The sequence below is a fragment of the Hydra viridissima genome, unplaced genomic scaffold (genome assembly GCF_058129835.1).
Source record: "Hydra viridissima isolate aposymbiotic clone 2 unplaced genomic scaffold, HvirCarnegie_v1 scaffold_6, whole genome shotgun sequence".
NCBI lineage: Eukaryota > Metazoa > Cnidaria > Hydrozoa > Anthoathecata > Hydridae > Hydra > Hydra viridissima.
In genome coordinates, this window is record NW_028324305.1 from 15,789,905 (window position 1) to 15,931,590 (window position 141,686).

Below are 141,686 nucleotides of genomic sequence, written 5' to 3' on the forward strand. Positions count from 1 at the left end.
CTGCTGTACAGGCGATAGCGCTTTTGAATTATAGGATATGATTTTAAAGTCTTGTTTGTTGGGTGTGTTTTGTATAATGACTGCTGATATCGCTACAAGACTTGCGCCAGTGAAGACTGTAGTCTCTTTGTTGGAATCGAAGTATCCAACCACAAGTCTGATGTCATAGCGTTTTTTAGTTTAACAAATGCTTGCTGGCACTCAAAGTTCCAGTTCCATAATGAATCTTTATAAAGAAGGTTACGTAAAGGATAAGTAATAGTACTGTAGTGTAAACGTTTGAAATAGTTCATGAGTCCGAGAAAGCTTTGAAGAGGTTTAGTGTTTTCTGGTATAGGCATGTTCTTGATATTCTGAAGTTTCTCTGGGTCTGGTTGCGTTCCTTCCTTTGAAAATACAAATCTAAAAAATTTAATTTTTTCTTTTCCAAATATGCACTTTTCAAAATTTAAGGTTAAACCTCTCTGTTAAAATCTTTCTAATCCTTTGTGTAATATTAAATCATGCTGTTTTGTATTCGAGGCGAATATTAAAATATTGTCGGCAATGTTCAAGGTTCCTTCAATATCTTTTAAAACTTCTCGTAAAGCATTTTGTAATTCCTCCTGTCCAGAGTTTACTCAAAAATTAACTCTTGTAAAACGCTTAATTTGAGTTTCGGATTGAAAAGTAGTTATTGATCTCGATTCCGGCGCAAGTTCGAGCTGGTGAAATGCCTGCATTAGATCTAGTTTTGAGAAGACGTCTGAGTCTTTTAATTTTACAATAACATCGTCTAGGGTTGGAGTTGCGAAACGCATTCTTCCAATAGCTTTGTTAGCGGCTCGCATATCTACGCAAATCCGTATGTTGCCGTCATTTTTTGGAACGATACTACTAGAAAAGGAGAGTTCTGGGACAAAACCATTTTTGATGTCCGTTCTGAATTTTTTTGATAATTGAGAGGTGTGAAAATTTTTTGGTATAAAAAATGTTTGAGGAGGGGGGAGAGGTGAGGGGTGAGGGGTGAGGGGTGAGGGGTGAGGGGTGAGGGGTGTTGGGAAAACGTTTTTTCATGACGTGATAAACACGCGTAATGAAAAAAAGCTTTAATTTTTGTAAAGGTGTTTAAATCTTGCGCGAAAAATTTCTTTTTTTCTTTGTTCTTGTTTTTGTTCTTGTTCTTGTTCGAGAATTGATTTGTACCTTTCAATTACGCGCCATCCTACTCCTTTGCTCCTTAAATATTCAATGGGGTCAAGTGTTTTTATGCTTCTAATTTTTCCGTCCTCATTTCGCAAGATCCTAGTTTTTCCGTTCATTTTATTATGCCAAGAAAATTTTTTTTTAAAAAAGGATTCTTGAGAATGGGGAGTTTTGTACCAGAAGCAATTAAGATAGGATGGGTACATATTTTCTGTCTCTTTTGAAATATAATCCATCTTTGAGTGAGCTTCCTGTGACCCAGGGTGTTAAAAACAGTCCGTCTCCTTTGTATGTGGCAATTTTCATCCCTTTTCCATTGCTTTTGAGGTAAGCAATACCATTTCCAACAATTTTTCGATCAAAGTGGGTGCAAGAGCTCCCAATAAAGGTAAAAGAAAAGGAAGAAACCCTCCTTCTGATTTTATTCCATTTCCTAAAATTTTGTCGATCATTTTGGATCAAAGAGAAGAGGCAACCCCGCCCAAAGCGGCCTTACCAAAAACTGGGACGGCTTTAGCTGCAACCCTTCCCAATAAAGGTAAAAGAGCACCAAGAAATCCTCCTTCAACTTTTGCGTTGTGTTCCAATTGAGTTTTGCTCATTTTTATGGTGACTCCAACTCCTCGATTGAGAGCGTCCACAATTTTTCGATGTTGGCTTTCTGTTAAAAGTAAAACGTCGTTTCCGTGTAGATTATCTTTTGAAATACGGATGCTCGCGGGTTTTCCTTCAATGATTGATTTTTTTATTTTATCGATCTGTCCCTGAGACACATTTAATTTGACGCGAATGTAATTGCTCATTTTTAAAATGCCGGAAAAAATATTTATTTCACTTCTCGAATGTGATAACGGATCGTGATGTCCTCGCCTCGAAAGTCGATTAGATTACCGTTTTGATCGACAACGCGTGTGACCATCGTGGAAATTTCTGGTACTTTGACAGGGAGGTAAACCAAATGGGTAGGTCTTTCGATGATTTTAAAGCCAGGACTCACAGAGGGGTAAAAGGAGTAGATGCAATTTAATTGCGAGCCGTTGATGTATGCAGACCCGATAACGTTGTTGACGATTCTGATCGTGTTGACGTTCGTAATTCTAAATGTCGTCGGACTCGTATTCGGAATTGGAGTCTAATTGTCTTTTTGTGAAACCCAAAAGCGAGGCGATGCTGTTTTCCACGTTCAGATCCATCAAATAGTTCAATCCAAGTTTGATTGTTGATTTTAAAGTGTTTGAATTGGACCCAATCTTGATGTTTTCTGGTGAGTAGCTGATTTTATTTGCTGTAACGTAGCTTGCGCTTTGAGACGCGTAATTTTTCATTGTGTTTGAGACGGTTTTTTGCAAATAATTGTTGATGTCGATAATGTCGTAGCTTCCTTCTGGAATGACGACGTTTTCCCAATTGGAACCGTTGGTCATGCTGTACCGGAAAGAATTGTTTTTGTCGGTGATGTTTGGAAAGCTGTTGTACGTCTCCATACCTAGAAAAGCCATCTCATATTTTTTTTCTTTTTCAAAAACGATTTTGTCCAAAAATTCTGTTATTATTATGTTGGATGTTCCATCCACATCGATGATTATGCCTGACATTTTTTTTAAAGGGTGAAAAGATTTTTTAAATGGCTTCTTTTGGAAAATAAAAATTGTTAAATCCGCTTCGATATTTTCCATCGTATTTTTTTGACGACAAATCGATAACGGCAAATCCGCGAGGTTCAGACCAGCAATATCTGCAAAATTTTTTGAACTCTTCTTTTTTCATGTCGCTCGAAACGTGATCTTCATAAATGTGGTTAATATTTTTTGAGCATTGAGGATAGAGGCAAATAAAGTTGGCATTTTCTCTGATGGTTTGTCAGGGGATCTTGAAGTAATTTTGAGCAAGGTAAAAGCAGTCGACGTTAGAGTGTCTTCTTTAGACGTAATATATTTCACACTTGTTTTGTTTCGTCAATTGCAAATCGTCAAAGATTATTAAATTGTTTTTTGTTGAATCGAGATCTCCAGGTTCAGGCACATCCTCATCCGTTTCGAAAAATTGACACTCCATGTCCTCGGAATAATATTTTGAAAGGTCATCAATGAAGCATTCAGGGTTTATGTTTAATTTTTCCAGTTCGTTTTGAATGTTGAATAATTTGAGAATGAGTTCTTTCGGTAGTTTCTTCTCAAAGGCTTTTTTGAGTATTTTGTACTCGGGTTGGAAAAGAGATTTTCCAAAAACTTGTAAATGGTTGTAATCTAACCATCCAGGTTTTAACAGCAAATTTCGAATGAGCGTTGTTTTTCCGCAACCTGATTTTCCAACGATGATACCATGAATGCTTCTTGGTAAAAGCTCGTTATTGCACCTTTTGTTTTTTCCAATATTCCATGACCAATCGGTCACTTCCATTTTTTAATTAAAAAAATATTTTTTTAAAATAAAATGTACTGCATCAAATGCAAAAGAGAGACCGAAACCATTCATATGAGAAACGAGAGGACAAGAAATAATCGAAATATGCTCAAAGGGACTTGCGACTCTTGTGGAACGACCAAATTGTTTCTTCGCATGCGCTTGAGGGATCACCTTTGGAGACAAAAGGGGGTGACTTGGTCGAATCGATCAACAATTTTTCAAAAAAAAAAAAAAAAAAAAAAATTTCCTGGAGAAATGCATATTCGAGGAATGAATTTTGCAGGGCCTGGCACAAACCTGGACAAAAGGCTCACATCCACCGACATGTACCAAGAGTGGAGCAAACCGATGGACCGAGTGGACAATGCAGCGTACCACCACGATTTAGCCTATAAATATTTAAACGACGTTCAAAGCAGAAATTTGGCAGATCAAATGATGCTTGAAGAAATGAACTCCATTCAAAACCCCACTCAAAAAGAAATAAACGAAAGAAAGCTTATCGCGCCCATCATCAAAGCCAAAGCCAAATTCGGACTGGGTGTCTCTGCAAAAAAAAAAAAAATTTTTTTTCAAGTTTAAAATGGACGGATCAGCTTGCAGAGGAGCTTCACAAACCGGTCATTCGTCATTTTAAAAAAAGAAAAGTGTTCGTGAACGGCATTGATGAAATATGGGCTGTCGATTTGGTTGACATGCAATCGTTTTCAAAGTTCAACAAGGGTGTCAAATATTTGCTCATGGTGATCGACGTGTTTTCAAAGTATGGATGGATCGTTCCGTTGAAAAGCAAAACGGGTCTTGAAGTGGCTGAAGAGTTGAAAAAGATTTTTGAAAAAAGAAAATGTGTAAAAATGTGGGTGGACAAAGGAAAAGAGTTTTACAACAAGCACGTGAACGCGCTGGGTGTTCAATTATATTCCACTGAAAACGAGGAAAAAAGCTGTGTCGTTGAGCGATGGAACAGAACGATGAAAGAAAAAAAGTTTAAATATTTTTCAGCCAACAGCACCAATCGATACATTGACGTTTTGGATGAAATGGTAAAAAAATTACAACAGCACAAAGCACTCGTCCATAAAAATGACTCCAATTGAAGCCAGCGAGGAAAAAAATAAAAATATGGTCTGGATGAACCTGAATGGAAAGATGCAAAAAGAAAGACCAGAACCGAAGTTTTTAATGGGTGACAAAGTGAGGATCACAAAAAAGAAGCCCCATTTTGAAAAAGGGTACACACCGAGATGGACCGAGGAGGTTTTTACCGTGTCAAAAGTTCAGCAAACGGATCCAACCACGTACAAGATTACCGACGCCAACGGTGAAGACATTAAAGGCACTTTTTACGAGTAGGAGATGCAAAAGACGGATCAGAGCATATTCAGGATTGAAAAAATCGTTCGCAGAACAAAAAGAAAATCACTGGTCAAATGGAAAGGATATCCAGACTTGTTCAACTCATGGGTGGACAATAAAGAATTGATCCGTTTGAAAAAATGAGTTAAAAAAATTTTCTTTTCATATTAAAAAGATGAATTTCGTGACGATAGAGAATTTTGACCAAACCAATTCAGTACCAAAAGATTCCGCTTTTTTATGAGTACCCCGCTGGAAAAGGCTCTTTTATTTTAAGAACCCCCGTTTTGTTTTCTCTGGGTGTGTTTGAGAACTGCAGTTTTGGAACAAACGAGCTGGAGGGATATTCCATGTCCTTTCTCGGTTTCAACGAAAAAAATGGAATGAGCGAAAAAGAAAAAAAGTTTATCGAGGTGACTGAAAAAATATCAAAATTTCTTCGCGAAAAAGTCAAGGAAATGATTCCCACTTTGAAAAAAGGAGGAAGAACGAAAAAAATAACGACGGAGGATCTGTCCATTTTTAAAAACAAATCTGAGATGCCACATGCAGCGCCCATTTTTTTCGGAAAATTGTTTACAAAGAAAAGCGAAAAAAACATTGAGGTTTCTTCTTTGTTTTTCAAAAAGGAGAACAAAAAGCTGGTGAAAACAGATCCATTGACATTTGTTCGACAAAAGTGTTTTGTCGTCGCCTCTTTGAGAATCGAAGGTGTTTTTGTCGGAGCGCAGATCGAGTCCATTAAGGTTAGGATTCCCGAAGTGGTCATTGCAAAAAATGCGCCTTCAGTTCAAAGCATCATGAGTGACGATTTAGAAAACACGAAAAAAAAATGAAAATAAAATGAGCTAAAACATTTTTTTTTCATATTAAAAAATGCATGCCCCTCACAAGTTTTTTAAAAACGTTTCCTCAGCAGAAAAACACATCGATTCGAGTTTGGAGAAAATGTATTTGGGACACATGGATGAGAGGATAAAAGAGTTGGAGCGATTCAAAGAGTCGGACCGGACCAAAAATTTAGAAATTTTGGTGGAAAGAATCAAAGAGCTTGAAAACCTGGTGGAGACAATCAAAAACCTGCAAAAAAAGACATCGCAAAATATTGTTGTGACAAAAAAAGATTTGGATCATCCAAACTGTTTTAACATAAACGATCATGAGATTTTTGCTCAGAAAGACATTAAATTTGTTGCTCTTTCTCACACGACAATATCGTTGTCCGTTGGACTGAGTTTTGACAAAGGACTTGCTATCGTCACTTTGATGAACAAAATAAGTGACCAATTAAACTTTTTCGATGCGATTTTTTCAGAGTCTGTGGACGAAATCATTTTGGATGTGAACAACAACAGCATCCATGACGTCATAGTAAAAAAAGGAGAAAAGCTTTGCAAAATAAATCACATCGATTCAAATTAAAAAAATCTGTCTTTGTTAAAAAGATGGAGATAATAAAAAACACTGAAAAAATTTATCCAGTTCTTCCAACAGCACCAACCGATGGAGGACACGTTTACCGCCTTCAAAAAATAGGCGAGATCCAAAAAGAAATGGAGGATGAAAAAGTGAAAAGAATGGCTTTGAGCAAAAATCCATCGAGTGGCAAAAATTATTCATTTCGTAGACGATGGATTGCAAACGGTGTGAATTGGTTTGGGAATTACAGGTATTGCACTTTTGTCAACCGTCGTTGCCACCCCAGTTCCTATTGCGTGCGAGGGGATTGCGGTTGGAATGGGTGCTTTGTCCATTTTTGGAAACCATCAAAACAAAAAAATGATGATAAAGGCTGAAAAGCACGAAAAAATAAAGGTTCTTTCTGAGTCAAAATTGAACACGATTAGCGATCACATTTCAAAATCGCTCATGGACGGGTTTGTGAGCGATTCCGAATACGAACTAATCCTCAGCGAGCTTCAAAAATTTAAAACCATGACAGAACAAATCCGAACAAAAGCAAAATGCAGCATTGACGAATTGACCAAAGAGTCACTGATCCAAAAAGGAAGAGAAGAAGCCATTCAAGCATTTAACAACCTTTACAAAAAAGGAAAATGAACGCAAACGCAAACCCGTTTTTGTTTAAGTTTTTTTTCTCCGTATTTTAAAAAATGGAGTTCTTTAAAATACATGATCCAAAAAAGAGGGATGAGATCGTAAAAAATTATATGGCCAAAAGGGAGAAGATTTACAATGAGAGCCTCAACGCGAACGTTTCAGATGCAAATTATCAGACTGATTTGAACAAGTTTTTCAAGCCGTTGATCGAGAGCAACGAAAAAGTGAAAAACGAGATAAAGAGCATCGCATCCAAAGAGGTTGGAAACACTCCACTGTCTTTGACATACCCAGAAAGCGAGACGTCTTTTGAAAGTTTAAAAAGTGCTGAAAAAACGTTTGGAAAAATGAATGTTGGAAATCTTGCTTTGGAATATTTGTCGAAATACGCAACCAAAAAATTTTCTGCAGACAGAGTTTTTGGAATCCACGCAAAAGAACGAGGAAAAATGTTTATTGGAAACAAAGAAATTTTTATCGATGAAAACGACATCATTATTGATGGAGAAAAGTACAATGGGACGATAGGTTTTTGGGAGTTGATCACAAGATCCAGACCTGATATGACAAAGGTAACAAAAGAGGATTTGGAAAATTATGAAAAAATACTGGTCGAAACGCATGCAATGGAGAGAGAAGGGAGACCAACCGTACCAAAAGCTTCGAGAAGCGAAAAGTGGGATAAGATTGTTTCAAAAATTTGGGAAAAAAATTACACAAAAACGAGAGGAATAAAAGGTCGTGGAGTGATCATTCTTCCGAGCGATTCAAATGCTCTTGTGCAACGACTAAGCTTGAGCATCGCTGCTGGTCATGCTGGAAATATCGCATCGAGAAACGAAGCTGTGGCCATTTGTGACGAGCTTTTGAGGCAGGGGGAAATCAACAAAGAGGAATACCGATCGATTCAAAAATACATCGAGTCGTGAAACACGAATTAAAAAAAAAATTTTCTCATTTTTAAAATGCTCATTGTGAACAACAGAAGATATTTAAAAAAGAACATCGTCGTCGGTGGAGGGATCGTGGACACGTTTAAAAATTTTTTGAGGAGAATGATAGCTTCAAACGCATCAAAGTCATCTCTTCATTTATTGAGAAAAGCAGCAGCAAGCGAAATTGGAAGAGAAGCGATCACCGCCGCCAGGTCTGCAGGAAAAGAATTGGCCTCTTCAGCCATATCCACCGCCAGAGACGTTGCCATCGACAAAGGAAAAAAAGCGATTGAAAAAGTTTATGCCAAGACGGGGACGGTCAATCCAAACCAATTGGTCAACACGATTGTAAACGAAGCGGCAAAGCAATATGAATCTATTAATCCGATCGAAGAGCTGCATGAAAAAATGTTTGGTTCGTCCATTCAAGTAAAAAAGAAAATGACAAAAAAGAACGCGGCTAGAATCCAAGATCTGGTCAAAATGGGGAGCGGGCTTTTGATTGCGTGATTTTTTTGACGAATCAAAAATGACATAAAATTTTTTTTTCTCATTTTGAAAAAATGATAAACACCGACAGATTAAGAGTTGATGAAATGCCCGAGTACGACACAGACATTGAAAAAGTTGATTTTTTTGAGTACCTTCCAACGAAGCTCGATTTAAGTTCTTCAGGATCGATCGTTTTTGAGATTGATTGCCAGTCTTTGCAAACACTTCCGTCTCAGGCGTACATTCTCGTCGAAGGGGTTCTGAAAAAGAATGACGGAACCGCTTACGTGGCAGCAGATCAGATTGCTCTGGTTAACAACGCCATCATGTATTTGTTCAGCGACGTCACTTACGACTTATCGGGACAGCAAGTGGAAAGAGTCATGTATCCAGGTCAGGGAACAACCATGCTTGGATTTTTGAAATATCCTTTCGGTTTTCAGCTTGCCGATGGTTTGAAGCAAATGTGGTATAAAGACACCTCAAACGCTACTGGAAACGCAGGGTTTGTCGTCAGACGAGACCACTTGTTTGCTGACACCACGTCCATTGGCGCATTTTTGTTCAGGATCCCTTTAAGACACATTTTTGGTTTTTGCGAAACTTACAGCAAAGTCGTTTATGGAATCAGACACACGATCACCTTTACAAAAAAAGAATACGACGACGCCATTTACAGAGCCGGAACTGTTACCGCAGGAGTGATCGACATCAAAAAATTCCGACTTTTCATGCCAAGAATTGAGCTGGATGTTTTGAAAAAATCCGAATTTTTGAATCTAATGGCAAAGAAAATTTCCGTTGACGTGGCTTACAAAGCAAACAAAGTCGAAAGACAAGCCATTCCAGCTGGTCTTACAGAATTCACATGGACCCTTGGAAGGATCACTGGCAAAAGCGTTCCGAGATTTATCGTGTTTGGCCTTCAGACAAACAAACCTTCCAGTCAAACTGCAAATCCAGCCGTGTTCGATCATTGCGACGTCAACAATTTTTTCGTGACCGTCAATGGGATAAAATATCCTAATTACAATTACGACTTGAATTTTGGAGAAAAGAAAATTGTCATGGCCCATTCCGACGCATTCTTGTTTGATGAAAAATATTACGGCACAAACGAGCTTGTTTGCCAATCTGGTTTGTCTCTGCTTGAATACAAAAATTTGTATCCGTTGTTTTTTGTTGACATCAGCAAGCAAAAGGAAAGAGTTGTTTCCGAAACGGCGGAATTGGTTGTCAACCTAAAATTCAGAACTGCAGTGTTCGAAAGCACCGTTATTTTTGCAGTGATCGCTTCCGACAAACTGATCAAATTTGTTTCAGATGGAAACAACATGAACGCTGTTTACTAAGCGTCATGAGATTCTTGACAAAAAAAATTGATTTAAAAAATTTTTTTCTTTTTAAAAATAAAACATGAGACTAACAAAAAGTTATCTTAAAAATTTGCTGAGGGAAAATGGTGTCACAAAAACCTCAAACAATTTGTTGACCTTGATGATGATTGCGGTTGAGAACAATCTCGTAAGCAAAGATTCGCTTTTGGAAGGTGCAAAAGAATGCAAGTCGGTGGGTCGACCGAAAAAAGAAATAAAAGCGGAAAATGCGAAAGAGGAAAAATCAAAAAAAAACGATCGATCCAAAATACGAGAGGCTTGGTTCGATTCGAAAAAAACCTGTGTCTGTGAAAACGACCAACATCGAAAAAGGGGAGGTGGTTGAATACGGATCCCTTTACAAAGCGATGAAAAAGACGGGGCATGGCTGGAGATATTTGGAGCGTCGAAATGGAAAAGTGGAGGATGGGATCAAGATTGAGATTTTCAATTCTGAAAAACTCGAAAACAGAAAAAAAACTCCAAGTCCGAAAAAATGAAAAAATTGATTTTGAGTTAAATAATTTTCTTGGCAATAAAAAAAGATGGGTGAAACGAATGAAAGAAGGATTGAAGAAGTGATAAGACGGTTGAAGACAGAAATTGGAACATTAACTGAAGAAACGAAAAGACGGTTGGAGACAGAAATTGGAACATTAACTGAAGAAACGAGAAGACGGTTTGAGATAGATATTGAAACATTAACTGGAGAAACAAGAATAATGGTTGAGATAATGATTACAGAAGGGTCGGAAGAAGAGGCAGAAGGGTTGGAAGAAGAGGCAGAAGAGCAGGAAGAAGAAGAGCAACGACAGAAATTAAAGATTAAAGCGTTGAAAAAAGGTCTCCGTAATGATAGACGTAGAGAGTGCGCTACTGCTGCTTAATGTTTTTTAATTGAAAAAAAATCCAAGTCCGAAAAAAAAATTTTCAATTCTCGGAAAAAAAGAATTGAAAAAATTCTCCGAAAAAAGAAAAAAAAATTTTTTTTCTTGGCATAATAAAAATGGAAAACAGAATGCGAAAAATCAGCAAGCCCGAAAAAATCGGAAAAACCAAAAAAATTGAATTTGGGTTAAATAATTTTCTTGGCAATAAAAAAATGGAAAGCAAAACTGTCAAAGAATTGCGAGAAATCGCCAAAGCTCAAAAATTGAAAAATTATTCAAAGATGCGAAAGGCTTTCTCGTTGAAGCAATAAAAAACGCGAGATCTGTTCCAGAGCCATCACGTTACCTCATTGACAATCCTGTTCCAGATTCGTCTCCTGTGTTAACTCCTGGACTGTTTTCAAGGTTTACGACGGCTGTTATAAATGTGGCTGCAAACACCTTCAACAGCATGTTTGAGTTCATTCATCCGTTTGTTCCAGAGGTGTTTAAGAAAACAGTGAGAAGTGTGGGGAATGAATTTAAAAAAGAAATCGGCTCACTCAAATCAATGGCCCTCAAATCAATTGTGCGCGAAGCAGTTTACAAACCACGCATTCATTTTCATTTGACCGATCACGCACTGAGGCATGTTGCAAAACAATTTTCGCATCAAGTCAAAGGAAACCAAAGGATGCTTCTGCCTTTTTAGATTTGGCGAAAGACGGTGCGATAAAAATTCTTCAAGAGAATAAAAACAAAAAAGCGAGCCTTGTTTTGACAATCGATATGGAGAGTGTCAGCTTTACTACGGGAGAGGAGGTGCATTGAACTGTTCCTTTTTTGTCAAAAGCTGGGATTATTTTGGAGTCGACGGACTTGGGAGAGTTTTACGAGAAAGCAAAAGATGAGATCCTGGAAAACATGGAAAAATACAACAAAATGGGCTCGAATTGCACAGTATCTGCCATCTTGAAAATGGACATCAAATTAATTGACTACAAACCCATCGGTGGCCGTTCGTATATCCCTCTCGACGATTTTCTGTCAAGCAAAAAAGCAATCATCAACATGGTGAACGAAGACAATGAATGCTTCAAGTGGTGCATCACCAGGGCGTTGAACATGAAAGAAAAACACGGAGAAAGGATTGACAAAGACTTGATTGAAAAATCGAAAAAAATAAATTGGGAGGGGATTGATTTTCCGACCAAACTCGATCAAATCAAAAAATTTGAAAAAAATAATCCAGAAATCAGCATCAACGTTTTCGGATATGAAAAAATATCCATAAACCCTTTGCAAATATCGAAATGCTTGAACAGAAATCATGAAATAGATTTGCTGCTTGTTTCAGACGGAAAAACAAACCATTATTGTCTGATCAAAAATCTGAGTCGACTCATTTCATCCCAAGCATCCAACAGAAACGGAAAAAAATATTTTTGCAGAAATTGCTTGCAGGGGATGAAAAGCGAGGAAAATCTTTCAAAACATTCGACCTATTGCAGAGAGTACAGCGCGGCACGAATGGATCTTCCTCCAAAAAATTCGTTCATGAAATTTGGACACATAGAAAGGTCGATGAGGGTTCCATTCATTGTTTACGCGGATTTTGGAAGCTTTGTTAAACCGATGGACTCGCGCGAACAAAACCCAGACCAGTCGTACACCAAAAAGTTTCAAAGACACGTTCCGAGCTCCTTTTCCTTTTACATCAAATGTTTTGACGAAACCATTTACAACAGAGGGCCAACAATTTCAACGTCGACAAGCGAGGACGACGATATTGCCGAATTTTTTGTCTGCGATTTGGAAAAAGCAGTAAAAAAAGTCTATGGAAGGATCGAAAGAAAAAATATGGTTCTCACAAAGGAGGATGAAAATAGTTTCAAAGCCGCGACGGTTTGTCACATTTGCGAAGAAAAAATTCTCGATACAGAAAAGGTTCGCGATCACTGCCATTTTACTGGAAAATACCGAGGAGCCGCACACAACGAATGCAAACTAAAATACAAAACGCCAAAATTTATTCCTGTCGTTTTTCACAACTTGTCTGGTTACGACAGCCATTTGTTTATAAAAAAATTAGGAGGAGAAATAACCTGCATCCCATGCAACGAGGAAAAATACATCAGCTTCTCGAAAAAAATCACGGTAGGAGAGTACATTGGGAAAGACGGAAAACCCAAAGAAAAAAAAATTGAATTGAGGTTCATCGACAGTTTTAAATTCCTTTCCTTCGGTTTGGATACTTTGTCAAAAAATTTACAGCCAGAAGAGTTCAAAAACCTCGCAAAATATTTTTAGGAGAAAAATTCGATTTGCTTCGAAAAAAAGGCGTGTACCCTTACGATTGGGTGGATGGATTCGATAAATTTCACGAAACGCAATTGCCTCCAAAAGAAGCGTTTTTCTCAAAACTCAAACACGAGGAAATAAGCGATGAAAATTACGCGCATGCTCAAACGGTTTGGAACGTGTTTCAATGCAAAACGTTCAGAGATTATCACGATTTGTACAACGTGTCTGACGTTTTGATTCTGGCAGACGTCTTTAAAAATTTAAGGGACGTTTGCATTAAAAATTACAAGCTCGACCCAGCCTGGTATTACACGTCTCCCGGGTTGGCTTGGGACGCTTGTTTGAAACTGACAAAAATAAAATTGGAATTGTTGAGCAACCCCGACATGCTTCGAATGATCCAAAAAGGAGCCTGCGGAGGTATAAGCATGATCTCCAACTGGCATGGAAAATCAAACAACAAATACATGGGCGACTCGTACGATCCAAGCCAACCATCAAAATTCGTTCAATACTTGGACGCCAACAACCTGTACGGATGGGCTATGTGCAAACCTCTTCCCACTCACGGTTTCGAATGGATGGCAGAAGACGAACTGTCCGATTGAAGATCGGTTCCTTGCATTTTGGAGGTTGATTTGGATTATCCAGAAAGCCTTCACGATGAACACAACGATTATCCGTTGGCACCCGAGAGAATGAAAATTGGAAAAGTGGATAAGCTCGTTCCAAATTTAAACGACAAAAAAAATTATGTCCTTCACTGTGAAAACCTGAAATTGTACGAACGATTGGGAATGAAAATCTCAAAGGTGCACAGAGGTATAAAATTTGAACAACGGGATTGGATGAAACAGTACATTGACCTAAACACCGAATTGAGAACAAAAGCCACCAGCGAATTTGAGAAAGAATTTTTCAAGCTGATGAACAATTCGGTGTTTGGAAAAACAATGAAAAACATTGAAAAGCGAGTGGATGTGAGACTGGTGAAAGAAAAGGAAAAGACAAATTATCAGCAAAACCAAATTACGACAGGCACACGATTTTTGATGAAAACTTGCTCGCCGTTCACATGAAAAGAACAAATGTTTTTTACAACAAACCAATTTATTTGGGGATGTCCATTTTGGATTTGAGCAAAACTTTAATGTTCGAGTTCCACTATGATTTCATCAAAAAAAAATATCCTGGTGACGCAAAGCTTCTAATGACAGACACGGACTCGCTGGTTTATGAAATAAAAACGGACGATTTTTACAAAGGCATTGCTGACGATGTGGAAAAAAAATTCGACACGAGCGATTTTAGCAAAAGCCATCCAGCCATTCAAATCGCTGGGTTAAAAGTTGGCTTAAACAAAAAGGTCATTGGGATGTTCAAAGACGAAACTGGAGGAAAACAGATTGAAGAGTTTGTCGGTCTCCGGTCAAAATTGTACTCTTACAAAATACATCAAGAAAAACAAGAAAAAAAATTCAAAAAATGCAAGGGGGTAAAAACATATGTTGTCGAAAAATACATCACACACGACGATTACAAAAAATGTCTCGAAACCAAAAAAGAAAAGGTAAACAAAATGAATGTCATCCGATCCCATTTGCATGACGTTTACACGGAGGAAATCAACAAAATCTCTCTCAGCTCCGACGATGATAAAAGAATCATTTTGGATGATGGGATACACACGTTGGCTTATGGTCACTACAAAAAAAGACACGATTGCATCGCTTATTCTGTCGATAACCCTTGTTTCAACTTGATCGATTATGATAAGTTTTTCGGTCCAGAGACAGAGCCAGAGACAGAGCCAGAGACAGAGCCAGAGACAGAGCCAGAGACAGAGCCAGAGACAGAGCCAGAGACAGAGCCAGAGACAGAGCCAGAGCCAGAGACAGAGACAGAGCCAGAGACAGAGCCAGAGACAGAGCCAGAGACAGAGCCAGAGACAGAGCCAGAGACAGAGCCAGAGACAGAGCCAGAGACAGAGCCAGAGATAGAGCCAGAGACAGAGCCAGAGACAGAGCCAGAGACAGAGCCAGAGACAGAGCCAGAGACAGAGCCAGAGACAGAGCCAGAGACAGAGCCAGAACCCGAGGAATAGACAAAAAGATAAGTGACAAAAAAATGCGGGAAAAAAGGTAAGTGACAAAAAAAATGAACAAAATAAAAAAATGAACAAAATGATCAATGTGGAAGGAGTTATTTTACCGAACGAGGCTTTGACCAATTTTCAATTGATGGAAGCAGCAAAAAAACTAAAAATAAAAAACTTTCGCGGGGTTTTTGTCAGAGACATTGCCAAAAAAACCGAGAAAAAAAGAATGCGGTATTATCAACACGGGGGATTCGAGCACTGGAGGGTTTCATTGGGTGTGTTGGTACAAAGGCGGAGACGCAAAGTTCAGCTTTGACTCTTGCGCTCAACCCCCTCTCGTCGAGCTCGTCGATTATTTAAAAAGCCCTGTCTTTTACAACAGCGAAAGGGTTCAATTTGGAAACACGTCTTATTGCGGTCACTTGTGTCTTTACCTCTTGAAAAAATGTGAAGAGGGAAACAGCTTTCAAGACGTTGTCAACACCCTTTGGTGATTGCAATTTAAAAAAATTTTTTACCCTTTTAAAAAATGATTGACAAGTTCAAACAAAATCATCAACCTGGCAGAACCAACCAACTCGCACGACGCCGCCACAAAAAATTACGTGGACACTCATTCAACAGGCGGAGGTGGAGGAACGGTGATTAGAACTGCGGACTTGGATTTAAATTTTCACAAAGCGATCAATTTGAACGAACCGACAAATCTTCACGACGCCGCCACAAAAAATTACGTCGACGTCAGCTCAAGCATGCGCGTCAAAACAGATGGAACGAGCACAATCACTGCTGACATGGACCTAAACTCCAATAAGCTGATCAATGTGAAAGATCCGACCGCTTTAAAAGATGCAGCGACAAAAAGCTACGTCGCCACTAAAGTGGCATACAACAATATTTCTTACGTAGACATCAACATGACAGCACACAAATTGACCAATTTGGCAGAGCCAACTTTATCCTCAGATTCAGCCACAAAAAATTACGTGGACACGCATGCGTCAGGCGGAGGAACTACTGTGGGAACCGCGGACTTGGATTTGAATTCTCACAAACTGATCAATGTGCTTGATCCTTCAAACACGCAAGACGCTGCGATAAAAAGTTACGTTGACTTGTTGTTGCAAAAATTGAGCTTAACCAGTGTCGTTCCAGGATCCAGTTTCACCAGTTTAGGCTTTAAGTCTCAGACAGTCGCGGCGCTAACCACTTCGCCAGTGTTTTCGTTTTCCGGAAAATCTGGAGTGCTAAGAAGGTTGTGGCTGGCTTTATACACCACATCTGGCACAAATATTCCTGGTCATGTTTTTATTCGAATCTTTACAGACGGAGAAATCAATGTGGGGAATTATTCAGAAACAACGGAAGGAATCGGTGTGGATGCCACCGGTCTCGCTACTGATTTGCTTTTTTCTCCTTTGGGAGGTGCTTTTTACGCCAATTCTTTGCAAGGATGCAGCATGTTTAACACCACTTCCTTAGGAGGATATCTCACGTTAGACATGCCTTTCAGAAACGACGTCTCCATTCAACTGGTAAACAAAAATGCAACAGCCATCACGTATTGGATTCAACCGTTCATTTCCACTCTTGCTTCCATTCCAGCCTCCATCCCTCTTTTCAAGCTGTACTGCAGGTCGTTCAGATATTTAAACACGACGTATGGCAGCGAATATGTTTGTATGGACACCAACGGGAGTATGTTTTGATGGACACCAACGGGAAAGGAAACGGAATCTTTCTCAAATACATGAGATTTCACATCATCGGCGCTTCTGGAAACTGGTGGGAATCTAGAGTCAGAATGTACGACGGTAATTTACCTCCCGGAAACGGTACCGTTCTCACTCCTTGGACTCCGTACAACACCAACAATTACACCTACTTTCCTGGTTACGACGGTGAGAGCACATGCATCTTTTCCTCATCTGGATTGGAAGATTTTTACTTGTCTTCGTGGAACGGATCAAACTTAACCTCGTTCAACAACAAATCGACTGGACTGCTGTACCAATCCACTGCATCCATCGGTTCCACCACCACCATCTCCTTTTACAGAAACTTCGGAGAAGCAGACTCCATGCCCAGTGTTGCAGCCGGCAGAAGGCTCGTGGTCACGCTCAACTCCGGCGACGCGCAAGTGGGTCAATCCGGAAGCTATTACCTTCTTCTTGGACAAGCCTATTATTACGCTTAATTATCAAGATTTTTTCATTACGCGTGTTTATCACGTCATGAAAAAATGTTTCCCCTCACCCCTCACCCCTCACCCCTCACCCCTCACACCTCCTCCTCCCCCCTCCTCAAAAATTTTTTATACCAAAAAATTTTCACACCCCTCAATTATCAAAAAAATTCAGAACGGACATCAAAAATGGTTTTGTTCCAGAACTCTCCTTTTCTAGTAGTAACGATTACCATTGGACTTATTCAGGGTGTCGCTTCGTCGGTTACCGTTTCAATTATTCCTTCTGTTTCAAGCTTTTTAAGTTCATCTTTAACTTTTTCTCTAAGTGCAAAAGGGATTCTTCTTTCTCTTTGTGTTACTGGTGCTATACTATCATTAATTTTCAACTTTACTTGGTAGTTAGAAAGTTTTGCTATTTTCCGCTAAAAACAGAATCTTTGTATGAGTTTATAAGTGGTTGTAATCGTTTTGGAGCGTTTAGAAGGAGAGGACTGTTTAGTTTGTTAATATTCTGCATGGAATGACAAATTTTTTGATTTCTGTTGTTACAATTATTTGGTCCTGTCTTTTGTTCTCCTTGGTTTTTGTTTAAAAGTTGGTATATTTTCAATGTTAATTGTAACCTCGAAGCTTTCGACTGCATCGTTAAATTTTTATTATTCACTGAGTACAAATTTCCTTGGTTTAGCTCTGAATGAGTGTTTTCAAATTTGTTGATTATTTTTAGTTCGAAATTATATTTAGTGGTTTCGTGTAAATTTGTTCATTTCTTTTTCCTTCGCTGTATTGTTGTACTTTGTTCGAGTTGTTTTTTACTTTTACAGACTGTTGCGAAATGCCCGATTTTCCCGCAGGAATAGCATGTTTTCCCCAAAGCTAGACATATATTAGTGTGTGGAAATTCGTTCCCGCATTGAAAACAAATTCTTTTCTGCGATCTCTTTTCTATCTCATGTGGTATTTTGAACATTATTTTATTAGCTGGAGGAGAACTTGTTTTCTTTACTGTATTTGCTTCGTTTTGTTTTATCGTTTCTTTCTCGAGTGCTTCTATTTGACCGTCCATCAATTCAAATGTTTTTGCCATAGTTAACAACTTTTGTAGAGTTTTGTTAGGGTTCTGGAAGCTGTATTTCCGTAGTTTTGAGATGTTTGTACTAAGCTCAATTTGTTGTTTAATTTCTTTATCTTTATCAGCAAACTCGCAATTAAGGGCTTGTTCGTGCAATCGAACGAAAAATTGCTGAGTGGTCTCGTCTGTACGTTGAGCCATTTTGCGAAATATAAAAAATTTCATAGCTCAAGTTAACTTGAACATTTTAAGTTCATTGAAAGCATCAACAGCTTGGTGGTATGTGATTAGAGTATCTTGTGCTATAATGTTTTCATAAATTTCGTAAGTATTATTCCAAATTAAAGTGAGAAGTAACGAAAGTTTTTGCTTGTCATCTGTAATTATTAGTGAACTGCAAAGTAACTCAAATCGTTTAATGTAGCGTTTCCAGGTAGAAAACAATTTACTCGCATCTTCGCTACATGAAAATGGTGGAAAGTTTGGTAAATGAAGATTTTTTATAGCCATGGATAAATACAATGTTTATAAATGTCTAACACTAATTTTATTTTTTAATTCAATTCACTTTTCTTTTATCTTCGTCGCCAATTTGAAGAAGTACCACAACCTGCTCTTATCTCTTATTTCTATCCAATGAATTTTAAATTACAATAAGCTAATGTCTGAAACTCTCCATCTCGGAGTACATTCTCACAATTACGACAAAGGAAGTGTTAAGAGAAGACCTACTCGTCGTGAAGGGGAAGCCCAGTTTCATGAATTTAGCTATTCTTATTATGTACGAGTCCTGTGTGGTGGAACTTATGTAGAACAGAAAGTCTGCTTCAAAGCCTTTATTACCTTGTTTGGCATTACAAGCAGATGAGTACAAACCATTAAAAAAGGCTTTAACCTCAACAGTTAAGTAGCAAAATATAATTATTAAACAAAGTATGCCTATTAAAAAATGTGATAATTGTGATAATTATTATAATAACTTATATTATCATCATTAAAAATAATTGAAAACGCATCTTTACATATAGCTATTTCTGTATTACAAAATTAATTATGACTAGATCTGGTACTGCTAAATTAAAATATTATTGAGCAATCACAATCAATTCATGTTACTAGATGTAGTCAAGTTTAATTTTGTAATACAGAAATATCATAAATGTTATTACTTAGATTAGCTGTAGACTGTAGTAATACCAGTTGACAGTATTTTTTTCGTACAATTGCTAAACATCCAGTGGAACCTATTTTTTCGAGTTGATGTTTGCGTATCGCACCCTTTTTTCATACTGTCTAGCAACCTATTCCATCAGATAGAAAAATGCCGACTTATAACAGTTAAATTAATAAACTAATAACCATATTATAAAACAGTTCAATTTCAATGATAATTTGAATTTAGCATTACTAACTTAGACTGTGTGGTCGTAACGGCTGACTGTTTATGGAAAGATATTCACTAACTTATAACTTATATTAGCACTACCACAAGGAGGATTAATAATGCTATCATTTTTTTTTTGACTAAGTGTTCTAAATTTAACGAGAAGGGCAGAGGAAGAGATTCTTTTGTTAACAAAAGAAAAAATTCAAATTTTGATTTGTGACAAAAAAACTTTCATGCATAAGAAATTTGTTTATTTAGTAACAACAGGAGAACAGTTAAACAAAAATGTGTAACACTTACCACCCACAACCCACATCCAACACCCCACACCCCACACACCCTACCCCACCCTCCCATCAACTAATCCGCCTCATTTACTTACACTTACTAATAATTTTTTTTACAATAGGGTGTCCTTCCGAAGATATCAGAGGACGACATAAGAATAGGCTACACAGGCTTCCTGACCATATGACAGCAGCTATCCGTGCACACATATCAAACTTTCGTGGAAGACATTCTCACAATGCGCTTGGCGAAACTAGAAAGCTGTATCTTTCAGCAGAGCTTAATGTCACCAAAATGCACGCCTTCTTCCGAGAAACACATCCTGACATAGAGATAACTTACGAAACTTATCACAGAGTTTTCGTTAAGGACTTCAATATAGGGTTTGGATACCCAAGGAAAGACACTTGTTTGACTTGTAACGAGTTAGTTTTAAAAATAGAGCATTTAGAAAAATGCATCTCAAAGAATGAAGAAGATGTAGATGTCCTACGTGTGGAAAAAGAAAAATTGACCAAACAACATGAACTTCACAAACGCAAAGCTGATACATTTTACACAAGAAAGTCGGAGGCATACAGACGTGCTCAAGCAACTGAAGCGATTGAGTCAATATCATTTGATAATCAAAAAAATTTACCTATACCAAACAAGAAGTGTAATGAAGTCTACTACCGTCGCAAGCTTACTTTAGTATCTTTCAACATTCACGTGCTGTCCATAAATGATGGATACATATATACCTACGACGAGACCAAAGGAAAGAAGGGTGCAGATGACGTTGCGTCAATGTTGTACCAAATTTTTATAAATTATCTTTTGAGTAATATCACTGACTTGGAGGCTTTTTGTGATGGATGTGCTGGACAGAACAAAAATTTCTTCCACACATACAAGCGCTTCAAGACTGTCAAACTGACTTTCCCCATCAGAGGACACTCTTACATGGAGTGAGACAGAGACATGGGCCTGAAAAACCAAAAGGCTGATGTGGAGTTGCCAGAAGACTAGTGCAGAGTCCTAGAAGAAGCTAGAGCTAAACCAACACCATACAATGTTATTCATTTTTCTCGTAACCAGTTTTTGAGCTTCATTGACCATATGAAACTAAACTTTAAAGCAACATGTCCCTTTCCCACAAGACCAGTGCAAGATTTGAGGCTCAGCATCCCAAATTGGTGTCATATAGAATTAATTGGAATAACTCATTAGAAACCTCTGTATTAACAAAACTTCAGAAGAAGGGATCAATCATGGAAATCTTCCAACGCTGATGCAGCTCTACCCTACTGATCTGGCGATCAGCAAAGAAAAGTATAAAGATCTCCAGGTTCTCAAGCGCTTTTGCAGACCTGAAAACCATGTATTCTTTGACAACATTTCAACCTTAGTTACAGACATCACTGACGGTTCTGGAGGAAGTAGCTCACACACTGATGATTAAAAACAATCACCTTTTATTTTTTAACTAATCCTGATCATCATTACTAAAACGCATCTCATTTCTAGTTAATAAAGTTTAAGTTTTCCTTAAGTTATTGTATTGGTTATTCTTCAAGACAAAACGATACATAAACTCTACACTGCACCAGTTAAAATTGTAATTTACTATTATACAAACATTTTTTGAAAGAAAAAAAGTATAAAACGGAAAAACGATCAAGCATCAAAAAGGTATGCCATCGGTAAAACAATAACAACAACATCATTGCTAAGTAATGTTGACAGCAAAACTTTTGTTTTGTCATAAACATTTGTTAAACCACGCGATGACGTCAAGTATTTTTACAGTAATTAATATATGGTATGAAGTTGGTAATTATTATCTTATTTTTAGTTATGAATAATTGTCAACTATGTCAGATTTAGTATAAATAACGCTGTTTTCTTAATAAGAATATATATAAACAAGTTGCACAAAAGGCGTTGAGTCGATCTTCCTTAGTCAGTTAAAAACAAAGAAATATTCACAACACAAAGTGGCGAACTTGCCAGGACACTGGAATCTACGGAACACTCTTCAAGCTATCAACTGTCGTAAGGAATCAAAGATTACAATAGAATTTAAAATGCCTCCGAAGCAGCGCGAAGATCCAATCGCTACGCTATCAAGGAAATTGGAACTAATATTAACAAAAGTTGAGAGACTTGGTCTTGGAAGTACGCATAACATTGAACAATAACGATATACACACACTAGATAGATTAGAACCAACCATCAAAGCAAAACTGTCGGAGACTTAACTTAATCCAAAACATAGAAGAATTAAAAAGAGACGAAGAAAACGCCGACAATCAAGAAATCGACAACTGGTACGAACAACAGAACAACTTAATTAAACAGCAAAGCGAACTTCTGACCTCGCTGGAAGAATACCGCATAGAAAGAGAAATTACGAAAAAGAAGAAAATGCACGAAGAAATTGCTCGGGTAAAATAAGAACTAAACGAACAAAAACAAGAAACAACTCAAAGCATGCACAGTGCACACTCAAATGATTGTAAAGCAAAACTTCCCAGACTACAAAATTCAAAATTTGATGGGACTATTCTGGATTGGGTGCGGTTCTGGGAGCAATTCAGCACAGAAACTGACAACAGAAGCTATCCTCCAGTAACTAAATTATCGTACTTACGTGAACTACTATCAAACATGCCAAAAGAGGAAATTTCTGGACTCCCTTTTAATGCAAATGGTTATGAAAAAGCGAAAATGATTCTAAATCAAAAATATGGAATCACTTCTGAAATTATACGCCAGCATGGTCGTGATATCATGGATCTTCCCTACATAAAAAATACCGACGTAGATCAAATACATAATTTTTACAGAAAATTAAATGTAAGCATAAACTCGTTGAAAACTTTATATACTGGTACGTGAAACTCTTGACAAACTGGGTCCTGTTAAAACTGATAATACTCGAACAGATCCAAAATGGCAAGAATGGGGCTTTGAACAGCTAATTGAAGCTCTACGTGAATATACCTTACGAAACTATGAATCATCTATTGGACGAACAAGAAATAATATCAGAAAAGAAAATTCAAAACCCCACAATAATTGGGAGCACAAAAATCAAATGGAAAAACACTTCCAACATAACGAAACTAAAAACATTGGCTGTGTCTACTGCAGTTCGCAAAATCATCGTAGTCACGAATGTACAAAACTTCATTCAACACAGCAAAGGAAACAATATCTTAAAGAAAACCATCGCTGCTTCAACTGCACGTCAACTGACCACACAGTATCCAACTGTCGTAGCAAACGTTCTTGCTTCTATTGTCAAGGAAGGCATCATTCATCTATATGTACTGGGGTTAATAAAGACGAATTGAAAAAGGGTATCCTTATGGCTGGTTACGATGGGCAAACTATTCATCCCACAGTCGTTGTGAACGTTGGCAAATATAAAGTGAGAGCACTCTTGGATACGGGAGCTGGCAGTTCTTATGCTTCATCTACGCTAATCAAGTACCTAAAGTTAGAGCCAAATAATTGGGAATCGAAAAATATTGAAACAATGACTGGATTAGTACATCTAAACCTTCCGTTGTTCTACACAACTCTATATTCAATAAACGGACGCAACAGCCTTGATATTAAACTCTACAAGCTAGAAAGGAAAGTGCTGACAGTGCTACAAAATCCGAGGATATCCGTCCTAAAAAAGAAATTCAAACATTTGGAGGGATTGCATTTTCATAATGAAGATGACTACGATGATCATAAAGTTCATCATATAATTGGTGCTGGTGATTTTGCAAGAATAAAGTTGAAAGGTTTCAGGACTGGAAATGATGGAGAAGCTATTGCAGAAGAAACCATATTTAGATGGACGGTTATGAGACCAGGACAAAGCACCTCGGACTGTTTATATTTTACAAAGTCAACCAACGACTGTTATAAAGAACTATATAGCTTGGATGTTTTTGGTCTAGAAGATCAAAGCGAAGGAAATCAAAATGAAGTATATGAAGAAGTTAAAGAACAGCTACAACAAGACTCGACTGGTTCTTATCACACTGGATTACCATGGAAAGTAGAACATTCAAAACTAGCATCTTATTCAGATGGGAGTATCTCAAGGTTTCATATTGTGCTTAGAAAACTGGAAAAGAAACCAAATGATCTCATAAAATATTACGCTATTATTCAAGAACAACTCAAGGATGGGATAATTGAGTATCCACCAAACAAACCAACTGGCTAGAGAATATTCTACATGCCTCATCGAGCAGTGATAAAAGAGGACTCCGAAACCACCAAGCTAAGGATTGTTTTTGACGCGTCAGCTAAAGAGTACGGATCACCCTCACTTAACGACTGTTTACATATTGGTCCTCCAATACAACCCTAACTACTGAATGTTATTTTACAAAACAGATTGCAACCTGTTTGTCTTACTGGAGACATTAAACAAGCGTTTCTACAAATAAGAGTTGATACTAAAGATCGTGATGTTTTCCGTTTCTATTGGATATCGGACTTGAAAAGTAAAGAAGTAATAACTCTAAGATTTACTCGAATCCCGTTTGGCTGTGCATCTAGTCCCTTTATTCTTGGGGGAGTAATCAAGCAACATTTATTGACGTATGAAAAACATTATCCGCATAAAAAGAATGAAATTCAGATAATTAACAGGGGCATATATGTTGATGATATAATCACTGGGGGAGTTGACCTGGAATGTGTCGAAAAATTGAAACAAACAGCAATTCATCTGTTCGAAATGGGAGGATTCCAGCTTCACAAATGGCACTCAAATTTTCCTGCATTAGAAACCAATGATTCAAGAGAGAACAATCATGAAGTTACCATCAATGAACAAAATAAACGTTATTCAAAAATTCTTGGTTTGTTGTGGGACAAAAATGATGACACTTTATTAGTGGATTGCAGACCAACTCGCCAAACAAACATCACAACCAAAAGAGGAATTTTAGAAAGTTTGGCTTGATTTTTGATCCACTTGGTGTGATTTTCCCAATAACACAACAGCAAAACTTATATATCGACAAATTTGTGATTTAAAATTTGCTTGGGATAAAAAACTTTCACCTGAATTATCAAAGGAATGAATGCTTTGGAAATATACGTTACCAGACCTTACACCAAAACCAAGAAGTATAACTGTTTTAAATCATATAATAAAAAAGATTGAAATCCATGGATTTGGTGATGCAAGCAAAGATGGCTGCTGCAGTGCAATATACGTAGTAGTACATCAAGGAAACAAAGTAACTCAAGGATTGTTTACAGCCAAACCACGCATATCAAAACGAGGTTGTTCTATTCCCAAACTTGAATTGATTTCTGGACACATGGTAGCTAATGCTCTTACAAACGTTAAATTGGCACTTGAAGGATACCCAGTTATGGAAATATACGGCTGGCTTGATAGTTCAGTAGCACTGCATTGGATCCTTAATGACAATCGTAAATGGAAGCAGTTTGTATCAAATCGTGTCAAAGAAATCAATAAACGAAGTTGGATTATCTGGCATCACTGTCCAACCAATCAGAACCCAGCTGATATTGGAAGTAGAGGAATTAAAAATGGAAAAATTCCACAAATATGGTTCAACGGTCCAACATGGCTTACCAAAAAGAATGAGTGGCCAACCAATATAGTTCATACACAAATGGATGAAGTAATGAAAGAAGTTAATCCAACAAAAATGCATAACCTTGCCACAGCAGTGACGTTTAACTACTTTGATGAACTTAAGAGCAAGTATCAACTACCAAAAGTTATAAGAATAATGGCATGGATCTTAAAAATAATTATCAATCTCAAAACTAAAAAAAAATGTCGAGGTGTGCTATCAGCTACTGAAAGGAACAACGCAATGCAGAAGCTGATCAAAATTGCTCAATACGAATTTGAAAAATCCGAACAATTTAAAAAAACTTCAGAAAGATTACGATTACATAGAAATCACGATGGGCTTTTAGTTTGCATGGGTCGTATACAAGGTGAGCACCCAATATTTTTACCTCGCAAGCATCCCTTTACAAACTTGGTTATTCAAAGAGCACATGCACAGAATCACCATGGGATGGTTGGTCTGACAATGTCCAAGTTTCGTGAGCATTATTGGACAGATACCTTACGTAGCCAAGTCAAAACAATTATATACGATTGCAATTGGTGTAAAAGATTCAGGTGCAAACCATTACTAGCTCCATTAACAGCTGATTTGCCAAATTATCGAACTAAAAGCAAATACCCCTTTGAAACTGTTGGTTTGAATATAAAGTAAGCAAAGAGTGTTACAAAAAATCATACATTGTACTTTATACTTGTGCAACTTCAAGAGCAATCCATTTGGATCTACTAAAAACTATGGAAAATGAAGAATTCCGTCGAAGTATAAAAGAAATGATTGCAAGAAGGGGCACACCTGCACTCATAATAAGCGACAATGCCAAAACATTTGTAAGTACTGCAAGGTGGATCCGACGATTGCAGAAAGACCCGCTGATAAACGATTACTTAGGTGAAATGAACATAAAATGGAAGTTTAATTTAGCAAGAAGCGCATGGTGGGGAGGTTTCTTTGAAAGAATGGTGGGTTTGGTAAAAAGATCATTACACAAAGTAACTGGAAGAATTCGTCTGACTTTCGAACGACTTAAAGAAGTTTTGATTTATATTGAAAATACGTTGAATAACCGACCGTTAGGATATATCGAGAACGATATTCAACTTCCGATATTAACACCAAACATGATTTTACATGGGAAAGGTATTACGATCCCTTCCGAAAATGCAGAAGATGACGATGATGAAGATTTTAACAACAAATCGACTACACGAGCAATGCGGTATATCACGAAATGCAAGAACTTAGCGTGGAAAAGGTGGACAAACGAGTACTTAAGATCATTACGAGAAAATTATCAGCGCAAAGGGTATAATCAAAAGGACATAGCAGTGGGAGAGATTTTCTTGCTTAAAGGAGAAGAAAAGAATAGAGGTGAGTGGAAAATTGGAGAAGAAAAAAATAGAGGTGAGTAACGAAACTTATACGCGGAGAAGATAATATAATCCGCGGTGCTAAATTAAGAACGGGAAATAATCAAGTAGTGGAAAGACCGATTCAGATGCTTTATCCGATGGAAATTTGCCAAGATCCTACTGAGATCGAGGAATTCCTAAACCATTCTAAACCTTGCGAAAACATATCAGCAGAGCAAACAAAAACTCTGAATCAAAGACTTTCACGAATGACGAAATCAAAGGCTAAGGAACATTTTGATGAGAATTTGTAGATATTCTCTACAAATTGGGGGAGTGTGTCATAAACATTTATTAAACCACACGATGACGTCAAATATTTTTACAGTAATTAATATATGGTATGAAGTTGGTAATTATTATCTTATTTTTAGTTACGAATAGTTGTCAACTATGTCAGATTTAGTACAAATAACGCTGTTTTCTTAATAAGAATATATATAAACAAGTTACAAAAAAGGCGTTGAGTCGATCTTCCTTAGTCAGTTAAAAACAAAGAAATATTCACAATAGTTTTTATTAAAGACCTTGCTCAAGTAAATAATAAAAAAGAGAAAAATTAAAAAATCTTTACAAATAAGTGAGCTATGGTGTTTTGAAGCTTAAAATCTAATTTACTTAAAACAATAAAAATGCAGCTTGATCGTTTTTCCAGTGTGGTGTGTGTGTGTGTGTGTGTGTGTGTGTGTGTGTGTGTGTGTGTGTGTGTGTGTGTGTGTGTGTGTGTGTGTGTGTGTGTGTGTGTGTGTGTGTGTGTGTGTGTGTGTGTGTGTGTGTGTGTGTGTGTGTGTGTGTGTGTGTGTGTGTGTGTGTGTGTGTGTGTGTGTGTGTGTGTGGTGTGTGTTAGGATTCCACCATAAAATTAATATACTTTAATATAGAGGAAAAGAATAATTGTTATAGCCGGTTATGTGATAAAATATCACAATCACTACTATCCGAAATTACTAAGCACCCGGTCTCGGAAGTCACGTATGTCCGATACTACCATAAACGATAGTTCGAAGTTGGTATTGGAAAAACCCGCCCAACCAAGACCAATGCCAATTCGGTGTCGGTATTGGTATTTTTTTTTTTTTTTACTTTTATCGTTATCGATCCGATGACTAACGATACTTTCCTTACTGAGACCTGATGCTTAGAAATTACTTTGAAGTTTAGTTATTAAATATTTTAGAATAATTTTTTTTATATATCATTATTATACATGACCAGGATGGCCGAGTGGTTAAGGCGTTGGACTTAAGATCCAATGGACGTATGTCCGCGTGGGTTCGAACCCCACTTCTGGTAATATCCTTTTCTTCAATGGTAAACCAAAATTATATCAAAAGACGTTTTAAAATTCTTTTTTTACTTTATTATATTATCAAAAAACTCGTGATATCAATGGTTTGTGAAGAAAAAAAAAGAATTCTTGAAAAAAAAAGAATACTTTGGTCTGTTTATTGAGCCTGCGAATTAAAATAAAAGACTGGAGAAATTGTGAAAAAACGACCACCTAACATGGAGGAAGCAGCATACGTAAATGTTTTATGCAATATAGTATATTAGGGGAAGAAACAGCAAACTGAAGATGATTGACCTTAGTGAAATATATATAATTAATAAAATGAAAATAGAAGATGAATACATACCATAAAAAGGAAATTTCAAATCAAAACAAAAGCTTTGTGTTGTGTCTTTTTACCACATATAATCTCATATACGACATTTTAAATGAAAGATATGTCATAAAAGATATTTCTTGGAATTTATTTTCCAGATTAAGCGCTTAATCGTTTACCTTCACAGAATATATTTTCGCGAATTAGGAGCTAAATTGCGAAAATAAATTGCAGGTTGAATTATCTTATAGCTTTTGTTTAGGAGCTTTGGCAAGCGATCAAAATGCTGATAGCGGGTTTAAAAAGTCGCTGCTTAAAAAAGTTTTTCATATTTCAAACTCTTGTTGTTACAATAAAAGCCCTTCGCTGGACCAGAACAAAATTAAAATTATGATTTAAATGATAGTAAAACTGAAAAAAATGTTTTAATTATTGTTTGATTTGTTCCATTTAAATATTTATTTGTTTCTGCGCCTTTTATTTATTTATGCATTTCTATATCATTTATTGATATACTTATTTTTGTGTTACTATATTTTCAGCGATCTCTCAAAATAAAAATCCTTTCAAACTCAGATGACATTATTAAAAATCGCAAATCCACGAATTTTTAAACAAGAATGTATATCGCGTTTATTGTTTCTTTTATTATTTTCCTGTCTCTCTAATAAATCAACCGTGATTTTTACAACCCCCAACATACCCACCCGTATGTCCCCCTCTATCTCTTTTATCCAAAGTTTGCTCTCTCTTGTCATATCTTTAAATTTTTCTCTTTGTTTCTTTGTGTTTGGGGTTTTCATTTTCGTTTTTCAGTTTGAAAATCATGTAAATTTTTGGTTATTTGTAATGTAATGTTTGTAAATCATGTAAATTTATTGATTAGGGTGGTAAGATAAATTCAAATGGCTTCTTGTTTATATTGACATAAGCTTTCTTCACACTAAATTTCATATCGAGGTAAAATTTGTTCTGACAATTTACAATTATTAATGCAATCTTATCGCCTAAAGATATTTTCCAACAAAAAAATAAATTCAAAATACCCTTAGTAAATTTTTAAATATTTTTAAGACAGATTTCCAGTTGCTTAGAGTAGTTAATTCTTGTATTATTAAAAACTCTTCGAGCAAATAAAATCTCCAAAATAAGTAAGCCCAGCTTTCAAAGGTCGCTTTTCTTGCAAAGATTTAGAGTTAGAAAAACTCTTCCCTCTAAGCTTTCTCGAGAAAAGCGTTCTCAAAGCAGATTTTCAGTAAAGCGAAGCTTAAAAATACAAAGGTTCCATAAACCATGTTGCTTCTGTAGAGAGACGTCGATACATCTGTTTCTCTGTTGCTGTAAATTATGTACCGTCTTACCTAAACAATTTTTTGGAGAGATAACGTTAAAAACACCTTTTCGCTTCTTCAGCGTTAATCCACCGAACACATTTGTTTATCTACCGAACAACAAATTTCTCCAAGCATTGCAAGGAACGGAATAAAATATATCTTACATTTATTAGTCTGGTCATAACAAAAATGCTGCGATGAATTTAAACAATACAAATACAAATGCTTAGTTTTCAGATTATCCTTTCGTAAGACTCAAATTTTTGCCAATTTTTGTATATTGCTTATGTAAAAATTGAAACATGGTAAATATAGCAAAATAATTATAATATATAATGACACATACTTTATTAAGCTTAACAAAATTGATTTTCTCTAAATGTGTATAAATGTAAAATCTTCTGTGAATGTGCATAAATGTAAAATTTTTCTTAACCATTCTCTATGTTTTGTATCTATTATATGCTCTAAATGTTTTGTAATAATCTTAAGTTTTGCTATATTAAAACTAAATAAGTAAATATGAAAACCAAGCTAAAATTATTGAAAGCACTAAGAATGGATTTGTAAAGTTATTGCAAGGAAAGACTACCCCCTAACTTCGCAATTCCCTTAGCTATTGATGTTATAAATATTTATATCCTACAAGAGCATGTCAGTGTAAAACATATCATAAAAACACGTCTCAAATAATAGAATTTTCTTAAGAAAAAAAAAAATCAGGAACTTCGTAAAAATCCTTTCAGAAGTCATACATAAATTAGAAGAGGATGGACTTTAGTAAACCCTATTTAAGAAAATGTTTAGTTGAAAAACACCAATTAACTTAAAAATTCGTGGCTAAGTAACACATGACCATAGAACAATAGTATGTATGTATGTATGTATGTATGTATGTATGTATGTATGTATGTATGTATGTATGTATGTATGTATGTATGTATGTATGTATGTATGTATGTATGTATGTATGTATGTATGTATGTATGTATGTATGTATGTATGTATGTATGTATGTATGTATGTATGTATGTATGTATGTATGTATGTATGTATGTATGTATGTATGTATGTATGTATGTATGTATGTATGTATGTCGTCATGAATTCAAGATCAATTTTGATAACGGATCATTCTTTATAAAAAAGTCAGTAATAAAATATACTTTTCTATTCGATAAGAAAATTATAAATTAGACGAGACTTAATATCAAAAGCTTTAAGAGATTTGTTGACAAACCTTTGAAGATTTAGTTGTTAAGAGATCTACAAAACTGCGCTTCCTCAAATTAATAAAGACTGATGAGTAATTCAACAACCTTTTATTTAAACTTAAGGTCTTTTATTCGCGTATAGCTTAAAAAATTTCAAACTTTTAGTAAAGAAATCACATTGATTGAATGTATTATAATCAACGACCAAAAAGGTCAATACCAATACAACAATATTCGTATTTAAATATTTATTTATAAAAAATCACTGAAAATTTTAGTAGAATTGATGAGTTCAAGTTTACCTCAAGAAATAGTACGATGATAAATTAAAACATAAAAAAAGTCTAACACAAATTTGATTGTACAAAATGCCTTTGTGATGTCGTAATCAGTCTTATCGCCGAATATTTTCCAGATGATTTGTTAAATTTTAATGCTTACTTTAGATTTTCGTTTCCTACTGGAAATTACATAAAAATATTTTAAGAAAGCTGAAGAAATCTTTTTTTCAGAACTTTTAAGTGTATGATTGACAAACGGATTTCTTCTTGATGAATTTGTAGTTGACGATTATATAGCAAAACTATTCGATTCTGCATGATCTTACTATTAAGCCAAAAAGATATCCCTCGACATCGATGTTTAATATCCTGTGCATAATTTATACACATAAAGTCTAACAAATGTTTGAATATTTAATATCTTTGTTTGATAAAATATTAAAATAACTATTTTTTATAACAGTTTGAATTCTTTATTAAAAGTCGATTGCTTTAAAATAAAGAATTCACTAATCGCTTTTAAAACTAACTTTCAAGATAACGTTTTTTAGGAGTTCGGCTAAGCAAAGCAAGTTATGTTAATACAATCGAGACAATTTATGGGAGGGATGATATTTTTTGGCAGCCGAAGCCGTATTTTCTAACTGAACATAAAATTAAAAACAATTCTGGTTTATTTTAGAGAAAACAAATTCTAATTTTGGATTGCTATTAAATAATTTTAAAGATGCCTCCAAAAGAAAAGACGGCTGGTGTCCATAAGATTATTATGGTTGGAAGTGGTGGAGTTGGGAAATCTGCACTGACACTTCAGTTTATGTATGAAGAGGTAATATATTTTATATATTCTGTGTGCTGATTTTATGCGTAATTTTACCAACTAAAAAATTTCTTTTTTCTCCATCTCTATTTGTTAAAGTTTTTTTTATCCAACTATATCATCAATAAACACGCTAATTAATTCCATTTAAAGGACTTTTAACTTTTAGAAATGAATTTGATCATTTTCGTATTACTAGTAAAGCCTGAAAAATATCAGTTATTCAAAGTTTAGTATACTTTATGTTTTTAAAACTTATATTGCTATATAAATATGTTAAAGATAAGTAAGTGTATAAAAGTTTGTTTGTTGTGGCTAGTCATGTATATAAAATACACATGATTAGCCACAACATACTATAGTCATGTTTATTTTATACAGATGTCATTTGTATTTTATACAGATGATTAGCCATAACATGCTGCAACAATAATTGAATTTATTAAAGAGTAGATATTTTTTTAAATTTGAGTTTTACTTAGTTTTTTTCTGATTAAAGAAAAACCACCTGTAATAACATAATTTTGTTCGTATCGCTGTTTCTTTCATATTATATTGAGTTTATACAATAATATTAGTATACAAAGTTAAAGGGTTAGTAACAAATGAAATTAAAATAAGAATGGGTTACTATTAACAGCATTTTTTATTGCATCATTTTTAAACTTTAAAATTTATCAATGGTTTTTTAACTTATCTTTTTCTGGTTATTGGAGAATTAGTTGGTGTGGTTAGCTATAGGTATCTAGAAGAAATAATCTTAAAAGGCTTATTCAAAATTAATTTTGTCATATAAATACTTAAGTTACTTCACATATTTACTAGTGTGCTTATAGATAGCCAGGAAATGGGTTTTTAATGGTGGTAATATTTGGTACCCCACACACTGTTTCTGTTCTCAAATTGTTTAGAGTTACTGATGCCATAAATTAAATTTATTAGTTATTGCTCACTTTTGATCTTTTGATTTACAAAAAATTGCACACATTGAATACAGAGAATCAGCATATTAAAGATGGCATATTTTAGAATCATTGCTATTAGACCAATTTTCGATAACCTTAAATAGGAGCTGCATTGATTTATAATTTGGTATTTTAAAGGTTATTAATAGTTTATTAAACTTTACTTGTTAAAAACTTGATGATTTTATAAGATTGCAATTTTCCATAATGTATCTAAATATCTAAAATAAAACAAGCACTTAACAAACTTGCTTCAAGAATACTTTGACTATAAGAACAGGTTTTATCATTTTTGCTTAAAGTTATTAGCAGCAAAATTGATATGCAGACCTTTTTTTAAATGCAGTAATATAAATTAGTTAAAGTATAAAAACTTGATTTTAAGTTTTGATGAAAGTATCCTTTAATTACTAAATTTCTTTCATTCAATAATTAGAATATAAATATGAATTTGTAAGTTTAATTTTTTTAGATATTGATCTTTATTTTTTTTTTTTTTTTTTTTTTTTTTTTGTAAAATAGTGTGAATTGCAATAAAATTGGTAGTGTTAATGTTTCATACATTGACAAAAAAATTTTATCAAGATTTTTATTTGTTTCTGTAAATCAGCCTGAGTTTTTTATATTTATAAATATATGGTTTTGCCCAAACTTTCTGTGTTTTGTAGTTTGTAGAAGACTATGAGCCTACCAAAGCTGACAGTTACCGCAAAAAAGTTACTTTAGGAGGTGAAGAATGTCAAGTTGATATACTTGATACAGCAGGTCAAGAAGACTATGCTGCTATAAGAGATAATTACATTCGTAGTGGTGAAGGTTTCTTATGTGTGTATAGCGTCTGTGAACCTGAATCATTTGCAAATGCTGCAGACTTTCGTGAACAAATCTTGAGAGTAAAAGGAGAAACAGAAGAACATATTCCATTTATCTTAGTTGCTAATAAAGTTGATTTAACAGACAAGAGGCAAGTTTCAAATGAAGATGGTAAGGCTAGAGCAAGAGAATGGAAAGTACCATACCTCGAAACATCTGCCAAAACAAAAGAAAATGTTGATAAAGCATTCATGGATCTCGCACTGGAAATACAATCTCGAAAAAATGAGGAAAACAAGTCAACTGCTAAACCTAATGGCAAGCAGAAAGAAAAGAAAAGAAAGTGTGTTTTGCTATGAACAATTTAACATCCACCACATTGACAATCTATTAAAACTTTTTAGGTGTCATACTTATTTTTGTTTGAAATCAAAATTCAAAATAATTGATACAACCAAAGAAAAAGTTATTTTACGTAACAACTGCTTAATTGGTTTCTTGATTTTATATAAGAAAATTAAGTTCCAGCATCTGGGTGCAGAAACTTTTTTTAAAAAATTCTGAAAATGACTGACTTACAATGATGATTGCATTGGATGTGAAAAGAAACACCATTATTGTGATTTTCTTATTAACTAAATATAATGGATCAATTTACATTTTCTTTTAAGTCTTTGTTAAGTCTTAATGTTTTAGAAAGAGATAGTTTGGACGAACTTTTACACATTTGTATGTGTTTATGTATGTATGTATGTATGTATGTATGTATGTATGTATGTATGTATGTATGTATGTATGTATGTATGTATGTATGTATGTATGTATGTATGTATGTATGTATGTATGTATGCATATACATATATACATATATACATACATACATACATACATACATACATACATACATACATACATACATACATACATACATACATACATACATACATACATACATACATACATACATACATACATACATACATACATACATACATACATACATACATACATACATACATACATACATACATACATACATACATACATACATACATACATACATACATACATACATACATACATACATACATACATACATACATACATACATACATACATACATACATACATACATACATACATACATACATATATATGTGTGTGTGTGTGTGTGTATAATTATTTTTTTATTATTTGTTTGCTTTGTTCTCTGTTATTGAAATTAATTTTGCTGTAAGAGTTATAAAATAAAACAGAAGACAACATTAAACGGTGTTGTGTGTACAGCACAAATTTTCTAATTTATAAGGTTCGCTAGAAACTTAGCAGAGTAATAGTTATAACCAAAGTATCATCATTTTTTAGCCTGTTGCCGTTGTTATTTTTTTGATTAGAATAATAAATACTTTACGTTTTAACAACCAGTTTTTTTTTCTTTTCTTGGTAATATTTATTTTTATTGGTCACTGTAAACATCTGTGCCGCAGATGTTGATATTGAGCAATAAACAATTTCACAGAGAGGAACGTTATTTCCAAAGTAAATGATCCTCATAAAGACCCGTAATAAAGCTATAGTTTTTTTTTAAAGACATACAATACTGATAGAGCTGTTCTCTTATTGAAGTTAAAAGCTTTGCACTAAACATTTCCGTAGTTATCACGAGATGATATTCTGATATTGAGAGAGATATGTAAAAATTACAAACCTTTGACGAGCTGTAGAATACTGTGCATAGAAATATTCTCCAAGACCTTACAACAAAATCCCCACAAATTATTTCTTGGATTATCATGAGAAAGAATTCCCTCCAAGTTGTAAAAAATTGTGCCGAGGAATTTAGTTGTTCAAAATAGGCTTGGTGCACACTCAAATGCCTAGTATGCACCATGCCTAGTACACACCATAAAATCATACTGCTGTCGAATGAGGGTGGCCTGCTAAAAGTTATGGTGGTTAAAACTAACCCAATCCCGATCCTTAGCTGCCTCTTACCTAAACTACGTCCCCTAAAATCATAACTTTTTTTTCCTATCATTGACTGAATGAAAATTCATCGACAGATTTCAAATTTTATAAAAAATCTCTTCTCGTTTAGGATTTATGACAATTTACCTCATGAAATAACTTTAAATGATCGTAATTTTTAAACAAGTAATTCTATTAAAAGGATTGAGCTCTGAAGGTTGGTAATTTAGCTTTTTTCGCTTTGCGTACGATGTTTAATCAATGACTGTTTAAAGTGGTGTATCCATGGTGACTGGAAGTATCTATGAGATCTTGCTTCGACGACTTAACTCTTCATTTAATGTATACTCTTCATTAATATGTAGTCCAAATATTGTAGTAGCGCATTTAACGTTATGGACATTGTAAAAAGCAATAAATTCTTCACCAATTGCTGAAAATTTGTTCACTTGTCACTCAAAAAGAGAATAAAATTAAGTTCAGTATTCAAGAAGTAAGTATTGAAAAAAAAAAGGTTGAGATTGTAACACCATCAGTTCCGCCGTCCTCGTAAAGTGTTTTGAAGGTGAAGAGATTTTTCTGCAAAGCGGCATTTTCAAGGGATGGAAAGTTTTAATTTATCACAATTTTAGTTCTAAATTTGAAGGTCGCTCAACTTTTGTTAATTATTCATATAGTTTTTTCAGGTAGAAGGGGATAATTGTGTGGAATAAAAATGTGCAACCAAAGTGCCGAAAAAATTTAGAGAAGCAAAAACTATTCAGCTTTCTAACACTAAGCAAAGCAGGGTTCGCAAGTTTTATGCTCCTTGTGATTTTTCATCCCCCTTGTGGTTTTTTTCTGCTTTAAACTGGCGAAGTTAATATTCTTTTGCTGGTTCTTAACCTTTTTTTGTACGAATTGTTGCAAATAATATCATTTTAAACTGAGTTGATGGTCGAAAAATTCCAGTTATCCCATAGAATTATCTTTAGATATTGAAATTATTTCTTATGATTAGAAGAGATTTAATAAAGACTTGCGTTTTACCAATGACATATTAATAGATGAACGTTCAACGCATTGTTAGAGATCAGAGGTGCCGTCTATTAGACAAAAGCTATGCGTGTTTCCGTCAAATTTATAAAATCCAGATTCAGATAATACGACTTCAACCCATTTTCTTAAGTTTATGGTTATAAAAGACAAAAAAAATTAATCAAGAATAGCTCACAAATCTGAAAAAGGTTGATTTGAGCTATTCCTTAATAAATATTTAAATTTGACATCTAAAACTTGGCTTTTGCACAAAAGCGATGTATGGTTTACTAGAATGGGTAGAGTAAAGTGAAACAAAGTTTATTTGTTAAATTAAAATTGCTATGGTATAGCTTAAAGTTCGAGTAAGATATTTTTAGTGTTCTTTTCACTCCACTCTCAGATTATGCTTCCCACATTCAGGCTCAAATCAGAGAGTGTTTCTTATTTTTTTTCGGAAATGTCGAACTTGCCTGCCTCGCTTTTTTTTCTTGAATGTGTGATTTTTTTTTTTCGCGAACATCCTAGTTATAAATTTTCTTACTTTCGATACCTAAATCGCATTTTTTCTAAAGGTATTATAGCTAAAAGCATCTTAAACTTCATAAAAACTATTGATTTCAGAAGTTTAAAAGAAATATCAAGTTTGCATTTTTAATGAGCATTTTTGATAAAACATTTTTCAGCAGTCAGTCATGTAAAACTACTTTAGCTTATAATGAATAATAATAAAAAGAAGAATAAAAATAGTAATCATAATATTTTTATTATTGTTGTTGTTACTAATAGTAACAACATATGATAATAAAAATAATTCTGTAACACGCATATCTTTTTTTTGAAACAATGCGTTGAACATCCATCTGAAGACTCCACGGGAAGAAACGGCAGGGTCACATTTTTTCATTTTGAGATAAATCATTATTAAACTTTTAAACCTTTATAAGTTTCGAAGTTTTAGGAAAATTTAGAAAAACTTTAAATATGCATCAAATCGTTTATTTGATTTGAATACAAATACAAAATATGCTATCATGGTTAGTAAAGCTAGAAAGTGTAAAAAGTAGAAACTTTCAAAATGTGACTCTGCCGTTTCTTCCCGTGGAGTCTTCATCTATTAATACGTTCTTGGTTTTACTTTGCAGTAGTGCTTTACAAACGTCTCCAAAGCAATAATCATTTAATGATAGCAGGCACATTTTCGTAAGTAATCTTTGTTCTGCCTTCATCTTTTGTCTTTGAATGTACACTTAACCGTAAAATTAACCAATTATACATTTCGATTTACTTTAATTGTCGTCAGTATTATCATATATTTTGACAAATATATAAAGAATAGAACACATGAACACAGTTATTTCGATGATTATAATAAAATCGACTTTGAGGATGGTGAAAAAAAAAATTAAAACCCAAAAAATGGTTTGTTTAACAAAATAAAGTAAAATGATTATTAAAGTCATGCACAGTAATACAGGTTAAATTGAAAAAAATTTAACAAATCAATAACTAGTGTTACCACCTCTTGATATTATTGTAGCCTGACAGCGCCGTTGAATACTTTCAATTAGAAATCTAATCTTTTCTTGAGGGATGTTTTCCCACACGCGGATAAGACTTTATTGCAACTCGTCAAGACTGTTAGGTGTTGGATGTTGGCTTCTAATACGGCGACCCTTTATGTCCCAAAGATACTCTATTGGGTTCATATCTTGATTGCAAGCTGGCGACTCCAAAACCTGAATAATAATATTATTTAAGTATTCAGTAACAATATGTGCCGTATGTGGTCTAGAATAATCCTGCATAAGAAAAAATCTATCTTCAATGTACGGTGCAAAAGATACCACAAAAGGTTCTAAAATGTCTACTATGTATCGTTGAGAAGTTAGACGTCAAACCGTTAATGTGTTGCAATTGTTACTTTGTCCAATAAAGGATTAACAAATCGTGAACTTGTAAGAAGATTTGGAGTGTCTCATAAAACAGTCGGTAGGGTTCTACAAACCTTTGTAGAACCCTACCGACTGTTGTATGAGACACATTCATCACGACTTAAATTTCCTCTAGAACGCTGCATCGCGAGCAGATGTGTTGCTCAAATGACAGTTATCTATTGTTAAAACAATTTAAAAGCAATACATATTTTTCTTTTAGAAGTGAGGTTTAATTGCAGCAAAACATGCTTCTTATGAAAAGCTGCTATAATTTCGAAATTAAATAAGGGAAACGGAATAAAACCTAGAAAAGGCTTAACAATAAACATTATTATTGTCTTTGTAATTGATAAATCCGGAAAATACATAATATTTTTCAAAATAAGTCGGAATTTATAAGTGGTGCGTTAATATTGCGGTTAAGTGTAAATAGCTTCTAAAATATAAATAAAAGCACCTGTCCAAACCTAGATATATTAAACCAACAATGTAAATGAAAAACAAGTAAAAATCTTCGAAATATTTAAATAATTCATGATCGGGTTTATTCTTTGTTCACACTTTAAGTATTAAATGTAAATCTGCATAGTCTTTTTATGAAGCCACAGTTGTTGAGTCTTTAATATTCTCCAAGTGTACTTTCATCAGCTTTCTATCTGGTGATTGGGTTCAATTTAAGTATAGAAAAAAAAAACGACTTTGAAAAGAGTTTATTTTAGGCCTCAAATGCAATCAATAAATATTTCCTTACATGGTATGAACTATTTAAGCTTCGCTTTTTTTCATCTACATTAAAATGACTTTCTGGGGGAACAAAAAAAAAGGTTCGTCAAACTCATTCTTCCACTTGTTTTGTTTTCAATGAAGTGTTTGTAATGAGCGATTGCAACATCGTTGTAGAGGCTGTGCTACAAATGAGCTACAAACGACGTGGCTTCCAAACAAAGAAAGATATGATAGATAACCTACTTTATAATGTCATTAGTATAACGGCAAGTAATGTAAAGTGAAGGAGATAGCAAAGTAGCTAGAAAGAGTATAGTGTACTGCTACTTTTAAAGCTGAAGGAAATAACACATCTAAAAATGGGGCAGAAAAAGAAAGTATTGCAGAATCAATTGGCATAATACAGAAAAAGATTTCGAGAATGAGATTGAAGCGAAGGAATAAAAAGATACATAAGAAAAATATGGAGCCGTTAGAAATAGCATGTGACATACAGTGCATCCAGTGGCGTACCTAGGGTAAATAGCGCCTGGGGCAAACACCGATCTCGCGCCCTTCCTCCCCCACATAAAGTGCTTAATTACAATTTTTTAACAAGTGATAACACAAACTTTTAATAAAACTTTATTATTCATTATAAATAAGCAATTTTTTTATGTAACATATATTACAAATTTATTTTTCTAGCTTTAATTGCTGCAAATTTCTTAATAACATTGTCAAAATCAATTTCTTCGGTAATTTCTCGCTCTATGCTTAGTAAAGCGAGACCGCAGAGACGGCTTTGGCCCATCGAAGCTCTCAAGTAAGAGTTAATCAGTTTAAGTTTACTGAATGATCTTTCACAACTAGCTACAGACACAGCTATTGTTAGCAATAATTGCAATGCTATACGCATATTAGGGAAAACGTTTTCGTCTCCATATTCAACTATAAACATAAGTAGTTGCTCGGGACTTGATATTTTTTCCTTACGGCTAGTAAGCAGCACTCTACAGCCCAAAATTTATTCGTACAGTTCTCGTCCATCCACATCAGAACTGTAGACTTCGCCTAATTTTTTACATTGATCTTTTAAGTGACTGATTTCCGTATTGAAACACAACCCTTACACATCAAGAAGAAATCCAAATTTTTCATCAATTTCCATTAATCGAACGCTTCTTTTTTCAATGAATTGAAAAAAGAAGCGTTTTTTTTCATCATTTCTTCTTTTGTTGTTAACTCGACATCTCTATACATTTCGCCATCCATTCTTTTTTTTCTTCTTTGACGTCTTTCAAATTCAACACCCCATTCGTTGCAAATTTGAACTCCTTCTTTTATTGAGTCATCAACTAAGACTTCTCTCTCACTTTGGAAATAATCTTGGAGCAATTTCAAATCTAAAGCTGCATTATGAAAGTTCATTTTAGGGTCCTGCAACCTCTTTTGAACACGGTCAATTCGGCCAAGAATCTTGTTCCAAAACCCTAGCAATTTGAGAAAGTCATACGTTAAAATTCTATTATAAAGCTGCTTTGCATCGCTTTTCGTTTTATTTGACGTGCTTTCGTCTACCATTAAGTTCTGAAGAACTTCCACTATTTCATCAATGTAGGTGTGTACAGGTTTTACTGATTCTGTTTTGGCGCTCCACCTGGTATCGGAATCGGACTTCAAAGTAATAGGCACAGCATCTTTAAGTTTTTGCCATCGTTGAGTTGATCTTGAGAAAAAAACGTAAAGCGCAGCGATGGTTCCAAAAAAATTAACCATCATTACTTCTTCTTTAGCCGCATGTACGCCTTCCAAATTAAGACTGATTGTCAGAATTGACAAATATTGCAAGGTTGTTTTTTTCCTTTATTATTTGATGCACACCACCCTTGTGGCCTGCCATTACAGCAGTATTGTCATAGCATTGCGACCTGCAATTTTCTACATTCATATCGTCATTTTCTAATTGCTCCAATATTGTTTGAGCTAAGCTAGCTGCATTCTTATCGCTGAGTTGGATAAAGCCAAGGAAAGATTTTTTTACATATACTGTTTTTTTCCAACAACCAAGCCTCTTTTGCGCCCCTTTCAGGTTTGCGCCTATGGCACGTGCCCTGCCTGCCCTACCCTAGATACGCTACTGAGTGCATCAGAACAGGTTCTCAAGATCCAAGTTATAACAGCAAATATTAACCAACCCAAAAAGCTCAATGTATTAACATTAATCAAATACCTTTTAATCAAATTTTCAAAAAAAATTCAGAAGTAGTTCAGTGGTAAAAGCCGTAACGGACAAAACCAGCGAGTGCGTTTCCACACTTTAAAAGCCCATTCTATGTTTAAATTTTCACTAAAATGAAATAATCCTCTTTTCCTTCACCCACCCTCCTCCACCTCCCCCCAAAAAGTAGAGGAGTAATGAGAAGCTTCGAACACTTAAAAATAATAATTCTACCCTTTAGCAAATGAAAAATAAAGAGACAAAATGGTTTTTAACGGTAGTTAAAAAAGGTACAAAACTTAAAATAAGTCATGAAAATCAACAACTCTACAAAATTTCATACAAGATTTCAGTTCTTTTTAAACCAATGGGAGCAACATAAAACATACCAGTAATTATGATCTCTATTAAAATTAATCTTAACGCAATTTTTGTGTCCTTTAGGACTATGGAACCACCGTCATTTAGAAATATAATCATTTACTAATTAAGAATAAATTCAAAAACACTTTATTAAAAGCATGAGCGACACTTTTTAAAATCAAAAACATAAACTTTGCAAAAGCACAAAGAGAAAAAAAAATATAAAAAAAAAAACAGCTAAAAGGGGAATGTAGCCTAAAATATACACATCGATTCTTCACATATAAAATTATGTTTCATTTCTTCATAAATTTCTTTTTCCCCCATTAAAAATTCAGTTTTGTTTCGAACATTTCAAACAAACAGGTAGCATGTTTTATCTGCTTTTTTTACATAAGTATGTTTTGTAAGTTTTTTCAATTTAGTTAATTTAGAAAATGACTTCACATTTTAAAGAATGAATTGCGTGGCGAATGCAGAGGAAGTGAGAATTTCATTCTTTCGAGCCTTTTTTAATCTAATGTTAATTCTTTTATGAAAAACATTTTGAATAGGATAAAAATGCAAAATATCGCTTATTGCAGATTTGGTTTCTGAATTGGTTAAAAGTTAAAGATATTTCATATAGGGTTGTTGTGATAGATGGTATTGCAATAGCAGCTATGGTGTTGGAGATTATTGCCATATAGGTTGCTAGATGTTTTAGTAAATAAGCAAGGTCAGAAAATATGTTTCAACCTAATGGAAACATCCCAGTCCATTTAAATCAATTTTGGGCTACATCAAATTGCGCAGCTTTTGTAAATGCACTGGGAAACGAGGGCAGTAATATCATAATTACTTATTTTGACTCCAGGATTCATTCACATCCATTTAGCTGATGCTTTACTAAAAGCGGATGAAATCACACTTACATCTATGGGTGCCTCTTTAATTAAGTATTTATTTCAAAAGAGTGGAGAAAAATGACATCGGGAGTAAGAGAAATATAAGGTTTCTGTTTCTCTTACTCCCGATGTCAATTTTTTCTTATAAATAAATTCGGATATCTGTGTTTAAAATATCTAAATATCTTAAAGTCCTAAAAAATGATTTACCTTTTTATACGTTTTACGAACTTGATTTCAAAATCATGGTTTAAAGTATTTTCAAAACTTACTTGTTTGGGGCACAACTCAAAATTTCTTTCTTCAAGTTTACTTTTTTTCAAATACTCGTCATAGACTTTTTTTCTTACAATTGTAGCATAAAGGAAAAAGAAGCCAAACATGAAAAAGAAATCTATCAAACAAAATCAGTTTGCAACTCGTCGTGTTGGTTTGACAAGGTTCTAACTGATCCGCGAGTAGTTTTGAGTAAATCAATGTTAAAAATTGTTATGTTCCTTCCATCAAAAATTATTAAAATCCATCGATAATATTTTTTACTCATGATAACATAAGCATTTGCTATAAGTATTATTAATTTTTATTAAAAAATGTTTCACTCTTCATAGAAAAATGAATACCCCCAAAATGCAGTTAGAACCTTGTCATAGTGAAATAATCATATTCTCACTATGACAAGGTTCTAACTGCTGTTTAACGGTAGTTAGAAATATGTTAGTTACTTTAAAATTTTGTGACTGAAACAATAATATAATAAAAAGCTAATTTTTATAAATTAGATTATTACTTCAGTCACAAAACAAGATTACAACATTTTTTTTACTTATTTTTCTTACATAAAGTACAACCCTTAAAAGCTTTTCATGTTTATTATCTAGGTGAAGAACAACTCGATAGTAATCTCTGTCCTCGAGAGGCGTAAACGAAAATGCAGCTTTAATATCTTTTTTTTTTTGTCTACAAGTTCCTTTGTACAATTTTGAATCATGGCTAGATTTAAAATGTATAATGTGAGATGTATAAGTAAATATTAGAACAGCAACGTTAGAAAAAGGAACTGACTTGTAATTAAACAGCTTTGCTGTTACTGAATACTCCTTGAAATCATGTGGTTTCATTTGAATGGTATGACAAGGATTTTTTGTGTTAATTCAAACCCTTGAAATTATGTGATTTCATTTGAATGATACGACAAAGATTTTTTCTGTTAACTTGTTTTAACATCCTTATCAATCCAATTGGACTATAAAAATCAGTTTTCCTCATGAGTTTTTCAACTTCCCAATGGGCATGATCCTCCTCTTGGGCGCATGAATGACCTAAAGGGAATATTTCATAGTGATTGAGTTAATGTAAGGATTGTCTCTTAAAAAATGTAACACAGCATTTGATAATATGCCATTCTGATTTTGAGGAACGCAGGAGTTAGACCAAGTAATTAATTCACTTACGTCGTTTTCCTCTGTCACATCACTCAAAATTTTGCGAAAGGCTTTGGCAAGATCATTGCCGCTTTTTCCCGCCATTGATTCAGTCCATAATGCACAGTACACTTTTTTGGTTGTTAAAAAACAAGCTGTCAAATTATACACACTTTGCTTTCTCAGATAAAAAAGGTCAAAATAACATTTTGAAGGTCAAAAAGTAAAACCGGAACATTTTTATCTTTTTTTTCTTTAGCACTTATATCTCTCATTTCTTTTTTAAAAACTTGATGTCTTTCAAAGTCTTCTCTCAACTTTTCAGACATAGTATCAGTGTTTTCAGCAACTTTAAACTTCTCACAAAGGTCGCATCTATCCTTTTTGGGAATGTAAAAACCAAGATTAAATTCGGTGGAGAAAATATGGTAGTAAATAGATATTTTTACTGGCTCAACATTTTTGTTTATACAATTCTCTTTGTAAAGATTATACATTTTTTTAAATATTATGGTGTGACTCAAGGTATTCTTTATTGGTACTTACACGACAATGTGACTCAACTGTCGGAAAAGATTTTATGTGATCCCTAGCTGAGTTGGTGCACGTTTTGATGCACTGTGCGGTGTACGTTTGCCTTTCATAATTTTACCTCGTAGATCTTGTGCAGGAGTATTTTCTTAAACATCTTTGGTGCTGTGAGCTGTGTAATTTAGCTTTTGTGAAGTTGACAGTTTAGTTAGGTGAAATAATTTGCACGGACTTTTTCTCTTTTTACATGAAAAAAATATCTATAGGCGTAATTCCTTTTTGAAAAAATTTGTTTTTCAGTGTGGTCATCAGTTTTTATTTGCATTTTCACTACGATTGTTTTCTTCGTGGTTTCTCTTTTAACTACGTAGCCTGGTTTTTATTATTGCTACAACAACGTTTTATTATATGTTGTTTAAATTTTAATATTACTAATATTTTTTATTTAACAAGTTAAAATAGTTACATTGGTGTCAAATTAGAACACTTTTTATTGATTTTTAGACCTATTTTTTATATGATTTTTGATGGGTATAAAACTCTCTATCATTATAGTTAATAAAAACCAGCAAGAGATTATAGAGTTATTGTTAGTTAGGACCTTGTCAAACTAAATATTAGTTAAATAAAGTTGCAGATAGAACTTTGGCACTTCAGCAGTTTGCTTGTTTTGCGCTATATCGCTGTAAATTTCAACTTATTTTGTCCATCATGATTTAAATTGTCTAATAAAATGATTAAGTCAATTTTGGCAAAAATGTCAGTTAGAACCTTGTGAAACCAAGGCGACGAACTATAAAAGACAAAGTTGTCATGGAGATTGAGTTCGATGATATTTACGGGCAGCTATACATTTTTAATGTTTGCCATTTGACACGGATTTTCGATTTTCACTAAAAAAACTTCTCTTTTAGTTGGAAAATTTCCTCGAGAAGTATTTACAACGCTTGCTGATTTGTTGACTTATGATTGGCAAAAATTTCCTCGATATCTTTTGGTTGATGACACAGCAATCGATAATGTAAAAGAAGAATTTGAAACTATGCGAGAGCAAGCTTTGCAAATTCTTAACCAATGGCGCAAGGATAATCCATCAAAAAAACGGCGAGATGTGAAAACCGTATTCCTTTCATGTAGCCGAAAGGATTTGGTCAGTGAATGCGAACGAAGTAGGTATTTTGAGCTTCATAGTTTGGTTTCCCCCTGAATCTTTTTTAAAGATGTTAGTAAAATACATATAGAAAAAAAAAGATGCAAAATATACAAAAGAGCCCGACCGAATTCCAAAACACCACAGGTCATAAAAATGTTTTGTTTTTTTTACCAAAAACGTACATTTTTGAAAAAGACAAACCAATATTTTTCGAAAATCTTGCATGCCTTTTTATTTACAAAAACTTTGAGCAATTTTCCGGATTCAGTTAAAAGACGATTAAAAAGATGATATAAATAAAAACTAAACACGTGACAGGACTCAAACGTTTTCTACCTCAATTTACTTGCTGCCCCTCATTCAATTTACAACAAATCATTTGAATGTGTCGTGTGGGTGGATGCAGCAGTAGACAAAATATTAGTTTCTATGACTAATCTCTGTCACCTATTAGGGTTAAGCGCAAAAGATTCTCAAGCCGATTCGTTGGATGTTGAAGCAGTTCCTACAAAAATACATCACTACTTCGAAAGAGAAAAAACGTTATACATCTTCGACAACGTTGATGATGAAAGTGTCAAGAATTTTGAAAAATACGTGTCAAATAAAAAAAACGCATTTACTTTGGTGACATCGCAATGGAAATCATGGTCTATCAATGTTAATCATGTGTCAATCAATCCTTTCTTCCCTCAAGATGCGTTTCTTTTTGCAAAAAGAAACATCAAAGAAAAAAATAATAATTTAGCAATCTGTTTGTATGGTATGGGAAAATATAATGAAGATTTGGAAATCAATTATCAAGTTGACAAGGTACAAACTGATATTTTAGGAACCAATCATCCGTCAACATTGAATACAAAAGTAATATAGCAAATTGTTTGAATAAAATGGGAAAGTATAATGAAGCTCTAGAAATTTATTATCAAGTTTATCAAGTACAATCTCAAATTTTAGTAAACAGTCCATGAACATGGAATACAAAAAAATATATAGCAATCTGCTTGAATGATATGGGAAAATATAGTTAAGCTTTAGAAATCAAGGTTGGGTACAAAACATAATATAGCAAGCTATTTGAGTAAAATAGGAAAATATAATGAAACTTTAGAACTTTATTATCAATAATAAAGTAATGATAAAGTAAACATAAATCAAACTGTTTGGATGAAGTGGGAAAATATAATTAAGAAATTTCTCATCTAGTTGATAATATACTGATATTTTAAGAATTTTTCATCCATCAACATTGGTTAAAAAAAATAATTTAGCAAAATGTTTAAAATTTTTTGAAAAAATGAGAAACTAGAATAATAAGGAATGGTAAATCAAGTTGTCAGCTATTTTAGATGTTCGTCAAAGTTGTCAGCTATTTTAGATGTTCGATTCCCGAAAATCTGATTGTTACTATGCTATTTGTATGTAAGTGTGTATATGATGTCTCTATATCTTTTTTATCGGAAGTCTTTCATCCAATGTATGATGGAAAGTATGATTGAGAAAGTAGTAGCCAATTAAATAAAAGAATGTTGAATGACACTTGACAAAAGAAGCATTTGTATTGAGTTAATGAATGCAGTTACCAAATGAATGAAAATTTGTTTAAAAGAGCGTAAAATCAAAATAAAATGAATTTTTTGCGATCGGAAGAAATTATTTTTTTGCCAGCGGAAAATCGAAACGATAGGTATCAGACAGACACCTTTGGGAGAAGTTTTAAAATAAATTTCAAATGATTTTTCATGTAAAAGAAATATAAAAATTAAAAATTTTTTTTTTGGCTTTTTTTATAATTTTGTTTAACCATTTTTTATTACAATACACTCTTACTGAAGCAGCCACGTGCTTAAAACTTAAAACCTGATATATGTTGCTGTTGATAGTTTTTTTCTTGAGACGCAAAGAACGCTTTTCAATATATATTTCCAACAGTAAATTTTCGGTTAATTTTCAGTAAATTTTCACTTAAAGTTTCATGCTTTATACATTCTACTATCAAAACAACTAAGAGCTTTTTTTTTCATAACTAAAATTTTACGTTAATCAAGCACGAGGCTGGCAAAATTAAACGCTCTTTAAGCCGAAAGTGAACAAATACACGCGTCAATGGTAAAATTAGCAGGAAAAAAACTCGCGCAAAACTTGAACACGCTGAATAAAATTAAATCGGATTATTAACACTTTACAGAATATTGACGTATAGCCACATTTGTACTCACACAACCCTTTGAAACCCAAAACCCTTTATAAACACCTTATAATAGCTAAATGAGAAAAAAGATATATTCAAAAAATAATCAAAAAGCCCTTCGAACATTAGAAATCACACAGATATATCATTCAAAGAAGTTTAAATAAGCAAATTATGTAAGAGAAATCTGAAGAAATGATTTAAAGAATTTTAAGTAAAAATATAATTTTGAAAGCTTTATTAGATATTAAGTTAGAAATTTAAATTAGGACTTTAATAGGGTTGGGAATCCCGGGATTCCGCGGATCTCGAAAGCTCGGGATTAAACATTTAATCCCGAAGTTGTTTTTTTTTTTTAATCGCTTTCGGTTGAACATTTTTAAATTAAAAGTTCTTCGGTTGAGATTTGACTTTTTTCATATTAGTGCGGTCGGTTGATGCTTTTTGATCTAACAATATTTCACTGCCGGACACCAACAAATCCTTTTGCACAACTAAAGATTGTATGTAAAACAATCGAGACACAAACCGTTAAGCTAATAAAATTTGTTTAATTGGTTTTATAGATAATAAAGATTTGTGTGTTGTTGACGCCATTATATTACGTTACGGTCGTAATAATAACCAAATTCGGACGAATAACTGACGAATAAACACACACATGGCAGGTTGTTTACGATTGAACTTTTCAATGGCATCGCAAATGGTGGACGCTTTTTATTAACGACTATAAATAATTTTTTTAAGAGTGATAAAAGAAAAAGAAAAATCAATAAATCAAGAGAAATTTTCCTTTAGTTTTTCAAAAATAAAATCAATTGTAAAGGAAAAACGAAATATCTAAAAAGAAGAAAAATGAACGAACTATTTGAAAGAATATAAAATAAACTACAAAAGAAACGAAAAAAAAAGTAAACAAACAAAAGTTTAAAAATGAATAAAAAAGGAAAGAAAACATTCGAAAATTTGGGAAAACTCGGCATAACAAGATTTTATATAGTTTTTACTTTTTCATATTTTGTTAGTCAATCCATGAGCCTTTGAAAAGAAACAAATTTGAATTGTCCACAGTTTGAAAATTCCAGGTTCCAAACATAAAACTAAAATCACTGATCTTAAATATGACCCCAACTACTTTTGTAAAATGTATGTAGCAAGTCTTAATCGTGTTGGTGATGTCGAGGATTTCTTTTCACACGAAAACAACCATTATCCGCCGTCAATTTCTGAATTCGGAAGGAAGCGTAAGGCCACCAGCAAATCAGATGTCCTCATTTGTTTGGAACAGTATGGTAGCGAGAAACAACAAGACTTCAACTCTGGCTATAAGGTTTCTGCTCTGATTGTTGATGATGCAGCACTCGTACACATGCTTCACCCGAGATCGTCAAAGACATTCTCTGACTACTGCGAAAATGTGATTGGACCATTCGTGGACAGACTTCTGAGATCCGTGCAGCGCCTTGACATTGTTTTTGATCGGTATGTCCCAAAAAGCTTAAAGTCCGAAACACGGGAAGATCATGGATTTGGGCAACGCATAAACGTCACAATGGGTACACTTATTCCAAAAAAGTTTGACAAATTCCTATCTGTGAACTTCAATAAGACGCAACTGTTCGGCCTTATTTCCAGATTCGTTTTAACGCAATTCGTAGTTGGAAAAGTTATCATTTGTACCATTGAAGAAACTGCATGTGCCAGTCAACAAGATTTAGATGCATCGTCCATATCGCCATGTAGTGCTGAAGAGGCAGATGGCCTTCTTTTGCTCCATGCTAATCATGCACTGAAAAAAGGCAACTTAACTATAACTATACGCACTGTGGACTCCGATGTGGTTGTTATAGCTCTCTCTGTTTAGCCAGATGATTGAAGTGAAAGAGTTGTGGATTGATTTTGGAGTTGGAAAAGGAAGACGAATGATAGGAGTTCACCATCAACATCAACACATTCCAGATGATGTATCATCAAGTTTACCATTCTTCCATGCCTTCCTCGGATGTGACACAGTAACAACATACTATGGGATTGGAAAACGTACGGCATGGAAAGCGTAGATGAACTACCGTGTAGTTGATGCTGCATTTGACAATCTTTTAACGTCAGACTTAAAAAATGATGTCTTAACTGATACGGCAATGAAGGCCATTGAGCGATTTGTAGTGTTGATGTACGCTCGATCATCAACCGCTGCTGGTGTTAACGAATGCCGCAGTATCCTCTACACCATAAAGAATAGAGCAATTGAAAACATTCCGCCGACTGCAGACGCTCTTCTGCAGGACACAAAGAGAGCAGCTCTCCAGGCACATTTATGGAAACAATGCTTGTCTGCTGTTACTCCAGGATATGTACCCATTGAATGGGGATGGAAAGATACTGCTGATGACTGCTATACATTACTTTGGTGCACTCTGCCGGAGGTTTCTCGACATTGCCAGGAACTAATTCGTTGTTCGTGCAAAACTGAGTGTAAAAACTGTTCATGTAAATGACATGGTTTACCATGCATTAAGCTGTGTGCATGTAACAGCTATTGTTACAAAGAAACAAATGGTGATTCATATGAAGAGCAAGAAGTTGAAGAAGACCCGGAATTCGACCAGGTTCTCCAGATCTTCTTCCATTACGAATCGTAATCCAAAAGTGTATTGTAAATATGTAAATACTTGAAAACGTTATTCTGTTTACAATACAGCTATTATACTTTACCAATTCCCTCTACCTTTACACTAAAGAAGTTTGTTTATTTCTTATTGGCGACCTATGCTTGCTCACTTTTTAATTCTTAATTTTAACACATCTAACAAGTTTTGAGATTTGTGTTATATTTTCAATACAAAAATGATAAGTTATGTAATTGTTTGATCAGCATTCCAGTGTGTTGTTTTTCCGAAAATTGTTAACGATACCAAGACCTCATAATTTTAAGATGCTTCCTCTGCATATTGTCAGCTCCTTCCTTACCCACTGATATTGTCACAGTCCTTTATGACTGTTATCTTTTAACTGATTTCATTTAGTATTTACTGCAACTTACTTGAAGTGCATTGCTTGAATACTGTGAGTATGTAGGTAATAAATGTGACATTATTATAATTTGATGATAAACAAAGCCATAGAATAACCGTTATTTGATGATTTATGTTTCAACAGATGTCTTTCATTAACAGGAGAATTACAAGAACCTTGGAATCCTGATGCTTTATTTCTTATCGGTTATACTCGGTCGTTGCTATTGACAAGTGAACGATTTCATTGTCAGTAGACTTTTTATCGGCAAGAACCAAGAACATTTAACAATTTCATTAACGAAGTAAGTATGTATTATGAACTTTAATGTATTATTACTTATTCATTTCCATATAAATATGAGTTTCTTTTTATATCATCGAACAAGACGGCGTTTATTTTAAGTAGATGTCACTACTAGTTCTAAAGTTATGACTATTTGAAAACTTTCAAGATGGCCGATGGCAGCCATCTTGAAATTTCAAAACATTGATTTCAGTCAGTTTTATGTAACTTTTCTCTTAGAACAAATCGACGTTTATTTGAAGTGGATATCACTACTGGTTCTACAGTTATGACCATTTAAATACACTCAAAATGGCCACCATTGGCCATTTTGAATAATTCATCTGTAAAACGTTTCCAGATGCATAAAAAGTTTGTGTCTCGCTATTTTTTTTGTAGCTCATACCGTCCACTATCATTATGCAAAGTTACACGCTGGTGTCCAGAAGTGAAATATTTTTATGATAGCCAGCTGCACTATATTGAAAATTCCTGAATTATATTTTTTCGTTCGATTGCAGTCGAATTCGAACTTTACAAATTCGAAATTCTTGCAACTATGTTTTTGTATAAAAGGGATTAGATGTATTATATATTATATATAATAATTAAAATTGAACTGCAATGGCATTTTTAAAATTTGTTGGTGTTTAGTCGCATTTACTCAAGTTTTGTCCATTTTTATCTCGAATAGACGTTATCTGTTTGTGACTATTTTATTGTATTAGTTTTAATTAAAAATGCTGGTTATTTGAACAGTAAATTTTCTAATATTAAATTGAACAGTACAACAGTAAATTGAGTTACTCGAAAGACCAAACGCTTCAAATCCAGCTACATCATTAACAGCTTGAGTCAGAATCTGAGGTTGAACTTTCTGTTTCAAATGAGGCACTACTCGAAATTGTTTCCGATTCTTCTGACTCTCTATCTGAATCTATTTCTTTTGCTCTTTTCAAGAGTAAAAGAATATTAGACTGTAAAAAAGCACATTCGCCTCGCGTACCAATTCGATGTGAGACTTTGTCGGTGAAAATTTAAAAAAAGAAATGCTGTTGTTTAAAAATGGAGGAACACGTAAGGATTTTTTGCAAGGAGCGAATAATTTTTTAATGACTATTAAGCCTACCAATGCAAAATCTAAACGTGCTTTTTCTGCGGCCGGACTTTTTGCAATAAAAATACGAAGTCGTCTATGCGATGAAATTTTAAATGTGCTCTGCTCCGTCAAAACGTATTTTAAAAATAATCAAAAATAACTACATATGTATATTTTATCAATAAAAACAACGAACTCTTTATAATTTAATAATTATGTATAATATTAAAAAACCAAAGAACTTCCTTGTAATTTAATAAATAGTTTTTTCTAAACATACTTTGAATGTGTTATTAATTTTCTTAAAATTTTACTAAAATAATATGTTAAAATCTTTCAAGAACAGGTATTTAAAAATCCTGGGATCCCGGGAATAGGTAAATGTTATCCCGAAATACCGGGATTTTAAATATAGCACGGGATTACAAGCCCTACTGTGGAAACTAGATAAGATTATTTACTTCCTCAGAATGTTCGAGCAAAGCTTATAATAACTTGGTCAACTCCACTGCCAAAGAGTGGATTGCTCTTCAGTAAAGTGACGTTTTGCCCATGGTATTGACCGGTTTTCTGCAATTGGGAAGCAGTAGTTAAAGCATAAGCCTTTGAATATGCTTTGGAATAATCATTGAAGATGTTTTTGTTCAATGCTGTTTTGTTTTTTTGTTTTTTTTTCATTATAAAATTTGTTAAAAGAAGCCGCAATAATTTGGCACCGACTCAAACAATGAAGAACTCTTTGATAGGAAAAGCGTAACTGAGGAAGTGGAGTGAGCTTAATCGATGTTTCAGCTTTTTTAGATACATTTTGAATTTTCTATCTGGTATAAAAAAAACGTCTCAGAACATACAAAGATTTAAATATATTATCAAATTTAAAAACAGTGTAATATAAGAAAATATAAAATCATTTTCTAATCTAGACAATATACTATAATCAATAAACTACATCATATACAATAACTTTTTATAAAAACTGTTTTTATATTTCTAATTAAAAAAACCCGCTTTAAGAGGCTTTCAAGAGGTCAACCTTGAGTCACAACCACTAAAAGTTCCAATCTTAGTTGATTAAACTGCTGACCTTTTTGTTTCTTATCAATAAAGTTTCGACCACCATGGGAATATTTGATTTAATCATTTTATTATACATTTAAAACAATAAAACAAAATGCAAGACCAGAACTGACTGGAAAGATGCACATATTTAGAAATGGGTTAGAAGTTGTAACGTACGTCATTGTAACCAGATTTAAAGGCTGCCTTCAAGGTCCTCTTCCCATGCAGCTAAACAAAACATAATTGCAAAACCTACTAACATTCCCAACAGACTAAGGAAAGTTGCAATGACCGGTTTCGTTTTCAACAAACTGCTATGGAGAACCTCGGGTAGCTGAAATACATAAACAAAGGAAGAAAATGAACAGTTGAGGCACTAACAAAGCCTATCTGTATTTTTAAAACTACAGAAGATTCAAAACCATTTAATTTTTAGCTTTGGCAAATTTTCTATTTTTTTCTATTTTCACTGGAGGAAAACAAAATAAAAAAAGTTTTACCATATCCACCAGTGCAATATACAGAAATAAACCAGCAGTAAGAGAAAAAATCCAAGGAGCAGCATTCCATTCTGTCCCTAATGAAACCCCTAAACACCCACCAGCAAATGCGGTAATAGAAGAAATAAAATGCATGATGCATGCTTGCTTCACTGAAAGTCCAGCTGCTAACAAAATGGCAAAGTCACCTGGGAAAAAGTTTGTTAAAAAGAGATGACTATTCAGATAAATCAGAACTCGAATCTTCCTTACTTTGAATAGTAATCTTCCTTCCTTTAAAAATGCAATATGTTAATAAAAGTTTTTTTAAAATTGAGTATATTTTCATTTCCCATGCCCCTAAACACTTGGTGCATTTGACACAAATATATGTACATAATAACAAAGAAAAAATTACCTAACTCATGAGGCAACTCATGTAGAAGAATTGCAATTGATGTGCTGATCCCTCCATTTAATCCAGCAGGAAAGCTGTCAGAAAATGCAGTACCTACAGCTACACCATCCATAAAATTGTGTATTGCATCACCAACAAATATCATCCAAACGACTGACTTAAATTCTTTGATTGGTAAAGCTTTCTTGGAAACAATTGATATCTTTTCTTCTTTTCTGCTTCCATCATCATGAATTTTGTTACTCAAGCTTTTGGCATTTGGAACTTCAATGAAATTGATTTCACTCTAGTTAAGAAAATAAATAGAACCAAACACAAGTTAAATTTTGTGCCTTGTGATTGTTAAAAGTATATTTTTTAAAAGAAAAAACCAACTCATTGTGTATTTATTTAAAAATAAATAATGAATCAAGTGAATTATTTTGAAAATTGCAAATGGAATTTAATTGCTACCATCTGCAGTTGTTATTTCTTTTACACACATTAAATTGTGGGGGAAAAAAAACAATTTTATATATTTTAAACTTGTTTTTTCCTTTTTTTTTTTTTTTTTTGATGGTTTCAGTTTTTATCAATTTTTTAATTTCATTAGTTTACTTAAACTCTGCAACAAGAAAATAATTGCATCATACATTCAAATCTTTTTTGTGTGTGGAATCATTTGGAAACTTCTCAGCTGATGGTTTATACGACACAACTTCAAGCTCCTAAGTAAAACATAAGCATTAAAAGTATTAGGCAACTAATTTGTGAATCTTAAATATTTCATCAACAGTTCTTTTTCAGTAACATTATTCAAATGGTTAAATATCATTATTACGTAATACAAGAGAAACTTAGGCTGTATTCAGCAATTTACAAACTTACTGAAGTTATATTTTCTTTATTGCATCAGCATTTGGCTTTTCCATTAATAACTTCTATATTAGTCTTTTAAGATAAATGGAATATTTTGACCCTTAGTAAAACTTTTTGTTAATTTTTAAATCAACTCATGTAGGGGAGAACCTAAATGAGACATATTGGATGCATATTGAATTCTTATAAAAGCAGTAATGTAAGGATATTTGAATTCCTGTAACGAAGAGTGCTAGAAATAAGAATTTAACAGACCGCCTCACCTGCCCTATTTCACTATAAACATAATGGAATTGGCTGTTATTGTTACAAAAAGTAATTTTTAAAAATGTTTTTGTTATTCTGATTTTGCAGCAATTTTTGAAGTTATGGAAAATAAAATTCCATGATAGAATAGCAGTCTCTAGTATTACAATGTGTAAAACATTCAAGCTTAAATAATGGTGTTTTTGGTACGGCTTATCATTTTTGGATGAAGTGGTGCACATATTGATTGGGACAAAGTAATACTTATTGAAAGAGACTTGTCCCAACAAACTGTTTTGAAAAAAGTGAAAAAAAAGTAGTTCCGTCTATTTAGCTCTGGTCACAAAAAATAAATGTTTTCTAAGGTTTGTTCTTCTTGTTTTAATAAACCAAGTGTGACTAATGTTTTGTTTAAAAACTAAATTTTAAATTTGAACTTTTAAATTCAAGTTTAATAAACTGATACTAATGAGGTCATGTAGAGAAAACTATATTTGTGGGAAATTTGTTTTTTAATGTTCTTTAAAGTTAAGGAATTGAAGTTTTTAAAATGTTAGTGGCACTCTTTATAGGTTATTTTAGCAGTGGTCTGTGTATTCAATACAATAATTGCACTTTATAATGTAGCTCTTTCTACTTAATTTTTCACTCTATAAAATAGCCCTTTCTACTTTCATTTATTTTCATCTAGTTATATTTAAAATTGTGTATCTATATTTTATAATTATATAAATGTATATATTTATTTAAGAAACTTACTTGCATTTTGCAGTTTAGTGTGTTCATAGTTGTGTGTTCATAGTTGCGGTTAACATCTTTCATCAACTATCTCATAAACGGTATCCTACCATTTTTTTTTTTTATATGACATCCAATTACAAAGCATTTTATTTAAGATGAAACAAAATTAGTAAGAAAAAATACTTTAGATGTTGAAGATGCAGTCAAAAGGGTTCTGTCCATTTGAGAAGTAGCTAACTAATATAGTATACCAAAATCTACAGTAGGAAGAGCTGTGAAAATGGCAAAATGTCAAAAGCTGCCAGAAAATTTTAAATACATTATCAATATTGGAAATAGAAAAATCTTTTTTCCTTCTGATGAAAGTATTATTGCAGAATATTTAAGTAATTCTTCCAATGTGTGCTATGGTCTAACAAAAGTACAAACTAGACAGTTGGCTTACAAGAATGGCATTGCATTTGATAAATATGGATCATGGCATCTAAGTAAAAAGACAGGAAAGCAATGGATGGACAGTCTTTTAAAACGGCATCCAGCATTATTACTGAGGAAACCAGAAAATGTTAGCCTTGCAACTGCCTTCAACAAATATACAGTCTCAAAGTTTTTTGAATAATTATTAGAAGTTTAAGAAAAGTATAAGTTCAAACCTGAATGCATTTTTAATGCAAATGACAGAATTATTAACAGTTACAGACCCTCCAAAGATTATATCAACAGGTGGAACAAAAAAAGTTTGTCAAGCTGTTTCAGCTGAAAGAGGATCATTTGTGACAATCTTGGGTTTTGTAAATACTGTGGGTAATACAGTTCCACCTGTATTTACATTCCCAAGAAAAAACTATAAGGATAATTGGAGCACCAACAGGCAGCTTAGGTTTGTGTAGGTTGGATGGTGAAAACTTTTTAGTTGCAATAAAGCACTTTGCTTCTCATACAAAACCATTTTTGGATAATCCTATGCTCTTATTAATGGACAATCATGAAAGCCACATTTCTTTCAAAACAATAAGATATGCAAAAAAATATCTTTGTTTTTGTTAAAATTTTCTCCACACTGCAGTCATAGATTGCAGCCTTTAGATGTTTCAGTGTTTGGACCTTTAAATCTTATTTTAAGGTGGTTCAAAATTAATGATTGGCTTCCAATCCAGGGGGAGGATCATTAACATATATATAACTTACCTCAGCTTGCACGCACAGCATATAATTTATCTTTTACAATAAAAAATATTTGCAGTGGATTTGAAAAATGTGGGATCTATCCACTTAATGGAAAATTTTGGGGGAAAGTGATTTCATCTCATGGAAAAATTTTTTGGGCCTGCTAGGATTTAGTGTTTCACTTGTCAATGGTGGATATGTGGTAATTGTAATAATAACAGCAAGAAGCGCTATTATGAGTGCAAACCATGTGAAGCTGACTGTTAATATTTTTTACTCTTCCTCTTTTGTTTAATTTTTATTTCCATGTATTTTTATGAGAAGCAATAAAATGCTGAACATTTTGTTGTTTTTGTTGTTGAACATACATGAAATTTAAGTTGATAAATGTTTTATGTTGAGTTTTATCTTAAGTAAATTAGATATTTCATAACGTATTATTTACAGCTCAGTAGGGAGATACTGCAGTCCCTTACTTTTACCCCCATGGGTAGTTGGTATTATATATACACTTTTGTACTACACTATTTTATTTTAATAAAAATCACTAACCATAATATTCTAAAATGAGAAAGTTCTACTTTGATTGAAATTTAGTAAGAGAAATTTTGTTTTTTTAAGTTAAAAATATTTTCTGTGTGGTCTCTATATGTGTCTACATATTCAAACTTAACTATATTTACAACTAATAAACTAACTTTAAAAATTATTTAATTAAAAAAGAACACTGTTTATTTTTAATACTTTTATATTTGTCCCATTCAATATTTTTTTTTGTCCCAAAAATGAGTCATGCCCAAAAATGGGACAAATGTCCTCCTCCAATAAAACTCTATTTTTAGAAATAGCCAAATGCAAATCTATTTTTTTGTTTTACTATACCATATATACAATATATTTACTATACCATATATATATATTGTTTTACTATATTATATATATATTTAAAAATGTTACACAACCATCGAGTCGATGGTTGTGAAACATTTTTAAAAATACATGTTAAACAATTTTATCTACTTTTTAAAAGCATTTTGCTAAAAGTTTTTCATTTGTTAAGCTTCTTCCTTAGTGTCAAATTATGAGCATCTTGGAAATTACTTGGCATTTTTCTGATTTAATAGTTTACCAATAATAGATTTTTGGTTTCAGAAAAATTAGGTAAATCAAATATCAGGTAAATATTTTTAGTTGTAAATATTTTACAATGGAAGTGATTGATTGATCAAATCTTTTTGTATTTAAATTTTAGGAAATGCACAAAATATTTTTGAAAAAGAAATTATTAACATAAAACAATCTTTAAAAAAATATGTCTTATACTTTTTTGATTAGAAAAGAACTATCTTGATGGTCACAAATCCTATTAAAAAACAGTTCTTTCAACATAAAACTTTTAATTAGGGTTTTAAATAAAACTTCGTAAAGCAATATATTTGTTATTTTAGCATTTTAAAAAAATATTTCAACAAATTTTTTTATTATGGATGGAAAAAAACAACAATAGAGTGTATGAACTTACTTTAGCCAAAGTTTCTTGATACTCATTTCTTATGACATATTTCTCTTCTTGCTTTTCATTTTTAGTGTTTTCTGTAGAAAATCTTTCATCTCCATGGGAGTGACCACTGTGGAATTGACTGTGAGAGTGGCCAGCACCACACGCATGCATGATTATTTCAAACGCAAAAAAAAGATATGCTCCAGCCAAAAACAGAGAGCATTTCCATAAAAAACTGTCTTTAGCAAATACATCATGTTCACCATGATTCCCTAAATCATGGTTAAGAAACTCAGCATCACTTGAATCATGCTTGTGAAAACCAAAAGCCTATTAAGAAAGAAAAGTTGCATATAAAAAAATGTAACTAAGAAAAAATAAACATGTAGAAGCAATACAAAGGAAAATTACATTATAGTTAGGAAAGTGTTTTTCTAAAACAAAGTATTTTCTTGAACCCAAAGATAACTTTTAATTCAAAACTTGCCTTCTTAAAAAAAAATACATCTCCTGTAATCTTTTACTTACATGAGGTAAAAGATGCAGAATCCCATCACCTGCTAACACCCCTACACCCATGCTTATTACAAATAGAAGAAGTAATGAAAACCACTTCTTCTTAATTATAGGTGTAGCAAATAAACCAAGTAAAGAACCCAAACTGATAATAAAAACTGATATCATTGTAGCAACCCACGCTAAAAATAAATTATAATTTGGGCTAACCTGTTGACATTTTTACAAAAAGAATTTTAAAACCTGCTCCAAAAAAGCTTTTTAGTAAAAAACCATTAATTATCATGGTTCATTGATATTAATCATTATTATTATCAAAGTTAAAACTTACATGGTTAGATATATTTGGGTAACTGAGATTGGACGTGATCATAAATACACTTGAGTCTCAAGTTTTTTCAGAAATTACTTTTGAGGAAACTCAAGACCTGGAAAACTACCAAGTTTTTAAGATAAATTTAAAATAGAATAATTACTGCAGTTTTACTATGGTTGTGTTATATAAGACAGTATTTGATTCTGATCACCACATCAACATAACTTAAGTAACATAAACTAACTTACAACATTGCACAATGGTTAAACTTTTTGATAAATTTTAGTTCAATTATTATATATAATATATTATTTGATACAAACCAGTAAATGTAACTTAAAAGAGGAGTCAAATCAAAATTTCTGTCTTCATTTTTTGAATTCACTAACATTGTATTTCCTGAAACTGTTTTAGTTTTATTTTCACATGTTTTGAATGGCAATACATTGATCTCTTGCACAACAAGAACATTTTGCTAATATCACACTGTGACCCATGTTCTTGAAAACCAATGCAAGTGATACATCTAAATTGATACTATGACTAGACCACAAGATTATCATGTAGTTACTAAAAACTGATTTTCCACAAGAATATGGTTGACAACATTTCTCATTTCCCATCACTTTATTTGATCAATTAATTTCAGAAACTTAAAATTTTTGCTAAGAAAATGAAGTGTTACTGTTATATTATAGATGGAGCATAGGTTGACTCATTGGTGCCAACATGGCTAACTTTCATGTTTCGTATAATTGTTCCTTCAGTTTTGTTTTTTTTAATGATATAACTTTCCTTCAACAGAGTAATAATGTTTGTCTATGGAAAAATCCATGGAAATATTTCCATATTTGGCTTCAATTGCAGTAAACCTTACTTTGAAACACTTTGGAACCAATACTTTAAACCAGCAGCATCAACAAATATTTGAATTTAAAAATAATAAGCTTTAGATGGAATATAATAGAGCCAGTTATAGGTTTATTATATGAAAAGTCAAGAGCACCAAAAATACAAGGAATCTTAAATGCAACCTGGAAGCCATATTGTTTTATAAAAAAGTGACTATACACTTTCAATTCTTAAAGTAATTATGTATTTTATGGGCAAAATAGAAAAAAAAAGGATTCATTGGAAACAGAATTTAATTTTTATTTCAGTCCAATCAGTAGATTTGAATTCAGCTGAGCTTATTTTGTTTTGGACAGTCAAAGAATTAGTCAAAGTCTGCCTAAACTCAATACATAGCCAGAAACAAGAAAGAGGAGAATTTGAAAAAAAAGATAAAGTTTGCTAGAATTTGATAAAATCAAAAGGTGCACAGATTTTAAAAATGTGGATGGTAGTCATTTTAAATACTAATTTTGGTACTTTTGATTGTGGCTTTACTTTTTCAATAGTCAATATAACAAATCAATAGCTTCATGCAAATATCTCATGGTCTTAATGTGTAATTTATGAAATAATTGCTAAAGGTACTTTGAGACTACAAGTAAAAAATCTAAATACATCTATTATTTTTGAAAGTATTGCATATTATAGTATATAAAAATTAAACAGAAACTAGTATAGATAAATATATTTCATAATAACTTATTGAATCAATACTTACATTCCCAAGAAGTATGAGAAGTATTTACTCCCTCAGAATTGATAGTGCAATATCCACTAACAGTTTGCTGAATCAATGATGGACATATATCTTGAATATTTTCTTTGCCGATGCTTTTACCCTTAGGTATTTTGAAAATTTCAAGAAGTTCTTCAGCAGAGAAACACTGAAAAATAATTAATGAAAAAAAAAATCACCAGAAAATTTAGTCACAAAACAAAAACCTTTAAAACTATTTTTTAAAGAAACAAACTTTCAATAAATTATTTACTTTTTCAAAATCATTAGCACTCCTTCTTTTTCGGTTTAATGCTGCCAACCTTTTTTTTTTATTGAGATTTTTTTCATCAATGGAAGGCACATTTGCTATCCTACCTATTCCTAATTTCTTCAGGAGACTTTTAAAGTTTTCATGTGACATTTGAGTTTCATTTCCAAAGCTTTTTAAAATTTCACTAACAAAGAATTGAGGTGATGGAAAAATTGAAGAAATTGAAGGATTGTTATACTTTATACAGTTTTTCTTTAATAGCTGGAGAGTTATGAATGCACTGGCATAATGAAAATCAGATTCATTAAATTTATCACCAGACACATTTGCAGTATTGATAACATCTTGAGTACTAAAACACTTAAAGTAGGATATAACTGTTAACTATATAAACACAGTAATGCCAAAAAATAATATTTTAAGTTTCTAAGTTTATTTATCATATCACTTGATATAAGATATGCAGTTTTCAGACTTTGATCAGCAAATAGAAAAATTATTTATTTATATCTAGGTAAAAGTATTTTTTTACATCTAGGCACATGTATACAACATTATTTAATTATATAGAGCATATTTCTGCTTTCCAATATGAAATGCAAAAAAAAAGTATGTAAGCGTATGGTCATTGAATAGCCTATTTATTAAACAAACATGTAAAAAGCTGTTACTTCGTATCAATCAAATACACATACTATTACATAATTTACCTCATCGCCATTAAGAAATGTGCCTAGTGTTGCATCAATATCACGGAGGATATTGTCAAAATATTGTTGTAAAGTTTTATGACCACCATATTTATTTTGCAGTTCGGAATAAAAAGATGAAACGGTCAAGACACCGAATTGAAATTTTTTGCACTCGACACTATTTTGCGATCTAGAAGTTAATAAGTAAATTCCACCGCTGAGAACTTCCATGAATTCTGGATAAGTCAAGTTTTTGTTGTAATAACTTTCTTTAAACAGCTGCAAGAAATCTTCATACGAGTAACACTATGGAATAGAATTTTAAATAAACTTTGTAAAAAAAAAAAAAAAAAAACTCCACAAACCGAGAACTTTACAAAACACTCGTTAGTTTTTTGAAAGATTCAGCACATTCAAATTATCGTTGTTTTAAAACTAATTACCAAGTTGCAAGATTTAGACTTCTCATTTTCATCACATTTTCTAAAATTGAGACCAATCATAAGTTTATCAACATCTTGAGGAGTAAAAATTGCGTTGTTTTTTATCCCTAGCTGAAGGGAAACCTCATTAACAAGTTCATTTCTTGACAGACTTTTATCATATTTAGCATAAATAGTAGATACAGATGCATAAAACCCAATCCAAATCAGTATATTCATATTTTAACCTTTATTTTAGTATCGTCGCTTTTTTTTCCTCCTTTTTTAAGGTTTTGCACACGACCGCAAGTCATTAATTCCCAATCTTTAAAGAGAAAGTAACTATTTCAGGTTCAAGAGTTTGCGTGTTTAGTAATTTATGCAACGCATATAAAATTTTAAATTTTGCATAAATTATCGAATGTATAAAACTGCTTTCCAATTATACAATAGTCTCGTGCAACAAACATGTGATTACTGAAAGATTTAATTACGGTCCTGCTTAAACTATGTGAAGTCTATTGGAAGCTTACAGATGTGAGTGGAGCTTATCCACTTTGTTACAATAAGAAACTCAGCCTTAAAAGTTTGTTTTAAAATTTAAACTAATTTCATTTTGATAATTAACTAAAAACTTATTTAGAAATTTCATTTGGAAACATTAGAAAATTACCAGCCAAAAATGCGTTGTAAGATTATTAGAGGGATGCGCTATATAATTTTATGTGTCGCAATGTTTTTTTATTTTTATTTACATCAGTTGTACGTTTGAACTGATGTCATGGCAGTTTATTTTGATAGGGATTGTTTTTAATGACCTCTAGAAAACAGATTTTTTTATAGAATACACAGTTTTAATTCAAAATATCCTATTTCACAACATTAAAATCCAAATAATGTTGAATAAATGATACGTAGATGCAAAAGATACGGAGATACAAAAGGAGATTTAGTAATCGTATTCCTCGTGGATATCCTCTATCATCTTGCACTTTCATAAACTTTCTTTACTAATTTATTTTCATTGAAAAATATTCATCCAAAACAAGTCTTGACTTTTAAAAACGTAAATAAAAAGAGCAGAATAAAAGTGATACTTGCTATTTATATAATGACTTTATGATGTAATTTGTACGTTAAATCTTTAATTTTAGTCTGTGCTACTGATGCACAGAAGCAAATTGCATCAGTTAAAGAAGTGTTTAACTCAGGATATTTTTGTATGATTTTTATTGTTATGTAGGGGAAATTTTATTTTTTGTGAAGTAGTAGCTTTTAAGCAAAAGTCTTTTTTGTTGTTCAATAACAAAATGTGTAACAAAAAAAAAAACGAGTTTAAGCAAGAAATAAATAAAGATGAAACAGGATACAACTCGAATGTTGTTTACAAGAAGGAGCCGTTGTTGTTGCTAGGTAACAGTCGTTTATTCGTTTTTTTTTTGTTTTTTTTTTGTTTTTTGTTTTTTTTTTGTTGTTTTTTTTTTCTACCTTTAAAGATTTATTCATAAAATAACATTCTGATTACAAAAAAAAATTTGATGATCGGAAGAAAGTTGTCTTATGACTGAGCCCCGTTTATGGTTAACAAAGATTTACAGCCGCTGTAAATATACAGCGACTGTGTAAAAAAATTATTAAAAAAAAAAAAACAAAAAAACATTTATAGAACTTGTTCTAAAGTTAAAACCTAAATTGAAGCTTTTATGAGAAAAATTTTTAAAAAAGTTCTTAATGCATCTTAATGCATCTTAACAAATCTTGGTGGATCAAAATCCATTAACAAAAAAAATTAAGATTTAGTATTTCAGTTATTTTGGAGATGTTTTGCTATTAAAGTCAGTGATATAGAAAATGAATCCATAAAAATGATCGTCAGCAATGAGTTGAATATATACCCTTATTATAATTGATTCGTTTTTTATTGTATATATAGTTTTTAATCCATTTTTTAAAAAAATGCAAAACAAAATCTAGACACAATACTTGATATTACTAAAATGCCGATCTGAAAAGTTGATTGAGGATTGAGATTATTGTAATCGCAATAAAAACACTTGTTCTTTCAAAGGTTCCTGAAAGTAAAAATACAGCTAAAGAGAAGCATTTAGCCGAAAGCACTCGCGCACACCATATGATACACTTTCAAACAATTTTACACACGCGGTGATAAGACCATAGGTTGCGTTTTTTCTTTCTTTACTGTTAGACTCAATAAAAATCTTTTGATTTCAGGAATCAACACAATACCTTAGTCCTATCACCTGGGACATATTCGGTGGATTATCTACAATTCTTTAAATGAGTCTCGAAATAATATAAATAAATGAGTCTCGAAAATCGACATTTGTAGACATTTATCTGATTGCATGAGTCTTGACTCCAAATTATGGATTTTGTTTGACTAGAAGATAATCTTCTAGTTTCTTCTATTATAAAGAAAAGATTCCTTTGCATGAGTAAATTACCCCCTGTAAATATTCACAGCTAACATCTAATACGTGCACCAATAAGATCCTATTTTGAGGGTGTGAACGGGGGAGAGTCATTTAATTCGTAAGGAAAGGACTCATAGAGATGTTCTAGAAATCTTTTTTTTGTTCATGCAAAATTTTTCAATTTTAAACTTGCATTGGAAAATTGAAAAGTGCATTTTCTATACGATCTGATCCCATGGATTATCCGGAAATGATAATGAACTACCTATCAATTTTGAAAATGGTTATTTTTTTAATGCAAGTTTATCTCCAAACACAGTAAAGTTTTTTAAGAAAACATCTTCGAGCTAGTCAAAATATCTCACATAGGTTTTTGGACGACAGTTTTCGTAAAATTTCGTGAAACCACACCTCGAAATCGTTGGAATTGATTGAGGTCTATTGTGTTGACGTAATTTGCTCTTTTTAATTATTCTTTTACATAGACTTCGGAGTTCACGTTTCAATTCGTAAAAAATGGTTAAGTTTTGAAACCACAAGAACAGATGGTTTGCCAAACAATAAATTTCTTGCCAAATTCTTCTTTCCTTTCGGGATAATATAAAGTTTCTGGTCTGGAAGCGTCAAGCAATCGAGTTTGTAGTAGGTTTCATCATCCATGTTAATGCCCTTTGATGCTTTTCTAGTTGCCAATTTGAGACCTTGAGTTTGGCCTTCATAGATTTGCTGTAGGGTTCTTTCAGGGGGTTTCTACATCCTTTATGTCTCGTAGCCGTATCTCTTTTTGACTTCTTGGATTGACGATTTGGAAACACCAGCTTTTTTTTCGATGTTTCGAATGCAGTACACTGGATTTGCATTGTTCTACTGATCACTTCTTGATCGAGTTTTCAACTTGACGAACTTCTGTTTCAGTTTCTCAACCTATTTTTCAATCCGCGACCTCCGTCTGATAATAGGACTGATAGTATCCCTTCGGAATTTTTTTCTTTTGAAATTTTTTTGCTACCAAATGATTTCGAGCATTACAACTTTTGAGCGTTCAAAATGAATTTTCTCTCTTCTACTAGTGAATACATTTTCTTTGTTTACAATCAACTTCTTTAAAATTACCGTTACATTACTTAAAAGGGGAGATCAATTTGCTTCCGAATAAAAAAGTAATTGAAATTGATGAAGTGGCTCTCGAAATATTTCAAAATTCCCATAGGTCATTATCATTCTAGAATTTTTTTTAAATTATCGCTAAAATTTAATTTTATTTGATTGTTTGTTTTTAGTCAATAAAAAGTTAGTATTTTCTCACATGATTCATGTTTTGTTTACGAAAAATATGAATTATTATTAGTGTTTAGACACAGAATTATGTCTAAACACTAATAATAATTGAATTTTTATTTTAAAGAAAACACATAAATTTTTACTCGCTCACGCGTACTCAGCTGCAAACTTGTAGGTTTGTTTTAACAAAGAAAAATGGTTGTTTTCATTTCCTTCATTCAACTTTCCCAGTATACCACGCAGAAAATGTAAAGAATGAAAGAAAACCAGAAACTTGTAAACAGTAAAGAACTAATAGATTAAATGCCAAAAGGAAAAATTTACTGCGAAAAATTTCCTTTGTATTTTGTGCATGAGAAAAGCTGAGCGAGAATTAAGTTTTAAATTGGTAAACCCACAAGTATGGTATAAAGTGACAAAAATTTTTAATGAAAAAATTGTTGCATGAGGCATTTGAGTCACATTTTCAATTGCGATGGTGATACGTTTTATTGCTTCTTTTTATGCTAAGGTTGTTTTATAGTATGAAAATTTGTTTCTTAGATATTTTAAAAATATGTAACGACTGTATTAAAAAAAATACTCATAACTATTTTTTTTTGCATCTTGTAAAAAGTAAATACAAACTGGGAAGATTTAACATTTGATAATAAGGCAAACGCCCCTCAGTAAGGGTTCATCACATGATTCGTTTAATCAACTTAAATAAGTTTTTGGCTTTGGAGTTAATTCAAGACATAAAATCCAATGAAACCATGTCTGAGGTTTTCCGACCACAATAGATGCCTCAGTAGAAAGTTTTGTACAGCACTCAACTGTTTATATGTGACGCGGAAATTCTTCGAGGTCTGGGAGCTTACTCACCAAACTTTTTTTTGGCGTAAGTTTGGCGTAAGTTCAAAAAGGTGAAAGCCGCATTCACGAAACTTGAGCAGTTGCGCTTCAAAAAAACTTTCGTAAATTTTTGCGTAAGTTCAGCCCTAAACTATCGGTATTCACCAAACTGAAATGGTATTCATCAAACTTTTTAGAAACTTGCTCAGCTCAATTTATGCAAGAAAACTTACGTTTGCTATATATATACATACATATATATATACATATACGTATATATATATATATATATATATATATATACACTGTCCTCCAAAACATTAGCAACTAAATAAAAAAAATGCATTTTTTCTACTTTGAATACTAATTACAGCAATTTTATCTTTTTAAGTGCGCTTTAAATACAAAAAATGCTTAATATTACATGTAAGAAAAAAGATTTGTACATAATAAGACTACTTGAAAATGATTAAGCTTGTTTTTTTTGTTTTTATTGGTATTTTAACGCAAAAACGTGGTCCTCCAAAACATTAGCAACTTTTTATAATTACTCACAAAAACTCACGGAAAATCAGCAGGACAAGTGTGGAAATAATGCCCAAGGGAATTCTAGAGTTGTAATTATTAGTACTTAACCAATGAGAATTAGCTAATTGTTAATTTTTGTCCAGAGATGAATATGGAGTGTTGTAATTATTATAATATAAATTTAAGATCGCAAATATATGCTGCATTGGATTATAATGGCAGGAAACAAGTAATTTAGCTTTTCGAGAACGTATTGTAAAAGATTACAAGAAAGGAGACAAACATAAGGAAATCGCAACGAAATACTCGATTAACAAGTCAATTGTATGTCGAATAATCAAACGATTTAATAAAGGTAGTCCTTTAGAAACAGAACATAAGGGCGGAAGACCACTCAAAACATGTCGTTTCACCGATCGAAAAATTATTCGTCATGTTAAAAAAAATCATTTTGACAGCGCTAATGATGCTATTAAAAAACTGAAGCTTTCCGTGTCTCAAAATACAGTTTGTAGACGGTTAGAACTTTCAGGACTTTTGAGCTTTAGACCATAAAAAAAACCTTTCATTTTTCAGAAGAATAGAAAAGCTAGAATTGAGTTTGCAAATTCTCATAGAGACTGGACTATAAATGATTGGAATAGAGTACTCTGGAGCGATGAATCAAAGTACAATTTGAAAGGTCCTGATGGAAATTTAAAGGTACGTAGACCTAAAGGTAAACGCTTAGATCCTAAATACACAAGAGGAACAATCAAGCATGGTGATGGAAAAAGTGCAATGATTTGGGGTTATTTTTCTGGTTTTAGTGGAGTTGGAACTATTTACCGAATAAATGGCATTATGGATCAGTATGTTTATCGTGATATTCTCAAGGAAAAAGTGGTTCCTCATACTGATAATAGCATGCCTCTTTTATGGACATTTCAACAAGACAACGACCCCAAACACACCTCTAAACTCGTTAAGGAATGGTTTGAAACAAATCAAATTAAAGTAATCAAATGGCTAGCTCAATTACCTGATCTCAATCCAATTGAAAATTTATGGTACCAAGTTGAACTCTCCCTAAAACACAAAGGACCCTTCAAAAACGTCGATGAGCTATGTAAAGCTATTGAAACCACATGGAATGAGATTACACAAGAAAAAGTTAATAAACTCGTAAAGTCTATGCCGAGAAGATGTTCCTTGATCCTAAAAAGTAAAGGATATGCCATTAACTATTGATATTAACATTTTTTAGGGTAGTTTTAAAAAAGTTGCTAATGTTTTGGAGGACCACGTTTTTGCGTTAAAATACCAATTCAAACAAAAATTCACGTTTACTTTTTTTCAAGTAGTCTTATTATGTTAAAATCTTTTTTCTCATATGTAACATTAACCATTTTTTTCATTTAAAGCGTGATTAAAAAAAGAAAATTGCTGTCATAAGTAATCAAAGTAGAAATTTTTTTAAATTTTATTTGGTTGCTAATGTTTTGGAGAACAGTGTATATATATATATATATATATATATATATATATATATATATATATATATATATATATATATATATATATATATATATACTCGCGTATGTATCCCGTATATACTCGCGTATAAGTCGAGAAATTTTGGACGAAATATTTACTCTAAAACAGCAATTCGACTTACATGCGGGTCAGAAAAAAATCAAATTTATTCCTAGAAATTTTTTTTCGTATTTCTTATTAATATTTATTAGAAAATGTTTCATTTAATATTGATTTTGTATTGATTTTTGGATCGACTTATACGCGAGTATATACGGTATATATTATAATAAGGGTTAATAATGACTGCATCATAATGATATAGCCCCAACTCATGCGCAACCCTAACTTTTACGGAAGTATTGGTGAATACCAAATAGTTGCATGAACGTATGGTTTCTGTAACCTTAATTGAACTGCGTAAGAGTTACGAAAGTTTGGTGAATACGCACTCTGGTTTGGAAAATCTATATATAACTAATAGTTCTGTTATCATTAAATTTTACTGGTCGTTCTGATTGACGTAATCATTTGCCACAAGTTTAAGTTTAACACTGTGAGCCAGAGAGACCACCAGGTTTTATGTCGTGTCACTCAACCAAAACCTTTTTTATTAGTTTAGTATTAATGTACATGGTTAATTAAAAATATTTTTAAAATCTCGTTTACGTGCTAAGGTTGGAAAAATCAATTTTTAAGTTTCTACATATATTTATCACGTATAGTTATCATAACCAAATTAAACACTTCTTCCATTAAAATCATTTGTTGATTCCTTAACTATTTCAAGATTCTATTGTAGGTATTATTATTAGCAACCTTTTCAATTGGATTTGAAAAAGCTTTTCAAACATGTAATAGGAGCAAATTGATTTTTTTTTTCCCCGCTCCCCTAACTTTTCGCTGAATCTTGTGGCACACTATAAAAACATACATGCCTAAAATGAAAGTAGTTCTTGTGAATTAGAGCTCTTGAGATATTACAAAACAAGCCATTTGTAATGTTTTTAAACAAATTTTGTGGCTATGAAAATAGCCGTTTTGACAGGATTATAGTCACTATCCTGGACTTGTTGACTTCTTTTTGTTTCTAGGGCTGCATATCAAAGTTAATGTTAAATTCTTCTTCCATTAAAATGAACTACAGAGGATAGTAGTTGCTCTCCATGTCGAGTATGCTCTTCTTTACGTTTAAATTTACTCCATGTAGGCTTAAATTTAGAATGAATAGCTTCTCCACACTGTTCAGCAAACTTGGATAGGCCACAGTTATGGTATTCAACAAAGGGCTGAACATGACACAGCAAAATGTGAAACTTCCAACTTACTGAAACTTTTTTCCATAGAACCTGTGCAAGATCTTGGGTAGATAGGAAGGAGTTTTTTAAATGAGCAAATGCTAACTTATAATCTGACTCAAGAGTTCGACCAAAACAAGAATCCTTTACTTTTTTAAAGTCTTTCATGCACTGAACTATAGGTCTAAGTTGAGGAACCTGAGATGTAACAACTTTATCAAGTTCATCCAGGTTTTTCAAGATCTTGTTGGAATTATTTCCATCCCAACCTCTACCTTGGTACCCTTTCTGAAGAACATTTTTAGTTTTCAGCCAGTCATCAAATTCATGCCAGGTATCCATAAGCAGACATCCTAAAGTGGATACAACTCCAATCAAAAGATGCAATTCAGGAGGTGGTACTAAGTGCTGGATTAGAGTATCTGGATTCTCCTCTTGGTAGAGAATCCTTGGATATATCACATTCATATAATGTTGCATGTTAGATTTCTTGGAGTTATTTTCCACAACATATTTTTCAAACCAATAATCTAGACTCCAAGAGTTCTTAGTTTTTCACATTCTTCATTTCTCAACCCTTCACACCACAGGCAAGCTCTTTTTCCTGCACGGCCTGACAGACCAAACACAGCATTGGCACACTTTAAGTCAAATGCTGCAAAAAACTTGACATCTTGCAAATTGAGTTTTTCTAATATTATTCTTAAGTTATGGTTTGTATCAGGAATATCTTCAACTATTGCAAGAATTAGACAACGCTGAACACCACTATTCATGTAAATTGCATACTTTGTTCTTTCATTTTCATCAAAGACATTAATTATAACTTTCAAAAAAGATCCTCCACCATCCATAGAAATTCGTACAAATGCTGAATGAAGGTCTAGAGCATGTTGATTTATCAAATCCAGTATGAAAGATGTCTCTTGAACATACACAAGATCCTTTGAAACTTTTCCATCTTCACTGTCTAGGAAACCTATCTGTAAAAATATTCAAATAATGTCATTATTTATTTATACACTATAAAATAGCCTTCACATTCAACAACTTGTTGAAGCATCTCCAGATTGGGAAAACTTAGGGATTAAAGCTTTAACACAAAAAAATTAAATGTATATTACACAAAAAAGATAGCAATAATTTCTAATTTATATATTAGTCAATTTAATATTAGCTGCACTTAATTTTACAAAAAAAACTACTTAACTTATAATGATTACACATTATATAGTTACAATATTTGTATGTGTAGCCATCACAAATTCATGGGAGGATCTCTTTCTCTCTACATATAAAACATATTCATACAAAATGTTAGAACATTCTGAAAGTGCAGTTTTGTGATTAATACTTATAAATTACCTTTTTTACATTATAAAAATGTGATATGGATTCTTTAAGATCATTCAATTTGCCAAAAATATTAGGTTCTACAGCAGTCTTGTTGGCAGGACATCCAACAGTTACAACCAATGGGTTTCCACCAGTTGATAAAGAAAAATTTGCTCCTTTTGGAATGCAGTCAGCTTTCATCTTAAATTTTAATAAGCCTGAAGCAACTTGTTCAGCTTGAATGCATCCCAAACTCTTGGCAAGAGAGATCAAGTTTGTTACAGCAACTGAAGAAGAACATTTGTGGGTGTGTCCAGGTGATAACATTGAGAAACACTTTCCACAGAGCTTTAAGTTATCTAGTGAAGAAGATATGATTGGTTTTATTTCACTACTTTGGAACATTGAAGCTGAATTCCTGGTCAGCATTTTCCACTCAACCTTCAAAAGTGGTATTTAAATACATAATTATATTATATAAAGATAAATGCTTTATTACAATGAATGATTTAATGTAAATAGTGGTATGGTTTTTTAAATAAAACATGAAACTTTTTAGAGATTAATAGGCTTACTTTATAATAACACTTTAAAAAATTAATGAGTTTAAAAAATATTTTTATTTTTTAAATATGAGAATTACCTTTGATTCTCTCTCTCCCCACGAGCCTTCGGGTGTATTTCCCGACTTCATCAAGTAATGGTTTCTTCTACAACTAGAGCAAACTACAGTTGGGTAATTACAAATCTCAAGGGAATACCCAGGATATATATATACAGCTTCATCAGATCTTCTATTGTTGAATTTACAGGGTATAAAGACTTGGACCTCACTCCAAGAAATTCCCAGCAGCAGCAGCAAAAGTCATTTCGTACAAAGACAGCAGTCGATGAGCTTTTCATTACCCACAATTTAGTCGTCATTACGATGACTTTTTTTTACCGATTTTTTAGTAACTTTTTTAAGCATTTATTCAAGGCTTTTAATTATCATTTTTAGCATGTTAACACGCGATTTTGATTTAAAAAACATTTTTAATGTTCAATATAAACTAATACTAAACTAATAAAAAAGGTTTTTGCTGAGTGACACGACATAAAACCTGGCGGTCTCTCTGGTTCACAGTGTTAAGGAATAAAAAATTCGCGTATTCCGTTTACTTGTCGGAATGCATTTATTAATAAAAAAATTTACGAGAACGCCTTACACAACAGTTTTATTTGATAAAAAACCTTATAGTTACATACTATAAGGTTCTTACAATATCCAACATATTTTCATGCTTTCTGAAAGATACTTAAAACATGCAGACGAAAGATTCAATTGGAACACAGCGCACCTTTAAAAATAAAAGTCTAAAGTCCAAAAAATGCTGTTGATTGGTGCTTCAATTGCCTCAAACAAAATAACCAGCAATCTTACATAATCAGCAATCGAGTTCAAATGCAACTGATAAATAAAACATTGGAAAGGCTTCATAAATTTTAATCCTAATAATCTGATGACAGTGCCGAGTCAGATCCGACTGAGATTATTGATTTGGTATCCGCGTGGTTGTTTGTAAGAAAAGCAACGATGCTCATCTGGACTATTCTTGCTGGGTCGGTTACAAATATCATCAGTCCGAATTACAAAGATTACCAGTTCGTATGAACGTGAGCTGTTGTAACAAACTTCAACGATCTTTGGCTTTTTAATTTCTCTATTCGCGCAACAAAATATGAATAACCTAAAAAATGTGGGGAATTTCATCTTGTCTCGTTCGGCCGCCGAATGGGTAATTTTAAAATTTTTTCGGGTTCGAAACCCGTTTGGGTATAGATCCGTTTAATACCCGATAGCCCAAGCACCCGAAACTTTGACCGAACGGATTAACGGTTAAAGATAGTTAAGGAACCGAAACCGATAAATTATCGAGTACCCGTTCGAGTGTTGAATTTTTTAATATCAGAAAACCCCTGCCCGTTCGGTTTTTGGCTTCATCATTGTTCTGGTCAGGAATATTATTAAAAGATTTTCAAATAGTGAAAAAATGTTCAAAGTTTGCAACAAATGAACAACAGTTGATGAACTTCTTTTTTAGAATCAGTTCGTCCCCGGAAATTTTGCGAAATGAGGGAGCGTGTTTGTCGTACAATTTTTTGTACGACAAACACACTCCCTCATTTTGCAAAATTTCCTTTCTTACTTCCTTGAGTATGGGAACGCTTCAGTTTGAGGCAGTCATCTATGATGAAAAATTTATCAAAAATTAGGCTAAATAATTAAAATTAGTTTTGAGCAAAACTTTAAATGCAATTTTAAGCAATACTTAAAGGTAGTTAGCACCCAGTGTAAAATTTACAAGCACTAAAGAAAGAAATCAAATAAATTAGCAATGTATTACCTGGTTTTTCGGCTTCGCTTTCATGGGAAAGTGGGTCATCTGGATTTGAAGATAAAGTTGGAATTTCTTTCTCACGTTCACTTTCTTTTTCGTTTTCAGTATCAACATCGGCTAGACTTGTGATGACTGAGCACTTGACTGGCTAGCAAACATTTTCAAAATGGTTTGTTCTTTTTCACACGTCAGATTTTAATTTTAAAATTAAAGCCTTTTTCAAAAAATTTCAAGATATGGAAAAAGAAACAATTCTGAAAACAGATCATGAAGTTTTACGATCAACTTTTGGTGGTTTTGAAGAGCCTCGGATATTTTTTCAAAAACTAATAAGAGTCGAGCATTTTAAATAAAGGCTAAGATACAAGTAATTTTGGCAATTAGATTGCATGAATAGCATGAAGAAATATATAAAACTTTGTTTAACTGCCAAAATGCCGAAGGAAAACGGGATTATTGCGATTATTACGGTTACATTCCTCTCTTGGTAATTTTTGTTAGAAATATCAATAATTTTGAATAAAATTAACCTTTTTCATAGAATACCCGACAACAGAACCGTTCGGGTATTATCTTTTTAATGGGTTATTGAGTTCGGGTACCGAAAAGAATAATAACTTTAGGGTACCGACAACTAAAATTACCTGAAAGTTTTAGCCGGATCGGCTATGAAAAATTTCAATTACCCGGTCTTATCGGCGTTATCGGGTAATAATCGTTCGGTTAATCGGGGTCCGATAAGATTTTTTATGGCTCTAATCGGTGTCCGATTCCCGTTCGGGTCGGATCTCATTCAGTTCTTATCGAGACCTAGACATTCCCTATTAAAGAGCATGAATAGCGAATCTTGACAAATAATTATTTCGATAAATTAAATACAATTAATTAATAATACCGATAAGATCGATATCAACATCGATTATAAAAAGTACTGATATCAATGTCGTATCGAAGTACTGATTTTTTTGATTTCGAATCGACTGAAAAATATTGACTAAAACCTATTAAAACCGATATTTTTTTTTAGTATATAAGCTCATCAAATTTCTTTTACAAATCAGTTCAATTCTTATACTCCCTAACTCTATTATAAGAGTTGAATGAAAGAGCTAGACATCACAAGCTGGCATGTTTTAACAAATTCTATGTCATAGGAGCTGGACCCAAAATGTAAAGATTACTTCCTGGAAGGACTTGATCCAATCAAGAACAAGTTAGTGAAGGACTGGCACCGAGATTCTCTCATAGCAATCCATGGATCTGCTATGAGAGAATATAGGTGCAAACGGGCAACAACACCACAGCCAACACAGGTATCATCCCTAAGCTCAGAAAGCAGAAGCAGCTCAGTCAGGGTAGTGTGAATCCTTTCATTAGGAACATTCTAATGGTCAATAAGCAAACAAATGAACAAAGAGAAAAGAGAGAAACAGCAGAGAGAAGTTTAGGAAGTGAACCATCACCAAGAAGAGAGTTCAATATTTGATTGACGCTCATGTTAATGCAAACAAAAAGTTTGACATTCTAAAGTAACAAAAGTCAAGGGAAAAGAGGATGAGTTTGAATTCTGTTAAAAGAAATCTCACAGAAAAATAGGATAGAAATATTGCAGAAAAGCTGTACAATAGGGTAAGGTTGCTAATATTGTACCGATGCCTATATTGTACTTTTAACATAACTCGTTATTTTTACAACCCACAAGAAATTTTTTAACTTATTTTTTATCTTTGCTGAATGAAATTAAGGAGTCAACTGTTTTTTTTTTGTCATCCAACTGCATTAAGGCCAGAGTAAGCTCTTGTTGGTTTGTTATTGGAGATTTCTTATTTTAGGTTTTTATGGCTAAGCATATTTCACTAAAAAAAGCAGAAGATATGATTTGTTCAGTGTATTTATGTTAAAGCATAATTTATCTAAATTCAAAATAAATACCTAGAATTTAAAATATCTTATTTTTAGTTGTCAAATTTTTTAATTAACTGTATGTCAGATTAGTTGCGTAATTTGTACCTCAAGGCATGTCTTAAATTGTACCGACGCACAGTGGGACGAAATCCCGATTTCGTGGCCAAAAGTCAAATTTTTGAGTTTTATATTTTCGTCTTTTTACGTTCAGATCTTGTTTACAGATAGTCCTAGAACAAAATTCCGAACAGGACAGGTATATACCTGCTCTAGGGTGGCCTGGGCGTCAGCTGACATTTAGCCTCCGTTCGATACGCACTAAACAAGTGGACACGTCGAAAAATTCTTGCCTGTTTTAAAGTGCTGTTAAACTGAAGAAACTATTTCAATTGGAATTCGGCAAAATGGAATCACTTTCTGGAGGCATGTAGAATATATGGTTATGCACTGTTATAGCTAATTTTAATTTTTTTCATATTTAAATCGCGCGACAAGTAAACATAAAAAATTGTAAATTTTTTATCTGAAATCGATTTTCTAATGTCGTTTTAAAAATTTACCCGCGGTTATCCACCTTCTTTTGACAAGGAGCTGATAGTGTATAGTGTTAAATATAACATATTAAAAAACTGGCTGCCATTGAGTGCCATTTTAATAGTGAGACTAGTTTTTATGGAGGAATGCGTGGTGCGACATTAAACTATGTTAATAGATTAATGTCGCACCACGCATTAATGGTCATGGAAATTAGTGAATTAACATTATTTAATGGCACTAATTACATTTTAATGCAATAACTTTTTATTTTAAATATATGCTTTAAAAGTTACTTCTCATTCCGTTTTATGATAATCTCAAATTTTTATAAAATAGTCCTCAAAGAACTTTCAGCAGTTATTACTGTATTTTTTTTTAAAGAGTCTTCCAAATCTTCAAATATGGAATTTTCAAGAAAAGATATATTCTTTATGGTGAAAGACAGTTTAAAAAATGAATATAAATTCATCATTGATGTTTTGATAGATGCAATTTTCAAATAAACGGAACATGTGATACAAGTAGGAGAGGATGAAATGTCATTATCACGGTTATTTTCAAATTTTCGATCAAGATGGAGAGCAGCAGGAAGATGGGAAGATTTTTTTCTGAAAAAAAATGAAGAATGGTTGAAGGGCACCGTACAATTTTCAAAATTATCCAATACTGAATGCACAACACCTGAGAAGATTGTGAAGAGTGATAATAAAAAAGGAACATGTGGGCGACCTTCGCAATCCTTTGCTTCATCTAGTGAAAGATCAAAGAGGCGAAAGACTCAAGAAGTACGTTCTACTTTTTGTACAGAAGAATTGGCATATGCTGCTCAAATGAGTTTAAGGACTTCTGGTCAAGTACATGCTGCTCAAGTTGTTAAAGATGTCACATTAACAATCCCAACAAGAGCCTCAAAGTATATATCCGCTGTTAGTTCACAAAATAAAGTACCTTTAACCCCACTTTCTTTAATGATTGAGAATGGAGAATCAAAGCACTCTTATCAACTATCAAGAAATGTAGCTAGAGCACATAAATGCAAATTATACCCATCATACCTTGAAGTAGAAAAAGCAAAAAAACGTTGTTATCCATCAGTTGTGTACACAACTGTTAGTGAGTCATGCGCACAGATTGAACTACAGGCTTTACTTGATCATACCACATCTAGAATTATACAACTTCAGGCTGATGTCATTGGTACTCTAAATCCGGAAATTCTGCAAAAATTAGTACTTTACTGTAAATGGGGATGTGATGGAAGCAGCGGTCAAAGTGTTTATAAACAAAAACTTACTGAGACTGGAAAATCTGATGAAAGCATTTTTTATACTTCTCTTGTACCTTTACAATTAATACACAACAACCACGAGACTGGTGAAGCAACTATTGTGTTGAAAAATCCTAGACCATCATCTCCGCGATTCTGCAGACCAATACGATTGCAGTTTGTACATGAAGATGTACAGCCAACATTGAAAGAAGTTACCGACATTGAACTGCAGATTGAGGGTCTTGCACCATATGCTAATGAACAAAATGGAAAATCCATTTCAGTAACTTATTGTATGTCATTTACGATGATAGACGGTAAAGTCTGTAATGCAGTAACTGGTACCACTTCTACACAACGCTGCTTCCTGTGCAAAGCTTCCTCTAAAAAATTTAATGACATCAACAACATTATAAAAACGAACATTACAACAGATAATTTAAGATTTGGCATATCTACATTGCATGCATGGATTCGTTTTTTCGAGTGCTGTTTGCATCTGTCGTATAAGCTAACAACTGAAAAGTGGCAAGCTCGTCGAGAAGAAGATAAAAAGAATGTGAAAATACGTAAGGAAGAAATACAGACTCAATTTAGGATAAAACTGGGGCTTATCGTTGATCGACCAAAGCCAGGATATGGAAGCTCTAACGATGGAAATACAGCGCGCCGCTTTTTTCAAAATGCTGCTATATCTGCTGAAATAACAGGAGTCGATGAAAAATTAATTCACCGATTTCATGTTATTTTGCAGGTAATTTCGAGCGGGTTTGATATAGATGATGAAAAATTCAAAGACTATTGTGTAAATACCGCCCATTTATTTGTTGCTTTATATCCGTGGTATTACATGCCTACATCTGTACATAAATTGCTGATCCATGGAGCAGAAATTGTAAAGTGTGCCCTTTTACCGATTGGACAACTTTCTGAAGATGCCCAAGAGTCACGCAATAAGGACATTAAAAACTTCAGATTACATCATTCAAGAAAATGCTCAAGAGAATCGAATGTGAGAGACATTTTTAATAGGCTTTTATTAACATCAGATCCATTTCTCTCGAGCATCAGGAAATTGCCCCAGAGACCGGTAAAATCTCTACATTAAGAAGCTATACAATTGTTAAAACAGCCTGAAGTCACCAGACAAGAGACAAGGAATGATTTCGATTCAGATACAAGTGGTTCAACATCAGATTCCGAATCGAATGATTCGAACATTGATGAATATGACATACGTGATTTTTGTTACTAGGATTAAAGAAACAATTTTTTACATATGTGACTTAATCTTTTAATTTTATTATTTTTAAAAAAAAATAATAAAATTAAAATTGCAAATTTCTGTTTTTTTATTAATAGTATAAATTTAAAAAATAATTTTGCAATGTTTTTGCTCTAACTTAACTCCACAGTGGACCAGAGAGACCGCCAGGTTTTATGTCGTGTCAATTGAATGAAACCTTTTTTGTATAAGAGTATTTGTCTTATAATAATTGAAAAGAGCGTTTTTAAAATCAAAACAAAGTGCTAAGGGTCATAAATGGGGCAAAAGGGTAAAATTGAGGGGCCCAAAGCCCATTTAAGAATTTTGGAGGTCCATTAAAAAAAATAAAACTTTATCTTTTTATTACTAAAGTTGAAGTTTAAAGAAATTATACAAAATTTATAAACAACAATAAACATTTAAAATATTTATAAGACTAATGTAAATATCATATGGTAAATAACTATCAACTAACTCTTCTTCCGTTAAAATCAATCACAGATGAGAGGAGTCTTCCTCCATGGGCCTTGTTTTTTTCTTGTCTTTTAAACCTATTCCATGTTGGCTTGAATTCAGAGTGAATTGATTCTCCACATTGTTCAGCAAATTTAGACAAGCCACAATTGTGGTACTCAACAAAGGGTTGCACATGACACAAGAGAATGTGTACTTTCCAACTAACTGAAAGTTTTTTTCCGAGAATATCTGCAATTTCTTGAGTAGATAAAAACGAGTTTTTAAATTTTATTATGGACTGCTGATATCCAGGCTCAAGTGTTCGACCAAAACAAGAATCTTTTACAGCCTTAAATTCTTTCATACAATAAACTATTGGAACAAGACCAGGAACCTCAGATAATATAACATTTTCTAACTCATCTAAACACTTAAGTATCTGGTTTGAATTATTTCCATCCCAACCTCTGCCTTGATATCCTCTGTAATACACCTCTAGTTTTCAAAAAATTATCAAACTCTGGCCAAAGATTCATTAACAAGCAACCTAGTGTGGTTACTATTCCTATCAGGATATGTAATTCAGAAGGAGGTACTAAATGTTGTATTAGAGTATCTGGATCTTCATCAAGGTAGAGAATTCTTGGATAAATCACATTCATAAAATGATTCATCTTTGATTTCCTGGATTTATTTTCAACATTGTACCTTTGATACCAATAGTCAAGGCTTCCAAGTGTTCCTAGTTTACCATATACTTCACTTGAGTCTCCTTCACACCAAAGACAAGCTTTTTTTCCTGCATGACTTGATATTCCAAAAACTGCATTAGCACACTTCAAATCAAAAGCTGGTGAAAACTTTAGTTTTGCAAAGTGAGTTTCTCCAATATCAGTCTTAAATTGAAGTTTGATTCTTGCACATCTTCAACTATGGCTAAGATTTGGCAACGCTGTACACCACTATTTAAGTATAAATCTGAAGTAGTATTTTCATTTTCATCAAAAACATTTACAATAACCTTCATGAAACCACCTCCTCCGTCCATAGAAATCCGAACAAAAGCAGATTGGGGATTTAGATGACATTGGTTTATCAAATCTAGAACAAAGCTAGAAGTGTCTTGAACAAAAACAAGATCTTTTGTAATTGTGCCATCAACACTGTCAAGGAAGTTAACCTGAACAATAGCAATAATAACTCAGAAAAAGGTTTTTCTCTTTATCTAATTTAAATAACAAAAGATATATAAATGTTACTTTTTCTACTTGATAAAAATGTGATATGGACTCTTCTAGGTCACTCAATTTTCCAAAGATGTTGTTCTCTACTGCAGACTTACTTCCCATTCCTTTCCGAAGAATAGATACCAGCTGGCCTGTTTTATTCAGGGAAAGTTCTAGGATAATCTGAAGTTCCTTAATCAACTGAAGAGATACTTGTTTCATAGACCTAGGTATAAAATGTATGTAAGTATATATATGCACTTGTGTGTTCACATACAAATACTATACATATAGTATACATATGTAGACATTGCAAAGAAATTAATGTTAAACAATTATTCAAGAAGATAAGTATAGACATAAATATATAAAACAAATTAGTATAACTCACTTTCATCATTTCTGAATGAAATAATGAAAGTGATTTGATGAAACTTGAAATAGATCTGTAAAAGATAAGTGATTTATGCTATTTATTTTATATTATATATATATAATATTTTATATATATTTACATACAATATTATACATTTATTTGTATAGAATTGAAAAGGTACCTTCTCTTTGCTTTGTTATCAGGACATCCAACTGTAATTGTTAATGGGTTTCCACCAGACGACAAAGTAAATGATTCCCCACAATTTCATCTGTCTCCATTTTTGCTTTAATTATTCCAGCAGCAACTTGCTCTGCTTGCAAACTTCCTAGACTTAATGCTAATAAGATCAGGTTTACAACTGCAGATGAAGAAGAGCAGTTGTGTAAATGTCCTTGTGCAGCAGTTGTAAAACATTTACTACAAAGTTTAGAAGTCTTAATTGAGGTTGACCTAGCTGGAGTTTCTTCAACTTGAATCATTGTTGATGAAGCTGTTCTTGTCATCATCCTCCATTCAATCTTAAAACAAATTTGGAAATTCTTTATATATATATATATATATATATATATATATATATATATATATATATATATATATATATATATATATATATATATATATATATATATATATATATATATATATATATATATATATATATATATATATATATATATATATATATATATATATATATATATATATATATATATATATATATATATATATATATATATATATTACAAACATCTTTATTCAGTGACTTTACTAATTATTTACATACTTTAGCAATTTTTTCTCCCCATGAACCTCTAGCAGGTTTTCCAGCCCTCAACAGGTATTTCTCTGATATCCAGAACATAACATTTGGATAGCTACTCACGTCTAGAGAATACTCTGGATAAACAAACAGCTTCGTCATATCTTCAACAGTTGAATTAACAATACTTAAAAATTTAGACCTTGCTCCGAACATTTGCCAACAACAGCAGCACACAGCATCTCGTTGAAAAACAATATTTTCCATTTAAATGAATGTTAAAGGCTTTTGTATATAATTTACTTTATGTGAATTAAAATATAGTATATTACATTCTAGATGATATATATATGTGTCTGCAAATCAATGGAAAGTGCTCTTTCTTAAACTTGAAATAACAAAAATTACATTAATATTCTTTAATAATGCTAATATTTGACATCTTTTCAAAAAATCTTTTTATAACTACTCCGCCTGGATTTTATTTTCGTTATTAAAAATGATATATTAAATTTCATTGCTTTAAATTGACTAATGGTCAACAAACCATAAAGATATTTCAAAAGCCCTTTTTTCTCTAAGTACACTACCAATACTCTTATAAAAAAAAAGTTTCAACTGATTGACACGACATAAAACCTGGCGGTCTCTTTGGTCCACAGTGACTCCTGAATCATTAGCAATGACCTCGAAAACCAAACTACATGAGATTTCGTATTTTCAACGTATGAACAGTTTTGGCCGCCATATTGGAGCCGCCATTTTTTAAATCTGACCTCAGATTCGTAATCAGCGACCTCGAAAACCCTTATGTAGGTAATTTGGGAATTTTGGCCACAAAATCAGGATTTCGTCCCACTGTGCGACGCAACCATTCTGACCGCTAAAAAACGCTTGTAAAATTTAACAAATTCCTTTTGAGATTCCAATTAGAAAAATATCCATACTTACAATACGAACTTCACCACTTAAACAAAAAATAAAAATATTAGTATAACTCTTGTATTGACAAGCAGTCCTTAAAAAGATGCACTCTCTAGTTCAGTTTTACCAATATGTCAAGGCTGGTGTCATGTTGGCTGTGCAGGTGTTTATCAAAAACAGATACAATATATCTGAAACTTTTGCCAAAAATAATGTTTTTATGTATTTTATTTTACAATATTTAGTGTGGTTGCTTTTAAAACAGATATAGTATATTTTTTTTACATTATTTAGTATAATTATCTTTAATACCTACCTTCCTCCTCTATTCTAATCTTAGCTAACCCATTGGTAAACATACAATTTAAATAAAAATTGTGCCATATGTGGTGATAACTGTTTTTGGCAATTTCCAGAAGAAAAAATAGTTGAAGTTGCATAGAGTTTATTAAATAAAAAACTTCATTTCATTATATTACGGGCAGTTAGGTGTTATGTTATGTTATATCAGAATATTTCTAATTGCTGATTTTATAAAAACCATTCCTTTTAATCAGTTCTTTAAATCCCTTAAATCTAAAATCATAAAATATTTGCAAAGTTGTAAAGTAATTGAAATCAAGAAAGTGGTACAATATTGGATTACAATGGTACAATTAAGAATCTAGTTTCCTTAATTGTACTCTTAGCGCTATTTTTTTCATTTGATTCTTCGAGACTTAACACTTTTTAAATTTTGAGTTTTTTTAACGTCTTTACAACAAACAATCCCTAAATTATGAAATTTAATTGAAAATCCATGTTTCCACTCAGTAGATTGATTACATTTTTTAGTTTTGTCTTAGGGGGTACAATATTGGCAACCTTACCCTACTGTTACGTATTAAATCAATCAGATTCGCCGTAGTAAGTCCCTTGATTTCCTAATTTTGACAACCAAATTTTGATTTTAGTAAAGATTACATTAATCAGGGGTTGTTACAACTTTGAAATTATTCGACTGTCGACTAAATCGATTAATGTATTTTTCAAAGTCGACCAAAATCGACTAATACATTTTTAAAATCGACTAAGTCGACTAAAAGTCGATTTAGTCGCAATATTTGAATAAAAACTTTATTATAATCATATACTTTAATTTTGCTTGACAATTTGTTTTTTAGATGCTATGAAATAAATAGAATTTTAAGAAAGTAAGCAAAAAAACTAGATGGTATGTAATACTGTTATGATAACACATGCTGTTGTTATATCAAGAGCATTTTCTTTGTTCAATTTTAATTCTCTTAAATGAATTAAAATCGAATAAACAAACAAAAACGGAAATTAAAATTACAAAGTAAAGAAAATAAAATATAGATGTGCATTTTACATCATTTTTCACAAAAATTAAAGCAAAAATTAACAAAATAATTTAATTAATAAAAAAAACAGTGGCGTAGATAGATGGGGACAGATGGGGCGGCTAAACTTTTTTTGGTGTGGCAAATTTATAAAACTTTTTCGCACCCTTAACTGAGTACCATAAACATTACATAACACTTGGTTTTAAAAAGTATCAACTGGTTACTATAATAAGAAAAAGGAAATATTATTGAAGTGGTGCTACATACAGTGAGCTAAGAGTTAATTTTATGTAACACAGCAAACTAGGTTCAATGGTCAGATATTTTGGTTGAATTAAAAAAATCCGCTTTGAATGATGTTCTTACGCATGACTCAATTTTTATAAATAATTTATCTTTACAAGATAAACTACTAATAAAGATATCTCTTTACTAATTGGTCAGCATCATAACAATATTAAAGGTTGATAAAATGAAATCAAGTAAAAAAATAGAAACAAGGATGTCAAGATGATTACCCGATTAAATCGACTTTTAATCGATTAGCAAGAAACCCATAGTGGATTAAATCGACTATTCGATATTTCTACGTTGACTAATTTCGACTTTCGACTTTTAGTCGATTTAGTCGAAGTCGATAACACCACTAAATTAAACCAATTGTAGACCGTTTAACCCTTTCATGCGCTGGGCTGTTCTATAACAACAAATTAAACTAAACTTCCCCAATTCAAATGGTGCATTCTAACCGATTGAAAACAATATCTTTTTTTATAAATGAGAGTTGAAAAAGGCTGTAGAAAAAATCTACTTTAACATTTCATAGTACCGCTGTCATTTTGTAGATGATTTTTATGGGTTATGTTAGTTACGGAAAAATAATTGGTGCACGAAAGGGTTAAAATCTCAATTAAGGACAGCAATTTAATGACTTTCGTCATTAAAACCTCATTTTTATGTCAATATAACAACATGTTAACTTCAAAACTTTAAAATCAAAAAGTAAGTTAGTAAAACATGACCTGATAGAGAACCATGGCTAAAAAAGAATGAAAAATCCAATTGGCTGGCTTTTTCTCAAATTATACAATGGTAACGTGGTGCCTTGTAACGATTTTGGTAAAAAAACTGGTTTTAACGTATACTGCAGCAGTTGCTCGAAAAAACGCTTGTAAATTTGAAAAAGGAGCTTTGTCAAATAAACTGTGGCTACTTTACAATAATCGAAATCCCCATTTATCACTATATGAGAGTATATACCCAGCTAACACAAAACGTTCAAGAAACGTCCGTAGAACGTTAAAAAAGGTCGGGCACGTTCTAAGAACGTTCTAAGAACGTTTCCAACGTTCTTCGAACGTATTTGAACGTTTTATGTTAGCTGGGAAGTGTAATAATACATAGGTTCCATCAGGCACCAATAAGGAACAAGTGTATAAATCCAGTTAGCATTGCACAGTTTGTTTTCTTACAAGATGAATTAGCTATGCGGTATTTAACATTTTTCCTTCCTTGTTGTACACCTTCAAAGTTGTATTAGAGGAATGACCCTTTTCTCCCCTGCATGCCAATCTAACCCTGTAGAACAACTCCAGTCGACTAAAAAGGGGGCCATCGGCAGTAGCAGATAATAACCTGGGTGATAACTGTTTTAAAACATTTTTTGATGTTAAATATTTTTATTGATTTTAAACATTTTTGATTTTTTACATTTTATTAAGAATTTTGTAGTTAGGCTCTATAAATATTTTTATAAACTCTTTCTAATTACATATAACGCTTTTAAACGTTTCCTTATACGATCGTACATATGCTGTTAGCGCAATTTTAACTTATTAATGCCATGCTAATTATGTCATGAATTATATATACATAAAACTTAAAGGTAAATTAAAGTATTACCTATTAAAATGTTATCTAAATTTAATCTTAAAATAGGTTTAAGTGGTCCAAATATGGTTAATTTGATGTTTGTCTATTCTAACGGCATAATTCAATTAAAAACTCGCTAAATTAGTAAACGCGACTCTCACATAATTTATTCGTAGTGTTTAACATAAATTATAATTTATCACCATATAATTGCTAGTTTAGCGACAAGAAAACATATTGGTCTAATTTGGTTAAGTTAAACTTTGCTTTAAGCGCAGTTTTAACAATTTTTTAAAAAAAATTTATTAATAGTACCTTTATATTAATCAAGAACTCAATTCTGATGATGAAATATTTAAAGCACTGATATTAATGCATGAATTCAAAAAAGCGTCATGTCTACGCTTAACTAATTCTTTTTATAAATAAAATCTAAATTTATTGTGAGAATTTAGAACATTTGAAGCTCAATAAAATTAATTAAGCACATTTATAACAAGGTGCTTTTTGAATTCACGGAGTTTTGATTTTAGTGCTGGGCGCTGCAGCATCGCCCGTATTTGGGACGTTACCGTCCGGTCGAAAAACGGCAAACGTTTCTGAAAAGCATTTTTTAAATCAAACTCGGGTATTTTTTAACCACTCTCCTCCTTGCTAAATTCTTGCGATCAACTGACAGTTGGAAATTAGGTAATGAACATGTTACGTGGTAAGAGTAAAGTATAACTACAAAAAATATTGTAAAAGATATCTGAACCTACAGATTAAGAATTTAACCCAATAATGCGAGCTTCATAGATAATGACTATTTGATCCTTAAAATTATAATGTTCAGTTAAAGTTGTATACCTACACCTAGACCTACGAGCTGCTATTATTTGCTTTTACGCACATACCGTAGTTATAAAAATCTTAAGAGTTATGTAACCATTACTAAGTGTTTTTCACAAAGATTTAAGTTTTCTAAAAAACATAATATACTTAATAAATATTTACCTAGATTTCTTTTTTACCTAGGTTTCTTTTGCTATTATCAACATTACTTTTTTATTGATATAGCCTGATTTTACATACTTGTTATTATTTATTTTAGAGAAATTGTATACCTACTCGTTATAATATACATGTAGCAAGCAAATAGTTGTAATTCCAATTTTTTTTGTTTAGCAAAGTGAAGTTATGTCTTTATTTCTTAGTTTCAAGTTTCTTTTTGGCTCTTAACCAAAATTCAAAAGAAATCAAATATGTTTACATATAACAACCTGAGAAAAAATCGATTTGGAATTAGTGTTTTTTCTGTTTTACTCATACTATGCATCATCTTTATCAAGCAAAAACAAAGTGAAAATGAGAGTCTGCTGCATCGATATGAGGTGGCTAGAAATACAGTTCCTCCACTCATATATGAAAATATTAAAAGTCTAAAAGACAACCTTATGAAGCTAGAGTTTGAAAATAGCATACGTATACAAGAGCTGCTAGATCTAAGGCGTAAGTTAAAAGAAAAATTTCAGGAAAATTCTACTGAAGTTAATTCACTATCATTGCCTAACATTTACAGTAGACTTCCTCACCTGCTTGGGCATAATGATGCTCTCTCTCCTTTTATTCACTTAACAAAAAATAGGAGAGGTGTAAGCTTAGTATTTGGTGTACCCACTGTTTATAGAGAACATTCTTACCTTATTCAAATGTTAACTTCAATGATTTCTGGTTTGAATGAAAAAGAGAAAGAAGATGTTCTAATTGTTGTTTATATTGGTGAACAAAATGAGAAATATATCAACGAAGTTGTAGATGGTAAATTTTTTTTTATTTTCGTTTTATATCCACTTTAAATCAACATTTTTCAATGTTTTAAAGTATTTAAAAAAGAAGCATAAATTTAGGTCAGTAAAAGGACTTTAAAGGGTAAAATACAAAAAGGTAAAAAGATTTTTAGTACTTCTTTTAGGTTAAATGAGACACATTTTGATTTCGATTACATTTACTTTAGATTAAACACTCAACCTTCTTTTTCTGATAAAAGTTAATACTTAATAGCACTTACTAATAGCTTTAACTAATAGCCCTTACTAATAGCTCTAACTAATAGCCCTTACTAATAGCTCTAACTAATAGCCCTTACTAATAGCTCTAACTAATAGCCCTTACTAATAGCTCTAACTAATAGCCCTTACTAATAGCTCTAACTAATAGAATCTAATAACAAAGTTTAAAAGCAAATAGTTATCTACATTGTTTTTTATACAAATTTCATACAATACTTTTCCCCAAGAGTTTTATCTTTGCTATAAAAAGGCATCAGATATGAATATCATTTTAAATTTTGAAAGAATTTTATCATTGCTATAAAAAAGCATCAGATGTAGATATTGTTTTAAATTTTGAAAAAATTCCGTTGATCTTGGAAAGGTTAAAGATGTCATGTAATATTTCTTTAAAGTGTTTGAAATGTATTTAAACATTTTTTTTGGCCTTTTTGCTCTGTTTGCATATGAAAAAGTGTTTTTGATATTTAATATGCTTAAGTCAAGTTTTATTCGTTATACTTAAAAGATTAATTTTACCAATATTAAATATTTTTCAAATCTACTGTTTTATTTTGGTAATTATCAAAGTTATTATTATAAAATTAACTACTACTATTTTAAATATTCTGTAGTATAGTTATTTTTATAATTAGTATAATACTATCAATTTAATGACAATATTACTCTAATAATTTGTTTTTATATAAATTATCATTACTTTAAGCTTTAAAGGTATTTGTACCCAAATATTACATTAGCAGCTGTGAAACAAGACTTTAAAAATCCCCTATATCTAAGAAAGCACCACTTGGTATTGATTAGCCCTACACTTTATCCTACGCTAGTTCTTTAAATCAGTATTACACAGTGGCCCTCAACAAATTCTGTGCAGAGCCTTATTTAGAGGTCACAAATCTTTTGAAGTTAAATCCTTGCTGCTTGTCTAAGATTTTTAAAAATACTTTCAAATGAGTCATTTTTGCCAGTATTTTTAATTATTTAGTGGTATTATTAGTTTGTTTGCATTTGTACTATTGGTTTTAAATTAAAAGAATTTGGTAAAATTTGATCAAGTAATACTATATTCAATTATGTTATTAAAATCATTAACTTTTTGTGAAGTTAATGATTTTAATAACATAATTGAATATAGTATTACTTGATCAGATTACTTGAAAGTGGTTGTAAATGGAAAGTAATTGAAAAGTTGTAACTATAATAGTAAATAAATTTTAATTATGCATTAAAAACAAACTTTAAGTAAACATAAACAGACTCTTTTATACTTGTATATATATATATATATATATATATATATATATATATATATATATATATATATATATATATATATATATATATGCTTTTATACTTGTATATATTAAAAGATATATGCTAAATATATGATAAATAAAACTGAAAATCATGAAGATTCTAGGTTAAATGTTTATGCCCCATGTGGGAAAAAAAATCCATCTAAACTTAAACCTCAACATTTTGCAATCACAGAAAAGTAATTGAAAAAAAAGCACATATAAACTCAAATTTTGACATTAAGCAGCAGATATCCTCTTAGTATTTGTAGTACTTGCAAAACATTAAATGATCATAATAAAGAAACTAAAAATAAAAAATTACTAAAAAATCTCAAACTATGAAAGCATATTATTGATGAAAGAAACTAGAGCCATCAAGCACTTGTTAATGGAAGGAGTTATAAAAGAAGCTTGACGTTACTGAAGACGATGGTTTACTTGCTGCTGTAGAAAATAAGGCTTCTTCAAAATCTTATTCTGTTAAATGTTGTAAATTTACAATCATGTTTTAATACATAAATATGTTTCTGTAGCAATTTTATATGTGCAATACTTGATTATTATCTTTTAAAATTCTCTTTGGAATAAATGATTATTAAATTCAAACTGAAACCTGGTTCTGGGAAATCAAGCTGGAACCAAAGTTGGTTCTAGCTTGTGTGCAGTAATAGTTTGTTCGAATTGCAAATCAGAGATTAAAAAAGGACTCTTACTAATTAAAGTAAAGAAAATCAGAGAAAAAATACGAAAAATATCGAAAATAAAATTTTACCAGAAAATAAAAAGATCAGTTAATTCATGAACTACGGAAAACCAAAGTAGAGAATCACAAAGGTTAAAGCAAAAAAAAATATCTGCTTGGAACTTTTTATTCAAAAAGAACAAATCTCAAGTTGTTTTATTGCTGAACAAGTTTTTAAAATATTTCAGTGAAAGTTTAAATAACTTTTAGGTAAACACTAAAATATCTTCAAACGCCATAAGAAATTTACTAATTTTGTTTGGTCAAATTTAGGCAGAAAAATCTAATTTATTGAATAGTTTGTACTACATTACAGGGGATTATTTAGGTAATGGCTAATGGGAGTCAGAGTTTTTTAAAAATTGGTACAATTTTACCAGAGGGTTGAACATATGGTTATCTGAGGAAGTGTTATGACAGGTACACCTAAATGATATCTTATTTGAAAGTATTTTTTTTGTTATCTATTCATTGTTACCGTAATATTAAATGTGTTTTATATTTTTTGAAAATAATTTTCAGCTGCTTGGAGGAATAAAAAATAAGATGATCTAAAATCAATGAGCACACTGAATCTTCCACTTATTAACAAACCAGTTGGTATGTTGGTTATAGCTAAGTGTGATCTATATAAAATTTCTAAAGTATTGGTCTTGACATCAAGTTAAATTAATCACTGATGTGTCATATAAAGAGCATTTGATGAAAGCTGTTGTTGAATGGAGTTCCAGATACTTATAATAATTTTGCTTTCTATTCATTCTTGCTTTATTTGTTTAATTTTTTAATGATTAGTTCAGTTTTAGGTGTTTTGTATTTGAAATTTAGTATTTTTTAATGTGATATTTTAATTGCATTATTTCTAATACACTAATTTAAAGCATCAGCCCCAGTGCATTCCGTGTAAATTATTCCAAAATGTAGGGCACTATTGCTCAATCTAAGTTTGCAATAACCTAGCAGCGAGCTAAAGTAATTAATAATTGATAATAACTTTAAAAATTGTCATGTTTTTCCTTTTTACCCTGTACAAAATAAAAATATTTTTTTTGAATTTATGGCTAAAATAAAAATTAATTACAAACCAAAGCTGCTAGGATTTTAATTTCAATGGATTTGTAAACTTTACATAAAATTCTCAAAGGATCTGCAAACAGTTTTCGTTGTCATCTTTAACAATCTTGATTTTGTTGAGGGCCACTGTAATTTAAATGTATGATAAAGAAAATGGCGATCAGAATTCCAACAAATTAAGAGACAAAAGTTACCACTGACACTTTTTTGTTATTTCAATATTAAAACTTCTTAATTCTATATGATGTTATTGGTATGGTAATCAAAAAATTGCTTCATTTTCAAAGTAAATTGTCTTTATTCATATTATCAAATATTTGATAAAGTTCAAACAATTAGCACCTGCTAAAGTGTTATTGCTAAATGTTCGAACTTATAACAAATGTTGGAACATTCGAAGTTTTAGATACAAACATTTGAAAATTAAGTTGTTGGAAAAAGCATTTTTTATTGATCTTAACAAAAACGAATTTTGAAATTATGTTATGCACAAATGCTAATTTCAACTTCTACTCAGCGGAAGTTCTTAAATAAATAAAAAAATTGTAGAAATGAAAAAAATGTTTTTTCTTTTTCAAATCTTAAAAAGGTTTTCTTTAAGAGTGATACCAATTTTTTACCTTTTAAATAACCATTTAAATTTAAAAAAAAAAACTCTGCACTTAGTAAAACTGTTTAGGGCTCATTGAGTGAAGGGCTCATTGAGATCTATGAGTGAAGGAAATATTGATAAATATATTAATATCTATTGATAAAAAGTTAGGAATATTTTAAACTCATACAATTTCAGAATCACTGTAAAAACAAAAATCTTCAATACGATTGCTATCAAAATCAAGAAATTTTCCCGCGATGTCTCTTAAAACAGTAACAAGATGAAGTTTTACTATTAAAATGTGTTTGACACGGTCTGGTAACTTTTGAGAATAAATGTTAATTTCTTTTCGGTTTCTTTAGGTATTAAAGAGAAGTTTAAAGATTCTTTAGAAAGTGGTCTTCTGGAGGTGGTAGTTCCATCACCTAATTACTATCCTCCTTTGGATAATCTTCCTTCTACATTTAATGACCCTCCTGAACGTGTTAAGTGGAGAGCGAAGCAAAATCTGGATTACGCTTTTTTAATGATGTATGCTCAGTCTCGTGCAGTGTTTTATGTACAGTTGGAAGATGATATTATTGCAACACCTGGTTATGCAACAACCATAAAAGCATTTGCCATGCAACAAGCGTCAAACAACTGGCTTATGCTGGAGTTTTCTTCGCTGGGATTTATAGGAAAAACATTTCATTCCTACCATTTAAGCATTCTCGTTGACTTTTTTCTTATTTTTTACAAAGACAAACCGAATGATTGGCTTTTAGACCACGTCTTTTGGGTGAAGGCGTGCAATCCAGAAACGGATGACAAGCAGTGTCAAAAAGACAAAGCACAGTTGCGAGTTCGCTTTAAGCCATCATTGTTTCAGCATGTCGGGAAATTATCTTCTTTGAAGGGAAAGAAGCAGAATTTAGTTGACAAAGAATTTAAAACCGCCATGCTGTTTCAAGCACATTTAAATCCTAAAGCCGCAATAAAGACTAATTTGGAAGAGTATCAAACGTACACCGCAGTCCGCGGCTATTTAGGTCATTCTTACTTATGGGCACTTACTCCAAAAAAGGGTCAAGTATTGCGTATTATGTTTGATGAGCCTCAAAATGTTATCCATTATACTTTTAGGACAGGAAATCCAGAGCACCCTAGCGATATACTGGAAAATGCAACTGTTGAAGCATTGACATTAGAAAAAAAAAAGTATCGAGAGAAAAATATTTTATCTAATTCCGAGGATATAAGTACCCCATTTCTAAACAATGACTATAATGTCTTAGGAAATTTTGATAAAAATGGTTTAGCTTCTGGAGTTGTGAACCCCGGTCTTGGATTAATTTCAGAAATAAGAATTAGGGTGCTGGAAACAATGGTCGAGAACTGGGTAGCCTTTAGTGAAATTTTTATCGAAGTTGCCAAAAGCACCTAATATGAAATAGTTTAGCTTGAGATCTAGTTTGACTTCTTGACTTCGGATTTTTTGTTGCATTTCTTTGTCCTGATGTCAATCTTATGACAGCTCAATTTTAATATCTTAGTCAAGTATTAGAGTTTTGTAGTTTTGTACGTTATAATCTTTTGCTAAATTAAAAGTTCTTCTTGTGGCTGAAAACTCAGCGAGAGAACTAACAAAAAAAAAAAAAAATGTGAATATAAATTTATTTATTTGCTAAAGTTTAATTGATATTAATTTTATATATTCAATAAAGTTCTTATATCTCTAACTTTTTATTCAACGATGAAATGGAAGCTTTTATTTTCCTGAGAGATCGAAATGAGCCATTTGGATTATTAATTTCGTTCAGATACGCATTTAGCGGTTAATTTTTTTATAAAATCCTCCTCAAATCTCACTACAATAAAAAGTAAAAAGCTCACTTCATGTAAAAACTAAAACTGGTTAAACGTTAACCAGGTATATTTAAACCCAGTTTATACCCCGTTCACACTGACAACAAAAAATGGTTTAATCCTAGTATTTTAGATTAGCTTTATATTTTGCTATTCGCACCAAACTTAAAGTGAGTTAAATCAAGTTACATCAAAAACCTGTTTTATACGGTGTTTTAAATAAAAATATTTTACCGTAAGTTTCACTTAAAACGTTATTTGAATGTGAACAATATTTCAAAAAAGGTCAGAACAAATGCTACCGATCTGTTTAGATGCTGTATCAAATTGTAACAATCAAGAAATCAGAACGAGAAACTGTACCCTTTAAGAAACAAGGTGGACAACAACTGAAAAATGTAAAAAGGGAAGAATTAAGAATAGAGAACTGTCAGAAAACAAAAACAAACTGGAAAAAGGTTAGAACGGAAAAAGCCGAAGTCAGCAGTCATTATAACAAACCCGAGAAATCATTCTTTTAAAACAATTTTCTTATATCATGAAATAAATAGTAGGTTTGGAATTAAATAGATTTTATTACCAAATTAAATAATTCTTACAGTTAAAAATATATCTTTTTTACTATATAAATTTGTATTACAGAAAATATATTTATATAGTGAAAATAAAATTTCCATTAAAACTCCTATTTTTTAAATGAAAAAAAACTTTTATAGAGAAGTCATTTGCAAATAAAAGTATCACCCTATTATCGGTCCTCTTCTTCCGCTTTCCTCCCCCCCCCCCCCCCCCCCCCCCCCCTACAGCCTAAATGATTTGTTAAAACAATGATTTTATTTTCTTAAATCATAATAACGATATCGTTTCTTGAGTTTTTTTAACAAATAAAACTTTAACAATATTGTAAGCAGGATAATATTGACTACATACATACATACATACATACATACATACATACATACATACATACATACATACATACATACATACATACATACATACATACATACATACATACATACATACATACATACATACATACATACATACATACATACATACATAATTTCTATAGCCATGTGTTACTTGGTCACGAATTTTTTACTTAACTTGTATTATTCAAATAAACATTTTTTTTACATAAAGTTTAAGAGTATTAGTGTCCACGCTCATCCATTTTCTTTTTGTTTTTTGTGCCCTCGAAACATAAAATCGCCCTTAAGGATTTCGTTCATGTTTGATTTTAGAGCGCGTAAGTGTTCATACGTTCGGTTAAATAATGAACTCCGGTTGATCAATATCTACAGTTTTTTTTTTATTTTATTTGAACTTGGACATGTTTTGTGGCATTCCATCGCTTTGCAGTACAATAAAACGATAAAAGAAAAATTATCTTATGAATTAAAATTTGAAGCTTTAGAACAAGTTTCCGACCCCCCGACGAGTTGGCGATTCCATTTGCTTGATTTTTTAATCTAAATTTTAAAAATTTGCCACAATATTTTAATGTTTATCAACAGTAATTTAATTTAAGTAAACATTAGTTAATAATACTCAAAATCACGACCCACCTGCAACATCTATTCTCGGAGCTCTTTAAAACGAACCTATAGAATATACCGTTTTAGCGTAAAGTTTTGCATTAATAACGTCATCTCGTTATCCACTTTAATCTCTTTTTTTTCAAAGCGGTAATTCATTCAAAATATCGATTATTTTCTTGATTTTTACATTTTTGTTGATAAATTTTTATGTAACACAAAATGACACAAGTTTAAAGCAAAATTAATAAGATTTTTTTGTACCTAAAAAATTTTTAAAGCGCTGAATCTTTTGTTTCTTCAATGACTGACATTTTATTTTGTTTCCACTCACGTGGAGATCAAAAAAAACTTTACATATTCCAAAGAAGCGACGGATAATTCAATAAAAGTTGTTCGGCAGGATGCTCTCTCTATCTAAAATTCCGCGGTAGGGTATAAAGTTCCAAAAAACTATCGAAAACACGATGAAAGACATTGACATATTTAATAAATCAGAGGTCTACCTTTTAAAACTCGTGATTCCAAGTTCAGACGTTTTTTTCAAAATGAGAAATTTTTTCTGGGCCGGATTTAAGTCTTTTTGTGATAAATTTAATTTTTTTTTTCGCCAGCAAAAAAAGGATACAAAAGTTTAACACACTGTGCTAGATTTTTATCTATACTGTTTTTATCTATACTGTTGAGTTTTAAAAAAGTATAACTATTGACCATGCATGGATTTACGATTTTTGCAAGACAGATTAACAATGTTAATTTAGAGTGAAAGCTAATGAACTTGGTAGTAGAAAAAATGTGTATTAAAATGTGCCTCAATTGCCCCTTTCTCAGTAAAAAAGACTGGGGGCTATTTTATTGTAAACTGTTTTGATTGGTACAAGTGCAAGTGCATAACTTTTCAGAAACGCTTTATTTCTATTCCATAAGCTGGTGAGTTACTTATAAACGGTTATTTCTGAGTTAGTTAAAAAAACTTTTTACACAAAATGAACTCATCAATCGTTAAATTACCAGTGCCATTATTCAAAAAAGATTGCAGCAAGTAAGACAAACTTTTCTAAGAAGCATTTAAACAAAAAATGAGTGTAAAAATAATTGTTAATCTAATAAGTAGTTGTGGGCTTATCCATTTAATCCTGACGTAATAAATATGTTTAAGTTACCATTATCAGACAGTTTTGTCTGGGGTACATACATCTTTTTGATGCTCTTTTCAATGTGGATTTACCTACTGTCTATTCAAGACCCAAATGAGATCTGCATGGCGAACTCTGAAATTGTTTCAACAGCGATAGACTTTTTTTCTTACAGCAATTAGTACCATGTACAAGTGCTAGTTCACAGTCAATATATATATAATAACGATATTGAAAATATATATATATATATATATATATATGTATACAGTAGAAATTTAATAACATTCAATTGTGAAAATTATTGATCTATATAATTACTTCTGTATTGCTACATGCTGTTATAGCATCAGTTAACCAATACTTAGATAATCACCCAGATGTAAAGGTTTCACTTTATTTGAGTTGATAGCAAGACAAGCATAAAGTTTTGTTAAGACTCTTGTTGCATTAAGGCTTTTATAGGGGATACTTGTAGGGGAGATAAGGTTTATATGGGGATTTGGTTTCTAAATTAAAACTTTGTAGTGGTTTAATGTTAAAAAAAAAAAAATTGAAGGCTTGATGGTACATTATTTAAGGCTTAGTATGTTAAAATTTTTAAAGTTTTAATGAAGTCATGTTGGTAGGTGAGTTTGATTTGATTTTGTGAATAAAAAGTTTTAGTACTTGTGAAAAATTATTAGTAAAATTTTTTTTGTTTTTTGAAGAAGGGAATTGACAAAAACATGGATCCGTTTATGTTGTATTATAAAACCGTGCCTTAAAAATTAATAATGTTAATCTGGCAACCAGTGGCTCAGAGCCACGTAAACCCGTTATTTACCAAGGTTTGAATAAATCTTTCTTTTTTTGAAAAAACCTATTTTCTACTGCCTTTAAGGTACCTGTATACTACATTGATACTCAAAAAAATAGTTTTTTTTTTAAATATTGTGTTATTTGATATGGTACCAGTAAGTCTCGTCAGTCTTTGTAACCGTACATAACTGTAACACGTGTAATGAACAATCAATTTTATAATTGCAATACGCTTAGACATATATTACAAGTAAACAAAAAATTTAAGTAAATAATTATCTTATAGTGATTTAAAACATACCTTGAATTGAAAAAAATGAACTTAGAAAGGTTGGCTGCAATTAAATGTCATGGTCAAGCCACCAACTCAATAATTTTGAACAAAGCCTTTTTAATAGCGGAAATGTATTAAAAAAGTTGTGATTGGAAATGTTATGGGCACAGTATTTAATTTCGGTGGCTTAAAAACATGACTGGAACTTGTAAGTCCCGCCAGTAAACAAAGGAATAAAGTAATATTCACTGAGTAGAAGGTACTGTAAAATATAGTGCATGCGTGCGTAATAAAAACACGCGCATGCCTAGAAAGTTTAATTGGGAATACTTTATACATCATCAAATTATTTTTATTTTAGTTATAAGTTACTTTATTTTGTTACGATATACACATTTAAAATTATAAACGTATCAATTTTTTAAATTTTGAAGTCTTAACTTAAGACAACCGCATCTCATTTTTAAAACTAATTAATTCAAATGCGTTCCACTGACATCCGCCTGACTAAATTTTTGTATTGTTTTTACAGATTGAAATTGTTTAGTGACACGACGGGGTTTCAACAACATACCAAAACATGTCACACTGTATCAATGAAAGCATGCAGAAACTTGAAACTTTTATTATAATATTTTTATTTTACGTTTGTGTAATTTCAACTCTCTAAATGCGCACCATTGCATTCATTTCCCAGTTAAAAATAAATTTTTGCGAATATTACATAACAAGTACCAAATTTATATTTCGGAAACTTAAAAAGGCTCCTTCAGCCTCGATTGTGATCCTCCGGCCTCGATCTTTATTACAAAAGTAACGCGCCGCTTTAAAATATTCACAGCCGCAAGCAAAATTACTCAGAAAAATAAGATGTTGAGAAATGCAGTGGAATTGATGCAAGAATCAAAAGAGTAAAGTTATGCGTGGCTTTTTTTTGTTAAAATGGTAAAGGTATAACTTCAAATAATATTACCCGTTTTAAATTTTATTATTTTATTCCGGTAATATCGACAGCTTGCAATTAGATACAACATACTTGGCACACAATAGGGTACGTCACGTTTTACAATCACCATAGATTTTATGTGTCTATAAGACAATGAGTTCTCTAAAAACTTTGGTCTAACAATCTTATGTTGGAAAATACGAAACTATGATGGAGAAGATTATAATATATAACAAGAATACAATACTAAAAAAATATATTGGACGTAGCTGACATAGAAAACCTAATTATTCTTTCAAATAATAAAACCATCAAACGTTTCTTGTAGAAAATAAGTCAGTTTACTAATTGAATTGTCTAATTAATATCAGCTATATTCAACCTATTGATCCATATATATTACATAAGTACAAATTAGTGATTATCAAGTTGCATATATCAGTGAGATAAAGTACGCTATATATACGCAACAATGTTCGTCTTCCGAGAGTTTGCACAAATAACTGTTGATGCAATTCAAGAAACAAAAAGACATCACTCAAAAAGTACGTACAGGTTTTATTATTTTCTCTTTTGAGTTTTTGGATTCAAAACGACGGCGATTTATTTTACTTTCAGAAAGATTTTGTGGATTTTATTGCAGTTATAACAGGTTAAATAACGTCGCAATCAGTTGCTCTGTTTTCTGGTGGGGTTTTTTGGTGGCAAAAAAGAGGGGGGGGGGGTGGAAGGTGGAGTAAGGGGTATTACTCATTCGAACTGCTTATTCTTATCGCATTTTTTATCAGTCATTATATAAAAAAAGGATTCTTAATTGAAATGCATACATTAAAATCATGCTTAGTAAATAATCTTTTAACCTTGAGGCTGTGTAACGTGTTTTTAGATTTTTACTTCGTGTTTCGATAATTCGATTTTGTGCTGTTTATTTTTTAGTTAAACAGCCGTCAAAGTAATCTCATTTTGTTTACAGCAGGACTTAACTGAGTTTTTTTGCTGAGACTTCATTTTGAGTCAAAATGCGGCTTGAAAGAGGATAATCTCATTAAAATTAAACACAATCTACACGGGGGACTATCTTAGCACTGTGTACATTTATTGTTGAACACAAAGATTTTTATGTTTTTAAAAATTTAAACCAATAATCGTATTTTGATGGGATTTAGCATTTTCACGAGAACTCTTTAGGTTCTAATGAAAGTTTTTATCTAACCGCTTTCCTTTACAAAAGTTAGCACAAAGCAACTAAATTGTAAACAATTTTCATTAAAACTTATTTCCCCCTTTCCTCTCTTTACAGAAGTAATACTTTTGGTAATATCTTAGAAGCACATTTCCCGCGATTTCTGCGTCACTATAAATGGAGTTTATTTTAATGCTTACATTGAAAATTTCTTCAAATGTCCCATACAATTATTAATGCGTAAAATTCATGAGATGAATTTTACGCATTAATAATTGTATGGGACATTTGAAGAAATTTTACGCATTAATAATTGTAAAGTGTGTGAGGTCTGAACATCCGGCTTAAGTGAATTTATTCAAAAGTGAACTAACTATTATGCTACAAAAGCCTATTTACGTTCTATTTACAAAGATTTTGATTGCTTTTTATGTTTTATATGCGTAATATTTTTTGTATAAATCAATATATTAAAAATTTTACTTTTTTTATCAATCAAGTTTAAATTTTTGCTGCAATAATACGATTTTATAGTTTTATATTTTAGAAAAACTTGAAAATATGCATGTATTTATATTTAAAATTTTGTTTAGAAAAATTAGAAAACAAATGTATGACAAGGATCCACATTAAACTGAGCAACGAGTTGAAAATCCAACTTTAAAAGTTGAAAGAAAATTTCCTTAAAAGTCTATTTATTACTATGTTAAGTTTATTTAAAACGAAGTTTAAAAAAACTGATCATAAAATTTCAAGTTTATTAACTTTTGCTTTGATTATGAAGTACCTCATGTAAACTTAAAAAACCTTAATTTTCTTGCTAAACTCGATATTTACTTAATATATTTACATGAAATTTTTTAGAGTGCGGCAGTAAATTTCTTTCCTGCTGTAATTTTCATGGTCATCTGAACAATAAGCTTCAAAATCATTGAAAACTTTGGGAATGAAGTTAATAAATCATTTTAAAAAACTTTTACATCTTTGTTTTAAAAAAAGCGGGTTCCTCTATTTACAATATATAAAGCAAGACTATGAAAAGAAAGGGAAAAAAATTACACAAAAAACAAATAAAAATGGTAGCTTTTTGTGAAGAAAAAAATCTCGTTGTAGGTTCCATCCCATTTTAAAAAATGTGACGTTAAGCTTTAAACTTATAAATAAGTTAAGATTAAATGCTTTGTTTTTCTAGAAAAACTTTTTTTTTTTCCTACATTTTTTTCGAAAGTGATTCATATTAAAAATAATAATTTCAAAAATAATTAATTTCAAAAATGATTTCACGAATATTGATTTATGCACGTTCATTTGAAAATAAAAAAAAGCCAACAAAAAGTAAACCTTTTGCAGCCTTCCCTTTTTTATTACAAAGTAATTCCAGTTTTAAAGCTTCAATAGGCTCTTTGCGTTTGTAAAGGTTCTTGTAAAGCCACTCTACACCGTGCTGCTTAAGACTTTTAAAAGCCATTTCTTTAAACAATTACTCATAACTTTTATATTTTCCCGGTCTTTTAGAATAGGAGTTTCCATTAAGAAATGTTTCCTTGTTAATTTTGTAAGAGGATGAACGAATATTTAAGTTTTATATATTTCAAATTTACTTTTTATTATATTTCAGTATTAAATAAAAGCTATATTTAAAAAATTCAGTGTTTTTAATTGGAAATAATTTCAGAATTGTTTTTAAAACTATTTTTTTTTTGTTAACCGATGGGTAGATATTTTCCAAGCCAACCGATTCGTAAGTAAACTGAAATATATTTGGTTTTTAACTTAAAATTACAAGAAAATATTTATTTCGGCAGCTTATATGTCTCCTCAGTCCTTTAATGGGAGCCTGTTTTTACGAATGTTAACAGTGAAAGGCGAAAATAGGATGACCACGTTTCTCATGACTGACCACCAAAATAGGATGACCACGTTTCTCATGTTTTTTTATGACCATCAAAAATAAATTTTTTGAACTGATGACTGAAGCTAAAAATCCTCTAATTTCAATGAAAAATGAAGAGTAAAATTGATAAGAGATTGTTGATTCAAAACTTTAACAAAAATTTCAAAACTGAAAGTTATAATAGCTTTGTGTTTTCATACTTTACAAAACTGAACTGTATTAAAAAACAACTGAAACGGTAATAAAGCGGAACTTTTTATTTTATTACGTCAGAAACAGAGCATAAAATTTTTTTAAGTTGATTCAGCAAATTTATCTTTGACTAAACCTTTGTTATTATTTGTCAACGAGTTTGCAAAAAAGATGAATGAACAATTAAATGTATTATCTTTATCATCATCATCTTCATCATCATCATCATCGTCATCATCATCATCATCATCATCATCATCATCATCATCATCATCATCATCATCATCATCATCATCATCATCATCATCATCATCATCATCATCATCATCATCATCATCATCATCATCATCATCATTCACAAATAATTGCGGTTCTTCACTTTAAAATTTGTGGTTTTTTTAAAAATTTATTATGATAAAATTTAAGGCGGTTCTCCACTGTAAAATTGTTTTCAACGGCTCTTTTAAAGATTATTTAAGATTTTTCGTTTTTCATGGCTGTCCTTGAGCGTAGGTTGTTTTTTTCATGGCTGTCCTTAAGCGTCGGTTGTTTTTTTTAGGATGTTAGTCAATTCGACTTTGAAATTGAAAATGAATAATTTGATTCGATTCTTATCGAATCATATTGCCGAATCATAAAAAAACCGCATTTTAGATCAATTTTGGCTAATCGCGGTACAAATGCAGATGCTGAGTTTGTTTTGATTAAGTTTTTGCGCGCAGAAACACCTATTGCAATAACAACAAAAAATATTAGCGTTTCTATTTCTGTTTTCAATTGAAGGACTCATTGTGAAAAAATGACAAGCCACAAAAACGAAAATTTGAGAAAAATTACTTTAAAGTTTTATTTAAATATAAATCAGTGCTTATCTATTTTTCTCTTGAATTTATATGTTAAAAACAAACACTAATGGATATCATATATTGGACAAAATAAATAAATAAATAAAAATGCAAAGTAATATAGAAAATTAAATCTTATTTAAAAAAACTATTGGTTGTAATATTAGTGCAAAAAACGACATAAAGAATGTAATCTATTTAATAAAAAAAAAAACCTTTTTAATCTAAAATAATTTCAGGATCGTCTTTTTCAGTTTTTTCAATTTTTTCAGTTTTTCAATTATGTCTTGTAAAATTGTTGTAAAATTGGTGGTATATTGGAGGTATATACCCGTAAAAGAGCTTTAATATTGTCAATCGTTATCTTCAATATTTTTAATTGTTATATATTTCTGCTCTAACTCAGCAAGTAATGTCTACAGCGGTCTTCCTTTCTTAGCAATATTTACTTGCTTGTACTCATCTTTATCAACGTAGTGTTTGATATAGAAAACCTTAGTAATTAAAGGTACCAATTACCAATTAGCTTAGGCATTAAATTGATTGGAAACTGCGTTAGCAAAATCTAATCTTTTGCCATCGTTTGTATTTGTGGTCCTTTTAAAATTTGCAAGAACTAATAACTCGCTTGTAGGCTGCTAATTCAGGTTATTTAACAGAACTAGTAAAATCTACAGTTTTAATTGGCATGTTACTCTAAAATCAATATACAATAATGTAACAAGCTACAATTGTAAACTATTTTTCTTATATTGTAATGATAAGTACAATATAATAACGAGCCACAAAATAAAAACAAACGTTTTCCTGTTGATTTTCAATGTCATCAGGGACGTCTTTATCAGTCTTTATCAGCATCACTATCATCGAAATGACTAATTGTATCACTATTATCACGGAACGTGAAAATTTGATTTGAAATCAGAATCACGAGTTAATGTTTCGGCGCGTTTTATTGTGTAACCGTAATTAACAAATTTTTTGTATTGTAATTATTTTTAATATTGTAATTTATTGTTTGGCAGGTTTTTTGTATTTCCGTAATTAAAAATTTGTGCAGCAAGATGATTTTAAGGCTGTGGCACCGTTTTTCAGAACTATGCTTAAATTAGGGAGCTTAGGCAATTTTTATAGCCGATGTAAATCTTTTTTTATTTAAAATGCATTGGATTCCTTAATATATTTTATTTTCAAAATGGTTTCAACCACTTCTGTAGCTTATTTAGTTCCAAAGATATTCGTGTTTTAATATTTTCAATTCATATACATTTTATGAAATATTTCCTTAAAGTTTCTCGTTAAACTTTAAGGAAATATTTCATAAAATGTATATGAATTGAATCTTTTTTTTTTCTTGCGTAAAAAGTTGCGTTAACAATAAAATATCTAAAGACGGGGGAAATTTATAAAATTTCCACTTAGAAAACAAAAAACCCACCCTATTAGACTGCCAAAAACAAACAAAAAAACTGATTGACATAATAAATAAATAGTTGCAGAATCTATTTTTATGTGGGGACGAAAGAATTAGCTTAATTTACTTGTATATAAACAAAACTGAAACATTTAAAGTTAAATAACTTTATCAATTCTAAAGCAAAACGATGTCTCCAAAAAAATTATTGTAGTGCAACCTTTTCTAAAAAAATAACATCTGTATATACATATATACTATTTATTTTCATGGGTGGGTTTTCATTCTTCGACACCTACATAAAATCATTTGTTGCGTTTTTTGGACGAAGTTTTTCAAAAACGTTCGATACATTTTTTTCCGCGATAAAATGTCACGTGACAAAACTCCCTACTTAAATATCTTTTTCGCTACAGCGTAATTTACGACTATAAAAATAAGTCATTCTTGAAAAATAATTGACTTGTTTCACAATTTAGCCCTTCAATTTATCAAGAAATACTTTTTGCTTAAGTAGCTACCAATAACTTTTTTTATAAAAACAAATTAAAACTAAATATTATCATAAAAATAGGTTGGCATATCTATAGCATACATATAACAAAGGAACATACAAATTTTGATTTCACTAATGTAAAAGCGTTTACTTTAAATTTTTAGAAAAAGATGACGGCAGGATAAGAACACCACATGAACAACGTAGTGATAAAATTAATGAGTACTTATCATACGCGGGCGAGAATATTTCTTTTCATGGCTTATCACATGTATTTGACAAAAGAGAGAACGGTGTATGCCGTACTGTATGGCTTCTTATTACCGTAGCCGCTTTTGGATACGCTGTACAAAAAGTATACGAAAGTACCATAAACTACTATTCATATCCGTTCAATACTGCTAGAATGAGAATGTATGTCAACCAATTAGATTTTCCGGCCGTTTCGTTTTGCAACTTGAATGAAATGCGCATTAGTGCAGTGTATGGAACAAAGCTGGATGAAGCTATTATGAGTCCTGAAACGTACGATTTCTTTCCTGGCGAAGAATACAGAAATATATCTTTAGGCGCAAGACATAGCTTACAAGAGATGTTAGTTGATTGTGAGTTTGACGGTAAAAAATGCTCTGATCAGAACTTCACGGAGTTCAGTTGGATGCAAGGTGAGCGCTGTTTTACATTTAACTCTGGGAAGTCTCCTCACACGCTTTTAAAAGTCAACGGAGTTGGAATGACCAGAAGTCTGAAGCTCACCATCAATGTCCAACACTATGAATATTACAAAGACGAAATGGATGGAGGGATTCATCTAATTCTTCATGGACAAGACGAAACGCCGATCAAAATGCGCGGTCCTATTATAGCACCCGGATTTACCACTTATGTTCAAGTGGAAAAGAAAACGGTTAGTTTTTATATTTTAGTTTCAATGGCTGAGGAAAATTTATGAATGAATAATTCTATTTATTAGTTCTATTTATTGGTTCTATTTATGAATAAATTCTATTTTTATTGGTTTGAAGATAAAGTTAACATTGAAGCTTATTACCAAAAGAATTTTACTTCTAACAGGTTTAGAATTGTAATTATAATTATTATCATTTTCTTCAGGTTATAAACTTAAAAGCTCCTTACAAATCCAAATGTGGGTCAATGGAACTAAAATACTTTGATAGGTACTCAATGCACACCTGCTGGCTTGAGCAACTGACAGATCACGTTTATAAAATTTGTAAATGTAAAGATTTTTTTATGCCAGGTATGTGTTTTTATCGTTTCTCAATCAAAAGTTGAAACTTTTTGATTTATCAATTTGGTTTTATTATTTATTTCAGGAGAAATTCCAATTTGTTCCTTTCAGGATCTTAAATCTTGTGTGTGGCTTGAATGGGGTAAGCGTAGAAATACGTCATGACAGTACAAAACTAAATATTTTTTCTAACAAGAACTCTAAGAATTTTTTTCACACTCAATTAGCAATAAATTAATTCATTCAATTATTTTTATTATTAGAGAAGTTTGACAAGTCGAAGATGTATCACTGTCCAATGCCGTGCAAAATTGACTCGTATGGAGTGAGTCTTTCTCGAGCTCTATTTCCCACTGTTCAATACGCTAGCACGCTTGCAAATCATTTCCGAAAATTACCGCATATTGTTAACGCAGTAAAAAACATAACCGACGAACTCCGATTTATGAGGTACAAGTTTTAATATTCGAAGTAAAGAATACTTGTTCAGTTAAATATTAAATTCAAAGCATTTGAACTTGATGATCTTAGTAGTAGATAACAATATACTTTTTATGATTTGAGAGTAAAATCCTACTATTTAGGGACAACTTACTTCGAGTTGTTATTTATTATGATGATTTATCATACGAGCTCCTTGAACAAAAACCAAGTTACGGCACATTGGTGTGGCTGGGTAAGATATGGTTTAGCTTTGTGAAGTTGGCTTGGCTTGGTAAGGTGTTTATAGAAACTTACAGCCAACCATAATAATGAAAAGAACTGTTAAAAATTTTAGTCTGGAAAAACCCGAAATAAACAAGCGTAACATTCTTACTGACTGGAAACTTTTCAAAGATTTTTTAGTAACAAAGTTAAATGTTTTCATTTTTATAATTTAGGAGATGTAGGTGGTCAGATTGGCTTGTTTGTTGGTGCTGGAGTAATGTCATATTTTGAAATCATAGATTGTTTGGTTGTGGTTACTTACACTCGGTTTTTTCAAAAATTCAGTTCACCGACTCTTGTGTAAACACCGAACGCAACTTTTCTGTTGTTTTCCCGATCTTTGAAAAAAAAAAAGATAAAAAAAAAAAAGAAAAAAAAAAAGAAAGTGTGGTATATTTTAATGCAAGATAAATTTTTACTTAAAAAATTTGTAAAAACAATTGAAGTTTTGTTTTGGTCTTTCGAAATATTCAGTTTTTCTTGGGGTGCAACCCCAGACAGCCTCCCGTTAGAGGCCCAATGCTGGCCCAGTTCTGCTTGCGACAGCGGTGCGATGTCGGCAATTGATCACGGCCCAATGTCAAAACGGCCAAAGCCCAGCATCGCTAGCCAGCACTGGCCCGGGATCATTTTTCAGCATTCGTCCGAGATCGTATGCCAGCACTGACCCGTTACTCTTAAACAATATACATACACTAGCACGCTATTATTAGCCATTTCTGAAGAAAACGTGATATCGCACAAAAAACAAATACAAAAATATATATTTTTTGAAATTTATTCCGATTCAAATTGACAAAAATAATTTTAATTGTACAGATATTGATAGACTGAAATAGTACTATTTATTCAACGAATTTTTTCATTCTTCCCGAGGTTTTAGTCCACCATTTCGATCTGCTGAATGCTGAAAATACTTTTCGGCAAACACTCAACCACTTCGCTTGATGCTCCCGAGTTTAAATGATTTATTTTTATAGCACCTGAACATGAAGTTTAACTTTGTATGTATGATTACATTAAGTATATACGTATATATATATATATATATATATATATATATATATATATATATATATATATATATATATATATATATATATATATATATATATTCAAAATACCAAAAGTCTCAAAAATCTAATGCAAATAAAATATGAAATCAAAAACGGCAGTGAGTACAGATAAAATTTCTGTTCAGATCCATTTTATTAATGGGTCACTTCCTGTTCAATAAATGGATCAATTTCACTTTATGACAGTATGTATAACAAACTAGATTCACATCTAATTAATCAGTTAGCCAGATGTTACAAGAATTTTGCCGATTATAATTGTGAATTTCCACCAAGTATTGTTGTAAATATTAAAAGTGTCCAACAACAGAAAAGAAGTTTGGATTGTGGATTATTTGCTATAGCTAATGCTATGCATTTGGCTTTCAGTAAACAACCCGAAACTATATCTTATAATCAAAAGTTTATGAGACAACATCTTGAAAAAATGTTTCATGCTGGACAGTTTAAACCCTTCCCATTACTCAATAAGCGAAGTAAATTGAGTATTACACGTAACAATATCTCAACTATAAATGTTCAACTGTATTGCACTTGCTTAATGCCTTGCACTTATGATTTTATGGTTACTTGCAGCAAATGCCTAATATGGTTCCATATTACATGTGTCCAATATAAAGAAGGCAATTTAGTGCAGGAGTGCAATTGCAAAATATGCATACGAAATATGCCATAAATATTTTTTCTATAAAATATTTCTGTATTTTTTAAAATATATTATCAACTCTTGTCTTAGAGTTTTACTTTGTTATAATTATTCAATTCAGCTTAATATATAGTGTGGCAATGAATAAAATACTTCGAAAAAGCTCATTGAAAGCTAGAAATATTAACATAAATTAAATTTATAAAAATATTAGCAAAACCAACTATTTTATATTTAATGTTAATAAAAGTAAAATTATCAATTAAAAAGATTTTTTTTAATGGTTATTTTAATTGGTTAAGGAGGATTACTTTTAAAGGTTACTTTTATTAAGGCAAAGGTTTTTATTATGTAGCGTACATAAAAAGTAAATTGATTTAAAAAGATGGAAAAGAACTATGATTGATCCTTTACAAAATTTAAGTTTAATTTTTATTTGAACTTTATAGTGTGCTCCTTCAATTTAGCTTGTTCGTTCAGGCAAAAAAATTGAAATTTCGAAGAAATAATGCTATGAAAGGTTGAAATTAATTAATGAGCTTTTTTCAGCAGCAAATTTTCCTGCGAGCGGCAATTTTTCCTAGGAAATTATGCTGCAGCCGCAAAATTTCCTAGCAGCAAAATTTCCTGTGACAACGGTTATGGCAAAACGACATTCGGCCAAAACACTGTAGCCGCCACAATCGGGCCAGTGTTGGCCCAATATCAAATGCCATTGCTATGGCGTACGCCGGAAGCATGCTTAACTCGGGCCACTCTAAACAGAATTTAAAAAATTAAAAATTTAGTCGTATCATGCTGATGGAAACAATTAATTTTTACATCCACGCATGCGTATACTTAAAACCTGTGACAAATCTACATGAATTCACAAAATATAAACAAAGTTAAGTATCGCTTCATCAACGTTTAACTATCATTTATTTAATACGATCTCAAAAATCTAATACCAAAAAATAATATTTTAACCAAAGAAAAGTTTTTATAGTATAATTTCAATAAAGAATTCTATAGCGTATAATTTTTGGAGATTTTTAAATTACTAGTATTTATGCAAAAATATCAATCTCCATTCATTAGTCAAAATTAATATTCATCAGGACTAAATCAGGGAATAAAAATAGGTGCTATTTTTTGATTATTATATACTTTATCGACTTTGTGATCAAACCTCTGAGTTTAAATAAAGTGACAATATACATGTAGCTATAACTGAAACAGAAATATTTTTATAATATACCTATTGAAGTATGCAATATGCATTCCAGTAATATGTGTTGGTACCTCTGTACAGTTCTGAAGAAAGAAGATAAACTTTTTATTATAAATGCATACATTTTTTCATTGTTAATATGTGTTATTTTTATTATTAATACTAATATTTTTACAGTATGTTTAACTTCATTTTATTTTTACACAAGTACATATATTACACATGTACATATATTGTTACTTTAATAAGTGTTATCTTTATTATTAATACTAATTTTTTTACCATATGCTTGTTTAATTTAATTTAATTTTTATGTACACATAGTTTTTTTCATTTTAGATTTTGATTGCTACTTCCATTTATACTTCATTATTTAACTTTGGAGTTGGAAATTGAAGAAGATTTTTATGTGATTAGCTTTTTTTATTAAAACTATCATAATGAGTTAAACGAAATTGCACTTTACCCAGTTATCAAGATGTCATTACCAACAAGCACCGTCTCACTTCATCCTATGCAACAAATGGTTGCATCATCAGCTGGAGCTTTTTTGGTTGCTTTGCTCAGTAAGATTTAAGTTATTTGTTTAAAGGTATAAACGTTATGCATGTAACCTACAAGTAATAAAAAATGTAAGTTTAAAAAAGATTTCAAAAACAATTTTGATTTCTTTTATGGGGCTTCCTCCAAAAAAATAATAGATAAAAAAAAAGATTTCATTTAAAGATTTACTGATTATAATAACTAATGATCTTTTGTTGTATTTTTTTTTGTTTGTTTATGTTTTGAAATATACTATAAGTTATTTTCCAATTTTAGCTACACCATTGGATGTTGTAAAAGTTCGCTTACAAGCTCAATTAAAAACAGAGAGTATGATAAATCTTTTTTTTTTTTTAATTTTTGTATTACATAGTTTATATATTGTAATTCTATGTATTATGATTATATATTAAAATATATTATAATTTTGAATTATGAATTATTATTTTAAATCCTAATTATTTCCTGTTCAAATTTGGATTTTTTACAATTCATTTTGAATTCCCTTTTGTTAAGGAGTTAGATGTTCTGTGTTCAAAGAGTTGGTTGATTCTGTATGCTATTGCACAACTCCACCAATGTTTAATAGTCCAGTAGTATGTACAATATATGGAAATATACGCACTGTGCCTCGTTTTTCATCAACAATGGTAATATTATATTTTGTTTTTGTGATAATTTTTTCTTTTTTAGTTTCACTTTTCCACATAAATATTTCTTGTTGGTTATAGGATGCCTTTTTTAAAATTGCCAAAATTGAAGGGTTACCTACACTGTGGAAAGGCTTGTCACCATACTTGTGAGTTAATTGTTTATTATTGGTTTTATTAGTTTTGAATGTTTGATCATTTTTTTGTTCTTCAAAAAAATTTTTTTAAATTTTTATACTGAGTTATACCAGACATCTTTTGAAGATTTCTGTTAAGTATTTCAAATCCAGTGACCCAAAGTTTTGACCATGACCATGTTCGTAATATTCTATCATGTAATTTTAGAGTTCAAATGGTTCCGCAAACAGTTATATATTTTACTGCATATGACCAGATGAAAGTTAAGTTTGGATATGTTGAAGGGAAAGCAAGTGTGACAGCAACTTTAGCTGCTGGTGTTACAGCTAGATGTATGGATTTTTTTTTTTTTTTTTATAATAAAGTTTTTTTAGAAAATTTAATTTTAAAGATTTTTTTTGACATGAATATTTTCTTCTTTTGAATTGTCCATTTTTTTATTTCATAATTTCAAATATTAGCTTTTGCTGTGATTGCTGTGTCACCCATTGAAATGGTGAGGACTAAACTCCAGTCAAAAAAAAATCTTGGATACAGAGAACTTGTTTTGCTTGTTCAAACTACAATTAAAGAAGAAGGCATTTTTTGCATGTGGAAAGGAATTGGACCCACCCTTTTTCGTGATGTACCTTTTTCAGGTAAACAATTTTTTTCTTGCATTTTCTTCTTGTGTTACAGTTGAAAACATGTTTTTTTTGTTGAGAAAGGTGTGTTTGTGTTTATCATTAGGTCTTTACTGGATGTGCTATGAGTTGTTAAAAGCAGTGAACCCAAGTCCAAATTTGTTTTCAACGTTTTTGTCAGGAGCAATCTCTGGCATGGTTTGTTTTCTTATATAATTATATAATTGCCTTTAATTGTTTGTTTTTTTGCTTTTTTTTTAGATTCTTTCAGTTTATATATTTGAATATGTTTTTTATAGTTTGCTGCAGGATTGACCACGCCTTTTGATGTTGTTAAAACTTATAGACAGATCGAACTTGGTGAAATCAAAGATGGTTTGTTTAAATTTCTATTGATCATGCTGCATTTGACTGGCTGATAAGTCTAGGGCATTTTAGTTTTCTAATGGTCAGAAGCAAAAAAGCAGAAACTTTTTCAGAGTTCAAAAATTGAAAAATATCTCCTCAATAAATGAGCAAAGAATGTGATTATCACTACTGAACGAGTATCAATAACAAACAATTTTTAGATCTACTTACAAATTTTAACATCAGTGTTTATAACATCTGCCTCATGCTATTAAGTGCTTATAGTAATATTTTGATTCTTTGCACTGTTTTAATATTTTAATTGGAGTGATAGGCATTTTGTTTTAGATTTATTATCACCAGTATTAAATATATTCTTATGGTATTAATTGCTTATAAATTTTTTAATATTTAAAAAGGTAATAGAACTTATTTAAGAAGTTTTGAAACTAATGCTCATTTTTAAATTACAATTTAAATTGCCTTTGGCCTAAACTGCTCCCCATCAGGGGAGAGTTTAGTAAACCTTAAACAGTTTAAAATTAGTGAATAACTCTGTTAATGGATGGTATTTGACTGTTTCTAAGTTTTTCTGCAATATGCATAAATAAAACTTGATGTTGTTCTCAATAAACCTGTGTTTTCAGGTTTTCACAACCAAAGATTTTAATGTCTTTATGTAAAACACTTCATCCACTAAATTCTATCTGTTTAATTTTATCTTCATGTAAAACATTTCATCCACTAAATTCTATTTGTTTGATTTTATTTCCATAACTTAGCACATTTTTTTAAAGCTATAGCATATTGGTTTCTCAATGTTCTAGGTTGGCTATATTTTAAAGCTTCCAGAATTATTTCTTTCAAAATTTTAAATACTTGGGAGAAAGAATGTTTTGAAAAAAGTTGTTCTCTAGAAATTTGAATTCAAACAATAGCTTGGTATGCTTTTTAAAAATCCAAAGATACCTCTAAGTATTCAAAGTTTGTCCAAAACATACTCCTTGATTTTTTTTACTTTTCTTTGTTGACCATAGATTATCTTATTACTTAAGATAAACTACAATTAATCACAAGTGTGATAAATTCTTTAACTTACTTTCAAATTCTTTATTGTAAATTAGAAGTACTTTAGTGCATGTTCTAACGTCCCCCTTAAATATTGTCTTAAGCTGCCTCACACATCTCTATGTAAAAAGCAAACTCTTATATTTCATTCCAAATCATTAATTATGGTAATGTACTGCTATTTACCTGTATCATTTATTTACATGTATTTTAGATTTTACTTGTTCATATTGAAAGATATCTTAAATAGAACAAACTGTTCATTAGTAGTAGGCCATATGAACTCAATGAATGCATTCTTTTTACTTATGAATGAATTTTTTATACTTTTTTTGAAGCTGTTTAATAGTACTTTTATCCTAAAGTGGTGCTTCCCTTTTTCAATGAGCTAAAAATGTGAAAGCTGCACTAAGGAAGTAAACAACTATTCATCTTTTTTTGGAAATTTACAAAAAATAAGTATTTTTTCATTTTTGTTGTTGTTTGGTTTCAAGCTTAGATGAGATGAGATTGCAAAACAACCATAATAGATAATTGATTAAATAATCTATTATGCTATTTTGAGACATTAAATGGTCTTATAAAATTGACATATCAATATGACATTTAAAGTATTTTGGCTCATTATTGTTAACACTTAATGAGTCAAATTTTTTTAGGAAAAAAGATTCCTTCGCGATTTACATTTGCAGTGATGATAAGGTTGTATAAAACTAAAGGTTTTTCTAGTTTGTTCACTGGTGAGTTTATTTGCTGTTTTTTTTTTTTTTTTTATGTTCTTAAATCTAAAAATTTTGAGTTACTGTGAAAGTTTTTTAAATTTAGGTATTTATCCTCGTTTAATGAAAGTTTCATTTGCATGTGCTGTAATGATAAGCACGTATGAGTATGGGAAGAATTATTTTGCTAATCGTAACTACCTTCTGAATCTAAAAGAAAAATATTAATAGTGTTTAATAAGTGAGCAAAACTTTCTGTATATAGTTAATCATTTCTGACTTCGAATTAATTCATAAAGTTGTTTTCAAAAATAAACTTTTGACAATTTCTCTTTTATTTACATTTTTCATATTTTAAATTTTTGCAAAATAATAAATCAAGGGTTTTATTTAAAAAGTTCTGTTTTTTAATTTTCTGTTTGCCTTTGTATTTGATTGCCTGAAAAATCTGCATAGTTTGTAAAAAGAAAAGGTTTTGGCATTTAAAATGTATTTTATGGTAAATACATTTGTATTGATTTTTGATATATATATTTATGGTTTTTTCATTGACTGATATTTGTTTTAAAATCAGAGATTCTCTGTAGTTTTAGACACTTTCTATGTATACACAAGCTAATGGCGCATATATGTTAAATAAAATAGTTGTTTAACTTTAATATTATTAGCAGTTATAAAAGTAAGCAATAAGTCATTAATGACATGTGAAAAAATTGGAATTTGTATTCAATTAATGTTCATGTTAGTAATATAACTTTTGTTTAAAATGTTTTAAAAACTGTGTATTAAAATATTAGCATGATTTTAAATATTAGCTAAGTGAATAGCTAAAAATTACTAATAACTTTGGATAATGTGTTTGTAATTTTGTAATTATGTAAATTATGCAATTTATTTTACAGAGTGTTAATACTTCTATATTTAACTACTATAATTTTTTTAAAAAAACTCTATTCAATACATTTTGCAAGTTTTTATTTTAATTCCTATGTAAAATTATTATTTTATAACCTAAGAAAATGAATGAATAGTTCTTTATGAGAAGACCAGCATGACAAATACTCATTAAAAAAACTGTGTTGAACATTATGATACAGTGGTTTCCTCAGTAAGTTGTCTATCCCTCAGTAATTTGGCTATATAAGTAAAATGCTTATGACTTTTTTGGAGTTTTTGAATCTGAGTTATGTTAGAAGTTAAAAGAAAAAGTATAAAATGTATCTGTTAATCTGCTGATAAACAGAAGCTTTTTTGTTTCATTCAATTTTTTTGTATTTTGCTGTTACTGATGTTAAACTATTTATTGAGTAAACTGATGTAAATTTTCAAATGTAAAAGAAATGCATCAGATTTTCAATTACTGAAACAAGATTTAATTTTTATAAACTCTTTTTTTTTATTTATTACTCCAGTAGAGTGAATTTGGCAAATGTTGTTCGAAAAATCCATATGGAAAGAACTAAACATTCAGTTCGAAATCCTCAGGTTATTACATTATGATTCTTATTTTCACTCTTTAGTAAATCATTTACTAAGTTTTTAATTGATCATTTGGTAAATCTTTTCCATGGATTGTTTAAGTGAAGTTTTTTTCTAATTTAATGTGCATAATGTTGATGTTAAATGTCAATGTTGAGTTCCAGCTTAATTTTATCTTGTAAAATTGAACAAGAGAAAAAATTGTTTCTAAAGTATCATCATCATGTTTCTAAAGTACATCTTTTTTTTTAAATCTTAGACTTCAAAAGGTATTGTTGAACATATAAGTGATCTCTCACCCACCATCAAATTGTTAAAAGTCCGAATTGAGAATAAAATGTTTGATTTTAAGCCTGGCCAATGGTATGTGTACAGTCAACGTCTTCTTGCTTAAAATTAGTTTGAAATACTGAGCGATTAAAAGTGTTTTTAACAACGTTTATATTTAAAAATTGGGCAAATTTGTTTACTGTTTATAGTAATTAAATTAGCATGTTATTCTTGTTTTAATTTTGGAAATAAAATGTAAAATTTTTATATCAAAATTAGTCATATAATTTCTTATTTCAGGGTTGATTTTCATATACCAGGTGTTGATGTGGTGGGTGGATACTCCATATGTTCTTCTCCTCAGTTACTGAAACATGACAGTATGTTACATCTTGCTGTTAAATATAGTGCACATGCACCTGCTCATTGGGTGCATACCAAGGTGAATTATTACCAAATTCTTTTCTGAGGATTATGCTAATGCACCATTACTTAATTTATTTAAAACAACTGTTTTTATTGGATATTATACTTTGACAATTAAATTTTTCCTCTATTCTAACAGTGTAAATTTGGTGATGAAGTTTCACTTGCTGTTGGTGGTGACCTTTTGTACACAAGAAACTGTTATAATTCTAAAGATAACATATTGTTGATAGCTGGAGGCGTTGGGATAAATCCTCTTTTTTCAATATTCAATGGCATTCACTTAAACAGATCTGTTTGTAATGAAGCATTTGCAAGTAAAACTCATTTGCTATACTCAGTGGTATCTGAAGATGAGCTGATTTTCAAAGTGAGTTGCTTTCTATAGTTTTACATATTTTTGTGTGTATTTTGCTTTTTAATTCTTTTATTTATTTATTTATTTATTTATTTATTTATACTTTATTTTATATATTACTATACTTTATTTTATAAATATATAAAAAAAGTTTTGTGTAGTTTTTTTTTTGAATTCTGATTTGCTAAGTTTCATTATTCCAGGATGAGATAGACACAATAGTTTGCAGAGATACTTCTATGAAAGTTAATTACTTTGTCAGTAAGCATGTGAATGATAAGAAGATGGAAAAAATACAGTGTAAGCTTTTCTATTAATCTTTTTTACATCTAAGTTTTAACTTTTATTGCAATAATTTTCAGTTTGATTTTTGTGCACAAAAAGAATACCTCTGTGTATAATTAGAAGTATGAGAAAGAAATGCTTTTTGGTTTGATTTTTTCATAACTTGTTTGTCATGAAGTAGAAATAAACACCTATTAAAGAATATAAAAAAAACAATATCAGGAATTTTTTAAGAATCTTTCTTTTCGATTAAATTCCTTTTCCAATATTTGTTGAATACTTCCCCCATATTACTCATATTGATATATTACAACATTCTGCAAATAAAGTTATAAAATTTATCAATCTCAAAAGTTGTTTTATTAATAAGTAGTTTTTACACTTACTTATGAATCAATAACAACAGTTATTCATTAAACATCAAATATAAATCCCAAATATAAAGTTTGTAAGTTTTGCATAACAAGCACTGTTCTATATATATATATATATATATATATCTATATATGTATATATACATATATATATATATATATATATATATATATCATGCTTGTATAAGAGTGCACAATATTTTGCATAAATAAGCAATATTAGGCAATATATAAATGTAAAATGAAGAAACAACAACTATTATGGTACTTAAAGTTTCATGACTGATGATTGGCATTAGCCATGAAACTTTCAGTACCATACGTAGTTGTTTCTTCATTTTACTTTTATATATGTGTGTGTGTGTGTGTGTGTCTGTGTGTGCGTGTGCATATGTATGTATATCTAAAATTTATTCAGTTGCTCTCACTAAATGATCATTTTCATTGTAAGAAACTAAAACAATTTTTTCATGCTTTCATCTCTGTTAGATAATACTGTGCATTCTGCGTCATTGTCTTCATTTGGAGATTCTGCCACTAGAAATGCATCTTTGATCTCTTTACTCATTATGTTGTTTACCATGTGTAAGGAATTAAATGTTATTTATTGAATCTTATTTATCAGAAATTTAAAACTTTTTATTGATGTTGGTTGCAATTGACAGGTTATTAATAATCAAAAGCAGTATAGGTAATAATAATTTCCCATTGAATGTGCTATAAGGCTTTGAATCAAGCAGCGTGAATGTCTCTTAGCAGAAGCAAACAAAAGATAACTTTTTAGAATTAAAGAATAAATTTTTTAAATTTGTCAGTAACTAAGTTATTGCCATACTTGCTTTATTTTCTAAGTAGTTAGCTGTACATGTAGCTCTCAGAAGTAAAACTTAGAAAAATTATCTAGAGGAAAAACTTACTTATTTTACATAAAGGATTGGTGATCTCACATTTCAATACTTTACATACAAAATATAATTTAACTATTTTTATTTAATTTTTTTTCCCTCAAATTTATTTAAGGTTATAATTGATAAGTTCTTTTGTTGATAAAATTAATTCCCCAACCCCTTAAAAAGAAATAAAGTTATTTAAATAAATAACAAAAATAAATAAAAAATTTGTTGCTTGTTGAAGTTTTCAAAAGCTTAAATGTACTACATTTTTGAAAAACTTTTTCATTTTTTTACTAATTTTTATATTAATTTTAATTTTTTGTGCCTCCATGTTATTTTTTACTCTAACTATTTCTAAATTGTTATAAAAGTGATTTTTGAATTGTTTATTGTTAAAAATGTAACTCTGAAAAGTATGTTGAAGTACTTATAAGTATGTAAAATAAATTCTATTAGTTAATTGTTTTAAAATGAGCAAATGATCATGGATTTTTCATCAAGAAGGAGCAACTGTTCATACTTCAAAGTACGCCAAAGGAGGGTTCATAGAAAATAATATCAAAACAATAACTTGGCATTTGTAGTCACCTGTTCTCAACCCAATCTATCATTTATTCATCTCATACTTTTGTTGAAATTTATCTTCACCAAAAATTGATAAAATTTATCTTTTATATTTTTTAAGTAAAATTAATATAAAAATATTATCAAATCAGAGAGCTGGAGTTACTTTAAATGTTCAAATAGTTGTTTAAAAAACCCCGTGTCTCATCGCCACTTAAAGTTCTTACAATAAACCAATAAATCAATGAAGCTCTAAATACCTTTTTAAAAAAACAAGTCTTGAAGATTGCTGGCTCCAGTTTTATCTTTGTATAATGTCTCTGAAGCATTTTTTTGCATAGCTAAGTTTTATACTGTTAAGGTGCTTTTTAATATTTCTTTTAGATGAATGTACTTAATGGAAACACTTTGTGAAAACATTCATGTCGTTTAGATCTGAAAAAAAAAATTTTTTTCCCAAATTAGATTTTGATTAGTTAAATGGACCATAGCAGATCTTTAAAAATTACTTGTTGAGGTTTTTTAGTGGATGCTTGTATAAAAGTGTTTTTTTTTTTTTTACAACAGGTGGTGGAGATAAATATAAGCCTTCTCTATTTGTCATTAAAGACAGTTATGCTGGGAGGTCAAAATGGCTATAATGATGATCATGAGTTATTGAATTAAAATTATGCTGTAAAATAAATTGGATAGGTTATTTCCTCAGAAACATGTTTAATAAGACTTTATAATGTATCCAAGAATAGCTTCTTTATTGATGAAACGTAGGGTTTTAATTTATATGACAGATAAAGTGCATGATCATTATCAGTGGTTGAGGCATTAAGTGTAGCTATATGTGCATTTCTGAAGTTCCTTTTTTTTTATTAAACTTAGCCAATTGGAATGTTGTACAAACCACTTTTAACAGGAATACATGCAAAAGCCAACTCTAAATTTGGCATTTTACATTTTAGAATGTTAGAATGAATTTTTATTTAATAACTGATGAATGAGTTTTTATGCCAAGTTTTACAAATTATACTTTTAACTGATTCATCAATTACAACTTACTACCTAGCAATATATAAAAAGAGAGGTTTTTGTAAAAGGAGTTCTTGTGTTTGTCAGACCTGTTCCATTCGAATGAAATTGCAATAGAACTACTAGACGTTTGTGCTAAGATTTTTTTTATGCCTATGAAAATCAATCTCTTTGTTATAGCTGTAATATACCCAGATTTTGCAAAGTCCTTTGTTATAAAGGCCAAATTTAAAAAAAAGAAATCTTTGTTTCTTTTTTAAATCGGTTTGTAAGCAGCATTACAGATTTTAAATTTCATATACACACATTTCAAAGTCAAATACACTTGATAAGCTCTCAGTAACTTACCTCACAACTACCAACAAATCAAATTGTTTCACTTGGAAACCAAGAGTTGAATATCTAGCACCTGCAATGCTTTCAAAACCTTTGATTGTTGCTTATCCTAAAGCCTCCAAAATGCTTTAAGATCTCCTTTGTCACTTTGCTACACTTCATTAGCTAGAGATTGATATCTTTAATCTTATAAATGAAGTAGCAAGTTTGCTTTTATTGATTTTTTTTAGATCCAAGGCAGTGAGTCATGTAACGGTAGCACCAAATTTTTTTATATGCTAATTAAACAGATTATATTGTAAGACTTCAAACTTTATATTTGGGCTTTATATTAGACGTCTATTATATTAGATGTTTTTGCAAGCGCAGAGAGATCTTTCAGTCAGACTGATGATAAATTGGATAATTTTTGTAATGTTTTCACAGATTTCTGTAAAAAAACAGTATGAGTAATGAAATCCTAAGCAATTGAAGTTATTACAAAAATATGAAGAAAAAATTATTTTCACAAATGTTAAGGATTTGATTTAAAAAAAAACAAACAAACTGCAATGCCGTAGATTTCCCTAATTCCGAACAGTCCTTAATTCCAAACAGCTTTAGTTCACTTATTGTTACATCTTTTATTTTTGTGGGATTTTTAAAAGGAAAACTGATTAATAAATTGGAAGGCTAGGGTAATGAGAATATGAAAAAATATTTTCAAAATATATATTGATAGCATTAAATTTTTTAATTGCAAGCGAAACACTTTTTAAAACCCTTAAAAACCAACAATGTAAAAACCGACTTTAAAAAAAAAGACAATTTAAATTGCGTACTGTTCGATGTAGAATTTGATGATGATTATTTATCTGAAAAAAAAGTCAAAAATTAGCAATACTTCGTAAGATATCTTAAAAACAGTACCTTTTGCATAATTAAAACATTTCCCAAATTCCGAACAGATTTTGAAATGCACTTTTTTATGCAAAAATTAGCGTTTTAATGTGCAAGTAATTAACCGCAACATTTAACAATAGTATTTTAACGACATAAACTTAGAAACTTATAAACGCTTTTAACCTTTTTATTGAATTTCTAAACGTCTTGTTTATCTTAGCGTTTGTTAATAAAAAAAGTATTTGATAAATGGGGAAGCATTCGCTAAGGCTGCAACCAACCTGATACTAATAACTCAGATTTCTTCTGGTTAACTGACAGAAACAGGCAGTGACTGTGAAGGTTTTTTTTTTAATTGATTACAAAAAAAAATTAATGAAGACAGGATCTAATATATAGCACACTCTGCACCAACACAATGTTATACCCTTACATTAAAATAAAAGGAATTTTAAATTTTACAAATCTTTTTACCAAACTCTAATCTATAGTTCTACGCTAGTATAAATTTATTTACTTTTTAAAATTGAATGCCATTTTTTGGGATTTGATATGTACGTTCGGAATTAGGAATGTACTTTAGTTTTTAAATTTAAAAATTACTTTAGTTTTTAAAATTAGCAATATTTTTATAATAAATATACTTGTTGCCTAATATGGTTTGGTTCAGTTTTGGTTCCAGTTTATTTATTTTAAAAAATTTATATGAAATTAAAAAAGCAAGCGGAGTTATTCAACTTTAAGTACGATTTTGTTCGGAATTAGGGAAATCTACGGTATACAGTAGCGTGCAAAAGTAACCGGACGAGCGCATAACTTGAGATAACTTTTGAATGAAAAGTGCAATTTCTTTTAAGCTTTCACTGGAATGTTGAGTTGGTCAAAAGAACAATGGTCGAAAGTACTTTTTAGCGATGAATCTAAGTTTATGTTATTTGGATCTGATGGTATAAGATATGTTCATCGACCAAAAGGCCTTAGAAATGATCTTAAATACCAGCTACCAACACTAAAGCACGGAGGTGGAAACGTTATGTTTTGGGGTTGTTTTAATAGAGATTGTGTCGATCCTATCCGTTTGATTGATGGCATAATGGACAAAAATATGTACAAAGATATCATTAAGGATGTTATGCTACCACATGCTAAAGACAAAATGCCTTGAGGATGGATATTTCAGTAGGACAATGACCCAAAGCACACTTCAACCCTTGTGAAAGAATTTCTCAAAACCAAAAAAATTCGATTAATGGAATGGCCTTTGCAAAGTCCTGACCTTAATCCTATTGAATAACTATGGGAACACCTCGATCGACAAATTTCAGGTCGAAAACCAACAAGTAAACATGGTTTATTTAAAATTCTGAAACAAGAATGGGAAAAAACTGACAATAGTGTGATTATGAAGCTGGTGGACTCCTTGTCGCTAGGGACAGGCGAAAAACACGAAAACACGGAAATTACGGTGTTTTTCGCACTTTTACTGTGTTTTTCGCCTGTCCTAACTTGTCGCTGTCAAGCAGTAATCAATCCCAAGGGTTTCCCGACGAAGTATAAAAGAAATTTACATTAAATTACAACATTTTTAATTAAAAAAATGTTTAAAAAAAAAATCTACTTCAAGTATTTTTTTATATCCGGATACTTTTTTTGCACGCGCATATTTCAATAAAATAAACTTTTAAGATTAGATTGCTCCGATTTAGTAAAAAACTCATTTGTTTTTAGAATTATAATCAATTTTTTGACATTCCAGTGAAAATTTGAAAGAAATTGCACTTTTCATTCAAAAGTTATCTCAAGTTATGCGCTCGTCTGGTTACTTTTGCACGCTGCTGTAATTACCAATAGAATTTCTTTTTGAAATGAAAAGATATTCCTTCCTCATTTGTAATTCCAAAACGCTAATTTCCATTTTTACATTAATTTACATTCGCTGAAACAATAATAAATCACCTTCCGCTCTTACCACCCTTCCGTTCCCTTCCCTTCTCTCCTTTCTCTCCCCCTCTCCCCCCCCCCCCAACTCCCAGCCTTTTTACCTTTAATGAAATCGGGAGAAAATTAGTAAAAAATGGATATTTTTTTTACTAAATAAATCTTATGCATTTTTACTCAATAGATCGACGAATTAATGAAAGTGATGTGCGCACAGCAATATCAGATATGCCTTGTAATAAAAGCGATGTAGTGTCATACTTGTGTGGTCCTCAGGGCATGATGGACTCAATGAGAAACGTCTTAACACAGCTTGGGCTGCAAAACAAAAATATTCGATACGAGTCGTGGTGGTAGTTAATGAATCATGCTCTTTTATTTACAGCTGAGAGGAGAGATCCATTTAGAAGCTGCGGAAAATTGGTGCTAATAATAAAAAATATTCAGTTTTTAATTGATATATTTCCAAATTACAATTTTCTAATGTTTAATATGACGTTTGCTTTAATGTAACGTTTTGATAAATATTTTTTAAACTTGTTAATGTAAATGTGCAATATGAAGCATATTTTATTTAAAGTCGTTTTTTTTTTTTTTTTTTTTTTTCTTGGCTGGTGTGGCATTTAATATGAACTTAAACAAAATTACATAACGTGGATTTTATGCTGAAATCTTTATATTTTCTTGTTAACTACAAAAGTTTGTTAGAGGTTCATAAAGGATTCTTATTTTAAAATGTTTGTATAAAGATTCCATCTTTATTTAACGTAGATAAATTATTTAGGACTAGCTGATATGTTATCAAGATTAATATTCTTCGTAATTTTTTCTTCATAACATTAGACGACGCTTATTTTATCAATACATGAGGACTTGCACGAGAAGGTTACGCCACTCATAAATACCTTTTTAAATAAAATATAAATATGTATCCATCTGTCGAAGTATTTGAGCCGTGATTGGTTGAACCATAATTTGTTACCTTCTATTTCGGTTTGGAAACTGCGTAATAATATAAAGCAGTTTCGTGGTTGTTCATATAATTAGCTTGCAGTTGAATTATTGAAAAGCTGTTCAAAATGACTTCTTATAGACAAAAAAAAAGAAAATGTAAAAATCAAATATTAATTAAAGTAATCGCATTCCACTTAACAAATCCTTCATGGGACGAAAATCTATTTCTTTGAAAAAGGCGACGAGAATTTCTTTTATTTCATTTTCCATTGGGAAATACATAAATCATTTATAATTTATTTCTCGACGCATATAAATTTTAATACAAAAAAGAAGATGGAATTGAAAGAATATTTTTAAGAGGAAGAGGAAATAAGTTTCATTTTACAGAGGATATGGTAAAGTCAATCCTTAAACTTCTAATAGTAACAAATTTGTAGAAATACATTTTTTTTTTTTGTTTGTTTTTTCTTCTTTTTATAGGATAAACTTTCAGAAGAGCAGATAAGAGGTATTTTTTACTTTTTCAAAGTTTTTGTATTTTACGTTTGAATTTTTTAAATATGTAGGAGGAACTCGTTGAATTTCAACTTTGAATGTTGGAATTCTCAATCGTAGCATTAGTATAATTTCCATTTCCTGTTTATAAAAAACATTTGGAGCGCATTCTTTAATAAAAAAAAGTATCAAAGCATTTTGGACTTGACATGTTTTTAACAGAAATGTTTGTTCTCTTATGAACGAGGTTTCCGATCTTGACCTTAATAGAAATGCAGATTATCTTTAAGCTCGGTGCTTTCTAAGTCTTAAAACTCTATATTTACTTTAGTTTATATTTTTATCAAATGTTTTTTATGTGAACTATTTTAAATATTTGTTGTTGCAATTATCAAAAAACATATTTAGAGTTCAGAGATGCGTTTACAGCATTTGACAAAGATAACAACGGTTTTATAACATCCTCAGAGCTCGTCACAGTCTTACGTTCGCTTGGTTTAAACCCAACTGAAAAAGAAATCTGCAAAATTATCAACGAAGTGGATTTCGATGGTAAGATGTAGAACGTATTATTTTTATTTTAACAAAAATGTTAACGAGCAATGACTTCCTACGGAATAATGGATTTAAAAATAAAAAAAAAGAAGCGTGTAATGAATTCTCTCAAGCTTTTTTTGAATAACGTCATCAGCCCTTAAATGTTAAATTATTACTTCTACATAACAATGGGAACGCTAAGATGATGTATTGGATTTTCACCAAGAATAAAAGCAGGTTTCAAACAGGTTTCACCGAATTAATTCTTTTCAATCTCGAGTCCCTTAATTACCGCATGACGTACTTTGTGAAACTTTCATGAATCAAAAACTTTCATAATGATTGCGGCATAGTATTGCAATTTAATGTTGAAAAAAAACAACTTCATTTAGGAGGTTTGTTTTTGTACTAACGAATTTAAAAAAGCAAAAAAATATTACTGCAAAGGAATTTTTTTAGGTTTAGGCGAATGAAATACGAACAAAATGTCGTAAAGATGGGAATCTGTAAACAATAACCGTAAAACTCATTTTTAAACAACTAAGAAGCGAATAAGAGGAGGTCCATAAAACTATCAAAAAATAAACTATTTATGGTAAGGTTTGTAAAGGAAGGCTATGGTCTAGTTGATAAGAAATATCTTTTCTATTTCGGTATCAATTTTAGATGATAATTTAGTCAAAAATTTTCTTATTTCTGAAGTTTGTTTATTTTTTTATCTACTCACATACAAAGATGCAATTTTTATTGATGTATTTCATACACCAAGTGGTTACTAGTATTATATAACAGAAATCTTTGTGTAAATTCAACAAACTCCACTGTAATTGAGGTATAAAGACCAATTAGAAAATATTAAAAAGGGATTACAATTTTTTTTGGTAACAAAGGAAATTTTTTTGCCGCTTTTGAAGCTTTTTTTTTCAACGAACTTCTAAAACAATCTTTAACTCCGTTAATAAAGTGTTAACGGCGGCCGATAAAATAAATTATAAATAAATATATTTACTATTTTATTTTGCTACAATTATTTTATTTGAATGATACATTTATTATTTAACTTTGCTGATATTTTTATTTTACTATTTTACTATGTTTATTATTTTTTTTTACTATTACTTTTTTATTTTAATAATTTACTTATTATTTTACTTTGCTTTTATTTTTTATTTAAATAATGTATTTATAACTTACTTTGCTGTTATTTGTCAGTTGCAAATTGGGTTGAAAAATCTTAGCAGTAAAAAATAAATAACAATATGTAAATTTTTAAAAATCTACTTAAATATAAAAAATGCACAAATCGTTGCATATTAATCGCTGACAATCGTTGCACATTAATCGCTGACAATCGATGCATATTAATCGCTGATAATCGATGCGTATCAATCGCTGACAATCAATGCATATTAATCGTTGATCACAATAAAAACACGAATCACAAACAAAAAACTAACCAATAAAACGATGTAAATAATTAAGCTTTGAGTTTTCTTATTTTTCCACGGTGTTTAAAGGTAAATTCCCGAGGTTTTGTCCTAATACTATTGAAAAAACAGATGTTGTAACGGAGAAAATCGTTTCAGAGGCAGTTTCTAAGTTGATCAATAATGTTTAGTGCAGGAATTAAAATGATTTCCGGAAATTTATCATCCGATCAAAACGTTTTTCAGAATTTGGAATAATGTTGAATACTGGGCTGACAACTAAGTAATTTCGGTTTTATAGTATGAAACAAACTCATGTATTTCAATTTAAATAGTTTTCTTTAATCAATTATACATTTTCCATTTTGTTCAATGACCTTTAGCCATCTTTCTTGCAACTTCATGATTCCACGCTTGTAGAACTTCTGGTCCTTATCAAAAAAAATTGAACCACGTGATTTTAGATCATCATCATCTGTAAACAATTTAGCATTCAAAAAATTCTGCAAACTTTGAAATGAATTGTAATCAGATGGTGCCAGATTAGGGCTCTATAGAGGATGTGGCATCACTTCCCAACCAAACTCCAACAATTTTCCACGGGTTGCTAAAGATGTGCGAGGTCTTGCATTATCATGGTGGAACACTATTCCTTTCTGATTTGCTAATTCCGGCCGTTTTTCCTTGTTTGATTCATTCAGATTTATCAGTTGTTGGCAGTAAACCTCAGAATTGATTGTTTGGTTCCTCGGAAGCAGCTCAAAATATACAAGGCAATTTTTTTTAATAAATACTACCATTCTCTATAGAGTTGACCAAAACGTGTTTTGTTTCTGATGTGAAAGAATTTCGATGATAAATATCTTTTCTCTACAGAATCTTCAAAACTCCTGGAATTTTCAATCACAGAGAGACGGAAAAGGAGACCTATTTTTGGTTTGTTTCAAAGTCAACATTTTCCAAAACGAAACAATTGAAACATTAACAAAACACTATAATAAAACATTTTCATTATGAAACACTCTAAATACTAAATTAAATAACAAGTATTACATTAAATACTACAATAAATATAAAAAATATTATGTAGAAAATATTATGTTTATATTATTACATTAAATATTACAATAAATATAAAAAATATTATGTAGAAAATATTATGTTTATATTATTACATTAAGTATTACAATAAATATAAAAAATATTATGTAGAAAATATTATGTTTATATTATTATATTAAATATTACAATAAATATAAAAAATATTATGTAGAAAATATTATGTTTATATTATTACATTAAATATTACAATAAATATAAAAAATATTATGTAGAAAATATTATGTTTATATTATTACATTAAATGTTAAGTTAAATATTTTTTTAAATGTTGTGCTAAATAATTTATTTAGCATTATAATAAATATTTTTTTAGATATATTTAGTGTTAAAATAAATATTTTTAAAAGTATGTTAAGTATTGTAATAAATATTTTATTAAATATATCTTAATATCTTAAATAATATATTAAATACCATATCAAATATTAGTCGCATGTATACAGTACACAGTAAAAGAAATTATGACTTATTCGATACGAAATCTGATACGACATCCAATACGACATCTAATACGACATCTGATGCAGCTTGTTAACACACTGACAGAACTGAGAATTTAGAGATATTTGATCTGAGGAAAGCTAATTTTAAAATTAAATTATTTAGAATTTAATAAACTTTTAAAATATCTGTTACAGCAAATCTTTTGTAATTTTTTTACTGAAGAAATGAATTCCAAAATCTATATCAAACATTGAATTAAAAAGTTGAATTTTACCGCAGCAAAACTTTCATTTGAATAGTTTGATAACAACATGTATTATCGCTTTAAACTCATCAGCTCTATTTTCATACTACGATTGAATTTAAGTTTCGCATGCCGTTGTTTTAGCAGCTCCAAGCTTTTGTTACTTTAGAAAAATTACATTCCTCGAATCTATTTGTAGGTTGTTTAAAAAGATGAATTATTCCAAATACAAACTGGAGGTATCGAAACATCCTAATATTTTATTTTGAAGGTTGTTTAACAAGATTTTATTTATTATTATATTAAAATGTGATTTTATACATTTTTAGTTATGGTAGAGAATCAGATACTAAATAACATTTTAATTGATTTGAAAATAAAACTATAAAATTATAAAAATTTGCAATTTGATTAATTTCTTCTAAATTTGATAAAGCAACAAAACAAAATTATAAAAAAAAATTAAAAAAAAAAATTATGATCAATAATAATAATAACCAATTTCAATTACATTTGAAGACTAGATAGGAAGACCACAGTTGTCCACTTTTACTACATTTGAGAAAAATGGAATTTTGTGTTTGAAGACTTTAGTAGCCTTTGATTTTAAATATTTCAAATTGAAAACTTTTTTTTTTGTAAAAATTGATTCAACCTCTGATAGTTGTAATTCTTGAGCTTCTGAACCACAATATATGTTTATTTTATTCATCTATAACCAAGAAAACCAAAAAATGTGGTTTGAGAAGTTTTGTGAATTTCAAAAACATGTTACTTGTCAAATTGATGACGTTGTATGGCTCTGGTTAGGTACGTGATGTCTGTCTCTTGTCTGCTGGTGTTTCTGCTTGAAACTTTTGATTCACGTAAGGCATGTCTCCTCAAACTAGAAACGACACTGTGATGCTTTTAAATTGCTCTATTTTATGAACTAGATTGTATAAGAATCGCAATACATATCGGTTTTTGTTTTATCCAGAATCACAAAAAAGCTTGATTTGTTTTACTTCATGATGCAGCTAGTTTGTAAAATAATCATAGAAGATTACAACACACATCATCCAACCCTTTCTCGTTCACAGTTTCACCGTAGCAATACAAATAAACTTTTTGGGATAAAAAAACATTGCATTGCAGTTTAAGAAGTAGAATAATAGCTGTTGTTAACATCCCTACGCTGAGTGGTTAACATCGTTGTGTTGAAATGTTTTTGGAAATCAAAGCAAATTGCCTCACAGTCGTTGGAGCATTGCACTTCTAATTGCGCGGATCTTTTCCTCTGATGGAACACTTCAGCTTTCCTCTGGTCAAACTCAAGAGAAACCTTTAATTCATTCTTCTGGCTTAAAAATGTGTTTTTGTACAATCAGACTCAGCAGGTAGGCCTACTTGACAATCTACTCATTCCATTTTTTTCTTTATTTTTTCACAGAGTGAGCAAGTATCTTTCCTTGGATATTCAAACGAAACATTAAACTTTTTGATTCAGATGTTTTTCCTTAAAATAATATACATTTTAGAAATGTTCAAGATCTCTTTAAGACAAAATCTGTTCGCATAATGTGAGAAACGATCTCTGAATGATTAGATATCTTGAATAATCAAATCAACATCTACAGCAGAAAAAGCATTTGGCCTGTTTTTATGATGACCTCACATGTTCTTACATGGCCAACCTAAGGATGAAAGATATTTTTAAAAAAGAAATTTGTTATTTTCTCAAGTGTAAATGCAATATTTAAATTTTTGATGGGTAAGGTTTTTTTGGTCTGTAACAGTGATAATTATCATTGGTTTCTGATTCTCCTGGCACAATTTTTTGTCACCTCGTATCAATGATATATTATATATACTAGATGTCTAACTTGTGGGATTTTATTGGTCGAAACGTGAAACCGCTTTTTTTGTTTACAAATTGAATCCGCCATTTGTAAAAAGGGCAAAAGCCATATCTGACGTGCGAAATAAAAATACATGTTTTTACACGAGTTAGAAATGGCTTCTACGGCTTTACTTTTCGGATCGAAGTTAGACATCTAGTATATATAATATATCATTGCCTCGTATATAGATGCTAATCAGTTGACTAACACAAGACTCATCATTTTAAACAATATTCATGTGATATTTATAATAATGATGGTGAAAATCTGCTTTTGCTGAATTTTCCTTTCTGCTCCGGCAACAACGAAATGGCTGAACAAAAATAAAAGAGGAAAGATCTGCATCCTTTCATAATTCGTTTTTAACTAATTGAAATGGCAAATCGTTCTTGCTTAAAAATGTTGCCAGCTGGTTATGTGACTTATCTTAAGATTTTAATTGGTTTGTACATTAGCAGCTTGGACAGATCTGACTTTATTCCCTGTAAGCATTGGACGATGGTTTCTATTCAAACGTAGCTTATTTTTATGCACATCGATAGTCTCTAACAACGGTGCTTTTACACTTTTATATTGTCAAAAGAAATAGGTAAGCACTAGTACATGAAAGGGACGCAAACACGAAAAGTTGCGATACTGGACAACTGACGTTTTTCCCCAGTGTGGTCTTGATTTGCGTTTTTTTTTTTTTTTTTTTTTAATGAAACTTAAACATAATTTATTTTTTACAAATAATTTGCAAGTATAATCAACTTTTGGTTACAAAAAAATTCTTTAAAAGTTTTTTACTTGTTGGGGAAAAATTGTTGTGCTTGTATCTCAGGCCTGCTGCCATATTTTTTTACAAAGGAAATGGCAAGATAGATTTCAGCGAATTTGTTACCCTGATGACATCCCAAGGTGATCAGATGGCGTGGAGCGATGATGATTTGGTAGAGGCATTTCGAACTTTCGATACTGAAGACGAGGGTTTTATTTCTGCGATAGAACTTTTCTACGTTCTTAATAGACTTGATGATAATAATGTCACTTCCAAAGACATTGAGGATCTGGTGAGAGCCAAGAATTTAAACACAAATAGAAAAATTGATTTCAATGGTACGTTTTTTATTTATTTTTGTTTTATTTTTCTTTTATGATTATTGAAGGGTTAAAATTGTGATTGAAGCTTTTGAAAGAAAAAAAGACAACCAATATTAGTCATACACATTCTATAAAAGTCATACACATTCTATATCTCTCAAACAAATTGAACAAATGTTTATTTACCCCAGGGGAATAATTGTCACGTGATAGTGTGACTGTATTTTAATGGTAGACTTTAGTGAAAGCATAATGTTAATTAACGAGTAGAACATTCATTCAATAGAAACTGAAGAAACAAAATACAGAATAACGAAAATAATTCCATTTTGACTCATTCTCTATTGCAATTTCTTTTAGAATTCAAGAGGTTGGCTCGACCTGAAATCAACCTACCTAAAGAAGCTATTATGAACAAAGATCACGTGCAAAACTTCCTCGACTTAATATGGTTTAAATAATTTAAACACGAATTTTAAATCACCAACTGAAATATTCAGTGAAATATCTCTTTTATTTGAGACTGAGTAATGAGCCACTGTCCAATTTAATATCTCTTTTAAACCTTAAAGGACTTTATTCTCTTAACAACTTTTGGTTTTCTTTTTTTGGCAACAATTTATCAAACCTTCCCGCAGACTATCAATTTGAGCAGCAATAACATATCATCGGTTTAACATACCCACTTAAAAATTAAGAAAACTACTCAAGTTGATTTATTTTATAAATTGAAAGAAATATATCATATCTAAAAATTATTTACAGAAATTTTTTCTTACATTTTTCATACTCGCTTCAATTTAAAGTATATTTTAATTTAATTTAATATGTTCATAGTTAAAAAAATTATACAGCCGTGAAATAACCTAAGCTTTTTAAAGTGCTAGCAGAGCCATCCATAACACAAACACGTTTAAAACCACGGGAAACAAGCATTTGACCAAAAATAATTGGTTGGGGCCCTTTAGGACCCAAAATAAGAATCATACAGCCTTTATTTGCTTCAACAACAACTGTAGCAGGTGACGAAATCCATTGGTTATTATCGCTGATCGCAGTTTTGAACGGTACATTTACACTGTTGGGTAGATGACCACTAGAAAAGTCTTCCTCCGTGCGAAGATCGACTACCAATACTTTCTTTTTTTGATTGTGTTCCGGCGAATTGGAACTGTTGGCCGGTTTTAATTTTTTTCTTGGGTCAACTTTCTCTTTTGAAAGCGTTGATAAACAACCTTGCTGAGATACTAATGAGGATATTCTTACCAGATCACGAGATGATATTCGCAAACAAGTTTCTGCCTTAAGTTGCGCCAAAGGTATAAACTCCTTTTCCGGTAAATTCATAAACTGATCCTCTGCAGGTGCTCTAAGACGGTTCATGGGATTGTCATGTTTTCTGAGGCCAGCACTAGGTGGGGTATAGTTAAATAGTTTTATAGAATCTTTTACACAGCGCTCTATATCAATACTAGGCATATCAGAGAACATAAGAATACACTCATTAAAGCCAAATGATAGAAGCTGATCTTTAAATTGCATGAGAATCGATACTCCAATACATAGTGGTAGCATTGAGTTCCCAAGAAGAAGGGTATCCCATAAATGGTAAATCTTTTGTAGAGGAAAGACATGAGAAAACATCGTTAAAAACCAAGGAATAGCATATAGTTCTGGAACAAAACCAATTTCACTGAGATGATTGAATAAGTAAGGTTCGTGAAAAGCAATAAACTGAGAAAAAACTGCCAAATATTCCTGAATTACATGAGAATTGTCTTTTAGAAAAAAATTATACAGGTATTTAGAAATGAAAGCTGTCAAACATGAATAAGCAAGCGCTTCGTTGTTAAAGTTAAGCGCTATAAAGGGCGCACATAACGAATCTAATCCTTGCCAATAAACAAGCTTTTCTTGAGACACCACCCACGCTTTAAGTATTCGCTTAAATTTAGCATGAGCTGTTGGGGAAGCAAGAAGATGACTGTACTGATGACATCGTGGAATATCAACTTCAATTTGTCTGTCTGTCGAGGTGAAAGACTCTTTGTCTATTCTATCATACATGTTAAATATATCGCCAGTGATATTCAGTAAAACTGCCCAAACTTTAGCTCGAACAAAAGGAGGTATATCTATTTTTGCTTCTTTGATCAACCTTTCCCTAGAATGAGGATAACCTTTTAAAAGCCTCTCAAACAAAATAATTCGATGAAATTGGTATTCAACATTTTTCTCCTTAATTATTAAGGGTAATTTAGCTGTTTCTGAAGTGTCAGTAAGATAGAGGTCATCTTCTATAACTAATGGATAATATGCTGTTGGATTTATATGTGATAGACGATGTCTAAGCTGATGAAGACTGACAGATATAGTTTTACCATCAAAAAGTAAAGCCTGATCATTTTCTACTCCAAAATCTTCACCACTATTTAGAACTACAGTAGGAAGCACCAGTATAGGGGGTTTTGATTTTATAAGTTCTTGCTTTTTAAGTTCATTGAAAACATCTCCTCCAGCAAGACACCAAAAATGGTAAACTTCTGTAATAGGTCGGCTAGCTAAATGATCTTCTTCATCAGCCTTAGCTTCCAGTATCATTTTATTAAAGTCAAGCATTTGAAGATTGGCTGAACGATATATTTCAGGAAATTGATCGCTAATATGAGTTACATGAGCTTCAGAATCATGTATCGACTTTACAAACTCATGAGAAAACAAACTGTATACTGAAGGTCGAGATAAAGGATCAATTGTCAAACACAAATTTATAAAGGAAACAAAATCTTTATCTGCGCTGGCAATTTTTATACTTGCTTCACTTACTTTTACAATTTCTTTTAAGCCTGACACACTTTCTTTTAACAAATGTAGGTTAATAAGAAATCTAGCAATTTTAGATGGTGAATCTCTTATGTTGCCCCATAATTTATCCTCCAAAAAACAGTTGAGCAATACTAATCCAAGTGACCAAACATCTGCGCTTGGATTTGAAGGCCCATACAATGAATTATAGCCTGTGCCAGCAGCAACAACTTCGGGACTCATATATAAAATATCTCCAATAGGAAACAGAACACTCTCACCAAAAGCTGTCATATGATAAAGACCAAAACTAGAAAGCTTGACCTTATTCTCGTAGTTTAGTAATATATTGCTAGGAGACAAGTTTCTATGCACATAACCATGGAAGTGTAATACATCTAATCCAATCATGATATCATTAGCTAATTTCTGAATATCATAAACATTTGCAAACCTATTGATTGTTAGAGCAAGGTTTTGTTGGTAGTGTTCAGAAATAATAACGATACGTTCATGTTTACCACGCACAATGTCAATGTACTGACAAAGATAAGGGTGCAACAGTAACTTAAGCTCTTGAAACCTACCATAGATTCTAATAGAGTTTGGAGTAATGGGTAATCCATTTGTACCACATGCATCAGAGGGATGAGCTGAAGCAAGAAATGTGCACAAACCAATCTCTGCTTTTCCAAGATTTTTCATGTTTTCATCTGAAGAAAGCAATAAAATTGAAAATAATTAACTTTTATAAGGGGACTTTGTATAGATAACATTCACTAGCAACTTTACATTTTACTATTAATATAAACTTATGTAGTCTTTACATACACTTTTATGAATAAAATTATCATTTGAAACTTTAAAAAAGAATATGAAGGATTAATTGCTCTTTTGTTTCTCATGTAATACAATAAAAATATCTTAGACATAATTTGACACTTTTATAAATATAATAATAAATACAGTTTTAAAAGACAAGCCTTTCTATTCTAAGAATAAAATTTTAAAAACTAATATAAAAAAAAAAATAATAAAGAGTTGCTCATATATAAGAGTTACAGTGTTTATATAAATACACATAAGCATATACTTATATGTATACATACATGCAACACACACAAACACACAATACACACACATAACACAAACACAATATGCAACACACACAACATGATCCACAGGTTATGCTTGTTACAGAATTTACAATGAACAACCTTTCTTTTTTTTTTTTAACAAAATAAATAAAATTTGTTTTCATTTAGATAAACATCTGATGAAAACTTTACTTTGAAATTTCTTCATTATTTTCAGTCATACTTAACTTCATTTTCTTTGCACTTGAGCGTGTTGTAAAACCTGGAGAGGTTGAAACAACCTTTTTCTGTCTAATGTGCTTTTTTATTTTTTGTTTTTTATTTTTTTGACAAGTATTAAGAACATTTTCATTGTCACTGTTTACTGACTTTTTCCAAATAACCAATTCATTTGACTTTGCAGGCGTATGCTGTAGTTGCTTATCCCAATCAGAAATCCTATTTTTCCAAACAGCCTTACTTGAATAAAAATCCCAAATATTTTGGCATGGTGAATGATTAAACCGTATTGAATATGCTTTGCAAGTAAATTGAACCTGCTCTGTAGAAATTTGATCACCTATGTAAGTAATAACATTTTTAAAAAGTTTTTCACAAAGTGCACTATACCGTGCTGCATGCCTCCTCCACAACTGTCTTAACGGATAAGGCGCAACTATGCAGGCTGAATTCCAATCTTGAAAAACTATTTTGAGTTCAATAAACTCAGCATATGCTTTTAAAACGGCTTTCTGAAAACCTTTTGGCCAAGTATCCAGGAGTTTAATATGAGAAAAGGCAGGTAAAGAAAGATCATCAATTAGTTCATCCAGTGCTTCTTGATTTACAACTCGATTCTGTAAATGTAAAATATTTAGATCAAGTAAAACAATTATTTACACACTTAAACATCAATATTTAAATAATTGCATGTTTATATTTCAAAAGTAAGCAAAAGTAAGCAAAAGTAGTCTTTTCTTTGGTAGTAGATAATTACAATTATAAGAAATTCTTCACTTTAACTTTCCATTTTCAAATACCTCCTCCCTCAAAACTAATTGCATAACTGACTACAATTGTGATAAAATACCTTGACAAGAAAGTCTTCCATCTATAAAACAACTTTTTCAAAAGAAGTAACAGCAGGAAAAAGTGAATTTTACACTTCAGCAAAATTTGGTACGTTGAAGATTGTATTGTTATAGGAATTTTACCAACTTGAGTTTTTGTTTTTTTATCATATCTGAAAAAATAATTGATTGTATATGTGCATTTGCAAATATAAATATTCACACACACATACACACACACACTGTGGGGTGCAAAACAAAGCCACAGTATATTTAAAAAAAAAAAACACACACACAAAAATATCCCCACCTTATCTATTTAACATAGGTAATATAAGGCAATTATGATGATATTGTATAGAATATTAAAAAGTAAGAACTGTAAAATATTTTTAAAGGATCAGTTTTTAGCAGTTTTATTTGACCAATCAATTGCTTTTTATGACCTCTGCACATTTCAAACGCATACTATTTACTACTCTTTATAATAAGGCAACTAGAAATCCATTCCAGCTGTTGAGAATAACTTGCAACAATTTGTCCTTATTTGCTAATCTATGATTTTTGTCCAGTTTTCTGTCCAATATGAACCAAAGGTCTTCTATTGGATTTAAATTAGGATACTGGGCTGGTTAAGGCATAACTGGTATCATTTTGGACTCTAAGTGTCTTTTATTTAACCATGTTGTATGCTTGGGATCATTACCCTATTGAAACATATACTCACCATTGTGAAAAAGATCTTCTATAATAAGTCTAATTTGATTAAGATGCTGTGATATATATATATATATATATATATATATGTGTGTGTGTGTGTGTGTGTGTGTGTGTGTGTGTGTGTGTGTGTGTGTGTGTGTGTGTGTGTGTGTGTATGTGTGTGTATATATATTTATATACATATATGCTGACTAGCAAACAAGTCAGCAATTCAACTGATGCTTTTATTCTACAATGTATTGTCCACTTTTAGATATTTGTAAGGTAAAAATCTAATTAAAAAAATCATCTTATGACAAATGATTTTATAATCTTTTTCACAGCTTTAAAAATGTAGTACTCTTCTTTTTTAGAAGTTTTAGATTCTTTACCTGAGACAACAGACCTTTCAGCTTTAACAGTGTAATGATATTTCTTTACCAACCAAATTGAGTTTCAGTGTTTAAAACTCTTCACGATATTTATGTGAGTCTCTCTTTGGTCAGCAACTTCGATAATTCTTATGATTTCTATGTCAGTCAGCTGTTTTCTAAAATATTAAATGTGGCCAATTTTACAGGTTTTTTAAAATATGTTGATGATATAAATGTTAGATCATATATGAAGATCCCTTCTTTTTTCTGTTTTATTGCCTGCTATACCAATGTTATTTGTTCAACTTGAATATCTACTTTTACTTAGAAATTTAAAAAAATTTTAGCTTGGCTTTTTTTTTGTACCTCACTGAATATATATATATATATATATATATATATATATATATATATATATATATATATATTAAAAATATCTCTTAAAGCTTATAATTTTTCAGGAAGTATTTAATATAAAGAAAAATTTTAAAATGTTTCCAATATTTAAAAAGAGAAAGAGAATTTATGAACCTGAAAGATTCATTAAACAATTTTTTGCCTTTCTGATATGAACTGATGTTAAAGGAAGATGATAATTGCTAACTTTTTTCAAATAAGATAAACCAGTTTTTATATACTATGAACTTGTTTTCAAATAATTTGAACTTGTTTTTAAATTTCTATTGTGGGTGAATATCACTAAGTGTGACACCTGTAAACAAGCTGTTTGCTAAAATAAATCTAAGCAATTATGAAAACATGCTTGATGTTTAACAAACTGAGCTACATTTTTTAACAAAATATCAATCTAAATGTCTTTTTGTGCTTATATTTCTACATTCTAAGGGGAAGTCTTTTGAGAAATTGTATGACTGTTGAGAATATCTTAACATATAGGGTAACATACAAAGTTGATGTTAACAGTCCAAACTGCATCAAACATATATACATCTTTATAGATTTTAAACTAATTTATAAGTTCAAACTCCTTTGGTGCTTAAAATGTTTAAATGTTTCCTATACTTTTCTGAACCTATTTATTCACTTAACATGTGATCACTTCCGCTTCCACTTCCACCATTTGAGTAGGGAGCCTGAGTTTGAGAAACATTATTAAATTGCATCAAGGTGTCTAAAGAAACAAAATCAAGCATTCTTTGATGAGTTGCAGCCAAGTTAAGTGGTGGGGCACATCCATTTTCCATTGCTTCTTTCCACCGCAATGCACATAAACACCAGCAATTACCTGCAACTAATCCAGGAAAATTATATTCAGGTTTTGGTGTTGATAAATCATTTCCAACAGATTTTGAAAATTGTAAAAATTGATTAGTGACAGTTGCACAAACCACATGTTTTCCATGGTCTGTAGGACCAGTTGAACAATATCCATTGCGAAAGAATCCAGTAACTGGATCAGTGCAGCAAATTTCTAAAGGATTGCCAAACACATTTTTGTCATTAGCTATAGAAGCACTTACAAAAATCATTCCACTTAAAAACATAATTAGCAACATTTTTAAAACTAATGCTAAATTAAAATAAAAACACATCTTTAAACATGTTTAATGCAATATTTTTGTAGTCTATTGAATAAAAACCAGTTTCTTAAAATATTTACAATAAACTATTTATCACATACTAAATTCTTGCTCTCAGCACCCTAAACAGCTCATTACACACTAAACTAATAACGCCATGTTTTCATGGTGAATTTATTCTTGGGATATTACTAACATGTTATAAGTTCCAATAACTTTGATCATCTAATCAATATGTACATATTCCAATGAATTACAAAATCATACTTTTTATCATAGCTTAATAGTAAATTATGTAAATACATCTTTCAAACTGCAATCTTTACAACTTCATTTGATATATTTCACATATTCAAGAAGAGGGATTTTATAAAGTATTTTGTTAATTAATTTATCAATATATTTTTTGTCAAAAAAAAAAAAAGTAAACATGCTAGTGATCATAAAATCATAAAAAAATCTTAAGAATCATAAAATTTATGAATGTATAATATTTTTAAGTTTACATATTTTTATAATATTGTCAAACTATGTGTACGACTATGTAGCAGGTAACGCTTATAACAGAATCATAAAAGTGCTCATATTGGCTCTAAATTATGACGTAATATGTCTAAAGTTTCAAAAATGGTAATGCAATCAGCATTTTCTTGTTTGTGAATCCGTCACCCGTTCTTCACAAGAATAAGTTGTTGTTTTAAAGAAAGATAATTTTTAGAAAAACAGTCAAAGTTTTGTAAAAATAGCTATTGGATCACAAGATTACTGGATATTTGATAGGTTAAAAAAAACAAAAAAAAAACAGCTATGTTTGCTCCCTTAAAAACAAACTTTGTTGAGGCAAATTTTCTGAGAAAAAAATAAGTGCAGAAGTGTGAAAACAATAAGTAAGTGCAGATAGTGTGAAAACAAAAAATCAATGCATGTGCTAAAAAAAAAAAAGAAAAAAAAAAAGAATTATATTACATACAAAGATGTTTCTACCAAAAAAAATTATGAACGATAATTTTTAACACGTTTAATAGATAAGTCACAAATTATGTTACTTGCATTCAAATTTAAATAATAAACGAAGACATTTTCACATGACTTGCATGTTATGCAAATACCTTTGTCAGTCCGTTATGTCATAAGGGACATAAAATAATAATAATAACAACAACAACAACAACAATAATAATAATAATAATAATAATAATAATAATAATAATAATAATAATAATAATAATAATAATAATAATAATAATAATAATAATAATAATAATAATAATAATAATAATAATAATAATAATAATAATAATAATAATAATAATAATAATAATAATAATAATAATAATAATAATAATAATAATAATAATAATAATAATAATAATAATAATAATGATAAAAATAATAATAATAATAATAATAATAATAATAATAATAATAATAATAATTAATTAGAGTAGATGTAATGTAAATAATTAAGTCCAATTCTCTTTATTCAGTATTATTTTAATAACCGATGCTTTTTCATTCAAATTTACATCAGATTATTGCTTATCATATGATTATTGTTAATCATGTAATTCTTAATCAAAAATATTAAAAGCCTGAGAAGCGTGAGAGGGGGGGGGAGGGGGTAGTAGATTCATTCAAATCATGGACGTATAAGAGATGGACGTGCAACGATATTGTTTTTTTTGCGAACCAATCTCGTTGCGCAATGTCACAATCCTTTTGTTTTAAACAACAGAAATTAAATTATATCAAAGTCTGTCGGATTCGTCGAAAATTTTTGGTCTCGTCTAACTAGTCACATCAACTTTCTTTTAGTTATTCAAGATAACAGCAATAGAACCAAGTTTTAAGCTTAATTTTATATAGCTAAACATTCTTAATATTTTAAGAAATAGCGCTGATGATGATATAGAAATTGAGATCATTTACTTAACTACTTTAGTACATATGTAACTAGAGATATAATAAATAAGACAAAATATCAACTAGTTTTGTAGCAACCTGGAGCACAATGGTTTCCAGGGAACTACTCCACCTACTAAATTGCTGTAGACTTCTAGTTTATGAATATTATAGAACTTTCTTTATTAATGTTTATCAACAGAAATACATTTAAGGTTAATACAGTTAAGGATAAATGATATAAAACTAATGTAAATACAATAAAGAAAAAAATAATTTGTCACAGTTTTAAAGAATTTAGCTGAGCCAAGTTATAGCAAACCGCAAGAACAACTAAATATTTAACATTAGCATAACATGATTTACCAACTATATACAAACTAATTTTTATTTGACAAAAACAAATGGGTTACTATGTGCTTTTTATGACAAATGAAATAATATACAAAATATGAAAAACGAAAATATGATATATCTGGCCGCATTTTGCAAGATAATTATAAATTTTAATAACTTTTTAAAAGGTTTGGCTTTATCGAATGAATTATAAAGAAACCAATTTAGAAATACACCTACTAAAAAAATAATGCATAAATGAATATATATTATGGAGCTTATAGAGTAGTCAAGGCAAAAAATTGAGACATATCGGAAAAAATACTAAAAAAATACACAAAATTAAGGCTGGTGAATGAAGGACCAAGGAGTCGAATGAAACTAGATCTTGACAAAAAATTTTATTTAAGCTTTTTTATATTTCGCTTTACCTTTTTTAGTCATTTTAAAATTAGCCGTACAGGTCTATTTTATCACTGACAGGCTTTGTTTACACGAAAAAAGTTTAAAAAATTTACAAATGTTCGTCTTGAAAAAATGACGAAAATCTGTTCGTGCCGACAACTAATTTCCTTTACCTTGGTGTAATTTGTTTAATAATTTGTCAATGTGTGAAGTAGTTACTTTATCCTGAAGAGTCTCATTAAACAAATGATATGAAAGTTTAAACTAATACCACGTGATCAGAGTTTCTGTTTTAAAACTGTGGGCAGCCATTTTACTAGATTTTCTTGTTGACAGGTGATAATTTAGAATTCGTCGGAAACTTCCAACGCTTGCTGATTTCTGCGGCCTCTTTGATGTAAAACAATTAGTTGCACGTCCATCTC

The 141,686-nt window shown here is 31.1% G+C and overlaps 14 protein-coding genes, 1 non-coding gene and 2 pseudogenes across 23 annotated transcripts; 12 read left to right on the forward strand and 5 right to left on the reverse strand.

The window, feature by feature from the left end:
* The first annotated feature begins 11,658 nt into the window (after positions 1 to 11,658).
* On the forward strand, positions 11,659 to 12,990 carry LOC149887240 (uncharacterized). Its single transcript, XM_090091490.1, has one exon. The coding sequence runs from the start codon at positions 11,659 to 11,661 to the stop codon at positions 12,988 to 12,990; it is 1,332 nt and encodes a 443-aa protein (XP_089947616.1).
* A 9,503-nt stretch (positions 12,991 to 22,493) lies between these two features.
* On the forward strand, positions 22,494 to 24,234 carry LOC149887241 (uncharacterized). The gene is made up of 2 exons (XM_090091491.1): positions 22,494 to 22,893; positions 22,949 to 24,234. Exons 1-2 carry the CDS (start codon positions 22,494 to 22,496, stop codon positions 24,232 to 24,234), a joined length of 1,686 nt encoding a protein of 561 aa, XP_089947617.1.
* Positions 24,235 to 24,246: 12 nt separating this feature from the next.
* On the forward strand, positions 24,247 to 24,981 carry LOC149887242 (uncharacterized). Its single transcript, XM_090091492.1, has 2 exons — positions 24,247 to 24,323; positions 24,408 to 24,981. Exons 1-2 carry the CDS (start codon positions 24,247 to 24,249, stop codon positions 24,979 to 24,981), a joined length of 651 nt encoding a protein of 216 aa, XP_089947618.1.
* A 121-nt stretch (positions 24,982 to 25,102) lies between these two features.
* Positions 25,103 to 26,287, forward strand: LOC149887243 (uncharacterized). Its single transcript, XM_090091493.1, has one exon. It carries the CDS (start codon positions 25,103 to 25,105, stop codon positions 26,285 to 26,287), a length of 1,185 nt encoding a protein of 394 aa, XP_089947619.1.
* Positions 26,288 to 26,370: 83 nt separating this feature from the next.
* LOC149887244 (uncharacterized) lies at positions 26,371 to 27,045 on the forward strand. The gene has a single exon (XM_090091494.1). The coding sequence runs from the start codon at positions 26,371 to 26,373 to the stop codon at positions 27,043 to 27,045; it is 675 nt and encodes a 224-aa protein (XP_089947620.1).
* A 1,210-nt stretch (positions 27,046 to 28,255) lies between these two features.
* On the forward strand, positions 28,256 to 28,338 carry Trnal-uaa (transfer RNA leucine (anticodon UAA)). The gene has a single exon. It is a non-coding gene; the product is annotated as a tRNA-Leu (tRNA).
* A 3,730-nt stretch (positions 28,339 to 32,068) lies between these two features.
* On the forward strand, positions 32,069 to 34,736 carry LOC149887245 (ras-related protein Ral-a-like). The gene is made up of 2 exons (XM_090091104.1): positions 32,069 to 32,310; positions 33,935 to 34,736. Exons 1-2 carry the CDS (start codon positions 32,209 to 32,211, stop codon positions 34,436 to 34,438), a joined length of 606 nt encoding a protein of 201 aa, XP_089947230.1. The 5' UTR covers positions 32,069 to 32,208; the 3' UTR covers positions 34,439 to 34,736.
* A 6,140-nt stretch (positions 34,737 to 40,876) lies between these two features.
* Positions 40,877 to 41,485, reverse strand: LOC149887246 (uncharacterized). Its single transcript, XM_090091495.1, has one exon. It carries the CDS (start codon positions 41,483 to 41,485, stop codon positions 40,877 to 40,879), a length of 609 nt encoding a protein of 202 aa, XP_089947621.1.
* Positions 41,486 to 53,722: 12,237 nt separating this feature from the next.
* LOC145190087 (metal cation symporter ZIP14-like) lies at positions 53,723 to 63,518 on the reverse strand. The gene is made up of 10 exons (XM_090090877.1): positions 63,192 to 63,518; positions 62,767 to 63,054; positions 62,057 to 62,416; positions 61,786 to 61,951; positions 59,870 to 60,039; positions 59,363 to 59,671; positions 55,461 to 55,535; positions 54,829 to 55,114; positions 54,432 to 54,619; positions 53,723 to 54,265 (listed from the first exon to the last, which is right to left on the reverse strand). Exons 1-10 carry the CDS (start codon positions 63,408 to 63,410, stop codon positions 54,125 to 54,127), a joined length of 2,202 nt encoding a protein of 733 aa, XP_089947003.1. The 5' UTR covers positions 63,411 to 63,518; the 3' UTR covers positions 53,723 to 54,124.
* Positions 63,519 to 70,632: 7,114 nt separating this feature from the next.
* Positions 70,633 to 72,837, reverse strand: LOC149887247 (uncharacterized; annotated as a pseudogene).
* Positions 72,838 to 80,113: 7,276 nt separating this feature from the next.
* Positions 80,114 to 83,339, reverse strand: LOC149887248 (uncharacterized; annotated as a pseudogene). The gene is made up of 4 exons (XR_016453748.1): positions 82,602 to 83,339; positions 81,996 to 82,335; positions 81,472 to 81,664; positions 80,114 to 81,392 (listed from the first exon to the last, which is right to left on the reverse strand). The product of XR_016453748.1 is annotated as an uncharacterized LOC149887248 (transcript).
* Positions 83,340 to 87,374: 4,035 nt separating this feature from the next.
* On the forward strand, positions 87,375 to 94,258 carry LOC145189974 (alpha-1,3-mannosyl-glycoprotein 4-beta-N-acetylglucosaminyltransferase B-like). The gene is made up of 2 exons (XM_090090729.1): positions 87,375 to 88,519; positions 92,842 to 94,258. The coding sequence occupies exons 1-2, from the start codon at positions 87,964 to 87,966 to the stop codon at positions 93,903 to 93,905; spliced, it is 1,620 nt and encodes a 539-aa protein (XP_089946855.1). The 5' UTR covers positions 87,375 to 87,963; the 3' UTR covers positions 93,906 to 94,258.
* Positions 94,259 to 97,446: 3,188 nt separating this feature from the next.
* LOC145190003 (acid-sensing ion channel 4-A-like) lies at positions 97,447 to 107,446 on the forward strand. 4 transcript variants are annotated; one of them, XM_090091681.1, is made up of 7 exons: positions 97,447 to 97,633; positions 105,214 to 105,956; positions 106,163 to 106,310; positions 106,387 to 106,443; positions 106,565 to 106,751; positions 106,886 to 106,977; positions 107,183 to 107,446. In XM_090091681.1, exons 1-7 carry the CDS (start codon positions 97,624 to 97,626, stop codon positions 107,311 to 107,313), a joined length of 1,368 nt encoding a protein of 455 aa, XP_089947807.1. In that variant the 5' UTR covers positions 97,447 to 97,623; the 3' UTR covers positions 107,314 to 107,446. The 4 variants fall into 4 exon arrangements, with proteins under 4 accessions (XP_089947807.1, XP_089947806.1, XP_089947804.1 ...); XM_090091678.1 differs by lacking the exon at positions 97,447 to 97,633 and adding an exon at positions 98,929 to 99,570; XM_090091679.1 differs by lacking the exon at positions 97,447 to 97,633 and adding an exon at positions 101,818 to 101,949.
* Positions 107,447 to 109,580: 2,134 nt separating this feature from the next.
* On the forward strand, positions 109,581 to 114,746 carry LOC145190098 (mitochondrial glutathione transporter SLC25A40-like). Its single transcript, XM_090090100.1, has 10 exons — positions 109,581 to 110,510; positions 110,764 to 110,817; positions 111,004 to 111,137; positions 111,219 to 111,286; positions 111,483 to 111,607; positions 111,737 to 111,913; positions 112,005 to 112,096; positions 112,198 to 112,273; positions 113,974 to 114,054; positions 114,140 to 114,746. Exons 1-10 carry the CDS (start codon positions 110,423 to 110,425, stop codon positions 114,259 to 114,261), a joined length of 1,017 nt encoding a protein of 338 aa, XP_089946226.1. The 5' UTR covers positions 109,581 to 110,422; the 3' UTR covers positions 114,262 to 114,746.
* A 267-nt stretch (positions 114,747 to 115,013) lies between these two features.
* On the forward strand, positions 115,014 to 123,440 carry LOC145190104 (oxidoreductase NAD-binding domain-containing protein 1-like). Of its 3 annotated transcripts, XM_090090102.1 has the most exons (8): positions 115,014 to 115,141; positions 115,446 to 115,518; positions 115,772 to 115,875; positions 116,083 to 116,224; positions 116,348 to 116,578; positions 116,770 to 116,866; positions 117,715 to 117,810; positions 123,046 to 123,440. In XM_090090102.1, exons 1-8 carry the CDS (start codon positions 115,122 to 115,124, stop codon positions 123,216 to 123,218), a joined length of 936 nt encoding a protein of 311 aa, XP_089946228.1. In that variant the 5' UTR covers positions 115,014 to 115,121; the 3' UTR covers positions 123,219 to 123,440. The 3 variants fall into 3 exon arrangements, with proteins under 3 accessions (XP_089946228.1, XP_089946229.1, XP_089946227.1); XM_090090103.1 differs by lacking the exon at positions 117,715 to 117,810; XM_090090101.1 differs by lacking the exons at positions 117,715 to 117,810; positions 123,046 to 123,440 and adding an exon at positions 121,781 to 122,536.
* Positions 123,441 to 124,019: 579 nt separating this feature from the next.
* On the forward strand, positions 124,020 to 131,558 carry LOC145190113 (uncharacterized). Of its 3 annotated transcripts, XM_090090105.1 has the most exons (5): positions 124,020 to 124,213; positions 124,299 to 124,326; positions 124,722 to 124,865; positions 130,820 to 131,068; positions 131,414 to 131,558. In XM_090090105.1, exons 1-5 carry the CDS (start codon positions 124,211 to 124,213, stop codon positions 131,512 to 131,514), a joined length of 525 nt encoding a protein of 174 aa, XP_089946231.1. In that variant the 5' UTR covers positions 124,020 to 124,210; the 3' UTR covers positions 131,515 to 131,558. The 3 variants fall into 3 exon arrangements, with proteins under 3 accessions (XP_089946231.1, XP_089946232.1, XP_089946233.1); XM_090090106.1 differs by lacking the exons at positions 130,820 to 131,068; positions 131,414 to 131,558 and adding an exon at positions 127,829 to 128,042; XM_090090107.1 differs by lacking the exons at positions 130,820 to 131,068; positions 131,414 to 131,558 and adding an exon at positions 125,310 to 125,463.
* Positions 131,559 to 131,651: 93 nt separating this feature from the next.
* On the reverse strand, positions 131,652 to 137,258 carry LOC145190083 (TBC domain-containing protein kinase-like protein). Its single transcript, XM_090090099.1, has 4 exons — positions 137,096 to 137,258; positions 136,025 to 136,177; positions 135,565 to 135,791; positions 131,652 to 134,571 (listed from the first exon to the last, which is right to left on the reverse strand). The coding sequence occupies exons 3-4, from the start codon at positions 135,572 to 135,574 to the stop codon at positions 131,900 to 131,902; spliced, it is 2,682 nt and encodes an 893-aa protein (XP_089946225.1). The 5' UTR covers positions 135,575 to 135,791; positions 136,025 to 136,177; positions 137,096 to 137,258; the 3' UTR covers positions 131,652 to 131,899.
* Between the last annotated feature and the right edge of the window lie 4,428 nt (positions 137,259 to 141,686).

Bases quoted from the DNA above. Each gene is read 5' to 3' on its own strand.
- LOC145190087 (XM_090090877.1), bottom strand. From the start codon at position 63,410: ATGAATATACTGATTTGGATTGGGTTTTATGCATCTGTATCTACTATT. The intron at 63,055-63,191 runs GTAATTAGTTTT...TCTATTCCATAG, and splicing joins AGTCTAAATCTTGCAACTTG to TGTTACTCGTATGAAGATTT. The intron at 54,266-54,431 runs GTAAAACTTTTT...TATGTATTTCAG, and splicing joins ATATTGCACTGGTGGATATG to CTACCCGAGGTTCTCCATAG.
- LOC149887245 (XM_090091104.1), top strand. From the start codon at position 32,209: ATGCCTCCAAAAGAAAAGACGGCTGGTGTCCATAAGATTATTATGGTT. The intron at 32,311-33,934 runs GTAATATATTTT...TGTGTTTTGTAG, and splicing joins TTCAGTTTATGTATGAAGAG to TTTGTAGAAGACTATGAGCC.
- LOC149887246 (XM_090091495.1), bottom strand. From the start codon at position 41,485: ATGGTTAATTTTTTTGGAACCATCGCTGCGCTTTACGTTTTTTTCTCA.
- LOC149887242 (XM_090091492.1), top strand. From the start codon at position 24,247: ATGCCTCATCGAGCAGTGATAAAAGAGGACTCCGAAACCACCAAGCTA. The intron at 24,324-24,407 runs GTACGGATCACC...TTTACAAAACAG, and splicing joins TTTGACGCGTCAGCTAAAGA to ATTGCAACCTGTTTGTCTTA.
- LOC145190003 (XM_090091678.1), top strand. From the start codon at position 99,498: ATGTTCGTCTTCCGAGAGTTTGCACAAATAACTGTTGATGCAATTCAA. The intron at 106,311-106,386 runs GTATGTGTTTTT...TATTTATTTCAG, and splicing joins TAAAGATTTTTTTATGCCAG to GAGAAATTCCAATTTGTTCC. The intron at 106,752-106,885 runs GTACAAGTTTTA...CCTACTATTTAG, and splicing joins GACGAACTCCGATTTATGAG to GGACAACTTACTTCGAGTTG.
- LOC149887244 (XM_090091494.1), top strand. From the start codon at position 26,371: ATGGAAAATGAAGAATTCCGTCGAAGTATAAAAGAAATGATTGCAAGA.
- LOC145189974 (XM_090090729.1), top strand. From the start codon at position 87,964: ATGTTTACATATAACAACCTGAGAAAAAATCGATTTGGAATTAGTGTT. The intron at 88,520-92,841 runs GTAAATTTTTTT...CGGTTTCTTTAG, and splicing joins TATCAACGAAGTTGTAGATG to GTATTAAAGAGAAGTTTAAA.
- LOC149887243 (XM_090091493.1), top strand. From the start codon at position 25,103: ATGCTTTGGAAATATACGTTACCAGACCTTACACCAAAACCAAGAAGT.
- LOC145190104 (XM_090090101.1), top strand. From the start codon at position 115,122: ATGATACAGTGGTTTCCTCA. The intron at 115,519-115,771 runs GTTATTACATTA...TTTAAATCTTAG, and splicing joins ATTCAGTTCGAAATCCTCAG to ACTTCAAAAGGTATTGTTGA. The intron at 115,876-116,082 runs GTATGTGTACAG...TTCTTATTTCAG, and splicing joins GATTTTAAGCCTGGCCAATG to GGTTGATTTTCATATACCAG.
- LOC145190113 (XM_090090105.1), top strand. The intron at 124,866-130,819 runs GTAAGATGTAGA...TTTTTTACAAAG, and splicing joins CAACGAAGTGGATTTCGATG to GAAATGGCAAGATAGATTTC. The intron at 131,069-131,413 runs GTACGTTTTTTA...AATTTCTTTTAG, and splicing joins TAGAAAAATTGATTTCAATG to AATTCAAGAGGTTGGCTCGA.
- LOC149887240 (XM_090091490.1), top strand. From the start codon at position 11,659: ATGGACATCAAATTAATTGACTACAAACCCATCGGTGGCCGTTCGTAT.
- LOC149887241 (XM_090091491.1), top strand. From the start codon at position 22,494: ATGCACAGTGCACACTCAAATGATTGTAAAGCAAAACTTCCCAGACTA. The intron at 22,894-22,948 runs GTACGTGAAACT...ATACTCGAACAG, and splicing joins GTTGAAAACTTTATATACTG to ATCCAAAATGGCAAGAATGG.
- LOC145190098 (XM_090090100.1), top strand. From the start codon at position 110,423: ATGTCATTACCAACAAGCACCGTCTCACTTCATCCTATGCAACAAATG. The intron at 110,511-110,763 runs GTAAGATTTAAG...TTCCAATTTTAG, and splicing joins TTTTTTGGTTGCTTTGCTCA to CTACACCATTGGATGTTGTA. The intron at 111,287-111,482 runs GTGAGTTAATTG...ATGTAATTTTAG, and splicing joins AAAGGCTTGTCACCATACTT to AGTTCAAATGGTTCCGCAAA.